The following is a 144,179-nucleotide window of genomic DNA, read 5'->3' on the forward strand; positions in this document are numbered from 1 at the left end:
CCAAAAGAAAGCTCTGTTTGGGGGGAAAAAAAGGACATCAATTTTATTTAGGTACAAGACCGCACCATTATCCGTTAAAGTAACGCAGTACCGAATCGCAAAATAGGGCCTGGTCATCAAGGGGGAAAATCCTCCGGTCTGAAAGTGGTTAATGCAAAGAAGTTGCTGTGTGTTTATTCATTTTGTCATGATAGATTGGAGGTTTTAAGTGAACACAGGATCCCTACACAGCCCTTCAGCAAGATGCACACGTAGAGAACGAGTTGGAGCTCTGCTTACATCCATCATCCAGTCATGTGCAAGAAAAATTGCTGTTTTTATATTTTTATTTTCCTTGCATGTGATTCTTTGAATTTTTACCACATTCACTAAGCTCTGCGACAAATATTCTTGCAAAGTGCAATTTCCCTGACAAATTGGACAGCCTATTTGCATTTAGTAAATCAACCCCACAGTGTATGTATAGGTAAAACTTTTTTCGTTTTGGACAGAGTAGTGAAGGGTAAAAACCCCTCTCAGGTTTTTTTTTTTTGCTATCTGTTTCCTATTCTGTCCTGGAAACAGAAAAAGAAATAAAATGGAATTTCCTCATGGTAAGGGGAATTCCCAATTTAGACAGTTGTCACTAGAAGAACATTTGTCCCCATTGGATGATTTACCCACATCTCTTACTCTGGTGACAGTTCTAACAGTTTGGATTTCCCCTCAGTTTCTGTCTCAGTGACACCAGGACAACTAAAGAGATGAATTGCCCCAGCTGGAAGTCAGATAGCAATAAAATAAATTTGACAAAATGTGTAATTAGGCTAATACTCTATCCAAAGCCAAAGTTCTACTTTAACCACTTGTCGACCAGCCGCCGCCTATATACGGCGGCAGGTCAGCAGGTTCCTGTGAATCGGCGTACTGATATGGCAGTTCCCAGAAGTGATCTGCCAGTGGGGAAGCTGAGGCGCAGGGCCGGCGGCTGCGATTGCCGCTGGGCACCCACGATCGCTCCCCGTGAAGAGAGAGCAGCAATCTGCTGGTGTAAACACTGCAGACCTTTGTTCTCTCAGTAATCATCACATGACTCCTATTTAGGAACACAGGTCCCTGTGATGATTCCATAAGTCCCTCCCCCACACAGTTAGAAAACACCCCCTAGGCTCACATTTAACCCTTTGCTCACCCCTGGGTTAACCCCTTTCCTGCCAATGTCATTAGTTACAGTTACAGTGTCACAGTTATTACTGTAGTAATGTCACTGGTCCCCCCAAAAGTGACAAAAATGTCAGTTAGGTGTCGGATCCGTCCGCCCCAAATGTTGCAGTCCCGTTAAAAATCGCTGATCGCCGCTATTACTAGTAAAAAAAAATGTTAATAAATAAAAATGACATAAATCTTTCCCCTAGTTTGTAGACACGATAACTTTTGTGCAAACCAATCAAAATACGCTTATTGAGATTTTTTTTTACCAAAAATATGTAGCAAAATTCAAATTGGCCTAAAATGATGAAAAATTTCGATTTTAAATTTCTTTTTTTTTTTATTGGCAATGTAATATAGCAGAAAGTGAAAAATATATATATATATTTTTTTTCAAAATTGTCACTCTTTTTTAGTTTATAGTGCAAAAAAAAAAAAAAAAAATTCAGAGGTGATAAAATACCACCAAAAGAAAGCTCTATTTGTAGGAAAAAAGGAGATCAATTTTATTTGGGTACAGCATCGCACGGCCGCGCAATTGTTCAGTTGAAGTAACGCAGTGCCGTATTGTAAAAAATGGCCTGATCATTAAGAGGGAAAATCTTCTGGTCCAGAACTGGTTGGTTGATTGTTGGGAAGCACAACATATCGTAAGGTCGGACATTTGCCTTCCAACATTATTATATACTTTAACCTAGACTGTCAGACTCATATCCAAAGCTTATTATTTAAAGTAGAACTAAAGGCATAACCTTTTTTTTTCATTTTGAATAGAGTAAGTGAGGGTGATAACCTCATCAGTTTTTTGCCAACTGTGTCCCATCATGGAAATTACCCTTCACTTCCTGCCCTAAAGTCATAACAGGAAGTGAGAGAAAATACCTCCAAAGTAAGGGAATCCCTGGCTTTCACCAAACTAGTGTCCCCATTGGAAGATTTCCCACCTATTCTGTTCTGGTGGCAACCCAAAATCTGGGATGTTCCTTTACTTTCACTCTTGGTAATAAAGGTAACCTGAGAGAAATAAAGAGGGTGACTCTCCCTAATGGGGTTACAGACAGCAATAAAAATCTGACACATGCTTTATTCTCTCTCCACACTATCCAAATTTTAAAGTAGTTGTAAACCTCAATCTTGTACTTGCACCTATAGGTAAGCCTATAGAAAGTTGTATCTATATATACTGTATATACTCAGTTTAGGAGATATTTACTATATAGGCTGCCTATGACGTCATCGTCCCAGAGTGACGTCATCGTGGCTCCAGCCAGCCACACAGCCATAATCCGCAGACCCGGGAGGAAGACGGGTGAAGATAGAAGCTGCCTCCAGCGATGACATTGCATCGTTGGAATGCTTAGTTTTCAGGCAAGTTTCATATTAAGTGCTAGTATGAGATGTAAGGATTATGTTCTTAGGGTCATAGTCAGCATTTTCCTCCTCCAAACACAGCGAGTTGAGTTATTTCCAAAAAGCTCAATTTTGGTCTCATCTGACCACAGCAATTTCTGAGAACAAGACTGGGATTCTGCATGAGCATGAATTATTTCTGCCTCTTGTAAGTGTTTTTATACCTGTGCAATAAATGCTGACATTCTAATACTACACTTAGGTGGCACCTCCCCCTTTCTCCTTTTCCACAGCACTTTTTCCCAACCCTTCTCTGAATCATTTGGATGTTCATTGGCAAACTTTGGACGGGCCTGTACATGCAGTGGTGTATTTTGGTTTTGTGCTGCCCTAGGCATGACTAAAATTGGGCGCCCCCCCTATGTAAATTTTCCCCACTCCTTTTTTAACAGGAGTGGCTCCCTCCAAAATTGGACTACAAGTCCCAGCATGAACCCCTGAGATCTTATGAGAGGGGGGGTGAGGGGGGTTGAGAGAGAGAGGGTGGATGAGAGAGAGCGAGAGGGGGTGGAGAGAGAGAGAGAGAGAGAGGGGATGAGAAAGAGAGAGAGAGAGGAGGGTGTGAGAGAGAGGGGACTGAGAGCGAGAGAGAAAGGAGGGGTGAGAGAGAGGAGGGGTTGGAGAGAGGAGGGGTGAGAGAGAGAGGGGGGTTGAGAGAGAGAGAGAGAGAGAGAGAGAGAGAGAGGGGGGGTGTGAGAGAGAGAGAGAGAGGGGGTGAGAGAGGGGGGATGAGAGAGGGGGGATGAGAGAGAGAGAAAGGAGGGGTGAGAGAGAGGGGGGATAAGAGAGGGGGGAGGAGAGTGAGAGAGAAGGAGGGTGAGAGAGGAGGGATGAGAACGATAGAGGGGGGGGGTGAGAGGGGGGAATGAGAGAGGAGGCTCTAGCAACCAGTGGCCAATAGAGTCTCAGGTGGAGGGGGGGTGCACTTTTTTGCTGCCCCCCTGCAAAGTGCCGCCCTAGGCCTGGGCCTTGTTGGCCTAGGCCAAAATACAGCACTGTGTACATGTGCATTCTTAGGGAGGGGGACCTTGGGGGCGCTGCAGGATTTCAATCCATGGCGGAATATTGCGCTACCAATGGTTTGTTTGGTGACTGTGGTCCCAACTGCCGTGAGATCATTTACAAGCTTCTCCCATGTAGTTCTGGGCTGATCCCTTACCCCTTACTTTTCTCATGATCATTCTTAAGCTGGATACACACTATCCAACTTTTGTGGTTAGATTTCCTTCAGATTTACCTTTTCTATGTAGTGCAAGGGTCTGCCAGATTGCATACAATTTGAAAGTGTTTAGGTTTGACCTCATATTATATGGTTTTGGTAAGTCTAAAGGAAAAATTAGCACACCGTGATAATTTCATACTAGTGCGCATGCGCACTAGTCAGCTCCTCAGCTGTCCCATTACGTATCCGGGGCTGTGAGCATGCACACTGCTGCGCTGCTCAGCTGTTCCTGGCTGGAAGTGACGAGGGTAGGTTTTTCTCACGGGGTAGGTAATTCTCACGGAACACCGGGACCAGCTGTTCTCAGGGATGTATTGCATTAAGTCCGCGATCTGCCCCGCCTCCTCTCAGTGAGCGCGGACTGAAAGCATTACATGCCGTAGAGCTCACTGAGAGGAGGCGGGGCAGATCGCAGACTGAATGCAATACATCCCTGAGAACCACTGGTTCCGGTCTGGAAATAACACGAGATTTTGTCACTAGGCGATTCGCAAGGGCTGCTGGGATACATGAAGCCGCTATCCCAGGAGCCCTTGCGAATCGCCGAGTGACGTAATCACCTATAGGCAGCAGGACCTGGCCGGAAGTGCGGATGAATAAACAAGAAAAGCGGTATTTCCTTACAAAAAAAAAAAAATAGTTTGCATTGGTAAAAGCATTTCAGTCAGTCAATCAGTTCACCTCATATGGGTGGAACTCCGCTTTAACATTAAAGAGGTTGTAAACCCATTTTTTTTTTTTTCTGTAACCTGAAAGAGAAACACATAATGAGCTAGTATGCATCGCATACTAGCTCATTATGAAATACTTACCTAAGAATGAGCCCCCCGCTGTGCCGCCCGCTCACAAGGTTAGGACCGAATAATACGTTAAAAACAGTTCTGTAAGCAACACCTTTTTTTCTGGCAGTGCCCCTCCCGAGACTAGACTCTGGATCCGCCCCTGGGGGAGATGCAGACTAGAATACTGCAATCACTGAGCAGCAAATATCACCTGTGATGTATTTCAGTTTTCTTGCAAACCTGGCCTGTTAGTGGGTTCTGAGGACCTGAGTTGAGAAACACTGACATAGATGGCCGACACCTATAGGAAGGGTCAAAGCTGGTCAGATTGTTTTTATCTACAGATGCCCCTTTCCTGCATAGGCAGTTTTTGGTATAGTAACCTTTAAATCTCTTGCAAATGTTTGTAAAATATCTGTTTATGATTGTAAGTGCAAGGGTTGCAAATAAACACAAAAACCTATAAAATGTCCTTACAAGAGAACCGGCATGACTTGTACCAGGAAGAAGTCTGATTATCTCGGCATATTTCTATATATCCCCTAATTGAAGCGCAGCAGAATCTGAGACACAAAACACCGCTGAAACAACATAAACAGCAAAGTTCTGTCAATTAGATCACATTTTCTGGGAAAAGAATCTTTCTTTTGACACCAAAGAACATCAAACCAGCCAGTGTTGTTTGTGTTTCTTTTGTTTCCTAGCACAAAGCAGGATTGACTATGCAAGCCTTGGCAATTCCTTCTTCTCATATTAGAAGAGTCGTGTGTTTGTTTCTCCCAGCTGCTTGTTTGCCGCAGCCAGCCTCAGTCAATTCAGGCTATTGCATCCATTGGTTATAGCTGCGTCCTTGTGTCCAAAATTTACACAATAAGCTTGGAAGTAGCAGAGGTAAACACATAAATAAATTAAAGTAGCTATTTCATAGGCTGAGCAAACTGAAAAATGGATAAAACCTTGCAGAGGTAGCTAAAGTTTGGCCTGGTGTACTAACAGACACAACATCTGTATAAACTATGTGGCATCTGCTACACCCTGCATTCCAGCATCTGCCTAATCCAGTCTGGCACTGGAATGGAGATTTCCTGTCCTACTACTGAAACAAAATCGAATTGGGCTGAGCGATGCTCAGCCATTCAGAGGCAGCTTTGTATTCTACAAATGAATACAAAGCTACTTTGATTGGATGAAGCAAAGAGGTAGGCGGATGACATAACAATCTCCGCCTCAGCCAATCAGAGCAGCTTTTTATTAATTTATAAAATAAAAACTTCCTCCGAATGGCTGAGTAGTACTCAACCAGACTCAGTTTTGCAGGACGGAAAGTCTCCATCCCATGCAGCAACACAGCGCTGTGTACTAAATGTAATAATACTACATACAGTTTATACACTGCACACAGCCTAGTGCAGTAAATAGTTTGCGTAGACCAGCTTGGTTTACTTCACTTCACTGAAACACAGAGATCAGCTTTAATGTGAAGATATTGCATGATTAAATGTGGCACTTATACAGTATGTGTGCTTATACAGTATGTGTGCTATAAATATCACTCAATAAAATATTAATATAAATATTGTCCTGTTGTGACTAATAATACAAACAAATACAGTGTATTGTGCCAAAGAATCGTACAACCTCGCTAATGACAAAATATACTTTATATGTAATCAATTCATATATATACAATAATAAAGTGCAAACAAAAAATAAAGTGCTCCTAATTGTTGTGCAATATTACATGTTATCAACCCTCCAGGAGACTGATATCACTCCCAACAGTGCTCCAAAATGAAGAAGCAGACAAGCAGCAATATTCATAATACTGGATTTGAAGTAGATTTGAAATCTGGATTTTATGAACATCTTGCACTGATTATTAGGAAATGGGACTAGATCTATTAAGTTAAACTGTCACATCAAGCTGCACTTAAATTTTGGAGCACTGTTGGGAGTGATATCAGTCTCCTGGAAGGCTGATAACATGTAATATTGCACAACAATTAGGAGCACTTTATTTTTTGCTTGCACTTTATTATTGTACATATATATATATATATATATATATATGAACTGATGACACATCATGAATTGATGACATATTAATTTTATCATTAGGAAGGTTGTAAGATTATTTGGCATAATACACTGTATATATACAAACTATTAGTCACAACGGGACGCAATATTATCTTTATCAATATTTTATTGAGCAATATTTATAATACACAAGTAAAGCGCCACATTCAATCACTCAATACCTGTCTATATGTGTGGGGACACATAAAACCAATGTGAGCAGCTGCTTTAATCACATTATTACCTATAAGGCCCATTTCACACGGCCTGTCTGATCAGATCCGCCTGTCAGTTTTTCAGGCGGACCTGATCGGATGCTCCATTCACCCCTATGTGCCAGCGGATGTCAGCGGTGACATGTCCCCTGACACCTGCTGCTATCCAATCCGATCCTGTCCATGAAATCCAGACGGATGGAAACCCTATTTTCCATCTGTCTGGCGGATTGGACCAAAAAAGACAGGCGGTCCATTTTCATCTGATCTCCCATAGAGGAGACCAGGACTCTGACAGGTCCGGCTCAGCACAGTGAGCGGAGATGGACCTGTCATCCTCCTGCTCAGCGAATCGATCATTCACTGAGCAAAGCGGAGTCCGCTGGGCGGAAGTCCTGTGTGAAAGGACCCTAAAGTTAGTAGTGGTAACGCATAGGATTTCTTGTATCCAGCTTTAATGTGAAACTGTCATGAGAAAAGCATGTGGGCTGCTGCTGTCCTCTACTTCTGGGAATACTAGTTGCCTAGTTGTCTAGCCTGTTTCTTCACTACTTCAAGTCTTTAAAGTAAAACTATAGGCAAAACGTTTTTTTTTTCTCATTTGGATAGAGTAAGGGAAGGCCATAACCCCTGTTAGTTTGTTTGTCACCATCTGTGTCCCATTAGGGAGATTTCCCTTTACTTCCGTTACCATAGCCAAACAGGAAGTGAGATGAAATCCATGCAAATTAAGGGAATCCCTAGGGGACCCCCAGTCACCAGAACCAGTGTCCCCATTGGAAGATTTCCCCTCTATTACTTTTCTGGGGACAACCCAAAATGTGGGATTTTCTTTTACTTTCAATTATAAAGGTAAACAGGACAGATAGAGAGGGTGAATCTAACTAACAGGGGCACAGACAGCAATAAAAACTGCTGTCTGTGCCCCTGTTTTCTAATCCACCCCCCCTCTATCCAAAACTAAAAGAAACATTTGCCTTTAGGTGTACTTTAACCACTCTAGAAACGCTCACAGTAATACTACTGCGGCAGAGTGGTTCGTTATCGTCCAGCGACGTAGTATTAACGTCGTTGGACACTCCCCCTACTGGGCGGCGCTTGCGCGCCGCCGGAGGCTCGCTCCCACTGTTTTCATTCACAGCGGGAGTCGGGCCAGGGGAGGAGCAGCGGCGATCGCCGCTGCTCTTACCCGATCGTCGGGGATCGAGTCTGGAGATCCGCCCGCTGTGTGTAAACACAGCGGGCGGATCTCCATAGTGACAGGGAGTGACAGATCGGAGTGTTCAGCATAGCTGGACATCCGATCTGTCCATGACTCACACAGTCACCTCCCCCCCTACACGTCAGTAAGCACCAGGCATACATTAACCCCTCCCTCTCCAATAAAATTAACCCCTTCCCTGCCAGTGACATTTTTACAGTAACAGTGCATATTTATAGCACTGATTACTGCAGTAATGTCACTGGTACCCCCAAAAGTGTCAAAAATGTCAGTCAAGGGTCCGATCTGTCCGCGCGAAATGTCGCAGTCCCGCAGAAAAAATCGCAGATCGCCGCCATTACGCGTTAAAAAAAACCCACCAAAAATGACAGAAATCTTTCCCTTTGTTAGTAAACGCAATAACTTTTGCGCAAACCAATCAAAATACGCTTATTGCGATTTTTTTTACCAAACATATGTAGCATAAAACAAATTGGCCAAAATTTTTTAAAAAAATTGGTTTTTACATCTTTTTTGGGGGGAATTTCATATAAAAAAATGTTAAAAATATTGTTATTTTTTCAAAATAAACGCTCTTTTTTTGTTTATAGCGCAAAAAGTAAAAATCGCACAGGTGATCAAATACCACCAAAAGAAAGCTCTGTTTGTGGGAAAAAAAGGACGTAAATTTAGTTTGGGTACGGCGTCGCACGACCGCGCAATTGTCAGTTGAAGTCGCACAGCGCCGAATCGCAAAAAGTGGCCTGGACGGAAGACAGCAAAATCCTCCGGTGGTAAAGTGGTTAACCTGTAACATGTATGCAGACAAGACTTCAGACAATTATGGTGTGTATCTGTATCACCCTATCAATGCCATGTGAAAGTTCCTCACCTAAAAGTCATCTGAAGACTTGCAGGTGATTTTCTTTACTGTCTGCAGAAATATACAGAGACTTCAAGTGATAATAAAGATTTAATTAGTTTAAATTAAAATATCAAACATGTCACACTTATCAGCTCTCTGTAATGGTTTTGCACAGAGCAGCCTTGATCCTCTTCTTCTTGCTGGTCCTCGCTGGCACTCCTGGCTCCCCCCCCCCCCAGAGTCCCCCCAAAGCAAGCCTCTTGGTATGGGGGCACTTGTGCATACTCGCTCCTGAGGCCCCACTCTGTGTGTCCATTAATAGACCAAGCAGGGCTCAGCTCCACCCCCCACTCCCACTACACTTGCTGTGCTTGACAGCAGCAGAAGCAAATGCTGTGTATGAGCCAATGAGGAAGGAGAGAGCCTAGAAAGCTGCTGTCCTTGTGTACATTGCTGGATTGAGACTGGGCTCAGGTGAGTATTTAGGGGGGCTTAGGGAAAGGGAGCTGCATGTAGAAGGTTTTTTTTCACATATGCAGAGAGCACACCAACCTAAAGAGACCCTGTGATCAGACTATACATTTAAACAAAAAGCTTCCCATATGATTATAAAATATATGTAGCACCCTCCTAGTCAGGTGCTAGGTAAAAGCATTGGGTTGCTTTCCTGCTTATCAGGGAGCAGGATTTCATGTTAGGCCTGTTACATGTGTCCAGGTGTGATTCACTTGGTGGGAGTGTCCCCACTGTATCCAATAGGGAAACATGTTGGACAGTGGAGGAAACCCAGCCAGTGACACACAGGCTTTTGTGGCAGTCCCAGTGGGAGGGCACAACAGTAGTGCATCATGGGATTGACCATAAAAGCCAAGGATACATGTGACAGGGGATCTTTGGCGGGAAGCAGAGTCCCAGGAGAAGGGTGACTGCTGTCTCTCCTTCTGTCAGCAAGGAAAGTGGTCACAGGCAGTCGGCCTAGTGGACCAGAGTGTTGAGCTGAGCTGTGGGGTCCAGGAGAAACTGACGGTGGAGCAATGGCAGAGGTCCCTGTGAAAAACAGTGTCTGTGAGTACCAGGGAGCTTGCCAGGGGTCTGCCCAGGAAGGGGATCACTCCAGGGAAAGTCAGTGGACAAGAATCGGCACACACAGTGGGTCAGTAAGAAAGGGGGAGCCAAGTTAGACCCTGAAGAGAAGCTAAAGTACAGTTCATCAGTTAAATCTTCATCTCAGTGGCAAAGTGAAGCAGTGGCCTTGCCGCATCCTCAGCAGTTAGATGTCCTCAATCTGTGCATAGTTGCTAGTTGGAGTATCCCACTCATCCCTTCTCCCATCCCACTATAAAATAAAACCACAAAAAAACAAATCCCCTGGACTGTTCATTGGCTTAGCCAAGTGTAAAGTGAGGAATATTTTACAGACTGTTGCAATGGGTAACCCAGGGGAACCCACTCTGAGCAGCTCCCATGGGGGCAGTGCTACATTTAGATCAAAGTTCAAAGGCACAATGCAGGTGCATAAAACAAAATGTAAAAATGTATAAATCGGGAACAAGCTGAAAAGTTGTGAAGACCCCCTGGAAAAGTTGAACCTTTTTTTTTCCACCCAAAATCAAAGAAAAGCATTTTTAATATGAGTTCTACTTTACCAACATTTTTAGAACCTACAGACAAAATGAAAGACTCATCCATGGTATTGAACACCTAACCATGTTTAGAAATTTCAACATATGAGTGCAAAAAAAACTCTTATTGTCCAAAAATAATTTATTGCAATGTCTTCCCAATTTACACATGAAAATACATTAAGAGAACAAAAACAAGACTTAATCAAAATGAACATTTCCTTCACATCCACAAAACATTTCAAGTCCAGCTCAATTACAAAATGTTGATAATCATTCTACCCTACCGTGGAAAAATACATTTAAGGTCTCTACATTTTCAATCTTTGTAGAACAGAATAACCCCAGATGACCAAATAGAGATTGTGGTACTTTTTAAAAGACTTTTTACATTGTTGTTGTCTGTGGTCCCTAGTTTACTTAAAGCTCAACTCATGTCACCAAAATAAATAGCCAGGTAGACATTGTACAAACAATTTCTTATTTCATGATCTTACTGTTACAGCAGCTGTGGGGGTGTCTAAATATGAATATACAGTTCTATAGGCACTAGAGTTGGACCCAGCACTCCCAGTAATCAGCACACCTGGTCAGACACGCCCCTTTCCCATCTCTGTGCAGGGAAGCTTGTGCTGGGGGGGGGGTGTGGCTGTTACTCTGCTCTGTCAGCACAGAGGAATCTCAGCACTGAAGTCAGCAGGAGGATACCATCTGATGTCGGCACATCTGCAGCACTGGACTGCTGGTTCTATGCACCAGCTATGGACCTGGGCAGCAGACTTAAAGTGGAATTCCAGGATATTCCTAACTACTGTAATCTTAACCAGTTCCGGACCGCCCACCGCCGATTTACTGTGGCAGGGCGGCCCTCCTGTGCGAAACAACGTAGGTCTACGTCGATCAGCGGCTGCAGCTATTGGGAGGCTTGCTCCCGCCCCCACTCAGCAGCGGGGACTCCGATGCACGGGGCAGGCGGCTCCGATTGCTGCCTGGCACCCGCGATCGCTCCCCGCTGAGAGAGTAAACACAGCTGACCGTTCTTCTCTCTGGAATGATCACAGGGCTCCTGTCATTTCACAAGCCCAACCCCCATTCAGTTAGAAACACTCCCCTAGGTACACATTTAACCCCTTGATCACCCACAGAGTTAACCCCTTCCCTGCCAGTGTCATTATTACAGTAACAGTGCATGTTTTTAGCACTGATTAGTGTAGTAATGTCACTGGTCCCCCCAAAAGTGTCAAAAACATCAGTTAGGGGTCCGATCTGTCCGCAATGTTACAGTTCCGCTAAAAATCGCAGATCGCCGCCATTACTAGTAAAAAAATAAATAAATAAAAACGACATAAATCTTTCCATTGGTTAGTAGACGCGATAACTTTTGCGCAAACCAATCAAATACGCTTATTGCGATTTTTTTTTACCAAAAATATGTAGCAGAAAACAAATTGGACTAAAATGTTAAACAATTTAGATTTTTTAATTTTTTTTTTGGGGAATGTTATATAGCAGAAAGTGAAAAATATTGTTTTTTTCAGAATTATCGTTCTTTTTTTGTTTATAGCGCAAGAAATAAAAATCACAGAGGTGATCAAATACCACCAAAAGAAAGCTCTATTTGTGGGATAAAAGGGACATCAATTTTATTTGGGTACAGCATCGCACGACCGAACGCAGTGCCGAATAGCAAAATATGGCCTGGGCGTTAAGGAGGAAAATCTTCCGGTCCAGAAGTGGTTAAGACTGTCCTGTTCTCCCTCCTAACGCCTATACTTACCTATGCAAGAAGGATGCATTTACTTACCTATTTTCTGGCTGCTCCAGTCCAGCTCCCATGTGTCAGCCAGCGCTACTGCAGGGGAGAGAAGGGAGTGCCCACAACGGATGGGCCCATTGAAGCCACTGCACTAGGCTTTGCTAGCCATTGTCAGAGTGCTCTCTCCTTTCCCCTGCAGACACCGCTAACTAACACAGGGGATTACGTGACCGGACCGGAGCGGCCTAAAAATAGGTAAGTATATACATCTTTCACAGGTTGGTAATCATAGGTGTGGGCAGTTTTAGGGATAGTTAGGGTGAAGCTGGAATTACACTTTAAGTGAGCAAAACATGTTTCAGAAGGTAGGATGTCCTGGATGAGCAATGGGATGGGAGGGGAGGTAACTTTTGCCTGTACATGGATGTTAAATTTACTTATGCTTGACATAATTTTTGATTAGACAAAATGACCAATTCAATAACAATAATAATCTTCTAAATAGAACTATGAAACCCATTCTTTCACAAGATCGGAACATCGAGAATCTAAGGCCTCATTCACAAGGCTGCAAAAAAAAAAAAAAAACCCGTAATTTTTATTTACAGATCTGAATGCATCTGTACTGTTTTCAATGGAGACATTCAGGTAGGTGCGTAAAAATTCACAACATTCAGTTCCGTAACAAAAAATCAAAAAATCTGTTTCTGAGAACATATGTATACATGTATGTCAGATGCAGGAAATGGGGAAAAAAAAAACAAGACAGTTTTACACAAGTATTTACTGATCATTACACAGGAACTTTTCTGCTAGAAAAAAACATGCATAATAAGATCAGGAAAATGTTTACGGCCATGTGAATGTAGCCTTTATGCAGCATATGAAAAATATAAGCTTTGTTCTTTCTCCAAAACCAATGATGACAGCTGACATTATGAAATAATACCTCTAAATAAGGGGTGGGTTTACTAAAGGCAAATAGACTGTGCATTTTTGCAAGTGCAAGTGCTCCAGAGCTTAGTAAATGAGGTAAAGCTTAACTTTAGAAAGAATACCCAATCACATGCAGTCATGGAAGTCAGCAAAACTCTGCTCATTTACTAAACTCAGGAGCAACGGCACTTGCAAAGGTGCACAGTCTATTTGCCTTTAGTAAATCAACCCCTAATGCTCATATGACCACTTCTACCCTTCAAGTCCATATATTGATTAAATTATATCTCAACCTAGGTTCACACTGTGAACCGCATGTGAATCGCACAGGAATCGCATCGCATTCCTGTGCAAATGACATGTGATCCTGTGTGGTGTGATTTGAGCCCATTCATTTTGAATGGCTCAAATTGCACCGCATCTGTAATATAAAGGTGCAACAGCTTTTTTTTTTTATTCACACTAGAATTTGATTGCATGGGTGTTTATACCCATGCGATCTGCTTCAAGCAAACACCCTGCTTTTGGGGTGTAGTTAACTTTCCAATGACACCTGCAGAAGATCGCAGAACACAGTGCAATTGCTATGCAGGGAAACACACAGGAATCGCTGCAATTCCTGCACCACATCAGTGTGAACTGGGGCTCAAGTAGCATAGAGGAGAGTTAAAACCTCTGTCAGCTTTTTTTTTTGCCATCTGTCCCCCATTAGGAAGATTTCCCTTCACTTCCTATAGACTCAACAGGAAGTGAGGGGATAACTTTCCAATGTGAGGGATATACCCCTCTTAGACAGTTGTCATAGGAACAACTGAACTGTCCCCATTAGAAGATTTCCAGTCTATTCCTCTTGTGGTGGGACCTCAAAACATTGGATTTGCCTTCACTTTCATTCCCATTGACATTGGTGATCAAGAAAATTAGAGAGACAGAATCTTCCTAATGGAGGACAAAGACAGTAATAAAACCCGACAGAAGTTTTACCCCTCACCACTCTATCCAGAATGAAAAAAAAAATTAGCATTTTGCATAATTAAAATTTTCTTCTAGGGAATAGAAATACCTTTCCTCTTTATCCTTTTTGTTTAGCTCACAAAACATATGAAAATCCAACTCAACACGGTAATACTGCATTTTTCTTACATATTGCTGAACATGATACGAAAAGGACACTTCACTAAAAACGGATAGTTCAGTTAAGGACTGACACTGGTAAATGGATAGATAAATCTGGCCATGGAGGTGGATGGAGGAATTCCCTCTGCCTGGGACATTGTATTCTGATAGAGGTACCAGCAGCCGTTAGAACACACCTAACAGTGGCTGCACCTGCAGATCGCGGAACATATTCCAACAAGTCTCTTTGACAGAAGTTGATCGAGCAAGCAGGGACTGCCACACATTGATCAAATTTTGCATAATTAGAGAATATAACGTTCTGCAGCACACCTACATATTGGAAAAACAAGCCTCCATCCCTAATTATACAAAAATATTTTACATAAGTTTATGTAAAGTATTATTGATCAAAATTTGTCCGGTCCCTGCTGAACGGGTTGCCTTTCGATCAGTGTATGGCCAGCGTTACTGGTTTATCTAATCCAGATTTCCTATTACAGCAGGAGGACGGCCGTTTCTGTTATAACAAGTGGGAGGGGTTGGGAACTCTTAACAACAAAGTCCCTGACTGTTACATAAAAATAAGTCAATGTGCCAGCATCTACCCATCAATAAATTTCATTTAGGTGAGACTGACTCTTTAAAGTGAAACTACACCCATCAATTTAAAAGTTTCAAAAAACAGTTGCATTCCCAGCATATGCCAAGAATGTAACTGTCATATTTGCTGGTGCTCTTAACCAAACTGTCAAACCATGATTCAATGGCTGGTGTCATAACTGATCACCCGTGCAGCATTATGGCAGTTGAAGATCAAACAGAGGATAAGTAAGATGGCAGCTTCCCTGGCTAAAAAAAGATAGGAGAGTTTAGTTATGCTTTAAAACTGCAAAAGAGCTCCAAGTAGGAGCTGTACCATCCTGATAGAGCTTGGACCAGGTTAAACCTCAAGGGGTGCTTTTAGTGACTGCAATGGATGGCAGTGTGCATAATCAAGAGTAAGATACCAGCACTTCAATGAATGCATTTCCCCAATTTCCAGCATGGCCTATATGATATGGCACATTCACAATAAATTAGGAGGCACATTTTTTGGAGTGCTGGTGACTTACTTTTTGACTTCTTGACTCTAAAACTGACTGAGACTGGGCCATTTAGGGTCGGCCTTGCATTAAAATGCAACGTTTACTGTTGCAACCTCCCACATCCTCAATGAAAAAGGGCTTAGTGAAAGCTATAAAGCAATAAACATTTGAAGGAACAATGTCAAAAACACCTTACACACAGCTTCCAGCATACTAGGCGAGGGTGACATCACTGGGCATCTGCTTTTAATATTTTGGAGCTTTGGCTTTCCCAGGGTACCGAAATGAGGACCAGGGATGTCACAGTGAAGAGGCTGGAAGCTCAAATGTTTTATTCTTTTATTGCTATTACTATGTGTGTTTTATTCAATGGGGTGGGGGTGCAGCAGTATAAGTGGACCTTGCATTTTCAAAATTAAATATATGGAATATACTCTTTTCAAACCATCACCTAAAAAATTACAAATCAACAGTTACAGAGCTAATGTATCTTCACAGAAATCAGCTTTTAGCAATTTAACGTAGTTGACAATTTTTGATGTTATGTTTTACTTCACTCTGCACCTTCCTGTTTCCATGATCAAACCAGGACCAGAAATAAATAAATAATTTAATGGTGGCCAAAATGAACACTTACATTAAAACGATCCAAGAAACAGACACACTGTAACAGAATCGTACCATTTGGCTTACAGAGAAACTCCAGTTTTGTTGAAAAAAAAAAACAGCCTTTTTAGGTCTTCTATATACAGTATACTACAAGGATTTTTAGCAAACATTACTGAAACTGAGATAGGCCACTCGGGTGCACCTGCCTAGATGGTTTACAGTGGGTGCTAAGTGGAAGGTTTCTGTCTTTGTGTTTCCTAGTGTTGTAAAAAAAATTATAATAATGTACCACCTGCATCTTTTTAGATTTGTAAAGATAAAACTTTTTAGTGCAGTAATCTTAAGGACATTTCCAGGGATGCTAATTATATTCTAAACAGGAGGCTGCCCATGTCAGCATAGATGAAGGAGATAATTTGGGGAACTCCTCTCCATGGCCCCATGAATATTGGTTATTTAGCCCCATTGCATGAGGCCTCGGTGTTATTCTATATATTATGGGAGTGTGGGTCCTGCGCTATCTTGGATTTTCTACCAATCACCCTAATGCTGCGTCATATAAACTGATACTATAAAAACAGTCACAGATGCATAAATTAAGGGGGAGTGTGATGCACTTCAGGGGTATCGGTGAATTTTCATGTATATAAAATGTGCTTCTATGTGTCTTTACACCTTTTAGATATTTGTATATTAAAAAAATATAATAAAAAGTGCTATTGCATATATTGCGTTTCAAAATTAATAATAATTGATGTATTTATTAATTTTGAAACGCATATATGCAATAGCACTTTATATTATATTTTTTGATATATACAAATATCTAAAAGGTGTAAAGACACATAGAAGCACATTTTATGTCCTTAATATGTACCATAATATGGTGTTACTCTGCTGCTGGAAGGCACAGGTACACCGTCCAGCCCCGCTGCCAACAGCCTATAAAACTCCATAGGAGTCTGATAGCTGCTGCGGCTGGATGGTGCATGTCCAAAGAATCCAAGTACACAGTACATAAGGCGCTCCTAGCAGAAGTGCAGAGTTTTTGGTCCATTGGAGACGTCATCTCTATCTGTAGACCATCATCAGGGTAGAGGAAGGGATGAGACAACTGGATGGATGAAGGAGTAATCGATGGGTGGATGGCTGCCGCTGAGCAAGAGAAGGGACCGAGACTGGAACCTCTGCAGCTCCGGCAGAAAATCTGGGTAGGATCACAGTTTTATTTTACATCTGGGTGGTGCATGACCTGGTATATACGTTTAGGGCAGTATGAACCCAGGGATGAATACCAAGAAAACAAGCAGTCTCATTCCTGGGTGCCCTACACGAAAGTACAGCTGAGTGCACCAGCGGCAGCAGCTGTCAGCTTCACATATCGCTTGACAGAATGCTGGCAGCAGCGCTGGATGGCGAGCCTGTGCCTTTCAGCCAAAGCTAAACACTGGGGCCTCAAGCACCAGGGTTAAATCCCCAATGTGCATGAGGACAACAGAGAACTATGACTATAGCTGAAAATAAGAAACCTTTTTTCATCAGTTACGGAAAATTGTTGCTGGCTGCAGAAACTGAAAGGTATTTTGAATAATATAAAACTGAAAAAAAAAGGCTTGTGTAGCCGTTGGATATTTTATATCCAATTTTCAGAAAAACTGGAGTTTTGACCCTTTAAAAATCAGCACACCCCACTAACCCTAATTTAAAGAAAAAAAAAAAATGAAGGAAGCTAACTACAGGCCTCCCAAAGTCACATTTACAGTAAGTCCGTGTTCTGTCTATGGTATAAGGTCACAGTGTATGGTCCATGTTTTACTATGTTATAAAAATAGACATAAGTCTGTAACAGCGGCACCTTCACAGCGCAAAGTATTTCTCAAACTGCCACTTTTGAAGCTTATTGGTAGGATTGCAGGCGTTTGTTCTTAGGGTCTTATGTGAAGGGTCCACCTCTAAACACGTTGGTCGCGGTATGCTTTCCAAAACAAAATGGGATTCCTGTAATACAAAAATATAACACAGCACTCAATTACTAGTGATTAGTAAAGGGAGAACAAATTATCTGCTTAAGTACCCATAGAAGAATCAGTAAAAGATCTCATGTCTGTGAATTGCTCCCAAGCTATCCAGATACATTTAGACTGACCAATCTTGAGGAAGGACATCCTCCTGGGGGAACAATCTTGGGAGAGGACATCCTCTTGGAGGATTAATTTTGGTGTAGGATATCCTCTTGGGGGAACAAACTTGGGGGAGGACATCCACTTGGGGGGACCAAACTTGGGGGATCAAACTTCGGAGAGGACACCCTCTTGGGGAACCAATCTTGGGGGAGTTGAAATTGATATTTGAATGGTATTGTTCCACCGAAATATGACCAAAGCCAACACATGGCATAAACATGGATGTGCGGCGAATACGAACATACAAGCTTATCAAATGACTGCTCTTCAAGTGCCTCAAAGATATGATGCAGCTGTATGAATATGAAGCAGTTTTCATAGTTGTTATTTGGGATTTAAAGCATAAGGCCTCTTTCATACGGGCGTTCCGTATGTCCGTATATCACCCCATCTGTTTGCGGGTGATATACGGACATAATGCATGTCAATGGGATTGCGGATGTCAGCGGATGACCATCCGCTGACATCCGATTTGCGTCCTTTCAGCTCTGTTCCGTTTTTTGGAACGGAACAGAACCCTGATTTTCTTCCGTTAAAAAAAAACGGAAAGGACGCAAAATCGGATGTCAGCGGTGTCATCCGCTGATATCCGCAATCCCATAGACCTACATTATGTCCGTATATCATCCGCAAACGGATGGGATGATATGCGGACATACGGACCGGATGACACAAAAAAAGTGACTGAACGGACGGCAAAAACAGAGCGCCCGTGTGAAAGAAGCCTTAGTCTTTCTTGTTCATAGCCTTCACCATGTTGTTTTTTTTTTTTTTTCTTTGCTTGTTTATGTGGTCCGTTGGAGCTCTTAAAATTGGAACTGACACTAAGTTTGTGACCCAAGGGAAACCACTTATATGGGCCCCGTCTGCTTTTTTTTTTGGCCTATCTTAAGCAATCCTGATAAGAGTGGCTAGTGTTGGGTTTTGGTGTTCACAGAGCCAATGTACTACAGTAAAACCTTTTAGGCCTAAGACACCCTACTGTCACTCATAGAGTGTCATTCCTTATCAGTGTATTGCTGGAACACTTGGAAGTCCTTGCTGTGGAGGGTACAATGTGAGCGCTGGAAGTGGAGGTGTCATGAAATGGCTTTAAAGGGCTACCTGTTATATCACATGGGGTCGTACCCCTCTCTATAATGGATATGCACAATAAGGGGAAGGTGAAACTGGGAGAGAGGATCCAGCAGAGGCAGACCATAATGGGCACCTGTGCAGATCACCAGGACGCAGGCAGTCGGTATATTATAGACTATGGGGAACTGTCTTGCAATCATAGTTTATACTTTTTTTTCCCATATGATTCTCCTTTTAAGTGCGGGTTTGATAAGTAATAGCAAATTAAGGAGAAATCACAGCAATAACTTTTTTTTGTTACAGAATATTTTATCTAAAATTATAACAGCTTATGGCATGCGGCCAATTAAAACTAAAGAGTTTTAATGGATTACTTGTTTAAAGATTAATTTCACACAGGCAGCTAAACATGCAGTTAGGATACATTTATGTGAACTGTTTAATCTGCCAAAGGATTTATAATGCTGCTTAGGTAAGGATATGATCCAGGCATCCCTGCTAGACAGCACAGGCAGGTCTTGCAGCTCTTTGAAGATTGCAGTGTAGCTAAGAAGCATAGCCTGGTCCAGGACCCTCCCAAATCTATGGGTGGACAATGAAAGAGCAGCAACGCACCCTTTGTACTGACCTCCTTTTGGCATGTTTACAGACACACTGGGGGGGATTTACTAAAACTGGAGAGTGAAAAATAGGGTGCAGCCCTTCATAGAAACCAATCAGCTTCCAGGTTTTATTGTCAAAGCTTAATTGAAAAAGCAGAAGTTAGAAGCTGATTGGCTACCATGAACAGCCCCACCGGATTCTGAGTGCGCCAGATTTAGTAAATATCCTCCACTGTTCAAAGAATTAGAGCTGATTGGTTTAGAATGGCAGCCCTCCCTCTTACAGTATGAGTGCTTGTTTGCAAGGAATTACAATAGAACGATTTCAAGAAAGATTCAGGCACATATACAAGACAGAAGGGAATTCCCTGAACTGGGACACAGATATCAGTAAATACCCGACAAAGGTTTAAATGCAGGTCTTCTGAGTTCGGAACCTTCGCCCCCTGAATCTTCAAAGTCTGAATGGTTCGTTATTGAATATAGATCACATCACAACTGGAGAGAGCAAAGTTTCATGCTTGATGAAGGGGTCCTGCACAGCTCCAAAACGTTGCATTCTCCTGTTGTTTGTGATGTGATCTTTCGTCAATAAAGAACCATTTAGACTTTGTCTGAAGATCTGTGGTGTGCTGGCAAATATTTACTCTATACTGTGCATGTTCCAGCCTCCCGCTGGTGGTTGCTGCAGCACCCATTATCTTACAGACTATTCCAGAAACATATGTGATGGGAATATTAATGATTCCTCTAAATCAGGGATCCTCAAACTACGGCCCTCCAGCTGTTGCTGAACTACATATCCCATGAGGCATTGTAAAACTTTTGACATTCACAGACATGACTAGGCATGATGGGAATTGTAGTTCCTGAACAACTGGAGGGCCATAGTTTGAAGACCCCTGCTCTAAATCTTGAACAAATTAAAGGGGAACAATGTATTCAGCGCTCACATGCAGGGGTTTTGAGATTGAAATGAAAAAGTACATTAAAAATGCGATAAAATGACCACTCATCCTTACTGGGCATTACATTTATCTGATAATGACAATATACTCAGTAGCAAGCCACTATATCAAATTTACCATAAAACACAACAAGTGTTAAGTATAATCTGAAAACACTATTGGCGGCGCTCAGTCAACAGGGTCAGACTGCAGCTGCATGCATAAATGTCCACAGTGAATAAAAGAAAGTCCACCATATGTGAAAAAACAGTTCACTGGTCAATTGCATCCGTGGGGTACAGCCCTGAGTGCTATGGGGGGACTCGAGTAGGCTCACTCCCTGTCCATTCACACATGGAGCTCAGCTCCGCCTCTGCTCTCTCCTCATTGGCTCACTGGCTGTGATTGATAGTAGTGGGAGCCAATGGTTCCCGCTGCTGTGTCAGCCAATGAGGAGAAGGTGACCTGGGGGATGATATTAATAATGGAGCTATGGACGAGGCAGAATCCCTATGGGTAGAGCTTCAAAGGGAAGGCACGGTGGGGAAGGTAATATTGGGCGTATGCTATAGGCCCCCAAACCAGAGGGAGGAGGGTGAGGCAGACCTCATGTTACAGATAGGATTGGCAGCAAGGATGGGAAATGTCATTATAATGGGGGACTTTAATTATCCAGATATAGACTGGGCAGAAGGAACCGCGCATTCAGCCAAGGCTCGGCAGTTCCTAAATGTTTTGCAGGACAATTTCATGGGTCAGATGGTGAATGCACCGACAAGAAACAATGCGGTACTTGACCTACTGATTACCAACAATACAGACCTGCTCACGGATATAGAAATACGGGACAACTTAGGGAACAGTGACCATAGGTCAATTGGTTTCAGTATTAATTACAGTAATAGGAAACACAAGGGTAATATAAGGACACTGAATTTCAAAAGAGCCAATTTCCCTAAACTGCGCTCACTGCTAAAAAATATTAAATGGGATAGAACCCTGGGAACAAAGAACACGGAGGAAAAATGGGAGTGCTTCAAGAGCATACTTAACAAGGGGGTGGGCCAGTGCATTCCACTGGGAAATAAATTTAAAAGAGCAAAACTAAACCCTGGGTGGCTAAACTCCAACATAAAAATGTATATTAGAGCTAAAGAAAAGGCCTTCAAAAAATACAAGACTGAGGGGTCATTGGCAGCATTTAAGCATTACAAAGAGTGCAATAAGAAATGTAAAGATGAAATCAGGGCGGCTAAAATAGAACACGAGAGACATATAGCGGAGGAGAGTAAAAAGAACCCCAAGAAATTCTTTAAGTATATAAACAGTAAGAAAGCAAGGCCAGAACACATTGGCCCCATAAAAGATGATAAAGGAAAAATGGCCACTGAGGACAGAGAAAAGGCGGAAGTGTTAAATAATTTCTTTTCTTCAGTCTTCACAAAGGAATCGGGGGGCTACATGAACCCCGCTTGTAAGGCCGAACTAAATAATACACCTCAGGAAGTGCCGCCATGGCTAACAGAGGATAGACTTAGAGCTAAACTAGAGAAACTTAACATAAATAAATCCCCGGGACCGGATGGCTTGCACCCAAGGGTTCTAAATGAGCTCAGTCAGGTGATTGCCAGACCATTATTCTTGATCTTTAAGGATAGTTTACAGACAGGTATGGTGCCAGCTGATTGGAAAAAAGCCAACGTGGTACCAATATTTAAGAAGGGGCCGAGATATATCCCGGGTAACTATAGGCCGGTCAGCCTAACATCTGTAGTCTGCAAAATTTTGGAGGGGATGATAAGGGACCACATACAAGACTTTAGTAATGAAAACGGTATTATAAGTAGTAATCAGCATGGATTCATGAAAAATCGTTCGTGCCAAACCAATCTATTAACCTTCTACGATGAAGTGAGCTGCCACTTAGATAAAGGAAAGCCTGTGGATGTGGTGTATCTGGACTTTGCAAAGGCCTTTGACACCGTTCCCCACAAACGCTTACTGTACAAACTAAGGAAGATAGGTATGGACCATAAGGTGAGTACCTGGATAGAGAACTGGCTCCAGGGGAGAGTACAGAGGGTGGTGATTAATGGGGAGTACTCGGATTGGGCGGGTGTGGAAAGTGGGGTCCCCCAGGGTTCTGTCCTGGGACCAATCCTGTTTAATTTATTCATAAATGATCTAGAGGAGGGGATATCTAGTACAATCTCAGTATTTGCAGATGATACTAAATTAGGCATGCCAATATCTTCTATGCAGGATGTGGAAATCTTGCAAGCAGACCTGAACAAAATAACGGGGTGGGCAACTACATGGCAGATGAGATTTAATGTAGAAAAATGTAAAGTAATGCACTTGGGGGCCAGAAACCAGAAAGCAAGCTACTCACTAGGGGGGGAACCTCTGGGTGAGTCTAGGATGGAAAGGGACCTGGGGGTACTGGTAGACAACAGGCTTGGAAGTGGCATGCAATGCCAAGCCGCTGCAAGCAAAGCCAACAGAATACTGGGTTGTATAAAAAAGGGGATTCACTCCAGAAATAAAGAGATTATTCTTCCACTCTACAAGACTCTGGTCCGGCCACATCTGGAGTATGCTGTCCAGTTCTGGGCACCGGTCCTCAGGAAGGATGTGCTGGAACTGGAGAAAGTCCAGAGAAGGGCAACAAAAATAATTAGGGGAATGGAGGACATCAGCTATGAGGAAAGACTACAAGCACTGAACCTATTCTCTCTGGAGAAGAGACGCTTGAGGGGGGATATGATATCAATGTACAAATACTGTACTGGCGACCCGAGCATAAGGAACAAACTATTTAGAGTAAGGGAATACAATAAGACACGTGGCCACTCACTAAAACTAGAGGAAAGGCGGTTTAACCTTAAAGTGCGTAAGGGGTTCTTCACTGTAAGAGCGGTAAGGATGTGGAATTCTCTTCCGCAAGCAGTCGTATCAGCGGGGAGCATTGATAGTTTCAAAAAACTATTGGATGGACACCTTAAAGACCACAACATACAGGGGTATACAATGTACGGTTAAAAGCAAACACACACACATAGGTTGAACTGGATGGACTTGTGTCTTTTTTCAGCCTCACTAACTATGTAACTATGTATGTAACTATGTAACTATGAGGCTCTCGTGCACATTGCTGGATTGAGATAGGGCTCAGGTAAGTATGAGGGGGACTGCTGCACACAAAGGCCCCTTTTACATGGGCTTTCTTATAAGGTCCGTCTGTCAGATTTTTCAGGCGGACCTGATCGGATGCTCTATGCACCTCTATGGAGCAGCGGATGTCAGCGGTGACATCTCTGCTGATACATGCTGCTATCCGTTCCAATGTGGTCCGTAAAATCCAGACGGATGGAAACTATATTTTCCATCAGTCTAGAGCAGTGGTCCTCAACCCTGGCCTACAGGGCCCACTAACAGGCCAGATTTTAGGTATTACCTTGGGGAGATGCAGACTAGAGTACTGCAATCACTGAGCAGCAAATGATATCACCTGGGATGTATTTCAGTTATCTTGCAAATCTGGCCTGTTAGTGGGCCCTGTAGGCCAGGGTTGAGGACCACTGGTCATCTGATCTCCCATAGAGGAGAGCGTGGCTCTGAAAGCTCCATCTCTGCAAAGTAAGCGGAGACAGACCTGTCATCCGCCTGCTCAGCGGGGATTGGCGGATCAATCCCCACTGAGCAAAACAGAATCCGCCGGGCGGAAAGCCTGTGGGAAAGGACCTTAAAGTTTTTTGCCTTCATGCATAGAATGCATGAAGGTAAAAAACCTTGAGCCTTTACAAACACTTTAAGTTGGGGCATGTGCCCTGCTCTGGACTGAAAACTCAATATCCTCTGTTTTCCAGCACTTTTGAGTATTCCTTCCACACTCAAAACTAAAAATGTTTTTTCTGCACCCGGGATTTAATATTTTGGAATATTGCATGTTTTAGCTTTATGCACATGACACAATCAGTTATTTGGTCTCCCTGCCAGCCCAACCAAATGTGAACTATGGATGTGAGATATCAACTGCAGAATGGGCAATGGTCACAATGAACACGGATCTCTCACAGCAATGGGGAGAGTTTGTTTTCTTTATCCTAATAAAGCTTTCCCTGCCAGATCCTTCCTTGGGGTGAAGCGGCCTGCTAGGGACAAGGTCAGCATTCCACCTGAAGTGCATTTTGTCCTCAGGGGAAACCACCTTTCTCTTCATCTGATCAAATGAAATACAGAGTGAAACTTTATTGACTCACCAGCGCTGGCTGAAATGCCGTCAGGGACTTGTGTAACCACCGGAGGCTGCCGTTTAGATTGTCACATTGTAATAAGGCCAATTTATCTTTGCCCCCAGGGGCGATGCAGAGACCCTTCTGTTTAATTAGTCTTAACCAAGTGAAGTTGAAATGCTGGTTCTGTAATTACAAGAAGAATGTTAAAAATAAAGTAAAAAAAAAAGAACTTAATTAACCACTTAACTGCCAGAAGATTTTTACCCCCCGCCCCTCAAACCTCTCCCCGATGACCGGCCATTTTTTGCTTTTTGGCACTGAAGTACTTTAACTGACAGTTGCGCGGTCATGCAATGCTGTACACAAATTAAAGTTATATTATTTTTTTCGCCACAAATAGAGCTTTATTGGATCACCACTAGGTTTTTTATTTTGTGCGCTATAAACTAAAAATGAGCGAAAATGTGGAAAAATAAATAAATAAATAAATTCATTTTCTTACATTTAGGCCAATATGTGTTATGCTGCATGTTTTTGGTAAATAATACGCATATATTCATTGGTTTACGCAAACGTTAAATCGTCTACAAACTATCGTATATATACTGTAGTTTTTACTAAATTATTATTATTTTTTTTTATACTAGTAACGGCAGCGATCAGTGACTTATAGCAGGACTGTGATAGTAAGCTGGCAGTCTAATACTAATTGACACTTTGTGGGAACCAGTGACACTAATACAGTGATCAGCGCTACAAATATGCACTGTCACTGTATTAATGACACTGGCTGGGAAGGGGTTAACATCAAGGGCGATCAAAGGGTTAAATGTGTGCCTAGCAGTGCTTGGTGTGTTTACTATGAGGTGCTTTTAATAAGGAATGTGCTGGTTTTTATTCCCTGCTTTGCAATAATATAGTTCAGCCATGTTCTATTGGCTATATAGGCACAGATCCCCTCTGCAACACTCCTAAATCTTGTGGAAAGCCTTCTAGAAAGGTGCAAATTGGGCCAGCGAGCAACTTTATATTAGTGGCCATGGTTTTGGAATGGAATGTTCAACAATCTCATATAGGTGCCATGTTTAGGTGTCCACAAACTTTTGGCCATACATTACATATACATTAAATACAGTTGTAGACCCCATTCACACTTGCAAAGAGAACGTTAGCAATTACATGTGGGAGACTAAGTGGGGGTTCCCGATGATTAGCTGCGGGCGGAAGCCCCATTGAAAGAAATGGGAGGCGGACAGCTCCCGCAGCTAATCGCACCTGCTCACTTGTAATCACTCAAGCAGCGATTACCTAAGAATAATATGGCCTGGACACAGACTGTCTGCATTCAGTGCCGGTTCACACTTCCGCGTGTGCGGCGATCGCATGTAATATCGAAGCGCACTGCTCCTTCATTACATGCGATCGGATGTGCAGTGCGAATTCAGCCATACACTTTGTATGGATAAATTCGCACTGCACCCGCACAAAAGTCGCACATGAGGCATTTTTTCAGCCGCATCAGGATCGGATCGCACAGTGGTTCACACTTGTGCGATCCAATCCTGTGCGAACTGTCAGATCGCACTGCGATATGCGATCAAACTGGGGGTGTCATTAACATTTCATTGACACCCCCAGCGTATCGCATATGGCAGTGTGAACTGCCAGATGTGCGTTTGCGATGCGGGAACAGGCTGCGAATTCGCAGCCTTCCCGCATCGCACAAGTGTGACCCGGCACTCGGGTTGATCATTCACAGGTAATCACTCAGTGAGCAATTTCATGTGAGCAGCTGCCAATAGCTACATGAGCTGTCAGCCTCCCATTACTTTCAATGGGGTTTCCGCCCGCATCTAATCATCGGGAACTTCCACTCGGTCTCCCACATGTAACTGCTAATGACCCCATAAGCATGTGTGAATGTGGCCTAAAAAAGACTGTAAATGGGCTTATGGCTCATAAGGACAAGAACAACAAGAGTGGAAACACCATAAGTCAGGGACCTTTGGGTTCCAAGTGATCCACCTTGATCATTACTCTCCACTTGCCCTCCACATTTACAGTCAAAATCTGTAAAGCACACCACCACCTCTCAATTTATAAATGAAAAAAACCCAAATTAAGTAATTTAATACCTATAAAAAAATTAAAGTAGTCACACATACCGTTTTACCCGCATCACAGTTATCCAGGATTAGAGTGGAGTTTTGTAAAGAAAGACATTTGCCCAGGGCGACGTTTGCTATCTAGGATAAAATTAAATTCACAATATATATAATAAGCCTGATTGCATTTCACCAACAGAAGAACAAACAAACACAACTTTACATCCAAAAAGAACTCTTTCCTCTTATTAAGTAGAGCTGTGTTCTAGTGCACTCTAGTGGTAACTATTGAGAAATACAGGAGGCAGCAAACTATGTAGACCAAGTGGAAATTTGCAAAACTCTGAAAAAGATTAAGGAATACAGTATGTTTCTTACAGCAACAAGTTAGACAGCTGTAATGCAGGAAAGAGATGTAAAGAGCATCTGAAGCTATTTTTTTTGTAAGTTTTGTATGAGCCATGCACTTCAAGCTCAAGCCCCATCAGTCTGCAGTGTTGGAGTCATGTTTAATTAATGAGATCAGGGCTGCTAATAGAAATCGCAGGGCCCCGTACAGACTACCTGAAAGCCCCCCCTCCCCCCCAAAAAAAAAAAAAATATTAAAGATATATTTTGATAAAAATACAATAAAATCATTACTAGCAGACACAAATACAACATAACTCACAGAATCCCTGCTAAATCTAACAGATGAAACCGAGTTGATAAATAAATCTTTGTGTGTGAATGAGGTCTTGTGTGAATCAGTGGTTTAATTATGTGGCTTGAGCCTGGTGGATCTGTACAAACACAGCTGCAGGTCCTAATTTGACAGGGGTGGGGATACAGGTGTACAGCCTGAACACAGACAGTGTGCTTTTGGGGACCACTCACCTGCACACCTGTCCAATTAGGACCTACGGATGTGTTCATACAGGCGCTGCATCCCCATAGAATGACAGGCGGCTCCAGCCCAAACCTCTCCTTCACACAGCCAGAGTACCTGTGGGAATGAGCCCCTAATTGTACTTTTATAACCTAAAAACAGATCTATCCAGCGGTGTGCTGTCACTACTAAGAGGGATTCCATCTAGATTCTTGGGCTCCAGTCTTTTGGCCAAACTGCGATGAGGTAACTCACACGCATGTGCACAGGTGTCATGGTCGCAGCACAGCTCTCTCAATGGATGGTATGCCGCCCATTGAGAGCGCAGTGCACATACGCCGGTGCCATTACTGGCTGCTACGTTTAGGAGATATTCACTGTACCTACATGTAAGCCCTATTATAGCGCTCAGCAGTATACTCACAATAAAGTGCTAATGCATAAATAACATAAACATATGAACCAATTATTTAAAGGTGAATATTCCAATGAATATAGCAATAATAAAAATAATAAACATAGTCCTTGAAAAGTGCTCGGTGCAAACTTTAAGTTCCAGCAGCAAATACAATTGGACTTGATGTGAAATGCCTTCACCAATCACCATACACCCAGTGCTCGGATAAAATGCTTCTTACCAAAAGAAGTTGACCCCTTAATTATAGGGGGTCATGATCGCAATGTATCTCCACAAGAGCTCCAAAATCTCCTATTACAGTCTTCACATCCAGTGTGTGATAAGCCAGAAGTAAACAGATGACTCCGAGACTCCGGACTTTGCTATAGTCATGCAGCTGTCCTCAGGTGCTGCCCTGTACCAGCTGAGGACAGCTGCATGACTATAGCAAAGTCCGGAGTCTCGGAGTCATCTGTTTACTTCTGGCTTATCACACACTGGATGTGAAGACTGTAATAGGAGATTTTGGAGCTCTTGTGGAGATACATTGCGATCATGACCCCCTATAATTAAGGGGTCAACTTCTTTTGGTAAGAAGTATTTTATCCGAGCACTGGGTGTATGGTGATTGGTGAAGGCATTTCACATCAAGTCCAATTGTATTTGCTGCTGGAACTTAAAGTTTGCACCGAGCACTTTTCAAGGACTATGTTTATTATTTTTATTATTGCTATATTCATTGGAATATTCACCTTTAAATAATTGGTTCATATGTTTATGTTATTTATGCATTAGCACTTTATTGTGAGTATACTGCTGAGCGCAATAACCCACATTCACTATCACATATTGCGTTTTCACGTTTTTATTGCTGCTCGCTAGAGGAAGAAATTCCCTAATTTTTCACATTTATATATTTATTGTTAAATATCACTCCATTTGCGCAGTTCTTTTTTCGGTTACACCGAATTTTGTTTTTCTAAGCCCTATTATAGGCTTACCTGTAGATACAAGATAAAAAATAGAGTTTACTGCTGCCAGATCAGTTAGTAAATGGGTAAACAGAAGGAGACGATACATGGATGCAGAGGGAACTGATAGTGAAGGGGAGAAGAAGCAAAGTTGCATAGTTCAGGAAGCAGTCTGGGGGAGAGGAGTGGGAAGCCCAGCTACATAAAGCACACTAAACTGCACTGGGACAAGATAACAGGCAGCTATGGAACCAGTGTAACAGTGATTTCTTCACCCCATGGGAATGAAGCTGATCAGCTGTGACTGTGTCAGGAAGACAGGGCAATAGGGGAGAGAGATGAAAAAAATTTACAGGCTGGGACAAGGAGTACAGGAGGAACTGCAGGGAGAGAAACAAAGTTACAGAGATAAACTCATAAGCAGAGCTAACATTAGAGCCAGTCATGGCAGAGGAGGCCCCACGGGGGGATTAGTGAGGGACAACTGTCTCTTTCTCAGCAGATAAAAGCTGGCAGCAGGGAGAGGGGCAGAGATCAGCTTTCAGCTGCTGGAGGAAGATTTCTGCATATGTCATTCATCACTAATCTCCCTCCCTGTGTGCTCAGGCCCCCTACAAGAGGACCAGTGGTCCCCCCCCCTATCAGTGGCCCTGCGTTAGATAATGGGGTTTACTTACTAAAACTGGAGAGTGCGAAATCTGGTGCAGCTTTGCACGGTTGCCAATCAGCTGCTAACTTAAGTTTGTTCAATTCACCTTTTATAAAAGAAAACATGGAACCTGATTGGTTTCTTTGCAGAGCTGCACCAGATTTTGCACTCTTCAGGTTTAGTAAATCAACCCCAATATCTGAAGCTAGTTAAAAAAAAAAAGGCACGATTCCACACAATTATTTAAATCTTTTATAGTTGTCTCAAGATCCTGCTTGTTTGTCTTGTAGGGGAAAATGGGAGTGAGACGTAAGGCGAAATAGATGGAGATGCAATTGTTTATACTGCGCTGTGCATATAGAACCCAGCAGAATCATTTCAGTGGAGAGATTCTCCCCCCTGCCCCAAATGAATGAAGAAATGAAGAGGACCTAATCCCTATGTTGTGGTGGAGGAGTCCCAAACTAACCAGACATTGTAATGATGTTACTAGTACTATATCCTTGATTTTAGACCCTATTGTACCACAAGATCCTTTAGTATGGTACATTGGACCCAACACATCAAGTGGTGCTGAGACTTTTATACTGCCCTCAAATCAATAGCATGACAATGGCTGTCATCCCCTCCCCCTATAGATGTCCTAAGGGGAAATTGATGAATATTTGGCAATGTTGGTTAGATATCCCCGGGGTAGCTCCTCCTCAAATAATTCCTCATAGGTTACAGCAAATGTATTATTTCCTCTACAGGGGACACATCCTGGGGATAAATAGTCCACAAATTCTGTGTAGATGGTAAGGACTTCTGTTCCAGAAATGTGTGGCTGTGTTCTTTATTATTTGAAGGCTTTGATACTGTTGTCTGAATACGGTTTCAACCTGCCGTTCTGTTTAATGAAGTATGTGGCTAAAACGGATAAAGTCCCGGCATTATTGTTGAAAGTTTCACACATTCTTGTAATAATTCTGTATTCATCCCAAGATGATTAGGTGACCTCTCTGTACTCTGCGCTGTACTGTGCTCAATAAAAAAGTAATTGTTTTAAAACATTTTGGATAGAGTGGAGATATTTTGAAACCACTTTTTGGGTTATTTTTTCTTAAATTAATATATATTATACAGTGCTATGTTTATAAACCCTAGTGCAAACTGATATACAAGTGTCTATTCCCTTAAGTCCCGGTTCACACTACCGCGACTTGTCAGGCGACTTGTCAGCCTGACAAGTCGCGGTCCATTCTGTGCTACGGGAACCGTTGTAATAGGAGCGACTCAAGTCGCTCCGACTTAGAAAATAGTTCCTGTACTACTTCGGGGCGACATCGGAGCGACTTGCATTGACTTCTATAATGTGAAGTCCATGCAAGTCGCGCCGAAGTCGCGGTGCATGCGACTTCACAGGTCGCCCCCGAAGTCAGATCGCCATAGTGTGAACCGACACTTAAGCAGTTGTAAGGGTTAAACTTTTTGTCTAAAATAATAAACATGTCTATACTTACATTGCTCTGTGCAATGGAATTACACAGAGCGACCCTAAAATCTCCTCTTCTGGGGTTCCCCGCTGGCACACGCAGCTCCTCTTCTTCTGTATCTGCCACCACACTGCTGATAAGGCAATACAGCCAGCCCCCCTGTAGTTGGCCCGGGTCCCATTAGTTCAAAAGGGGGGGGGGGGGGGGCAAGGCACCTCCTGAGCAGGAGAACCACCAGTACTGTCTTATTGCAGACACTGATCCTCTTCTGTCTCCCAATGCAGTGCTGCCAGCTTCTCTTCCTCTCCCTCCCTCTGGCTGCACTGCAAAGGGATTGGTATAGCAAATGCGCCCTTTTCATCTGGTGTCCAGCCCCCCGTGTGCCCTTTTCCCCCACAGCGCAGCCGGGTTCCCTCCTCTCCCACCTACAGCTGCTGCGGGCACACAGGGGGATGTAATTTACTGGCTCCTTCTTTTCCTGAATGAACACAATGAGTGATTGGTACCAATCACTCTATTCATCACTGAAGCATTGTGTTTACTATGCTTCAGTTTGTCAATGAGCAGGAAGCCTCAAAGCGCTTCCTATTCATTCATCTGTGCAGCTGAGGCTGTAGAGAAAGGGACTGATAAATCTATCAGCAGCCCTGTTACGGCAAGCTTCTTGCTATGGGGGCAGACATGCAGGCTCACTCCAGAGCAGGGCTGTCTGCATCCATAGACACACACACTGTAGCTTGGGCCAAGCCCCTGCTTATAGAATTTATTTGGCAGCAGAAGCAAATGGCTCCCACTGTTGCCTCTGTGTCTTGTGAATGCAGGAAGAGAGGAGAGAGCCGATGCAGATAAGCACAGTGTTGGATCAAGTGAGGATTCATGTAAGTATTTAGGGAGGTGAGGGGGTGATACTGCTACTGGGACATTTTTTTAAATAAATGCAGGGAATGCAATAAGAGAAAAAATGTCTGTCCTTTAGAACCACTTTTAATTATGTAAACTATCCCTTTATATAATACTTATCATAAAGTGCACTGTGCTCCCAAAACGTATATGCAGCACTATACCTTAAAACCTGTGCAACCAAGTGTAAAACCCAATAAAGCTCTTAAGAAAGCCTATGATTTGTTTGTGTTAGCATTTCATTCTAACCCTAAAGTGGTTCTAAAGCCTTAAGTTTTTTTTTTTTACCTTAATGCATTAAGGTAAAAAAACCTTCTGTACCGCAGGAGCCCCCCAGTCCTCCCTCCCCTATTCTTACCTGAGCCCAATCCAATCCGATCCAGCAAGGTCCATGAGAGCAGCAGCTCTCGCCACTGTCTCCCTCCTCATTTGTGGTGAGGGAGAGGGGGGCAGCTCAAGAGCAAGCACGCATGGGTGCCCCCAGGGAAAGTGGCTTTCCCTGGGGGCACTCACCAAAGAGGACGGGTCTGGAGCGCCGGCAGGGAACCCCAGAAAAGGGCAATCAGAGCTGGTCTGTGCAAAACTACTGCACAGAGCAGGTAAGTATAACGTGTTTGTTATTTAAAAAAAACGAAGGGTTATAATCCTTAGGCTCCATGTACACGGGACATTGTAAATGGCTGTTTAGGAGCAGTTGGGCATTTTTTTCAGAAGCCCCTGAACCCACCTACATGTTATCTTGTGTCCATGTACACAGGGTCGATTACAGTCATTTGCAGGCAATTGAGTTCAGGGACGTTTTTTGGAACGCAATTATTTGCGTTTGAACGTGTAAAACGGGACCGAACGCGACCGAACGTGATGAAGTACGTTCAGCCACATTATATGTTTTTTTTTCTTCGGACAGCAGACAGCAAAAGAGCAGAAGATTGGACAGCAGAAGAGCGGACAGCAAACGAGCAGAAGACCAGGAGAGCGGAGAGGAGAAGACCGGAGTGGAGAAGACCGGATGAAGATTTTTAATAAACTTTCCAAAACGTCTCCTGTCGTTATTTACATACACTGCCTTTTATGGGGTGAATGGGTAGGGGTACAGTGTACCCCATACCCATTCACATAGGGAGGGGGTTCGGCATCTGGGGGGCCCCCTTGTTAAAGGGGGCTTCCAGATTCCGATGAGCCCCTTGCTAACGCTGCTAAAAGCAACGTGGCCAAACGTGCAATAACGCTAATGGAAAAAGCTACTGAAAGCACATTTAACAGCTGCTTTTTCCCGGCGTCAGAACTAGCTTTGCAGCACGTTTTTTCTAACGTCCCGTGTACATGGAGCCTTACTCTGTCTTTGTTTTACACATGCTTGCATAGGGTTTAAGGTATAGCCCTGCACATTCCTGGGCAGAGATCCTGACACTTACCACTCCGGAAGCCCTGACCAGAGGAGCGTCCAAGTCTGGAAAGACGTTATCTAAGTACCACTTGAAGCTTTTGCACTGTAACTTCTTCCGAAGTTCTTTTTGCTGGGTCAGGTCCCCAATTTTGGAATTTTCTTGTAGAAGATGGTATCCATGACCATAAAATATCTCCTTGTAGTCATCCAGCCAGACTTCGGCCACACGAGCCAGGTTCCTCTCTACTGTTTTTACCCGGTCCTTGGGGAATGAGTATGGGTTGTCATTTCTGAAGATGTGACCCACTCTGGAACATGGGATAATCTCAATCTCTCCACCGCACATCCAAATCTAAGAAAGAAAGCGATCAAGGTAAATATATGTAATATTAAAAAAAAAGTATATTAATATAATTTTTTTTTTTTTTCATAACATGGGGATAAATTACAATTTCTGTCAGGATTTTATTGCTCTGTCTCCTATGGGAAGATTTTCCCACACTGGAGTAAAATCCCAGAATTTTCGAGAACCCAGGAGGCCCAGGTGCAGCATACAGCTCATTGCCATCACAGATATGCGGTGGCTGAATGCTATACTGAGTAAAATATGCTCAGCCGAAGAAAATATGATTAGCTTGCTCACTGGAAAGAATGACATTACAATGAAATGTTAAAGCGGAAGTAAATCACACTTTTGTTTAAACCCCTGCAAGACAATGGCATAATGTGCTAGTGTGCATAGCATACTAGCACATGATGAAATACTTACCTTAGAATGAAACCCTCCAGTGGTGCCCTGTCACAGCTGAGAGGGCTTCCATCTTCACCTGGTCTTCCTTCTGGGTTTGCATGCTCCGGTCATTAGATTGAGCTGCGATGACGTCACTCCCACGCATGCGCGCAGGAATCATGGACCGCAACATGGAGCTCTAAAGGGATGGCACGATATGTCATCCCTTCAGAGCACATGCGCTGGTAACATCACTGGCTGCATGCAGTGTAAATATCTCATAAACAGTGCAAGTTTATGAGATATTCACTGTACCTACAGTTAAGCCTTATTATAGGCTTACCTGTAGGTACAAGTTGAAAAAAAAAAAGACTTTACTAACACTTTAAATACTGTAGCCATATAAATGCAAATGACCCACTGAAAATGACACTGATACAGGGAAAGAGTGGAAGCAAAAAAGATGGCATTACAAAGTTTAAAAGTGCAGGTCTGGGCAAACTAAAAACACATATTCAGCACAATACATCGCTGCCATATAATCACATTTCCCATGATCTCCTAGAAATTTAGTAAGATCCTAAATTTCTATTTGAGCTGAGAACACGGTGCCTCTGATGCAGTGAAATCCCTAGCAGTGTTGTCAGCCCTGATCAGCTTTCCCCTGCTGGACTACAGAATTCCACTCCTTCCCCACATTCCCATTACACAAGGGAAGGGGGTCTATATTATTATTTTACAGGATTTATAGAGTGCCAACAGTTTACACAGCACTTTACAATATAAAAGGGAGACAGTACAGTTAGGCTCCATTCACACTAAGGCGACTTGTCAGGCGACTTGTCAGCCTGACAAGTCGCGGTCCCTCCCGGTCCATTGACTGCTACAGCACCCGTTCTAATAGGAGCGACACAAGTCGCTCTGACTTAGAAAAAGGTTCCTGTACTACTTCGGGGCGACCTTGGAGCGACTTGCATAGACATTCATTATATGAAGTCCATGCAAGTCACGCCGAATTCGCGGTGCACGCAACGTGTGAAGTCGCCCCCGAAGTCGTGCCGCTTCAGTGTGAATGCGGTCTTACAGTTCATTAAAAAACAAGAGGGTTAAGAGAGCCCTGCTCAGAAGGGCTTACAGTCTAACAGGGTGGGGCAGGTGGTACAAAAGTTTGAAACTGCGTGGAATTAGCTAATGGCAGTGGTAAAATATTAGTTGGAGATGTGATAGGCTTCCCTGAAGAGTTGAGTTTTTAGGGATGGGCTGAAGGCAGCCAGTGTAGGAGATATCTGGACAGATTGAGTTAGAGTGTTCCAGAGGATGGGAGAGGCTCTAGAGAAGTCCTGGAGATGAGCATGGAAGGAGGAGACAAGGGAGCTTGAGAGCAGGAGGTCTTGAGAGGGGTGGAGAGGACAGTTTGGGTCATATTTGGAGACAAGTTTAGTGGTGTAGTTGGGGACAGAGTTGTGACTGGCTTTGTATGTTGTGGTTAGTATTTTGAATTTAATTTCTGGGCGATCGGGAGCCAGTGTAGGAATTGGCGGGGAGAGGGGTGGCAGACACTGAGTGGTTGGTACGGTACGGTAGATGAGTCTGGCAGCAGCATTCATGATAGACTGAAGTGGGATAGCCTAAGGAAAGGTAGGCCTATCAGGAGAGAATTGCAATAGTCAAGACAAGAGATAACAAGGGAGTAAAAAGTAGCTAAGTGGTTTCAAAAGTTAAAAAAGGGGTGAATTTCGGAGATGCTATGGAGGTGAAGTCTACAAGCTTATGACAACGATTGGATTTGGGGCTGAAAGGACAGGTCAGAGTCTAGGATTACACTTAGCACCCTGGCAAGAGGGAGGGATTGATGGTTGAATTATTGATTTTGATGGAAAAGACAGGGAGGGGGGCACGGGCGCGGGTGGGGGGGGGGGGGTGTACATTATCAGAGATTTAGTTTAAGGAAGTGATGCAACATCCATGCTGATATGTCAATTAGTAAGTTAGTAATGCGAGAGGAGACTGAAAGGGTGAGGTTCGGAGTAGACAGATAGATTTTGTAGATAGAGAAGAGAAGGGGTCCAAGAACAGAGCCTTGAAGGCCCCTTACAAAAATGGAGAGGCATTGGAGGCAATGGAGAGGCAAGAGGCAAGAGGCAATGGAGAGGAGGAGGCAGAGTTGTAGGTAACACTGAAGGACCGCTAGATAGGAGGAGAACCAGGATAGAGCAGAATCTTGGAGGCCAAGGGAACGGAGTTTATTGAGAAGGAGCGAGTGGTCAACAGTATCAAAGGACGCAGAGAGGTTAAGTAGAAGTAGTATGGAGTTGAAGCCATTGGTTTTAACAGTTAGTAAATTGTTAGTTGAGATTTATTAAGGCAGTTTCTGTGGAGAGCTACGAGCGAAAAGCCAGACTGTAAAAGGTCAAGAAGGAGTTAAGACAGTTGTAGACTAAGCAATCTAGAAGTTTAGAGGTGAATGGGAGCAATGGGATGGGTCTTAAGTTGTTCAGGTTGGTGGGGTTCAGTGAGGGCTTTTAAGTATGGGAGTGATCTATGCATAGGTGTGCACAGCCTATTGAATTAGGGTGTGCACCCCAAAGCTCAAACATATTGATGTGTGTATTTAAAGTATACTGACGGTGTCAGCAGAGCAATGGACGGTGTCAGTAAAGCAGAGATTGGTGTCAGTAGGGCAGCTGACAGTGTCAGTTGTTTTTAGTTTTATTATTTTTTTTACAATTCTTTAGGAGCCCCGTTGGGGGCTTCGATGAAATAATGAAATATTAGTGGAATCTGCACCATACAGGGTGATTAGGGTGAGCCCAGGCACACCTGGCACACCCCGTGCGCATGCCTATGGATCTATGTATGTTTTAGAGTGGAGGGGAAGGTGCCACTAGAGAGGCAGAGATTAAAGATGTGAGTGAGGGAGCATAGGATTGAATAGGAGGGTGACTGTAGTTGTTGTGAGGGAACAGGATCCAGGGGACAAAAGGTTAGGTGGGTGGTCTTCAGTAGTAGCCAGTTCAAAAGAGGAGAATGTTGACTGTGCTGTTAGACAAGGTATGGTGAGTGGGAAAGAAGTATGTGGAGGTGTCCTCGCATATTGCATCAATCTTGCCTTTAAAGTGATTGGTAATCTCTTGGGCAGTGAGTGACTTAGTGGGTAGAGGGGTGAGGGACAAAGCAGAGAGTTAAAGGTAGAGAAGAGCCAATGGGGACTGGATGACATGGTATTAATAAGAGAGACAAAGTGTTTTTTTTTACAGCATGTAGGCAGGAATTGTATTTTAGGAGGGCAGATTTATATAGGGTGAAGTCCTGCAGGGACTAGGTTTTACACCACAGTCATTCAAGAGTAAAGCAATGTCTCTTGAGAATTCTGGTGTTGTCAGTTTGCCAGGGTTGTAAGGATCGGGGCCTGATTCTGCGTGTAGCTAGAGGAGCAAGTGCATCCAGTGAGGATGAGAGTGAACTGTTGTAGTCAGAGGGGGCCAGGTCAGGACAGGACAAGGGTAAGGTCTATAGTCAAGCAGGGGGAGCTTGAGAGTGCTGAGTAACTTTGTTTTGAACTTAAAGGAGAAGTACAGCCAAAGCTCGTTTGGCTGTACTTCTCCTGTGGATCACAGGAGTACAGTTCGTTCTGCACTTCTGTGACCCATTTTCAGCAGACATCAGGCTGAAGCCTGCTGTCAGCTGATGTCACAGAGCCAGTCCAGGCTGGGGCAACAAAGTCAGGATCCGCCTGCAACCCTGGACCAGCACCTGGCTCAGTCTCTTAGTGTGCCGCTGAGAGCATGAGCCGGCCACCCACCCCTCCACAGCCCAGCGCTCAAGTGAGCATGAAGGCAGAGCAGAGAGTGGTGGCTGACAGTCACCAGCTCTCTGCTCATGGAGCTCTGAGAACCAAGCGATCAGCAGTTTTAGAGCCTGCGGGGGACAGATGCAGAATCCACCTAAGTAAGTATAATTTTGAAAAAAAAAAACTTTTCTTTTAAGTGCATCAACAGAGTGCACAGAATGTTATGAGCTAACTGGATTTTTGGTTGGGTCCACAGATATTTTGATTTATTTGCAGCATTTTTAAAGAGATAAAACATGGACATATGTCCGTGTATGTACTAAATACGTTTTTACTTTTTATCATTTTAAAATTTTGACTCAATTAAACAATATCACCAAGTCAAGCCAATGAGGCCAATAATTTGTGTTGTTTGTTAAGATTATTTTTTCCTGCTCATGTTCATTATTATTGCTTTATGTTGATAATGCACAAGAATGTAAACAGACAGACATATGCATATTAATGGATACCTTAAACGATATTTCCATATTTTCTCCTCCCCAAACATCCAGTCCTGGGTCATAGGTACCAAGCTCATAGAAGTATTTCTTTTCAATGGAAAACAATCCTCCGGCCATAACTGGACACCTAAAATAGCAGTTAAAGAATTTGTTACCCCAACATTTCATATTCCTGATACGTGCCTGCTGTACCATGTACTTAAAGTGTTGAACAATGGAGAACCCCTGAGGATTGGGACTTTAAACGGCAAGAACCAGGACTTGAGTATGAAAATGTATAAATTTTATTGCAAATATTACAAGAATGAAATATACAAAAACAAAAATAACATGTATGATAAAAACATGGTCATAAATACGTCTTGGAACCGAGAGGGTCTGAGGTGTCTGGATCGGACTAGACGCGTTTCGGTCCAAATGCCTTTCTCAATAGTCCAGAAAACACCAGAGCTCAGACAGATATGCAAAACCTCTATGGATTCCAGGACGGAGGACCAGGTAGATGGGCCTTAAAGGGTGAGAGAAAGCGCCTTCAGGTGTCTTTGGCCGCAAATAGTATGTGCCGAATTGGCTAGGTCTATAAAAGATAGGCCTGAAACAATTTATGTATCTGTATGGGCTTCCAAAGGGAGATTGGATGGTTGTAAGCCAAATAAATAATGGCTATTACAGGTGACAGTGAGAAAGAGCCCCCCGATCAAAATTCCCACGAGGATCTCCAAAGCGGGGTCAAAAACACAGGTCCTCTGTAGATTTGTAATAGAGTAGAAGTATCTCCAAATATATATAGTGCTGGGACGTATCCAGCACTGGGTCCCTATACAGCCCTGTGTAGTTGGATAACACTGCGCTGCATCTGAGCACCACAAACCAAAAATTCTATTTAATTCATTTGTATTATTCAAATCAATCTCCCCCATCCATCCATGTGTCCATGCTTTATTTTGCCGAGAAATCATTTAAAAAACACTCCCTAGCATTTATGATCATGGCTATCTTGAGTAAGGGCAGATGATTCATGTATTATTTACTTCATGGAATCTATCTGCCCTTAGCTCAGGCATACGCTGAGCTGAGAACCCTCCCTTCTCTCCTGAAGACTCCTGGGATGTATGACTATTTGCCTAGGCAAGAAACCAGGAGGTAGCTGAAAAAATTGTAAAAAAAAAAAAAGTTTAAAACAAGTAAATATGATATACTTTCCTATCTATTTACTACAGCTAGCAGATTAAATAATTAATGTTAATTAGGAGAGTGAAGTTCCACTTTAAATGAAAAGGTATCCTGTGCCCTTTTGTATTGCTTCCTTGGTGAGAAATACATGGTGTTCCTGCCAGTCCCTCGTCTTTGCTAATGAAAACTAACCACACTAGGCATAAGAGCACAGCATGGTCAGTTCTCCAGCTGTGCTGGGAACTAAGCCCGCTCTCTTCCAATGATCAGACTTGTACTGTCCCGTCCACCCCCCCCCCCCTCCCTCCTGCACGTTCACTGAAAAGATCAGTATCCTGCTGGCTCCCCCCCCCCCCCCCCCCCAGCTCTCTAAACTCCTTATGCAGCTGAGAACAGAGGTTATGTGATCACTTATAAAAAAGGGAAAAGAAAGGTATTTATATTTTTATATGTATATGCAAATCTTTTACCGTTCATTTCTATTTGAAACCGAATGGGTTGTTTTACAAGGTAAGGGTTTCTATATGCTATAAATGGTGATAGCCACGCTAAAATAATATCAAATACATAAACTTAGAAAATATATATAAAGTCCATTAATGTAACATATAAAAGGTGACTGTGAAAGTTCCTCCGTGACTCCAAAATCCAATGCTGTGCTGTGCACACTGATCCACACCTCTGTGACATTATCCACCACCAACTATTTTGCTCACTTACCAGAGCCCCTCCAATATTGGGCATTATAAAACTGCACTGACGCACTGCAATATACTGTGGTGGACTAGCTTACTAAACCATCCTCATCCTCCTCATCCTCCGTTACCCAAGCTGAAACTAGTGCGCAGTCCACCGCAGCTGCCAAAGATCCCAAAGTTCCCAAAATTCCCAAAGAACAAAAACAGAAGGTAGGGTTAGAGCTGCACTTTAACTCAATTGACTGCCCTATTATTGACAGCTGGAGATGATAATAAACAATTAGATTCTATAAAGACTAGAAAAGCTCACTTTATTGGGTCCATGTCCGTTATGTTTTTCTCCTGAAGAACCGCGGTAGGGATCGGTTTCCAGCCAAAGTTCATCGGCCATGAAAAGATACCTCTCTGGAAATTGTCCACGGTCATGTAGCTGGGATATAAGAGTAGAAAGATTGAGATCATCAGGACCAGTGCATTGTTATTCTGTTACAGATGTAAGACAAAGTTACTGTACATCTCTGTATGGTCTCTGTGCATGGGAATAATAAAGAATACCTTCTCAGGCTATGCTTCAATATTCCAAAAGTAAAGTGGTTGTAAACGCTTACATATACAACATAAAAAACTAAAAAAAAAAATCACATGTACATAAGTATTCACAGCCTTTGCTCAATACTTTGTTGAAACACCTTTGTAACTTATTACAGCCTCAACTCTTTTTGAGTATGATGCTACAAGCTTGGCACCCCTATTTTTTCTCCCATTTTCCTTTGCAGGACCTCCATCAGGTTAGATGGGGAGAATCGGTGTACAGCTATTTTCAGATCTCTCCAGTGATGTTCAATCGGGTTCATATCTGGGTTCTGGCTAGGGCCACTTAAGGACATTCACAATGTTGTCCCATAGCCACTTCTTTGTTATCTTGGTGGTGTGCTTAAGGTCGTTTTCCTGTTGAAAGATGAACCTTCACCTCAGTCTGAGGTCCCGAGCGCTCTAGAGCAGGTTTTCATCAAGGATGTCTCTGTACATTGCTGCATTCATCTTTCCCTCGATCCTGACTAGTCTCCCAGTTCTTGCCGCTGAAAAACATCCCCACAGCATGATGCTGTGACCACCCTGCTTCACTGTAGAGATGGTATTGTCCAGGTGATAAGCGGTGCCTGGTTTCTTCCAGACATAACGCTTGCCATTCAGGCCAAAGAGTTCAATCTTTGTTTCATCAGACCAGAGAATTTTGTTTCTCGTGGTCTGAGAGTCTTTCAGGTGCCTTTCGGCAAACTCCCGGCAGGTGTGTCAAGTGCCTTTTACTGAGGAGTGGCTTTAGGTCTGGCCACTCTACCATACAGGCCTGATTGGTGGAGTGCTGCAGAGATGGCTGTTCTTCTGGAAGGTTCTCCTCTCTCCACAGAGAAACGCTGGAGCTCTGTTGGAGTGACTATTGTGTTTTTGGTCACCTCCCTAAGGTCCTTCTCCCCTCTCTAGGAAGAGTCCTGGTGGTTATAAACTTCTTCTATTTCTTCTATTTACAGATGATGAAGGTCCCTGTCCTCATTGGGATCTTCAATGCTGCAGAAATGTTTCTGTACCCTTCCCGAGATCTGTGCCTCAATACAATCCTATCTTGGAGGTCTACAGACAATTCCTTGGACTTCATGGCTTGGTTTGTGCTCTGACATGCACTGTTAACTGTGGGACCTTACATAGACAGGTGTTTGGCTTTCCAAATCATGTCCAATCAACTGGATTTACTACAGGTGGACTCCTATCAAGTTGTAGAAACATGTTCAGGATGATCAGTGGAAACAGGATGCACATGAGCTCAATTTCCAGTGTCATGGCAAAGGCTGTTAATACTTATGTACATGTGATTTTTAATTTTTAATAAATTTGCAAAGATTTCAAACAAACTTTTTTCACGTTGTCATTATGGGGTATTGTTTGTAGAATTTTGGGGAAAATAATGATCTTAATCCATTTTGAAGTAAAGCTGTAACATAACAAAAAAAAAGTGGAAAAAGTGAAGTGCTGTAAATACTTTCCGGATGCACTGTATAACTAAATGCAGTTTTTTTTAGTTTTGGATAGAGTGGAGAGGAATTAGAACATCTGCCAAGTATCACTGTCTGTTCCCCCAATAGGGAGATACACCCTCTCTATTTGTCCTGTTTATCATTATCATCAAAAGTGAAAGAAAATTCATAATATCTGTTTGACCTAAATCTTCCAATGGGGATTTTAGTTCTGGTGACAACAAGAGGCTCCCACACTTTGGAGGGATTTCCTCTCATTTCCTGTTTTGGTTATGGGACAGGAAGTGACGTGAAATCTTCCCAATGGGGCAAAGATGAAAGGGGTTACAACCCTTCCTTTTACTCTATCCAAAAGGGAAAAAAAAGTTTCCCTTTAGTTCTAATGTAAGTACAACTAGCATGTAAATAGACAATAAAACTTATCTCTAATTATTATTATTATTATAATACAGGGTTCATATAGCTCCAACAGTTTACAATCTAAAGGGAGACAGTACAGTTACAAAACAATAAAACACAAGAGAGTTAAAAGGTTCCTGCTCACTGTTCGTTACCCCCCTGTTGGCGGTCTGCAGGTGCAGGGAGAAATGGGTGGAATAGGTACCGGACTTGGGAGAGGAAGACTGGGATGATATATGGAGTACCCCGTTTACTCACCTAGTTTCTGCTAGGGATCAGTTGATCCACTTTCAATTCTTGCACAGAATCTACTATACGCCCGCCAGGCTTGCTCGCATTTACCCGTGAGCTTCGACTGAATGCTGGCGTTGCTCACATGCTCCGGCGGTCTTTGGCCATATCTTCTGGCAATGCCCGGAGGTTCAGGATTTCTGGACTGCTGTGCTGCGCTGTACTGAGGAGGTGACGACTGTGCGGGTTCCTAAGACTGTGGACATTTGGCTGCTCGGGCTGGTTGACAATTTAATGCCGACCAGGGCCCTCCGTGCACTATTGAGCTTGCTGCTCTTTTATTTAGGCCCTGCTCCTACACTGGAAGAAACCGGTGGCTCCGACTACCCTCTTTTAAAAGGGTCTAGTGAACAAGGTGACTCCACTCTATAAGGCTACATACTTAAGTAGGGGTTGTCCGAAAAAATTTGACAAGGTCTGGAAGTTGTGGCTCGATAGCCTGGCCTCGACCGCCTGCTGAATGGTGACGAGTATCCTTTTTAAAGTGGAGTTCCACCCTAAAATGTAACTTCAGTCCATCTTGTTGCTCCGGGTCACCTGAAAAACAAATGGATAATCGCAATTTTTTTTTTTTTTTACTTACCTTGTTTTAGAAGATAGTATACTTACCTTACTTCCTCTTCCTCCCCTCGGCGGCCGCGGCGAGTCGTCACTTCCTGGCTTGCAATGGTTCCTGGGAGCTGAACGTCATCGCTCCCAGGAATCAATGCGCCTGCACCGGCCCCGACGTCAGTTCCAGTGCAGGCGCAGTCATACCTTGCTAAACAGCTTCTGGGCATGCACAGAAGCTGTGCAGGGATGATGCTGCGGGCCCGGAAGTGACGGCGGGGCCGGTGCAGTGCATCGTGGGACCGAAGAGGATGCAGAAGAGGATCGCGCTGGCTTCAAGCTGCCCACACCTGAGATGGCAGCGCTGGGCAATACATTTTCAAGGTAAGTATTTCTTCTTGCAAATAAATGCAACCTGGGACAGTTCAGAGGCTATCCATTGTGGAATGCACTAGCACTGACTGTCCCGGGGTTATTTTTATGTATTTCTTTTAGGTGGAACTGCACTTTAATGTCTGCATAGGTTGGTGCTGAGTGTGTGCCGCCAACTGTTCTTTACGTCCTCGTAGTAATATTGTGCAACTGTGAGTGTGTTGGAATATATTGAGGTGTTATATATGTTCATGGTGATGAGCCTGCTGGGTAGAGCCTGGGTTTATGGGTGGGGGTGGGGGGGGGGTTATTGTATTAGCTAGCTGTTCTTGTACTCTGTTTTCTTCTGTACTTTTACTCGCCCTAGGCAACTGAGTTTTTGTTTTGTCTTTTTCTTGTTTGAAACAATAAACAGAAATTTATAAAAAAAAAAAAAAGGGTCCTGCTCATAAGAGCTTACAATCTAATAATGGAGTGTTCAAAAAAACAACTCCCTATGAATTTGTTGAAGAGAAAGCCGAAAACTTTGACTTAAAAACTTCTGAGGGAAAAAGCACATCTAACAACCTGTACATATAAGATGTAATTATCTAGACTAGAAAAAACAAACCAGCAGCTTACCTCATGTCCTTATCGCTAATCACTTCAATTACCGGGCAAGCTACTTTCCTTCTGTTTACTCGAACTTGTTCCAGGAGAGGCTCCAGCCACCCGACATTACATTCGACGTGTGAGTCAAGAAAAGTCAAAACATCTCCTGCAAGAGTGAATGGCCATTTTATTATCCAGCAAGTGTAGGATGTACGGTGTATACTGAGGGCATGTACGCCATATGTCTGCTCTGTGTTCTCTTCAAATATTTACACAAGGATGCATATTGATACTACGACATGATTCTGGGTGGAAAGCAGTTCAACGTAGAAGAAAGACTGGGGAGATTCATGTTCTTTGCAGTGCAAGTCTTACTAAAAGGACGCTTATAATATTCAGGCTGGTCCAACTGGAGCCAAGGCAGAATGTGGTTTTCCAAACCTTTACAAAGTACAAGATTCCTTGATGAACATTAAAAGAGTAATTCCACTTTTGTTGGGAAAAACCCATAGTGGAGACTAAAAACAATGTTATCTAGACCATGATTGATGCTATAACTGAAGCAGTCTACCTAGACAAAGTTTGCAAATATGAAATGTTGTGGTGGCCTTGGGTAACCTATTTTCTTCCCTCATACTTTGACGAGTCTCTGCTACTAGCCTAATGCTCACCCACTTTAACCAGTTCTGGACCGGAAGATTTTCCCACTTGACCAGGCCATTTTTTGCGATTCAGCACTGTGTTACTTTACCAGGCAATTGCGGGGTCATGTGACGCTGTACCCAAATAAAATAGTCATTTTTTCCCACAAATAGAGCTTTTGGTGGTATTTATATATTTATATATAGGCAGGCTGCGCCATCAGAGGACACACAGGGGGCAATAATCCCCCCGATGCATACAGTCAGGTCCATAAATATTGGGACATTGACGCAATTCTAATCTTTTTGTCTCTATACACCACCACCAGTCCACCACAATGGATTTGAAATGAAACAAACAAGATGTGCTTTAACTGCAGACTTTCAGCTTTAATTTGAGGGTATTTACATCCAAATCAGGTGAATGGTGTAGGAATTACAACAGTTTGTATATGTGCCTCCCACTTTTTAAGGGACCAAAAGTAATGGGACAGATTAACAATCATAAATCAAACTTTCACTTTTTAATACTTGGTTGCAAATCCTTTGCAGTCAATTACAGCCTGAAGTCTGGAACGCATAGACATCACCAGACGCTGGGTTTCATCCCTGGTGATGCTCTGCCAGGCCTTTACTGCAACTGTCTTCAGTTCCTGCTTGTTCTTGGGGCATTTTCCCTTCAGTTTTGTCTTCAGCAAGTGAAATGCGTGCTCAATCGGATTCAGGTCAGATGATTGAATTGGCCATTGCATAACATTTCACTTCTTTCCCTTAAAAAACTCTTTGGTTGCTTTCGCAGTATGCTTCGGGTCATTGTCCATCTGCACTGTGAAGCGCCGTCCAATGAGTTCTGAAGCATTTGGCTGAATATGAGCAGATAATATTGCCCCAAACACTTCATAATTCATCCTGCTGCTTTTGTCAGCAGTCACATCATCAATAAATACAAGAGAACCAGTTCCATTGGCAGCCATACATGTCCACGCCATGACACTACCACCACCATGCTTCACTGATGAGGTGGTATGCTTTGGATCATGAGCAGTTCCTTTCCTTCTCCATACCCTTCTCTTCCCATCACTCTGGTACAAGTTGATCTTGGTCTCATCTGTCCATAGGATGTTGTTCCAGAACTGTGAAGGCTTTTTTAGATATTGTTTGGCAAACTCTAATCTGGCCTTCCTGTTTTTGAGGCTCACCAATGGTTTACATCTTGTGGTGAACCCTCTGTATTCACTCTTGTGAAGTCTTCTCTTGATTGTTGACTTTGACACACACATACACCTACCTCCTGGAGAGTGTTCTTGATCTGGCCAACTGTTGTGAAGGGTGTTTTCTACACCAGGGAAAGAATTCTTCGGTCATCCACCACAGTTGTTTTCTGTGGTCTTCCGGGTCTTTTGGTGTTGCTGAGCTCACCGGTGCGCTCTTTCTTTTTAAGGATGTTCCAAACAGTTGATTTGGCCACACCTAATGTTTTTGCCATCTCTCTGATGGGTTTGTTTTGTTTTTTTCAGCCTAATGATGGCTTGCTTCACTGATAGTGACAGCTCTTTGGAACCCATATTGAGAGTTGACAGCAACAGATTCCGAATGCAAATAGCACACTGGAAATTAACTCTGGATCTTTAATCGGCTCCTTGTAAATGGGATAATGAGGGAATAACACACACCTGGCCATGGAACAGCTGAGCAGCCAATTGTCCCATTACTTTTGGTGCCTTAAAAAGTGGGAGGCACATATACAGACTGTTGTAATTCCTACACCTTTCACCTGATTTGGATGTAAATACCCTCAAATTAAAGCTGAAAGTCTGCAGTTAAAGCACATCTTGTTTGTTTAATTTCAAATCCATTGTGGTGGTGTATAGAGCCAAAAAGATTAGAATTGTGTCCATGTCCCAATATTTATGGACCTGACTGTATATGGACACCCAGGATTGCCGCATATAGCGCTCCCAGTCCATACAACTGTGACAAGACTTGGATACCTGGGTATACTACATTATATATAGGATTGCCTGCCCAAACTACCTTACATTGATGTAAAGGAAACGGTAGTTTTGTTCTCCTATGGTGGTGTCTGAATGGCCAGATATTAGCGCCTTCCTGGACCTATATGACCTAATTGCTGCAATGAAGTGAATATAACGGGTGTATTGCCAATCACATAGTGGATGCACTAATACGTCTCATACAATTCCAACTTGGATATATGGTCCATGTCCACTAGACACATCATCATCTTTTATTACCTTTGGCCGGACTATTGGTCTGCATCAATTTGGAACACTAGCTGGTTCTCTGATTAAGCCCTGAAGAAGCGAAGTCAAGCGAAACGCGTTGGCTGCACAGGGACCATATCCATCCTTTTGACTGAGACTACACCATCTGGTTACCTACTTTGTGTTCCATTTTAAAAATATATGTGGTATATGTATATATGTGTTCTCATGCCCTTTTTATTGATTGATAGTTAATAAAATGTGTTTTAATCTTACTATTGTGTGGCGTTAAGTCAATTGACCATCTCATTTGAGCCTTGAAAGCCCCACTTTTGTCTATATTTTTCTTCATAGTGTATAGGGGTGTGGCTCATATCTTACGGCAACTACTTTGCGCTTTGGTGGTATTTGATCACCTGTGCAATTTTTATTTTTTGCGCTATAAACAAAAAAAAGTGAAAAAAATATATATATATTTTTCACTTTCTGATTACAGTAGTAATGTCACTGGTATCCCCAAAAGTGTCAAAAATGTCAGTCAGGGGTCCGATCTGTCCGCTGCAATGTCGCAGTCACGCAAAAAATCGCAGATCGCCGCCATTACTAGTAAAAAAAACACCAAAACAATAAAAATAACATAAATCTTTCCCGTAGTTAGTAGACGCAATAACTTTTGCGCAAACCAATGAAAATACGCTTATTGTGATTTTTAAAACCAAAAATATGTAGCAGAAAACAAATTGGCCTAAAACGTTAATAATTTTGATTTTTAATTTTTTTTTTTTCGAGAATGTCATATAGCGGAATGTGAAAAATATTGTTTTTTTTTTTCAAAAATGTCGCTCTTTTTTTGTTTATAGTGCAAAAAAATAGAAATCACACAGGTGATCAAATACCACCAAAAGAAAGCTCTATTTCTGGGAAAAAAAGGACGTCAATTTAGTTTGTGTACAGCGTCCGTTAAACTAACACAGTGCCGAATCGCAAAATAGGGCCTGGTCATTAAAGGGGGAAAATCCTTCCGGTCTTAAAGTGGTTAAGCGAGAGAAATCTTGCTGGGATAATTTGTCTGGCTGACAATACCCTACATGAGTTTATACAGTAAATAAAGCCTTGCTCCTGCACTAGTAAGTTGAACTTTACCTGTCGCAATATTTGCTCCAGCAATTCTGGCTCTAATTAATCCATGCCTTTCCTTTAAATGGAGAATCCGCACCTTGGGATATTGCTTCATGTACTCGTCGAGGTTTTCTTTGAGGTAATCTAAAAAAATCAATAAAAAAATGGATCTTACAGGAGATACAACTTGGAGGTGCAGTCTATTTGCCTTTAGTAAATCCACCCCAAAGTTTCACACAGGATTAGCACACAGATGTGGAAGAAACTCACAAAGCACTCCAAGATTCCAGTAAGAATACACATGCCTCCTGTATGTCAACAATATTTGCTTATCCCACAGTTCAGATTTAAACAGCTTGGGTTGAATGCTTTCATATTAATCATGTGTAATGTACACCGGACTGATCAAAGTAAATGTTGCCACAGTACATTAGTGCTCAATGCAGGTTTTTCTTTTACAAAAGCTTGGCAAGTTTCCACTCAATCTGCACCGGGACCTTTGCAAATGAAACAAGGCACAATGTGACATGTCACAGCAAATGGCTTACTCTACCTTTTGTGCTACAGTCATCCACTAGAATGACTTCTTTGATAAGTTCTGGAGGCGATCGGTTTAAAACGCTGAAAACTGAGCGGAGAAGTGTAGACCAAACCTCGTCCACAAAGCAGATGATGATGCTTGTGTTGGGTAGATCGTCATGGACCAGCTGGTTGGAACATCTGGAAAAATAAATTTTAAATTACGATCTCATACTCCACAGACTGAAGACATTCAACATACCTATCAAAGGCACTTTTCAGAAGAATTTCATAAATAACTTTAGATGTCTTCAGACTCAATGTTGTCCCTTTTTCACATAATGATAACAAAATTACTGTTCCATTGTTACCCATCTGCCACGTAATACAAAAAGCCTTCTCTTTGGCATGGTCCAGGCATGGCTGTAGGCTACTCTGTTAGAAATTTGCATCTGCCCAGCCTGTTACTTTAGGACTGGTGATAGCCAGGTGTTTTTTTTTTTTTGTCTGTGATGCAATTTGAATGATTTCCCAACACTAGGGGGTCCATTTCCAAAATGCTAATTGGATAAATGTCACAAGCATTTGGCCGCCGTCATGAAATCTGGCCATATTTTTCTTACAACAGCGATTTGCAATGGCCATCCATCCAGTGGTCATAATGTGTTTTTTTGCTGATTGAGGTATTTCAGGCAAAATAACGCATTATGGTCACTAGATGGAGCTAACGATTAATTAAGGAAATCAAGACATTAAGCAAAAGATGGTCAGAATTTGTGATGAATGCTTGTAACATTTGTACAGCAAATGTTTTAGAACCCCTAGATCAGTGATGGCAAGTTTTGGAACTACATTTCCCATGATGCTCAACTACACTGCAGAGTGCATGAGCATCATGGAAAATGTAGTTCCAAAACATCTGGGGTGCCAAGGTTCGCCATCACTGCCCTAGATGTTCCAGTGACTGGTGCCAGCTGGAAGAGAAAGTAAAGGAAAAGAGAAGAAAAGAAAATAGAATGTGAACGTAGGCATCACAGAGAACCATACAAAAAAGATATGGGGTGTCGCTCCAGACACCTTTCAGTCCAAGTCCAGTTTACAGCCACTGGGGAGTGCAGGCAGGGAGGGAGCTCATCTTAGCTCCATGTGTAAAAACATGGAAAAGGTCCCTTCCAGATGCCATGCATCCAACAAAACCCATGGATAGCGATGGCAAGAGCAGCCTCAGCTCAGACTCCATATGGGCCACGCCCCCACAGGGTTTCTCCCCCTCCATGACAAAGACATATGGGCGGGGTGGAACGCTTCGGTGCCTCCTCAGCCAATTGGTAAAGTGTGCTCTCCATCACTACAATTTTAAGTTCATCCCGCGGGCTTCCTGAAGACGCACGCATGCACAAAATGCATTGAAGCTGTGAGGTAGACGTCATTTCTCAGTTCATTACTTGGGTGGTTCTTGGGCAGTGGACTGCACACTGGCTTAGAAAAAGAATTATCTACAGCCCTGCTAGGGCACACAATATCAACTGTCGGGGCCAGATTCAATATTAGGCACGCTAGGCTTGCAGCTGGAAAGAGGTGGCTGTGCAGTTATCGGCCATCACTAGCAGAGGTACTGAGGATCATTTACTAAAGGAGTTGAGAATCTTCACATGTGAAAAGCAAAACCCAGTTTACTTTAAATACCAAATCATGTGCAGATTCCGTTTTCATTATTGGATATTTGAAATTAATATTTCCACTATTTGTTGAGTAAGAATTATCACCTCTCAGTAAATCTCTCCCCCTGTCTTTCCATATAGCCGGGGTACTGAATAAAACTTCACGTGGGCCCGGTCAGTAAAATGTTCTTCCAACAGAGGTCTTAATCACGTTTGTGCTATGACACAGATTCTAGTAGATATGTAATCATTTAGTGTCTATCAAAAAATAAGCAAAGTACAATATCCAGAGCATTTCAATATTTATTGTTACTTTTCAGTGCACCCCCTTACATCAGGTGTCCCCATCAGAGTGCCCCCTTACATCAGGTGTCCCCAATAGAGTGCCCCCTTACATCAGGTGTCCCCAATAGAGTGCACCCATACATCAGGTGTCCCCATCAGAGTGCCCCCTTAAATCAGGTGTCCCCAATAGAGTGCCCCCTCACATCAGGTGTCCCCAATAGAGTGCCCCCTTACATCAGGTGTCCCCAATAGAGTGCCCCCTTACATCAGGTGTCCCCAATAGAGTGCCCCCATACATGAGGTGTCCCCATCAGAGTGCCCCATTACATCAGGTGTCCCCCATCAGAGTGCCCCCATACATCAGGTGTCCCCATCAGAGTGCCCCCTTACATCAGGTGTCCCCATCAGAGTGCCCCCTTACATCAGGTGTTCCCAATAGTGTGCCCCTTTACATCAGGTGTCCCCAATAGAGTGCCCACTTACATCAGGTGTCCCCAATAGAGTGCCCCCTTACATCAGGTGTCCCCAATAGAGTGCCCCCTTACATCAGGTGTCCCCAATAGAGTGCCCTCTTAAATCAGGTGTCCCCAATAGAGTGCCCCGTTAAATCAGGTGTCCCCAATAGAGTGCCCCCTTACATTAGATGAGATTGTAGCCTGATCCAATCAAAATCATTGTCAATATTTTGGTAGTAATTATCACGGATACTTCCTACAGCTACAGTATTTGAGCATTAGATGTGAGAGAAAAATGTGATCATTATGTCCCGTCTTCACGCTTCATGTTTTACTTCACGCTTCAGCAGTGCCCCTGTGTAATAGAGAGATTTCATCTTTCCCATCTGTGCAAATGGCAAGGTTTTTTTTCTTTTTTACATTACAGGAGCCCTGGATTATTTTGTAGGTCAATGGCGGTCAACTTTATTGGTATGGGGAACCCAAGTGTGGCCCCCAACATCAACAAAGGGCAGCACATAAAATTTGGTAAATATTCATTGCCAGAGACAGCAGACACACAATAGTCTTCATAATAAGACTATGGGCATTGGGACAAGAGATGGTCAGAAACTGCAGAAATAATACAAGAGATTCAGAGACTGTGGACATAATACAAGCGGTGGTCAGAGATTGCAGACATACAATGCTTTGAAAAAGTATTCACACCCCTTGACATTTTACACATTTTGTTATATTACAACCAAATACGCAAATGTATTTGATTGGGATTTTATGTGATAGACCAACACAAATTGGCACATAATTGTGAAGGCGAAGGAACATGAAAAATGTTTTGCAATATTTATTACAAATACATATCTGAAAAGTGTGGCATGTATTTGTATTCAGCCCCCTTTACTCTGATACCCCTAACTGAAATCTAGTGGAACCAATTGTCTTCAGAAGTCACCTGATTACAGCTGTTCTGTGAAGCCCTCAGTTTTTGTTAGAGAACCTTAGTAAACAAACAACATCATGAAGGCCAAGGAACACACCAGACAGGTCAGAGATAAAGTTGTGGAGAAGTCTAAAGCAGGATAGGGTTATAAAAAATATCTCAAACTTTGAACATCTCACAGAGCACTGTATAATCCATCATCCGAAAATGTAAACAGTATGGCACAACTGCAAACCTACCAATGAAACAAAAAAAGCCACTCCAGGGGAGTTAGTCTCTAGTTAATCCACATACATACACTAGTCAGGTGCTAGCCCAGCTTGCATGCTGTATATCATTTAGGAAATAATTCCAGATGGCTGCACTTCCAAAAATCTTTTTATTGAAGCTTCATATGACAAGGGTTGACAGATGGAGCAGGGGACAAATAGGGAGATGCGTTTCATGCAAATGTTAGCGCTTAGTCATTAAACCATCATGCAAACCTACCAAGATATGGCCGTCCTCCTAAACTGAGGCCGGGCAAGGAGAGCATTAATCAGAGAAGCAGCCAAGAGGCCCATGGTAACTCTGGAAGAGCTGCAGAGATCCACAGCGCAGGTGGAAGAATCTGTGCACAGGACAACTATTAGTTGTGCACTCCACAAATTGGGCCTTTATGGAAGAATGGCATGAAGAAAGCCATTGTTGAAAGAAAGCCATAAGAAGCCCCTTTTGCAGTTTGCGAGAAGACATGTGAGGGACACAGCAAACATGTGGAAGAGGGTGCACTGGTCAGATGAGACCAAAATTTAACTTTTTGGTCTAAAAGGAAAATGCTATGTGTGACTGAAAACTAACACTGCACATCACCCTGAACACACCATCCCTACCGTGAAACATGGTGGTGGCAGCATCATATTGTGGGGATGCTTTTCTTCAGCAGGGACAGGGAAGCTGGTCAGATTTGATGGGGCAATCTTAGAAGAAAACCTGTTAGAGTCTGCAAAAGACTTGAGACTGGGGCGCAGGTTCCCCTTCCAGCAGGATAACGACCCTAAACATACAGCCAGAGCTACAATGGAATGGTTTAGATCAGGGATGTTGAACTCGATTTCACGTCAGGCAGCATCAGTATCATGGTTGACCTCAAAGGGTCGGTTGTAGCTGTAAGAATATATACAGGGCTTTATTTCTCAGAGAATAAATAACTCAACCAAGAAATCCATGCCAAACTGAATCGAACAGTGGCTGTGGCCAAACTGCACTAACAGTGGGAGGATCTTAAAGGGGCAATAAATACCAAGAGTGAGCTATGTACAGAGTGCAGAGTTCAGGGATGCACTACATACCAAGTGCAGTTTCAGGGGTTCCCTAAGCACATAATGAAGAGTTCAGAGCTGTGTTGTGTAAAGAGTGCAGGGTTGAGGAGTGAGCTATATAGAGAGTGCAGAGTTCAGGGGTACGCTACATACCAAGTGCAGTTTTAGGGGTGCCCTATGCACAGAGTACAGGGTTCAGAGCTGTGCTGTGTTCAGAGTGCAGGCTTTTAGAGTGAGCTATATAGAAAGTGCAGATTTCAGGAGTGCACTGTGTACAGAGTGCAGGGTTGAGGAGTGAGCTATATAGAGAGTGCAGAGATCGGGGTGCACTACATACCGAGTGCACTTCATACCGAGTGCAGTTTCAAGGGTGCCCTATGCACACTGTGCAGAGTTCAGAGCTGTGCTGTGTACAGAGTGCAGGCTTGAGGTGAGCTATATAGAGAGTGCAGAGTTCAGAGGTACACGCTTTAGGAGTGAGCACCACTCCTCTTCTCCATCCCCCATCTCTGCATACATCTCCCTCCACAGCCCTCATCTCCCCCACCCCAAAAGCTTCCTCACATGTCACCTACCTGGCCCAGCTCTAATACCTCCCGGCAGTCTAGGCAGCTCCTGTTCTCTCCAACTTGCAGGAAGATAATTGGTTGGTATCTGTGCACGCAGGCACAGATGGGGATTACAGTGCAGTTTACCACTTGATTCCCCATCCCAAACTGCACCGGCATCTCAATCCCTCTTGTCTCTGCCATGAGTGCAGGGCAGGCAGGGATCTGTGAGAGTGACTGAGAGGAAACCTGTTCATATAAACATAGAAGTGTGTTTATAAGTGACATTGATGAGCGGGGAGCGGAGGGGCAAGAGCCGGAGGTGGCAGAACCACGTTTCGGCTGAAAAAAAACCCTGGGTGCTAGGGCCACATGAAATGGCTTGGCAGGCCAGACTCGGACCTCGGGCCATGCAGTTTAGATCAAAGCACATTTATGTGTTAGAATGGCCAAGTCAAAGTCCAGACCTAAATCCAATTGAGAATCTGTGGCAAGACTTAAAGATTGCTGTTCACAGACGCTCTCTATCCAATCTGACAGAGCTTGAGCTATTATGCAAAGAAGAATGGGCAAAAATGTCACTCTCTAGATATGCAAAGCTGGTAGAGACATCCTCAAAAAAACTTGCAGCTGTAATTGCAGTGAAAGGCGGTTCTACAAACTATTGACTCATTTTCCTTCCACTTCACAATTATGTGTCACTTTGTGTTGGCCTATCACATAAATTCTCAATAAAATATTATTTACATTTTTCGTTGTAACATGACAAAATGTGGAAGATTTCAAGGGGTATGAATACTTTTTCAAGCCACTGTAATACAAGAGATGATCAGAGATTGCAGACATAATACAAGAGATGGTCAGAGACTGCAGACATAATACAAGAGATGATCAGAGATTGCAGACATAATACAAGAGATGGTCAGAGACTGCAGACATAATACAAGAGATGATCAGAGATTGCAGACATAATACAAGAGATGGTCAGGGATTGCAAACGTAATACAAGAGATGGTCAGAGACCGTGGACACAATACAAAAGATGGTTAGAGATTGCGGACATAATACAAGAGATAGTCAGAGACTTGTGGACGTAATACAAGAGATGGTCAGAGATTGTGGACATAATACAAGTGATGGCTAGGGCTGCAGACATAATAAAAGCGATGGTCAGAGATTGCAGACATAATACAAGTGATGGCCAGGGACTGCAGACATAATACAAGCGATAGTCAGGGACTGTGGACATAATACAAGTAATGGACTATGGTCAGAGATTGCAGACATAATACAAGCGATAGTCAGGGACTGTGGACATAATACAAGTAATGGACTATGGTCAGAGATTGCAGACATAATACAAGTGATGGTCAGAGACTGCAGGCATAACAGAAGCGATAGTCAGGGACTGTGGACATACAGTAATACAAGTAATGGTCAGAGACTGCAGACATGCTACAAGAGATGGTCAGAGACTGCAGACATAATACAAGAGATGGTTAGAGATTGCAGACATAATACAAGAGATGGTTAGAGATTGCAGACATAATACAAACAATGGTCAGAGATTTCAAATGTAATAAAGTGATGGTCAGAGACTGCAGACATAATACAAGAGATGGTTAGAGATTGCAGACATAATACAAACAAAGGTCAGAGATTGCAAATGTAATAAAGTGATGGTCAGAGACTGCAGACATAATACAAGAGATGGTTAGAGATTGCAGACATAATACAAGAGATGGTTAGAGATTGCAGACATAATACAAGTGATGGTCAGAGACTGCAGACATAATACAAGTAATGGTCAGAGATTGCAGACATAATACAAGTGATGGTCAGAGATTGCAGACATAATACAAGTGATGGTCAGAGACTGCAGACATAATACAAGTAATGGTCAGAGATTGCAGACATAATACAAGTGATGGTCAGAGACTGCAGACATAATACAAGAGATGGTTAGAGATTGCAAACATAATACAAGTAATGGTCAGAGATTGCAGACATAATACAAGCTATGGTCAGAGACTGCAGACATAATACAAGCTATGGTCAGAGACTGCAGACATGCTACAAGAGATGGTCAGAGATTTCTGACACAATACAAGAAACAGTCAGAGATTGCGGACATGCTGCAAGAGACCGTCAGAGACTGTGAACATGCTATAGCAACTCCTGAAGACTGAAGACCTGCTAAGGAGACAGTCATATCCTGGAGACACATTACATGAGACTGATAGAATACGGTAACAGGGCAATAGGGACACACAGTTTAGTGTCTGCATGTGGCCCCTGGATTTTAGGTGAATTACAGGGTTGCACTGAGAGTGGGATCCAAGCAGTCAATGAGAATGATTATGTACAGAATTGTCATTTAGAAAATACATTTATTACACATTACCCAATCACGTGCAAGCAAAGCGTGTTCTTGCTAGTTTTCCTTGCACCTAATTGTGTATTTATAGTGAACATTGCTTAACTTCATTCACTACACTAAGTGACCATTCTTTACTCCTCTGAGAGTGGGGCAAGACCCCTAAATTCTGAGCTGTCATCAAAACAGGTATCGAGGGGCCGAGCTGCGATTTTACTGCAATCTCCCCCCCGACCACCCACCTTAACCTAATGTGGCGGAGGGACGGGGTGGTCTATATACTCCATTGGAGTGTTTCAGCCTATATGACTTCAGAAAAATAAATTCTGCATGATTACCAGCTTCATATCCATAGATAATATAAGAGAAGTTATCTGGAATGTAGATTTAGTATTCTGACTCTGTATAATTTATAAAACTGAAATCCCCAATAAGGAAAGAATAGGATAGGCCAGGCTCCGATAGGAGTAGATAACTCCAATAATATCCCCGGCTATCAGCTCTCCCATTCTGTATACTGTGTGTACTCTGGCAGGCTGGCAATGTGATATTGGGCGATTTCCAAAAGCACGCCAGTCACGCAGAACGGATCTGCTAAGACCTCTCTAATCTCTCTGTAACTTTTTAGTGCAAATGTGCAAACACCTTCTAAGACAGGAAGCAACTTTTTACATTAACCACTTCACCCCTGGAAGGTTTACCCCCCTTCATGACCAGGCCATTTTTTGCGATGTGGCACTGCGTTACTTTAACTGACAATTACACGGACGTGCGACGATGTAGCCAAAAAAAAAAAATGTATGTCCTTTTTTTTCCCACAATTAGAGCTTTCTTTTCATGGTATTTGATCACCTCTGCGGGTTTTATTTTTTGCACTATAAACAAAAAAATACAATTTAAAAAAAAAAAAAAAACAAAAAAAACTTTTTGCTTTAAAATACATCCAATAAAAAAAATGTAAAAAATCGAATTTCTTCATAATTTTATACCAATATTTATTCTGCTACATGTTTTCGGTAAAAAAAAAAAAAAATCTCAATAAACATATGTAACACTACTCCCATGGGAGCTGCTGTGTGTGGGTTCCCAGGGGTTACCATTAGCAACAACAGAACAGTCTGGCATTTTTCCAAGTGTTTTACCTCAGACAAGAAACAGTCCAGTATCTTTTGTTTTTTTAGGTTTTATTTGGAACTTGGATAGGAGAAGGGATGAGAGGGATACTCCAACTTAAAGAGCTATGCACAATAGGCAGGGACGACTTGAATAGAGCTGAATAGCGCTGATTAACGATGTATAACGCTGAGTAACGCTGAATAGAGCTAGTCACGGCTAGGCCGCTGCTTCCCTTTGCCCTCAGCTGTGAATGAAGTAATAGAGAGCTTCCTGAGGTAAACTGTATCCTGAGGTAGACTGTACTCTGAGGTAGACTGTACTCTGAGGTAGACTGTACTCTGAGGTAGACTGTACTGCTGAATAACTTCAGGGCCCTTCCTGGCACCCCCTTTGTCCCTAATCTTCAGGGTTAACTACTTGGCACTCCCTTTCGGCTTCTTTCACAAGGGCGCTCTGTTTTTGTCATCCGTTCAGTCACTTTTTTTTTTTACGGACATGGATGACACTTGTGTCATCCGGTCCGTATGTCCGCATATCATCCCATCCGTTTGCGGATGATATACGGACATAATGTATGTCTATGGGATTGCGGATGTCAGCTAACGCTGACATCCGATTTTGCGTCCTTTCCGTTTTTTAAATGGAAGAAAGATAGGGTTCTGTTCCGTTCCAAAAAACGGAACAGAACTGAAAGGACGCAAATCGGATGTTAGCGGATGGTCATCCGCTGACATCCCCAATCCCATTGATATGCATTATGTCCGTATATCACCCGCAAACGGATGGGGTGATTTACGGACATACGGAACGCCCGTGTGAAAGAGGCCTTACTGTAACACTCTGTGTGAGCTAGCTCCTTGATCCCCTGACTTCTCTGGAGTGGTCCCCTCTCCTAGGCAGACCCTTAAACAGATCCCTCAGTACTCATGATACTGTTTTTCCCAAAGTCTTCTGCCCAACAGCTCCCCTGGTCAGCACTCTGGATCCTCTGCAGCCCAGCTCCACACCTGGTTCAATAGGCCAACCACCTGGACCACCTTCCTCACATCAGCAGGAGGAGAGACAGCCGTGCACCTCCTCCTGGGACTTTGCTCCCGCCAAAAGACACCCTGTCACATGCTCCCTCCAGATTTATTACCAATCCCAGGATGCATTGCAGCAATGCCCACCCACTGGGACAGCCATAAACCCTGGTGCACTACTGGTTAGGTTTCCTCCACTGTCCAACAAGCTCCCTTATTGGATACAGTGGGGAGACTCCCTTAGACCAATAAGTCACACCTGGTAACATGTGACAGGCTAAACTAACAGATCTGGCTCTCCTGATAAGCAGAACAGAGCCACCAAATGTGTTTTCCTAGCACCTACCTATGAGGGTGCTACACATATATTGATTGGTTTGCGCAAAGGTTATTGCGTCTACAAACAATAGGATAGATTTATGGAATTTTAATTTTTTTTACCAGTAATGGCGGCGATAAGCAACTTTTAACGGGACTTCAACATTGTGGCGGACAAATCTGAAACTAAGTGACACTTTTTGGGGACCAATGACACCAATACTGTGATCAGTGCTAAAAAAAATCTACTGTCACTGTACTAATGACAATGGCAGGGAAGGAGTTAAGATCAGGGACAATCAAAGAGTTAAATGTGCCCCTAGGGAGTGCTTGCTATCTGTGTGGAGGTGCTCTGACTGGGGGAAGACAGAAATCCGTGTTCATGCTTAGCCGAAACACAAGATCTCCATCTTCCCCTCTGACAGAATGGCGGTCTACCTTGTTCACATAGGCAGGCTGCCGTTCTGCCTTTCTCACACATGTTGGCTGGGTGTCGGCGAACATCGATGCTTGGCTCCCGCTGTGTGCAATCACAGGGAGAGTGGGTCACCGGCGGTGCGTCCGCATGCCCCAGTGCACGATATGACGTATAGGTACGCCATTTCACACAGGAGGGCCGCAGTATATCTGCGTGGGGCGGTCCATAAGCGGTTAAAGTAGAACTCCAGCCAAAACTTTTAAAAGCCCTGAGATAGGGAATGAGAGGATTTAGACAAAACAAATCTGGAAAATGAGTCATTACATGATACAAGTGACAGCATACCAAAACAGCTAGATTTGGTGTGGGCATCAAGGCTTTACCCCTTCTGGACTGGAAGATTTCCCCCCTTAATGACCAGGCCATTTTTTGTGATTCGGCACTGCGCTACTTTAATGGACAATTGCACAGTTGTGCGAGGCTTTACCCAAATAAAATTGATGTTCTTTTTTTCCCCACAACTAGAGCTTTCTTTTGGTGGTATTTGATCACCTCTGGGATTTTTATTTTTTACGCTATAAACAAAAAAAGAGCCACAATTCTGAAAAAAAAAAAAAAAAAAACAATATTTTTCACTTTCTGCTATAAAACATTCGCAATAACCTAATTTATAATGACATTTTTGGTTTTGGGTTTAAGTGCCGGTTCACACTATAGCAATGTCAGACATCGCATGAGATTCCCACCGCACTGATATGCAAATCACATGCGATGTCTGTGCGATGCAAATTCAGCCATACAGCTTGTATGGCTGAATTTGCATCGCATTTGGACCAAAGTCATGCAAGACCCTTTTTTTTGTCCGTACCAGAATTGGATTGCATGGGTGTGCACACCTACGTGATCCAATTCCTGTCCGAATTGACAGTTCGCACCAGTGGCGGCCCGTGCATAGGGGGCGCCAGGGCGCTGCCCCCCTTTAAAAAAAGGAAAAAAAAAAAAAGACAAAAAAGAACAATAAAGTTAGGAAAAAAAAAAAAAATCGGTTCGTCGGCCTGACCGTCCTATGTGGTGGCTAAAGGGGGGGTGGAGTTTACGACCCAGAAAGGCGCCGATTGGCTGCCTTCTGGGGGCGTAACCTGGGCGCAGGAAAGAACGCTTGGCCACCCCCACCTTCGTGATGTCCTGGCTGTGATTGGTCCAGTCTCCAGCCTGGACCAATCATCATCCAGGACATCCGATCTCGACGTCACAATGGGGGCGGTGCCGGTGCGTGCGTCAGTCACTCACCGTCACCGCCGCTCGGAGGACGAGGGGGAAGCCGCTCACCTTCCCACCGCCGCCGCCACAGAGGACGAACTGGATCGAGGAGGGGAGAACCCGCCGCCGCCAGGTAAGTGCATTAAATTGAGGGGAGCACGCACGCTGGTCTCTGCATTGATTGGGGGACAATGCTGTGGGCACTCTGCAATCATTGGGGTACGATGCTGTGGCACTCTGCAATCATTGGGGTACAATGCTGTGGGCACTCTGCAATCATTGGGGTACAATGCTGTGGCACTCTGCAATCATTGGGGTACAATTCTGTGGCACTCTGCAACCATTGGGGTACAATGATGTGGGCACTCTGCAATCATTGGGGTACAATGCTGTGGGCACTCTGCAATCATCGGGGTACAATGCTGTGGCACTCTGCAATCATTGGGGTACAATTCTGTGGCACTCTGCAATCATTGGGGTACAATGCTGTGGGCACTCTGCAATCATTGGGGTACAATTCTGTGGCACTCTGCAATCATTGGGGTACAATGCTGTGGGCACTCTGCAATCATTGGGGTACAATGCTGTGGCACTTTTCAATCATTGGGGTACAATTCTGTGGCACTCTGCAATCATTGGGGTACAATGCTGTGGCACTCTGCAGTGATTGGGGACAATGCTGTGGCGCTCTGCAGTGATTGGGGACAATGCTGTGGCGCTCTGCATTGAAAGGGGCTCGCACGCTGAACTCTGCATTGATGGGGGCACAGAACAGTGTTTATTGCATTGAAGGGGGCACAGCACAGTGTTCATTGCATTGAAGGGGTCACAGCACTGTGTTCATTGCATTGAAGGGGTCACAGCACTGTGTTCATTGCATTGAAGGGGTCACAGCACAGTGTTCATTGCATTGAAGGGGGCACAGCACAGTGTTCATTGCATTGAAGGGGGCACAGCACAGTGTTCATTGCATTGAAGGGGGCACGCACGCTGATCTCTGCATTAAAGGGGGCATGTACGCTGGTCTCTGCATTGAAAGGGGGCATGTACGCTGGTCTCTGCATTGAAAGGGGGCATATACCATCTCCTGTATCATGACCTGTGCCATGCCTATACCATATCTGTGCCATGCCTATACCATATCTGTGCCATGCCTATACCATCTCCTGTACCATCACCTGTGCCATGCCTGTACCATGACTTCAAAGTCACGCAATTTTTTACTGCGTTTTTTGGCGCGAAGCAATACCTATTACATTTTTCTTTTTGCGCCCCCCCCAAACATTTTGAGCACCAGCCGCCACTGGTTCGCACTGCGATATGCGTACTAATCTGGGGGTCTCATTAACTTTGTATTGACACTCCCAGCAGTTTGCATATGGCAGTGTGAACTGCCTGCGAGTCGGGTATGATGCGGGAACACGCAGTGGATTGGATGGAGTTCCAGCATTGCACCAGTGTGAACCGGCACTAATAGGACTTTAAGCCCCTGCTCACATTGGGGAGATTTGACATGTTAAATCGCATTCCATATCGCAGCCTATTGCCGGAAACGGCACCACAGCCGGAAATGCCCACTTTGCGGCACCACCGCGATTTCCAAAGGTAGTTCCTGCACTACTTTAGACGACTTTGGGGGTGATTTCAATAGAACCCGCACAGATGTCTTTCAAATTGCCCCCAAACTCATAATGAAATGCGGCTTTGATTTCAAACCCGCCTTCAATGTGAACAATGGCTAAATCAGTCGCACCGGTAATCACTATGTGACTCTGCAAATCTCTCCCAATGATTCAGCTTTATCCAGCAAGGCAAAAAGCAACAATGATGCAAAACCCAGTAATCAGTACCAACCAAACTGAAGTTTATTGTAGGATCAGCAAACAATGACTATATGTATGTAATATAATATATAATATACACTCTATGAGACCTGAACCCTGTACTGCTAGGTATTAATTAAACAGCAGAGATGATTAGTAAAGGGTGATCCTCCCATGGGTGTAGAGATATCAGGACATTGTGTGATCTGGGTTGTCCCTGTAGGAGTTGTCCCATGAAGCAGGTGTGATAGAATGTGTCACTTTACACGCACTTCATGGTGACATCACACTATGGGGAGTGATAAGGCTGCAGGCTGCCCTATGTGCCTTCCGTGTGAGCGGGTCACCATAATGTCACACCAGCACATAATGAGTCATGCTGAAGGAATTAACTATAAGCTGCCAGAAAACAGAGGCCTGTGTGTAGTGTGAAGGCCAGGATTCACATTTTACACCACGTTACCCATAATCAGCTCTGAGACAAGCTCTGACAAGCAGCCTGCAGAGGACGGGGACACCTACCTATTCATAAGAATGACACTATTGTAAAATATTCTTCTCTTTATTATAATTTATTTTTTAACAGGTAATTTGTAAGAGGTTGTATCCTAAAAAAACAAACAAAAAAAACAAACAAACCCTGCAGGACAAAGGCATAATGAGCTAGTATTCATCGCATACTACCTCATTATGAAATACTTACCTTAGAATGAAGCCGCGACACGGTCGCCCGGACACTGCTGAGGCAGCTGACATCTTCCCTCAGCGTCTCTTTGAGGTTCGGCAGCTCCGGCCACTCACAGCCCCGAACCCCGACGTCACTCCCACGCATGCGCACAGGAGTTCACTTTCCGGTGAGGAGCTCTACCTGACCTTCAGAGCGCATGCGCCGCTGGTGTCAGCGGCTGCATGCAGAGCGAATATCTCCTAAACCTTGCAGGGAGATATTAATTATCAAGCAAAAAATTGGGGGAGCAAACCCTGAACATGTATATCTAAAGCCAGTGCAGCTATGGACCAAGCAACATGTATATTAAAAAAGAATAGCGCAACCATGCAAAATAAATGACTATCAAATATGGAGACAATCCATAAATAAAATGGGGATTTAGTCCCACCATATGGCCATATCGTACTCAAGCCCACCACTGCGTCAAAGTACCCCATTATCAGTGGGTCCTACACTATCCATAGAAAAGAGATGAATCCAGCCTTTCTAACCCTTGGAGACAACACTCCTTGCTGGGAAGGTGTGCAAATGCACTACAGGGGACTCCTCCTATATCTACTTGATAGTGGACACTGATAGAGCACAGGTGTGTGTGGGGGGTGGGGTGCTCAACCTCAGAAGTCTGGTCAGACCGAATACATAATAAACAAGCAAAAAATTGGGGGAGCAAACCCTGAACATGTATATCTAAAGGTGGTGCAGCTATGGACCAAGCAACATGTATATTAAAAACCAAAATCCCCATTTTTATTTATGGATTGTCTTCAAATTTGGTAGAAATTTCTTTTGCATGTGTGCGCTATTCTTTTTTAATATACATGTCTTTTGGTTCATAGCTGCACCAGCTTTAGAAATACATGGGTATGCTCCCCCAAAAAAAATTTTTGCTTGCTTATTATGTATTCGGTCTGACCAGACTACCGAGGTTGAGCACCCCACCCCCCACACACACCTGTACTCTATCAGTGTCCACTATCAAGTGGATATAGGAGGAGTCCCCCGTAGTGCATTAGCACATCTTTCCCAGCAAGGAGTGTTGTCTCCAAGGGTTAGAAAGGCTGGATTCATCTCTTTTTTATGGATAGTGTAGGACCCACTGATAATGGGGTACTTTGACGTAGTGGTGGGCTTGAGCACTATATGGCCATATGGTGGGACTAAATCCCCATTTTTATTTATGGATTGTCTTCAAATTTGGTAGAAATTTCTTTTGCATGTGTGCGCTATTCTTTTTTAATATACATGTCTTTTGGTTCATAGCTGCACCAGCTTTAGAAATACATGGGTATGCTCTCCCAAAAAAATGTTTTTGCTTGTTTATTAGATATTAATTATACCTACAGGTAAGCCTTATTATAGGTTTACCTGTAGGTATAATTTAAAAAGCGGAGTATGCTACCGCTTTGGCCACTTTTTTTTTGCCTCTTTTACTCAAATAAAAATCTTCATGAGGAAAAAAAAAAAAAAAGAAATGGCACTTAGTGCTCTAAATTGAGACAAGTACACACTATAGAGGGATATGCTTTGTTCATATTTCATTTCTGAGGTTTACAACAGCCTTAAAGCGATATTAAATGCAAAAACAGACATTAAATAAATCACAGCTTACAAATTCTTAGATGTAATAGTTTTATATTTTTGTAGGCTTTTTTCCTTTATTTTCACCTGGTGATTCAGTCAGTTTTTTAGATCCAGTCAGTAAGTCTGTTGTTTTTCAGCTTCCGTTAACCAGAGATGTATAGTAACTAAGTAGAACTACTTCACTACTGTACTTAAGTACCGAAAGGCGGTATCTGTACTTTCCTGGAGTAGAATTTTTTTCTCCTACTTCCACTTTTACTTTACTACATTTTTTCAATGATTTCAATACTTCTACTCCGATATTTTTTTTTGTGCTGCATAGTTACTCGTTACTATTATAAAAATTACCACTGCCAGAACAGTAGATGGCAGGTTTCATGAAGCTCAAAACATGTGTATTATCAGTGCATACGAAAATAAATGCTACTGTATGTATAAATAAAAGCTGCATTTGAAATAATAAAAAACAATATGATGTTCAAACTTTTGACTTCTTTCTTTAATAACTACATAACACAGTACTTGTACTTTTACTTTCAGTACTTGAGTAGCAAAATTTAAAAAAAAAACTACTTGCAATACTTAAGTACAAAAAATGTTGAATACTTTAGTACTTCTACTCAAGTCACTTTTTGATCGAGCACTTCCACTTCTACTCAAGTCACTTTTTGATCGAGCACTTGTACTTTTACTCAAGTATGGGTTTCCAGTACTTTATACAACTCTGCCGTTAACAGACCAAGCTGTCCAGCAAAAGTGTGAGTTAGAGCAGAGGTCCCCAAACCCCAGGGTGCATACCAGTGCCAGTCCGTGGCCTGTTGGGGGCCGCGCAGCAGGTGTGGGCAGTGAGCGGGGCCCTATCTTTATTTGTAGCTACTTGCAGTGCCGCTTGGGCTCCGCCTCTTGCTGTGGGCTGCTCATGCAAAGGTTCTGAGTCCCTGTGTGGGTCTAGTGCACTGCCACCCTCCCATCACCAGAGGGCGCCCACTCCCCTTCTCCCAGCAATACCACTCCGTTCCCTCTCTGTGGTCATGTCACTCAGCGTGTGTGTAAAATGTATATATATATTAACAATATTAACCACTTCCGGACCACCCGCCGCCTTTTACTGCGGCAGCGTGGCACGGACAGGCAAAGCGACGTAGGTCTACGTCGCTCTCCTGAAGGCCGCTAACGCGCGCCCCCGATCCTCAGCGAGGAAGCCGAGCGTGTGTCAGGAGGCTCTGATTGCCGACTGACAGCCCGATCTCTCCCCGCTGAGAGAGAACGGTCGGCTGTTGTAAACACAGCTGACCGTCCTTCTCCCTACAATGATCATAGAGACCATGTGACCCTGCTATATAGGATCGCATGTCTCTATGATCATTTCACAAGTCCAACCCCCCCACAGTTAGAATCACTCCCCTAGGCTCACATTTAACCCCTTGATCACCCACAGTGTCATTATTACAGTAACAGTGCATATTTTTAGCACTGATTACTGTAGTAATGTCACTGGTACCCCCAAAAGTGTCAAAAATGTCAGTTAGGGGTCTAAACTAGCCACCGAACCCGATCAGAGCCGAATGCGGCTTTGATCGGGTCTTAGGCGGCCGTGCAGGCTGGTTGCCCGGATCTCCCTGTGGGACGGTAGACCCGGGCGAGCCGCGGAAGGTGGCAGGAGGGGGGAGGCGTCCCCTCCCGCTCCTTGTAATGACAGCCGAACGGCTTCTCAGCCGCATCGGTTGTCATTACAAGATAGCCTATGGACACCGGTACCGGGGTGATGCCTCTAGCTGCTCCGGTACAGCACTTTCCCTGAAATATCGGCAATATCGGTAACCTCAGGGGTCGATTCCGATATATCGGGGAAAGTGCATATCGGCCCTCGATATATCGGCTTTGCCGATTATCGGTCAACCGGGTTGCCAAACCCCACCCCCCATAGACTTCAATAGGTCCAGCGCCCCTAGTGGGCTTTGAAAGGTAATTTTTTTTTCCTTGAAGATGCTTATAGATGCTGATTGGGGGGGGGGGGCGGTGCCCCTGCGCCCCCTATAAACCGGCCGCCACTGGCCCCTAGAATGTAGTAATTAGTATTACAATGCACAGACAGGAGAGCGACACTTCACACAAGGGATAGAAAGACACCGTACTGAATAGATGCCACATGCGGACACATTCAATAGGAGGAGCCGGTGATGGCGACTTGGTGATCTTGTTCAACTGTTGGAATACTCAGAGATTACCCAATACATGAAAAAGGAGCAAAATTCAAGAATTTTTTTCAATTATAAATTTTATTAAGGTTTTTAGGGTGAGACTGTACAGTAGAGAGGTAAATAATGAAAAACAAACCGTATTCACATATGTTCTTACATAAAAAAAAAAAAAAAAAAAAAAAGAGTTTCTTCCATAGATACTAGTAATCCTATAAACCTCTCCCCCTCTTATCATGTCTAAGTTTTTCTCTTCTTATCCTCTCACTATACTATCATCTTCGTAACTTGGCTTTAGAATTAAATACATACAAGGGTGCTCTTTTATCTGCCAAATGTTTTGTGTTTGTGTCCATTCATTTCTGAAATTTACACAGCTCTGACACACAGTAAATGGAGATGAGTACTAGTAAAGCCTTCTTTTCCAGGCTCCATGTTTTATATCATTTAGTTGGAAAACGAGTGGCTTTAATGTAGTGTTTTTGTCATTTTCAGTGCTGCTATGATCTTTATTCCATATGGCATTTTACAAGTCTCGCTGTCTCTGCCTCATTAGAAAGAGATCATACAGCCAGTGCTGTATCTTGGCCTAGGCCAACAAGGCCCAGGCCTAGGGCAGCACTTTGCTGGGGGGGGCAGCAAAAAGGCTGATGGGGCTGCACTGATATGCTGCCCTGATGGGCACTAATAGACTGCACTGATGGCCACTGATGAGGCAGGACTGATAAGTTGCACTAATAGGGCTGCACTGATGGGCACTGATATGATGCACTGGTGGCCACTGATGAGGATGCACTGATATTCTGCACTGATGAGACTGCACTGAAGGGCAGTAATGAGGCTGCACTGATGTAGCTGAACTTATGGGAACTGATGAGGCTTCACTGATGGGCACTGATAGACTGTGGTTGTGGTCTGTGGTTTACCGATGACAGGGTGGGTCATAAACAGGAAAGGGTGTGGCCTTTACAGGATGGGGTGGGTCATATTAAAATTAGGGGTGCCCAAGTTTAGTCAGGCCTAGGGCAGCACAAAACCTAAATACACCACTGCATACAGCACATAGTTTACTGACTGCAGAGAAAACTTGGCGCTGGAATTCCTGTCTGCAGGAAGATAGACTTCTAAACTCAAAGAGACTGACACAAAAAAAAAAATAATTATATATATATATACACAAGTGGGTTAAAAGGTGGGTTAAACAAAAAAAAAAAATGATTTGATTCCCCCATCCATGCATTCAATGTGGATAGGGTAATCTCGCCCTGCTGAACTGTTTTATTCTGACATCAGAATACACTCATCAGCACCTCTGGCTATAGCTGGCGGCACCGATCGAGTGAAAATTTTCCAGCAAGCTGGTTGTACAGAAGTTGATCAGAGTTTGACTTCTGTACAATCAGCCTGCCCATAGATGGATCAAACTTGGCAGTTCCATGCTGAAGCAGCTGACTTTAAGACCATCTACGGACGGATTAAGAATGTACAAAATATGCACAGACTGAAAAACATAAGTGAGCTGCAGTTTGTGTATTCACCTATAGTTGGTCTAAGAGTCGGTTCACACTATGGCGACACGACTCTGCACTACTTCGGGAGGCGACTTGTCAGTCCCGAGCACCGCGACTTAGGCGCGACTTCCACAGACTTCATATAATGAATGTCTATGCAAGTCGCTCCGAGGTCGCCCTGAAGTAGTACAGGACCCTTTTCCTAAGTCGGAGCGACTTGTGTCGTTCCTATTAGAACGGGTCCTGTAGCAGTCAATAGACCGCGAGGGACCGCGACTTGTCAGGCTGACAAGTCGCCTGACAAGTCGCGGCAGTGTGAATGGGGTCTTAGAGTCCATTCACACTGCCGCGACTTGTGAGGCGACTTGTGTGCCCTCAAGTCGCCCCAAGTCGCTTGACATAACAATAGCAATGTTAAAGTGGAGTTCCACCCATTTTAGTGACTTTAGATGTATGTAATCCCCTTTAAAACCAAAGGAAAGTTGTTTTTTTTTGTTGTTGCTAGTAAATACCTTATTTTCTGCTTTATTTATCCTCTTCTCACTTCCGGGTCCGGTCGGCGATTACGTCATTCGGCGATTCGCAGTGTGTGCTGGGATGTATTTCAGGGCATGAAATCTCGCAGTATTACACAGGAGATGAGCTGTACTGCGTGCTCTGCCCCGCCTCCGCCCCGCCTCCTCTCAGTGAGCTCAGTGAGGATATAATGCTTTCAGTCCTCGCTCACTGAGAGGAGGCGGGGCGGAGGCGGAACCCCATCCCTGCAAATAATTTCATTAGCGCAGGGATGGGGTTCCGCTCCTTTCACACCTATATGTGTGTATGTGTATATATACATATATGTGTGTGTATACATATACCCCTACACAGAAGTTCAGATGTTATGCCTGCCTCCAAAGACGCCCAAAAAATGCCCGATAAATGCCTGCAACAAAAACGCCCAGGTGTGAAAGGAGCGGAGCCCCATACCTGTGCTACTAAAAATTCGAAGAAAAATTATCTTTTTTTTTCTGGTTCTGGACATGCTACAGAGCTGAAACTTCACAGGTACACTAAATCCAAAGAAATCTCTTTTTTTTTTTTCAATATTTTTTTCAATAATTGGCTCTCTATCAAAAACGACAATTTTTAAGAACTTTTTTTTGTGTGATTGAGCATGACCCAGAACCATCATATTCTGATTGGCCAAATACAAAGTCGTCTATCATACAAGTCGCGCTAAATTCGCGCAAAGTCGCGCTGAAGTTGCGCTGAAAGTCGCGCTAACAAGTCGCCCCTTAGGCAGTGTGAATGGGGTCTAAGAGCCAGTTCACACTACCACGACCAGAAAGTCGCCCTGTGACTTGAAGAGACTTGTTTAGAGACTTGGAAGAGACTTGGAAGAGACTTGTGCACTACTTTGAAGAGACAGGCGACTTTGTCTGTGGGGAATGCCTGGCTAATCTCTTTCTTCTTCCTGGAAAGTCTGATAACAAGTCGCTTCAATTAAGATAAGAAGGCGACTCCCATTGAAGTATATGGGACAGTCGGATCACAGGTCGCCTCAAAGTAGTACAGGACCCTTTTCTGAAGTCGGAGCGACTTCAGTAGTGCCAATTAAGAAGGCACTGATTGATTAACATTGCTTTTGTTATGTCAAGCGACCTGGAGCTACACAAGTCGCCTCACAAGTCGTGCTAGTGTGAATGGGCTCTTAGTGCCCGTTCACATATGAGCGACGCTACTTCGCACCGCGACCTCTGAGGTCGCGGTGCGAGCAGCGCGCCGCGACCTCGGAGCAGCCGCCACGGACTTCATAACATTGAAGTCTATGGCGGTCGCCTCCTGGTCGCCCCAAAGAAGCTCCGGACCCTTTTTCTAAGTCGGAGCGACTTGTGTCGCTCCTATTAGAACGGGTCCGCAGCTTCCCTATGGGAGGCGACCTACGGCGACCTGTGAGGCGACCAGGTCGCCTCACAGGTCGCCCTAGTGTGAACCGGGACTTAAAGTGATTTATTTATTTTTAAAATAACAAACATGTTATACTTACCTGCTCCGTGCAATTGGTTTTGCACATTGCAGCCCTGATCCTCCTCTTCTCAGGTCCCTCTTTGGTGGTCCAGGCCCCTCCCTCCTGCCGAGTGCCCCCACAGCAAGCAGCTTGTTATGGGGGCACCCAAGCCGAGCTTCAGCTCCATGTGTCCATTCAGACACGGAGCCACAGCTCGGCCCCAACCCCTCTCTCCCCATTGGCACACTGGCTTTGATTGACAGCAGCGGTAACCAATGGCAGAAAAAAGCTATACTGGAAGGGACCAGTAAACAAAAAGAGAGCCTTTTGGGGATGGATAAATGAAACCACAGGGTCTCAGGTAGGACCGTCAGACTTGCGGTATTCCCAGGGATATTACAACCAACCATTTTAGTTAGACCTATTCCCCCCCTTTTCTTGTACGGTAACCAATGGCGCCTGCTGCTGTTTCTTAGCCAGGAGGGAGAGTCCCGGACAGTCGAGTCTCTCATGCAACATAGCTGAATGAAATGGAGCTCAGGTAAGTATTTGGGGGGCTGAGGGGGGCTGCTGCATAGAATGGATTAAGGTAAAAAAAAAAAAAAAACCTTCTGCCTTTAGAACCACTTTAATTACCTTCAGATTCCTTGTCTACAAACTGGAGAGAATTCTATTTGAATTTGGTGCAGTAATAGCGCCACTTTGTAAGAACTATAAGAAGTTATTTTTCTGAAAGGGTAGTTGATGCTTGGAATAGACTTCCAGCAGAGGTAGTAAGCCAGTTAGTGGATTCAAACGTGCTTGGAACGAACATAAATCTACATTCAGACAAAAGAGTAAAAAAAAAGAAAAAAAATGCATAAATTAAAAAAAAAAAGGGAAAGACTTGATATATCACTTATTTCTGTACTGCTTGGACCTTGAAGGGGACGCACCCTGAAAGCTTGTCCTAAAATTTGGATGTTAGTTCAAATAAAATAAATATCACAGACAGTACTCAATTGTTCTTACTAAAGCCCCGTACACACGTACCGATGGTCGGCATACAAATGTTCCTCTTTTCTCCCCGGGATGTCGGTGTCTGCTGAAAAGTGCAAAGACAGCACAAGGACAGCACAAGAATTTTGTCCGCCGACTGCAGAAGTGATGTCATGTAATGGTTAACTTTCCCTGTGTTTTCTATTTTCTGAGCATGCCCAGTCTTGCAAATCTGCGGTCTGTCGGCCGAATTGTGTACTGACAGGCGAACAATCGTCCGTTCTGGTGTCGGCATACAAAAATTTTCATGTTTGCAAGAAAGACTTTTGTCCGCGGATTGTGCGCAGACATCTGTCGGAGGCACCATACTAACACGCGTACAATCGGCAGATCCTTCGTCCACCGACGTTTGTATGCCGACGATCGGTACGTGTGTACGGGCCTTAAATCTACCAAAACTGGAGGCAGTGATTTTTGAATGTGGTGCAAAACCTTTGCTGCAAGAAACTTTTGCCAATACTAAATAGAATTCCTCTGTATGTATTACTACTAAAAAAAAACATCAATTAAAAAATGTACAGAAACAGTAGGGGTTGATTTACTAAAGGCAAATAGACTGTGCACTTTGCAAAGTGCAGCTGCTTCAGAGCTTAGTAAAAAAGCAGAAGCTCTGCTAACTTCCATCATCCAATCATGTGCAAGCAAAAATGCTGTTTTTTTATGTCCTTGCACTTGATTGGGTACTCTTTGTAAAGTGAAGTCTTACCTCATTCAACCACTTCAATACAGGGCACTTTTACCCCCTTCCTTTCCAGGCAAACTTTCAGCTTTCAGCGCTGTCGCACTTTGAATGACAATTGCGCGGTCATGCAACGCTGTACCCAAATTAAATTTTTATAATTTTTTTTCCCACAAAAAGAACTTTCTTTTGATGGTATTTAATCACCACTTTGTTTTTTAAATTTTGCTGAACAAATAAAAAAATCTCAAAATTTTTGAAAAAAAAAAAGTTTTTCTTTTCGTTAATTTTTCCTGTTATAAAATCTTGTTTTCTCCTTCACTGGCGGGTACTGATGAGGCTGCACTGATGGGCACTGATGAGGCTGCACTGGCAGGCACTAACGAGGTGGCACTGATAAGGAGGCACTAATATGCAGCACTGATAGACGGCACTTATAAGCAGCACTGATGGGCACTGATAGGTTGCACTGATGGGCATTGATAGGTGGCACTGATAAGGTGTCACTGATAAGGAGGCACTAATATGCAGCACTAATAGACAGCACTTATATGCAGCACTGATAGATGGCACTTATATGCAGCACTGATGGGCACTGATAGGTTGCACTGATGGGCACTGATAGGTGGCACTGATAGGTGGCACTGATGGGACTAATAGATGGAATTACTAATAGGTACTGATGGGCATTGATTGGCATCTGTGATGGGCACCTCTGATGGGGGCTGTGCTAATAATCAATGCAGACTCCCCCCCCCCTGTCAGGGGAGCTGCCAATTGGCTCTACTCTGCTTGTGCTTTGTCAGCGCAAACTGAAGAAAGCTCGAGCGGCTCATCCTGTTGGACATCATATGACCCCCAGTCAGGATAACTGAGCCACCTTGCGGACATCATTCCGCAATAGGTCGGTAGGGAAGTGGTTACTAAGATCTGGAGCAATTGCACCTGCAAAGTGCCTTTGGTAAATCAACTCCAATGTGTGTGCATTAAAGTTCCAGCCTCAAATACCTTTTTTAACTAAAAATACCCCTATAATACTAATCCATCGCCCTTTACAGAACCGCTAATCTCATACTTACAAGGTGTACAGTATTGGATTTTAGTCAAAATCTTACTTTTAAAAAAGCTGTCTGGGCGCGGCCATCTTAGACGTGGGCATCTGAAGCCGCAGTGTAATCTGCTGTGTCCTTCTTCCTGATACCAGGGAGTGTTCTGGTAGTTATTCCTGATTCCAGCCTCCTGGGAGTGATGACAAACAGCTCCCAGGATGCAATGCAAAGGTGGAAGTGATGTCGGTGGCAGTGGCCACAGAGGGGGGAGAAGGAGGAAGTACAATCAAAAATGCACTGAAAATAAGGTAAGGGACCCCCGAAAAAAATTGAAAATGTCCAATTGTTGATCAGCATAGCGAGCACTCCAGGAATCACTAAAGTTGCAAAATAGGCCGGAACTCCGCTTTAACTTCATTATGGTGATAGAAAATTCATATTATCTAATCTACACTCATTAGGAATATTTGTCATTTCTATCTTTCCTCGCAGAATGCCCGCAGAGAGCTCGCTATGACATTTTCTCCCTAGAATGGGGTCACTCTTGCAGTCTCCTCTATGCATGAATTACACTAAAGAAAGACTTCCCTGAAAACAAACACACTCCACAATATGAACGCATCGAAATACCCAACACGGCCACCGGTAAAACAGGAAAAACAACAATGCAGAATTAATGATGGGATGGGTCTGGGGACAATAACAGTTTAAAATCATTAAGGAGATTTTTGGATTTCTCTTAATCACCCCTGTGTACAAAATAAACCTTTAAATGATGGGATTTCTATCTACTTGTCAGACGGGTTTAATCCATTATACTAATCAGGGGCATCACAAAAGGGATTGCATCTAACCCTGTACAGTTTACTTTATTTTTAGGTAAAATACTCTTTTTTTTCTTTTACTCATCTTGTTTTGTATCTCAATACTGCTGGTCTCCCGCAGCCTCTTTCTGTCTATATGACTATTTCCAGCATTGGTTGCAGGTCACTGCTCTGGATACGATTGCTGATATTGACAACAGCAGCCCATGTCTTCATTATATGTGTTGGCACTGGCACTTGTAGTCTCCATCATTAGTTCATGTGAAAGGGTGACAACATAGAAGCACAATTGGGAGACAGTTGTCACCGAATAATAGGAAGGGCTTGAACAAGGGTTTCTTCAGGTGTAATTTAACGAAAGCCGAAGTTTAAAATGATTGAAAATAACATTAACATGTTAAAGCTTATATTAACCATTTCAGCTCCGGAAGGTTTATCCCCCCTCTTCATGAACAGGCCATTTTTTGCTATACGGCACTGCGTTACTTTAACTTACAATTGTGCAGTCGTGCAATACTGTACTCAAATAAAATTGATGCCCTATTTTCCCCCAACAAATTGAGCTTTCTTTTGGTGGTATTTAATCACCTATGCGGTTTTTATTTTTTGCGCTATAAACAAAAAAAGACCGACAATTTTGCAAAAAAAAAAAAATAAAAATAATTTTTTACTTTTTGCTATAAAACATACCCAATAGAAAAATGTAAAAAAGCTAATTTCTTTATCAATTTAGGCCAATATGTGTTCTGCTACATGTTTTCGGTTAAACAAAATCCCAATAAGTGTATATTGATTGGTTTGCCCAAAAGTTATAGCGTCTACAAACTATAGGATAGATTTATGGAATTTTTATTTTTAAACATTTTTTTTACTAGTGATGGCGTTGACCAGTGATTTTTAGCGGCACTGCCACATTGCGACGGACAAATCTGACACTAAGTGACACTTTTTGGGGACCAGTACAGTAATCAGTACTAAAAAAATATGCACTGTCACTGCACTAATGACACTGGCAGGGAAGGGGTTAACATCAGGGGCCATCGAAGGGTTAAATGTGTTCCCTGGAAGTGCTTACTAACTGTGTGGGGAGATGTGCTTTGACTGGGGGAAGACAAAGATCCATTTTCCTGCTTAGCAGAAGCACAAGATCTCCATCTTTCTCTCTGGCAGAATGGCGATCTGCCTTGTTTACATAGGCAGGCCGCCATTCTGCCTCTCTTGGCAATGATACCTGGGTGCGCACCCCAGGCCCGAAAAAAAAAAAAAAAAACACGTACCAGTACATGATTTTGCCCTTAAGGGCCGCCCTGCCGCAGTATATGTGCCAGGAGGCGGTCAGGAAGCAGTAAATTTTATTGATTCCGTTTAGATTTTTTTATGGGGCTGCCAGATTTCCATATATGTACTTCAATGTAAATATCTGACATCTATGCTCCCAGAAAAGCTCCATTCCTACATTTGTGGTCATACATCAAAAGGATGAACGTCACATACTAGCACATTATGCCTTAAATTTTGCAGGTCAGAAAAAAAAATAAGCAGCACTTTACTTCCACTTTAACACTGACATCTGCTGCAGACTGCAACTACAGTGCGTTTTGAAAGCAATGTGGCAAATGTGCATGAAGTGCAGGTTTGCTGCACCGCATTCTGGGGTGAACGGTGCCTGAATGTATAACATGCAAATCCCTTCATACCTTATTGGTGCTATATAAATACCTGTAGATCTGTTTTATTGCTCCTTTTATGCTCTGCAGCGTCATGCAGAAAGACTGAGGAATTTACCCCGCAGGGATAACCGCCTTAATAGTAAAATATATTGTATGCCCGTAGATGTTTAAAGCAGGAAAAAAAGTGTAAACATTAAAGATTGCTAGCAGGCAGGCTCTTTATTGCAGAAGTGACATGCTGGAAGGGTGGATTTTTTGATATTCCTGGAGTTGAGTTTATATTCCTACATTATATTATATATTATATATATAATATATATATATATATATATCCTGTATAAAATTGGCCCTACTATGTATGTATGAATGGGAGTTAGAGACCTTAGATTGTAAGCTCCTTGAGGGCAGGGACTGATGTGAATGTGCAATGTATATGTAAAGCTCTGCGTAAATTGACAGCACTATATAAGAACCTGAAATAATAATAATAATTATATATATATATTATATTATATTGATATTCCTGGAGTATAACAGCTAAATACAATAATGAAATACATAAAGTATATGTGAGCTTTTCTACCTGCTAAAGGATCTGTATTTCTATCCATCCAGTTCTATGATGTACACAGCTCTGCCACATAGCACAGCCCTATCTGGCAAGGAAGAGAGCAGATTTTTCTCTGCTGCAGTAAAGATACACTTACGCTAACTTGATGGGGCCCGAGCCTAGGTTGGGAGCGCATCATGTACCACCCTATCGGCGGTCCTTATGTTGCCTCTCCTTCTCCCAGCCTGAGCTCTGCTGGAAATGGACTGCGAGAGGCTGACACGGAGTCCAATCCAGGTACTTACATTGGTTTCATTTAAAAAAAATACATAAATACAGAGCAACAATAATGAATGCCCTTTATATTCGCCTGGAGTTCAGCTTTACTTTTATATTTGACATTTAGGAATGATGTCAGATCACGTCCAATTTCATTAAACCTGGATCTAGCACACTGCAACCCCACCTAGGACTGACCCTCTGTAACGTTTCATAGAGACAAAAAAAAAAATAGTTCTATTTACAACACATATGCAGTGGTGTCTATTGTGTAAAAATGCAGAGCATCGCACATCACTGTACATGTCAATGCACCGCAGCGCATCGCACCACACTGCGGTGTATAGAGTTGAATGAAATATCCTTTTATGACATTTTTATGAAGTTGGAAAAAAAAAAAGAATTCAACAGACTGTTGCAAAGCCCACCAACCGCTGAGCTCCTCCTGGGCAGGGCTCACAAGGCCTTAAGGCCCATTACCTTTGATCCTGCTAAGCTGAGGGATGTAATCTGCCAGGAACACTATTTCTATATAAAGGAATCCATCATGGCAGCTGCCCGCCAACAACACGCCATCAGCTTTGATGGTGTACAGATCTCTTCTACCTGATCTTTTTCTGCAAATGTTGGCCCTGTGGGGACACTCTTGGAAGCACTGAGGGACAGAGACATCCCCTATTGCTGGGGTTTCCCAATTTAACTTCAGGTCTGTCCCAACAGGCAGTTGGTTATATTCCGGGACATAGATGACCTGTCTACTTTCCTGGATAAACTACTGCTTCCTCCCATTGAACTTCCACAGTGGCCACAAGCCAGCTACAGAAACCTTCTAGACCAGCTCTAGGATCCCCTTCACATCTTAAACGATCATCTAGAGCAGGGGTCATCAAACTATGGCCCTCCGGTTCTTGTGGAACTACAATTCCCATCATGCCTAGTCATGTCTGTGAATGTCAGAGTTTCACAAAACCTCATGGGATGTGTAGTTCCACAACAGCTGGAGGGCCGTAGTTTGAGGATCCCTGATCTAGAGAATACTCAGAGCCCCCTTTTTTGCAGGCTCTTTTGCTAATAGCCGCCCTTAGCCTTGTTCAGACCATTGGGTCTCCGCCTGGAGCGAATGCTTATAGTTTTTTTAGTTGTCAAACAAAATACTCCAGCTGCCTACTGCTTATATCTGAGTTTTACGTTTATACTTTGTTTTCGAGTCTAACATGATCGGTTTGACGTGGTCTAGTCTACTTTGTCCTCCTTGCTCGTGTCTTCATTCGTTTCTCATGACAATTGGATGGGTCTAATGCCCTGTACACATGTATGTCTATATACTCATCCCTACCTGGCTATACCTAAGAAGACTAGACCTGGAAGTCTGTTTCTGTGTTATTTACGATGCCTCGAGCAGTAGTGCATGAGATCATTGGTTCAGTGTTTCTCACGCTCCCACGTAGGGAACTCGTTTTTCTAAGAAATGACTAAGTGAGAGTCAAATAGAGTTTCTCTTTTAAGTGAGAGTCAAATAAGAGTTTCTCTTTTAGTGTCTCTTTTAGCAGGCCTCGACCTCAATATTTGTTTGCTTCTACTTCTCTTTTTTTTTTTCTCTCCATCATAATTTCTATTAATTCCCTTCCCCGCCCCCCCCTTTTTTCCTCTAAGGCCCCGTTCACACTGGGGCGACGCTACTTTGCCGGGCGACCTCATAGGTCGCGGCGCGCTGCTCGCCCCGTGACCTCGGAGCGGCCGGCACAGACTTCATAACATTGAAGTCTATGCAAGTTGCTCCGGGTCGCCCCAAAGAAGCTCCGGACCCTTTTTCTAAGTCGGAGCGACTTGTGTCGCTCCTATTAGAACGGGTCCGCAGTTTCTCTATGGAAGGCGACCTACGGCGACCTGTCAGGCGACCAGGTCGCCCCAGTGTGAACGGGGGCTAAGTCTCCTAATTACATATTTGAAGACTTTTTGACATAGCCATGGCTCCAATCATACTATGCTCACTCAATGACAGAGGACTCAATGCTCCCGCCAAGTGATCTCAGATCCTGAACTCTCTCCACAAACAATTCTCTTCCAGGAGACTCACTTTCTCTTCCAAAAGACGTAACCCACAACCATCAAATATGTAGGAATCCATATCCCTCGAGATCTCTCTAAATTACTGGAATTTAACTACTCCCCAATATTCCATTCTACACCACAGCTTCTCAAAATGTATGACAAATCTTCCTTTTCATGGATAGGCAGGATTAATATCATAAAAATTGACATTTTACCCAATTTGCTCTATGTCTTTCAAGCTGTCCCACTTCTACCCCCTACCAAACCACTTGTCTTACTTCAGAAAGCAATAAAAGCCTTTAATTGTGCCTTCAAATCCTCTTGTATTGGCAGACTCATCCTTACCAAGCCTAAGTGAGCTGGCGGCCTCACCTTCCCAGATATTATCACTTACTTAAAAGCTGCCTCCCTCACGAGAATTGCTGACTGGTTTCATAATGCTGCCTCTAAATAATGGATGATCTTAGAAGATATCCTTAAAATCCAGATCTTTACCCTGGATACGTCCTCAGCAGCGCCCTCGTAATGAAGAAATGTCACTATTGACATCCTTCACCCTGAAGGTATGGGACGCCTTGTTATGTAAACAGTCTTTATCCACCTACATAGGCCCCATGATCCCTTTATTCTCTAACTATGGCTTCCCCTGTCTCCACTCCTGCCTTCCAGAATAGTCCAGACTTTAGTCAATGATAACATCCCCGTAGCACGATTCATTACACATTAGCTACCCACCAATAGGTCAGTATGGCTACAAAGGCACCAGCTTCATACTTTTATTCAGACTCTGAAAACCATCTCTTTGGTAAACAGAACTGTCACAGAATGTGAGAAATGATTGCTTCAGGAGCAGAGACAGAAGTGCTGTCCATGATATATAAAATGCTCTTGTCCATTATTTTCTCTCTCTTTTTGGCAAGATAGGAGTCCAAAATGGGGACCTCGATATCTCCTTCAGACTCTAAAAGGTCTCTCTTGCATACACATACATTTTCCATGTCTGCTAAACATCAGGAATGTAACTACAAGATTATCACTGGTTGGTACAAATGCCCTACGAATCTTCATGCCATGGATCCCAGCAACTTAGATAAATGCTGGTAAAGCCTAACAGCATCTGGGACCATGATTCATGTGTTGGCCAACTGTCCCCCGTTGGCCCCCTTCTGGTCAAAAATTTTCCAAATTTGTAACAGGATCATGGATGCCTCATTACAACCTGATGTTCGTATTTCTCTTTTGGATATACTCCCTGGGTCATTTAAATCCTATCTGAAGGATTTCATGTCACATGCCTACAGCAGCTATAACGGTGACAGCACGAATATGGCATAAACCCACCTGTCCTTCTATGGCAGAATGGGTTTGTGAAATGGACGAGAGGCATTCCGTGGAACAGCTTCTACAGATTGAAGAGAAACCTCCTGGAAGGCTTCCAGTCACATGGCTGCAATGGGAATGTTTCCGAAGCTCAGCTGCATTTTCGGAATACCTGTGAGTGATAGTTGTCGCCTGCACCTCGTAAAATTGTTGGTCACATCCTCTAATCCTGAATGCGGAGCCCTGGATCACCCCTTCATACCCATTTCCTTCTCCACCCCCCCCCCCCCCACTCATCCGTATCCCCACCCTTTTCTTTTTCTCTTCTCCATCATTTCCTTTGACTTCTTCCTTTCCTCTTCCTTGCTCTCATTCTTCTGTTTGCTATTTCACGATACCCACGATTATGTAGTATTTACGTACCAACCATAGGATATACAGTGGGTACGGAAAGTATTCAGACCCCCTTAAATTTTTCACTCTTTGTTATATTGCAGCCATTTGCTAAAATCATTTAAGTTCATTCTTCTTCCTCATGAATGTACACATAGCTCCCCATACTGACAGAAAAACACAGAATTGTTGACATTGTTGCAGATTTATTAAAAAAGAAAAACTGAAATATCACATGGTCCTAAGTATTCAGACCCTTTGCTCAGTATTTAGTAGAAGCCCCCTTTTGATCTAATACAGCCAGGAGTCTTTTGGGGAAAGATGCAACAAGTCTTTCACACCTGGATTTGGGGATCCTCTGCCATTCCTCCTTGCAGATCCTCTCCCGTTCTGTCAGGTTGGATGGTAAACGTTGGTGGACAGCCATTTTTAGGTCTCTCCAGAGATGCTCAATTGGGTTTAAGTCAGGGCTCTGGCTGTGCCATTCAAGAACAGTCACGGAGTTGTTGTGAAGCCACTCCTTCATTATTTTAGCTGTGTGCTTAGGGTCATTGTCTTGTTGGAAGGTAAACCTTCGGCCGAGTCTGAGGTCCAGAGCACTCTGGAGAAGGTTTTTGTCCAGGATATCCCTGTACTTGGCCGCATTCATCTTTCCCTTGATTGCAACCAGCCGTCCTGTCCCTGCAGCTGAAAAACACCCCCACAGCATGATGCTGCCACCACCATGCTTCACTGTTGGGACTGTATTGGACAGCTGATGAGCAGTGCCTGGTTTTCTCCACACATACCGTTTAGAATTAAGGCCAAAAAGTTCTATTTTGGTCTCATCAGACCAGAGAATCTTATTTCTCACCATCTTGGAGTCCTTCAGGTGTTTTTTTAGCAAACTCCATGCGGGCTTTCATGTGTCTTACACTGAGGAGAGGCTTCCGTCGGGCCACTCTGCCATAAAGCCCCGACTGGTGGAGGGCTGCAGTGATGGTTGACTTTCTACAACTTTCTCCCATCTCCTGACTGCATCTCTGGAGCTCAGCCACAGTGATCTTTGGGTTCTTCTTTACCTCTCTCACCAAGGCTCTTCTCCCCCTATAGCTCAGTTTGGCCGGATGGCCAGCTCTAGGAAGGGTTCTGGTCGTCCCAAACGTCTTCCATTTGAGGATTATGGAGGCCACTGTGCTCTTAGGAACCTTAAGTGCAGCAGAAATCTTTTTGTAACCTTGGCCAGATCTGTGCCTTGCCACAATTCTGTGTCTGAGCTCTTCAGGCAGTTCCTTTGACCTCATGATTCTCATTTGCTCTGACATGCATTGTGATCTGGAAGGTCTTATATAGACAGGTGTGTGGCTTTCCTAATCAAGTCCAATCAGTATAATCAAACACAGCTGGACTCAAATGAAGGTGTAGAACCATCTCAATGATGATCAGAAGAAATGGAAAGCACCTGAGTTAAATATATGAGTGTCACAGCAAAGGGTCTGAATACTTAGGACCATGTGATATTTCAGTTTTTCTTTTTTAATAAATCTGCAACAATGTTAACAATTCTGTGTTTTTCTGTCAGTATGGGGTGCTATGTGTACATTCATGAGGAAGAAGAATGAACTTAAATGATTTTAGCAAATGGCTGCAATATAACAAAGAGTGAAAAATTTAAGGGGGTCTGAATACTTTCCGTACCCACTGTATTTATATGATTATCACAGGGTTGGTTTTGACATCTTTTATGGTCAACAAAATACTCTAATGGGGTTCCCCCTTCTAGTAGATTTAAATTTGTCATGATCTTTACTCTACGATATGGGACTTGTTCTCCTGATGAACCATAACTTGATGTATTCGACCCTGTTTATTTCTCTTATGTGTTTGTACGTGACTTGTACCTATAGTCTTTATTACTCAATGATGTACCACGTTACTTAAAAAATGTTTAATAAACAAAGATTATACAAAAAAAGGAAACAATGTAGTGTGTTGTAACATCACATCGCCCTACACAAAGCACGTATGCGTACGTTTTACGCCTAAAGCTTATCCGCAGGTTTGAACAAGCCCTAACACATATTTGTCAAATATATTTTTCTCACCGGTTTAGCTGTCTATCTGTATGCATATGGGTGATATAAATAGACATGACACAGAAAAGTTGGAAGTAGGTCAGTTTAAGGTGTTGATCTCAGTCATTGCTCTCTTTTAGCACCAGAAAAAATGTATGATACTATACACATACATATGTGTACAGTACACATTCACTAGAATATAGAATTGAAATAAAAACAAAAGTAAATTAATAAAACATATACATAAGTAAATCACTGCATATCAAGTTGTAAATAATTTTACTTTAAACATTTAATTGTACATTAAACCTTAGAAGTGGAGTTTTTAAAAAATCCCTAGATAGCAGGCGTGAATATCAACTTTACCTTCAGAAGTTGGATCTGCAATGTGCACAGTATGCAGATACATAGACACAATTACTCTACATTATCTCTCCTTTATCAATGTTTAAAAGAAAAAATAATAATATCAAAAATCATAAAATAAGGGATGAGGTCACTGTATCTAAACCAACTTTGTGGACTTGGCGGGGACTCTCAGGAGTGGGAATGAAGGTAGATAATTAGGTAGATAATTATCATTCTGGGGAGTGGGGGGAGGAAAGTTTAATCCCCTTTATTTATTTTCACTTAAATTCACATTTTTGGCTGAAAAATGGTTGACCACTTTAGCTCCAGAAGGTTTTACCCCCTTCCTGACCAGAGCACTTTTTGCAATTTGACACTGCGCTGTTTTAACTAGTAATCTCCCGGTCATGCAAGACTGTACCCAAAAAACCAAGGACCCCAAAAACCAATCACCGCCTTCTGAATTTCAAACGGCGTAAATTGCTTGTTTCACTTCCTCACTACCTATCACGATCTCGGAGGCCATGAAATGTCAAGATAGCACAAACCACCCCCCCCCCCCCAAATGACGCCATTTTGGAAAGTAGACAACCCAAGCTATTTATTGAGAGGCATGTTGAGTCCTTGGAATTTTTTATATTTTGCTACAAGTTTCGTGAAAATGACAAATTTATTTATTTTTTTACACAAAGTTGTCAATTAAATGATATATTGCTCACACATGCCATGGGTATATACGTGTAATTACACCCCAAAATACATTCTGCTGCTTCTCCTGAGTACGGGGATACCACATGTGTGAGACTTTTTGGCAGTCTAGTCGCATACAGAACCACGAAAACCAGTCACTGCCTTCAGGCTTTCTAAGGGAGTAAATTGTTGATTTCACTCCTCACTCCCTATCACGGTTTAGGAGGCCATGGAATGCCAAGATAGCACAAAACCCCCCCAAATTACCCTTTTTCGGAAAATAGACTCCCTAAGCTATTTGCTGAGTCCTGGCCATGTCAGCAAAGAACATGGGCATATGATGAATTGGGTCAGTGGGTCAATATGACCGCATTTCACTCTTTTTTGTAATGCTCATGTTGAGGGATAGGCCCAGAAAGGTTTTAAATTCGGGAACCGTTATAAGTTTCCAGCCAAATTGTCTGGCAAGGGTCAAATTTGGATTTGCGACGATAAACTGATTAGCATACAAATTGCTTTGGTTCACAATATATCTGTACAGCTCTATGAAAAACGTGAAAAACACCTAAAAAAATCAAGGGGAGTAAAATTGGCTGTTTCCACCTGAGTTCCGGGTTGGCCAGTGAACGGGGGAAGTGCGGGCACTGCAGAATCTGTGGGCTGCCAATCAGGATTTCCAAGCGCATCAGGATGGACACTATGGGCTCTATGGGCCTACGTTTGAATTATTGGTGGCTGCAGGCCACTACTTGTGCTATCCTCTGGACCAGCTTGAACTGCACTCATAGGACTTGCCACATCACCAAGTCTTACAGCAGTGCTGGTTTGTCTACGACCAGGGTGTACTAGCCGCTGGTGCTTGCCAGTTCACCAGAAAGTTGAGCGGCACTAGTACCGACACTCTGCTGCATATGAGAATCATGCGGTTGGTGCACCTCAACAACAGAAGAACGGGGTTGGGTATGCCTGACCTTAGCAGGGACCACTCCGTCATCAGAGCTATGTGTCTGGGTGCCACTGCTCTCTACAGGTTTGTATACTGAGCCTGATTCTGACAGTGAGGACTCCCTATTGCATTCATCTTTCATGCTCAGTATTCTGTAGACCTCTTCACTAGTGTACCTTTTGTTTGACATTTTGGCCAATAAATTTACAGGTACCTAGTGTGCACTCCGTTGTTGAAGACTGTTTTAACCGCTATGAAAAAAATTACTGCTAGTGATAGCAGTGATCAGGCCTGACCCTGCTAACACTGAGGTTTTGTGTGTTGTGTATTGGAAGTGACAGTGATCTATTGATACTGCAATTCTCCAGGGCTGGGCGGAGGGGCTTAATGCAGGTGCTGGCAGGTGTCAGGGAGGATCCTGCTAACTATGAGTATGAGAAAGCGCAGAAGTGAAAAACACTTTGTGTGATAAACAGCACTTATGCCTCGTACACACGCAACAATTATCGGCCGACCGATCGCTGTCTTTTGTCGAGTGTTGTTGTGTTGGTTGAACTGTGCTCTAGACTGCACACAAATTTTTTCGGCCAACAACAACCAACTTCAGAAGTGATGTCATGTTCTGGTTTACTTTCCGTGTGTTTTTTCTTCTCTGAGCATGTCCAGTCTTGCTCATCTGTTTTTTGTCTGCCGAAATCTGTACTGACTGACGGAAAATTGGTCGTTCTGTTGACGGCCAACAAAAATTTTATAGCATGCACACCAGATTTTGTTCGGCCTAAAAGTCGCAGTCGGTTGTCGGAAGCATCATACTTCACGGCCAACAATCGTTGCGTGTGTACGAGGCATAACTCTCTAAAAATCAGCAACTCCTATAAAAAAAAACACAAAATAAAAATATACTGATACTGACAAAAAATATGTTCAAACTAACAACATATAAAATTAAATATATTGACTTAAAATACTAGTGCAAAAAAAGGGGAGAAATAGAGTGACCCCCTATAGACCTAGTGCACCTAGTGCACTCAGAAAAAAAGTCCAGTGAACAAACAGTTCAAATGATGGTAGAACATCAATCCTTCAGAGATTCCCACTAGGAGCGGTGCAAACTTTCTGTCACTGAAGTCAAATGTGTCGTGTGCATATATCCTAGTAATAAAGGTAATGGCACCCTCCATGAAAGATGTTAATAGAAATTCCCACTCAGCAGATGGTGTTGATCCTTCTTACCATATGGCAAGGGGACCAAATAAAACTTTTGATGGTTTGCGTAATCAGGTGCAGGCTTCAGGCGGTCCTCCGAAACACCTTCCTCCAGAGGGTGAAGAGTTCCCAAACCGATCCCGAGGAGAGGGGACATAAACAGAACGGGCTACTCATAGCATATAAACCTAATTTTTATTGTGAATCCCTTGATAGGTCCAATAATAAAAGAGGTAGAAAGGATTAAAAAGAGCTCCCATGCGGTTTCCTGCAATGTACATTGGAAGAGATGCAAGCCAATCCCCCGAGTGTCAGCGTATGTTCCAACCACCACTAGGGGCGCATCAACGTGTGTCCCAGCTTGACGCGTTTCATCATCAACGTGACGTCTTCAGAAGCTACCCGGAAGCTACACTAACTGACGCTGATGCTAACTAACTGGTGTCACCCATGACACTAATACAGCAATCAGAAAAACAGATCTGTACATTTTACTAGTGACACTGTGGCAGCGAGTGAAAGGGTTAACTGGGGGGTAATCAGGGAGTTAAAACTTTTTTTAAAAAATATGTGGTGGGAGCCTGACGCAATACTAAGACTGACACTGACCCTAACTAGCGTCACCTGTGACAATTATACAGTGATCAGTAACTTATTTGTATATTGTATATAGTCACACTGTGACAGGGCAGTGAAGGGGTTAACTTGGGGATGATAAAGGGGTAAACCTTTATTAGGGGGTACTCTAAACCTATCTGGGACTGACGATGGCGCTAACTGGCGTCACCAGTGACATTAATACAGTGATCAGTAAATTATCTGTATCCTGTATATAGTGACACTGTGACAGGAAGTGAAAGGGTTAATTGGGGGTTGATCAGGGAGGTTACATGAGTGCCTATGTGTACTTGTGTCAGTGTACTGCTTGTGTCCTCACTGTGATGCTCTCACGCTGGAACCAAAAAGGGCTCCAGGAGAGAAGATTGCATAATTTCCTGTGCCTGTGTTTACATTACACAGACACAGGGCGTTCTGCAATTGGTCAGAACTGATCACCAGGTCCAGGCCATAAATTATTGGCCTGGACCTGATGACTGTTTGGTTCTGAACTGAATCAGGTCACGGCGGGAAAAGCAAGCACGCGCGCCCCCCGACCCACTTGTGTGTATCACGTACCTATACGTGATTTTGCGCAGCTGGGCCACCCAGCCGCAGTATATATGCGGTGGGCGGTCCGGAACTGGTTAATCTGCATTTTTACCAACCACCCCAAAATTTAGTAGAGTATACATCACCACAGCTGTGATGTTTTGCAGAAATATTAGCTAGTTTGGCTGTACTTCTCCTGTGGATTAAAGGAGTACAGTTCATTCTGCACTCCTGTGACGCATTTTCAGCAGACAGGGGGCTGAAGTCCGCTGTCTGTTAACGTCACAGAGCTGGCACCCAACTCAGCCACTTAGCGAGCCACTGAGAGCCTGAGCCGGCCACTCCCGCCACCCTCCACAGTCCAGCGCTCTAATGAGCGGGGAGGGGCAGAGCAGAGAGCGGTGACTGACAGTCAGCTGCTCTCTGCTCGGGGAGCTGTAAGAACCGAGCGATCAGCGGTGTTTGATCGCTCAGTTCTCAGTCTTAGAGGCGCCCGGGGACTGATGCAGCATCGGACCGACCCTACATCAACCTAGGTAAATATGATCCTTAAAAACAAACAAAACGGAAAAAAAACATTCTTCTCTTTTCGCTTCAGTCAGGTATGTGAAAACTTTAAAAATAAATACAAAAACTGTAGCTGTTGACTTTTAATAAACAGACATTCACCTGCCCAGGGATCAAGAGCTGTCCTCACCCAAGCTGTTTTCTTCAGCTGTCTTCGGTCCCCGGCATCTGTCACAACCAGGTACCTGCTCCCTCCCACCAAAAAAAATTGCCAAATATGTCAGAGAAAAGGGGGGGGGGGCTGTTGGAGGAAGAGCAGAACTTCCTATTTTGGGTGAAGTTCTGCTTTAAAACATTAGGATCCGAGTTTAACATTCACTGTGGGAAGGGGAACATGCAGCTGCTGCCATGAAATGCAGGTCACTAGTGGTGACACCAATAGTACAGTTTTTTTCTTTTGTGTAAAATTTAGATTTTCTATAAATAGTAATAAATGCATTTGTACCGTACATGATATATCCCTGAAATGTCCAAATGATGGGCTGCCCACTATGCAATCACTAATAAAGTCAAACTAACCAACATCCTGCTAAGTGTGATCAACTTTGGACTACTTCCAACTGTCAGACGGCTGGCTTATGCTACTTTTTGTGGATCTGTGCATCAATCTGACTGTGTGTGGACTTTTTTCTTTAATGTGGCTTATAGCAGACTGACTCGCTGCTGTATTCTTTCACCTTTAGGAACACCAAGGTTTAGGAAAAAGGCGTGTTCCGTGAGCGTTTCCTGCACCACGTTCAAAATGCACTGCCTTTGCGATCTGCTGCAGGTGCCAATACATTGATAATGGCACTCCAAAAGCAGATTACGAATGCAGTGCGTTTTTGGGCACCAGATCACATGGTACCGCCGTACCATGAGATTTGGTGCGGCGCGTTTTTCAAAGGTGGTGCATGCACTATTTTTTGTATATTCCGGTGCACTCTGCAGCCCATTCAAATGGATTCTGCATTCAATTCAAATGAATGGGCTGCAAAATGGGCTGCAAATGGGTTGCAAAATCGTACTGCAGGAGAATGCTCGGAAATCGCACAGGAACACAGACCGCATTCCAGTGCGATTTGGGTGTGAATCAGCTATTAAAGCTGACGTTTCGTTAAAAATTTATTTTTTCTCCACAGATGTAGTCACATTACTTGCCTGTATTGAAGTATGTCCCCCGATGTGCAGGCTGCTGGTCCTTCGGTGAAGGGATACCCTGTCCTCTTCCTGTCTATGACCTCTGGCGCTGCTGTGATTGTTAACAGCTTCAGGTCTCAGGGCAAAACTGCACTAAGGATGATCCAATGGGGACACTCTCCCCTCCTGCCCTCCCTTTAATAGAGAAAAGTTCTTTCTTTGACTGCACTGCCTGATTATGGGGGAGGGTCTGATGGGTCATAGGATTCTCTCCCCTATTCAGAAATCATGTTACATGCAGTGTAGCCAGGTAAAGAATGCTTCTTAATGGATAAGAAGGCAGGAGTGGATGTGTCCCCGGCGGATAATCTTTAGTGCAGCTCAGCCCAAACGGTTAACCCCCACAATGCCAGAAATGAAAAGACAGGAAGAGGACAGGGCATCCCTGCACAGAAGATTTCTTCAGAATCTAGCAGCCTCATTGTGGCTGCACCAACTGCATAACCTCATCAACCTGCACATTGTGAGACATACTTCATTGAAAGTTAGCAATGTAACTAAATCTGTAGAGAGAGGGAAAAAAAAAAGGATTTTCTCTCACTTCCTGATTTGGCTGTAGGACAGGAAGTGAAGGGAAATCTCCCAAATGGGAAACAGATGGCAACCCCCCCCGCCCCCCCCTAAAAACAGATAGGGGTTATAACTGTTCCTTACTCTATCCAAAAAGGAAAAAAAGGTTTTCATGAAATTCTCCATTAACCACTTAAGCCCCGGAAGATTTTACCCCCTTCCTGACCAGGGGGTATTTTGCGATTCGGCACTGCGTAACTTTAACGGACAATTGCGCGGTCGTGCGACGCTGTATCTAAACAAATGTGGCGTCCTTTTTTTCCCACAAACAGAGCTTTCTTTTGGTGGTATTTGATCACCTGTGCGATTTTTTGATCACGTGCTATAAACAAAAAAAGAGCGTAAATTTTGCAAAAATAACAATATTTTTCACATTTTTTTATATGAAATTCCCCCCCAAAAAAATGTAAAAATCTAAATTTTTTAACATTTTCGGCAAATTTGTTTTATGCTACCTATGTTTGGTAAAAAAAAAATCGCAAAAAGCATATTTTGATTGGTTTACGCAAAAGTTATCGCGTTAACTAACAAAGGGAAAGATTTTTGTCATTTTTGTTGTTTTTTTTTTTAACGCGTAATGGCGGCGATCTGCGATTTTTTTTGCGGTACTGCGACATTGTGGCGGACAGATCGGACCCTTGACTGACATTTTTGACACTTTTGGGGTTACCAGAGACATTTCTACAGTAATCAGTGCTATACATATGCACTGTTACTGTAAAAATACACTGGCAGTGAAGGGGTTAACTTTTTTTGAAAGGGAGGGGCTATGTGTGTCCCTAGGGGCGTGCTTTCTACTGTGATTGGCTGTGGCTTCAGATGTATGAAGAGTGATCAACGGTTCTACATAGTAGAACCGTATGATCATCCTTCATACACAGGGGAGAATGACAGGCAGCTTGTTTACACAAGCCGCCTGACTTTCTCCCTCTCCCCCGCCGATCGCAGAGTGACCGGCGGACATCGGGTCCGCCGGTCACACGCGCGGGGGGGTCCGTGACCACGCGGGAGCGCGCCTCCGGGGGCGCGCGCTCGCTCCCTAGACCCTCCCAAGCTAGTGACGTAGCCCTACGTCACTTTGCCTGTGAGGGGCTGACTGCCGACGTAGATCTGCGTTAGGCAGTCGGCAAGTGGTTAACCACTTGCTGACCGCCCGCTGCAGATATGTTGCGGCAGGCTGGCTTGACTGCGTGAATCACCGTACCCATACGTCGATCCTCGGGAGCGAGCATGGGGGGGTACGCGGTCAGCGATTCGCGAGATGAGAAGCTGATCTGCGCGGCCGCGATTGCCGCCGGCACCTGCAATCACTCCCTGGGAAGACAGAACGGCGGTCTGCTGTTGTAAACATGGCAGACCGTTGTTCTGTCAGTTAACATCACAGGGCTCCTGTGTTCCTCCTATTTAGGAACACAGGTCAATGTGTTGATCCAATAAGCTCATCTCCCCTAACAGTTAGAAAGCACCCCCTAGGCTCACATTTAACCCTTTGATCGCCCCTTGGTTAACCCCTTCCCTGCCAGTGTCATTAAAAAGTGTCAAAAATGTCAGTTAGGGGTCCGATCTGTCCGCCGCAATGTCGCAGTCCCCCTAAAATCGCTGATCGCTGCCATTACTAGTAAAAAAAAAAAAAATAAAAATGATCCAATACCTTTTGCGCAAACCAATCAAAATACGATTATTGGGATTTTTTTTAAAATATGTAGCAGAAAACAAATTGGCCTATTGTAAAAGTTGACTTTGATTTTTTTTTTTTTGGAAGTGCTATATAGCAGAAAGTGAAACATATTGTTTTTTCTTTTTTTTCCAGAATTGTCGCTCTTTTTTTGTTTATAGCGCAAAAAATAAAAATTGCACAGGTGATCAAATACCGCCAAAAGAAAGCTCTGTTTGTGGGAAAAAAAAGGACATCAAATTTATTTGGGTACAAGAAGCGGCAGGAAACTTTTGTCGATCCGGGCGGGCGTCATATGACGGCGGCCCGCTCTCGCCCCCTGGGGGCGCGCAGCGTGGCGATCAGGGATGAGGCTCGTCCCTCGGACATAGTCCATCGCCGATCAAGGTAAACAGCCAATGAAAATTGGCTGTTTACCACGTGATCGGCTCTGTCAATCACAGCCGATCACATGAGCGGCTCCAGCAAGAGCCGCTCGTTCTCTCTGCAATGCGCGGTGATCGGGGACGAGGCTCGTCCCTCGGACAGAGCCCATCCCCGATCTAGGTAAAGAGCCAATGAAATTGACTTTTTACCACGTGACCGGCTGTCAATCACAGCCGGTCACGTGGTTCTGAGGTCATCAAGACCATTTCAGGTTAAAAATTGGATATGATGATGCCCAGGGCCAGTCCACTGACAGAGCATGGGGGAGCGCCACCTGCCAGGGGAGCAGAGGATCGGGTATGTACAGGCATGTCTCTTCTCCTCTAGAATAAACAAACAATTAACCCTTGCAGTGGGGTTGCACAGACTTGTATAAAGTACTTGAAATTTCTACTTGAGTAAAAGTACAAGTGCTCGATCAAAAAGTGACTTGAGTAGAAGTGGAAGTGCTCGCAGAAAAAGTTACTTAAGTAGAAGTACTAAAGTATTCAACATTTTTTTTACTTAAGTATTGCAAGTATTTTTTTCAAAAAATTTGCTACTTAAGTACTAAAAGTAAAAAGTACCAGTAGTTTTGAAAAAAAATTTCTACTCAAGTACTGAAAGTAGAAGTAGAAGTACTGTGTTATGTAGTTATTAAAGAAAGAAGTCAAAAGTTTGAACATCATATTGTTTTTATTATTTCAAATGATTTATTCAAATGATTAACCTGTGTTTGTTAGTAGTTTCTTGATGCACTTTAAGCGCTGTAGCACCATTTATTTGTTTGTTTCATATTTTCTTTTTATTGGAAAGATTTGGTATAGCAGCTTTTATTATACACAGCCTTTATTTTCGTAAGCGCTGATTTACAAATGACATTATACACATTTTTATGAGCTTTATGCAACCTGCCATCTACTGTTCTGGCAGTGGTAATTTTTTTAAAAGTAACGAGTAACTATGCAGCACAAAAAAAAAATATCGGAGTAGAAGTATCGAAATCATCGAAAAAATGTAGTGAAGTAAAAGTGGAAGTAGGAGAAAAAAATTCTACTCTAGGAAAGTACAGATACCGCATTTCGGTACTTAAGTACAGTACTTAAGTAGTTCTACTTCGTTACTATACATCTCTGGGGTTGCACCACTTTTTAAGTTTACAGGAGTTGGGCTTTAAATCCTTTCCAGCCACTTTTTTGATTGATACATCTCTGAAAAAGAGCACAGCCAGGAGGGTGACACTTCTTTCTCTGTGAGGAAACAAAGTGGTGTCACCTCTCTGCCTGCTGACTGGACAAAAAAGGAGCAACAACACCCATCTTCTCAGCTTATCCTGCTTTTGTCTCCTGTTAGTGTGTTCCTTGTTAGCACATATGCACTCATCGGAACCTGATTGGCTCTATGCTTTGCCCCTCCGTCTCCCAGTCTGAGTGCTGCTGTAAAAGGGATGACAGGAGGCTAAAAACAACATTCAGTCCATTCACACGGGACACTTGACTGTGTGCCGCGGGCAGGTCGGTGTTTTCACAGAACAAGGGATGCACAGGTGTTCTACGAATCCCATTGCCGGCAGTCAGTGGAAGCCTATTGGGACACCGAGCTGCATGGACAGAGCTGCTGTGTCCCAATAGGGGTTTATTTACTAAAGCTGGAGAGTGCAAAATCAGGCTTCTGCATAGAAACCAATCAGCTTCCAGGTTTTATTGCCAAAGCTTTATTGAACAATCTGAGGTTAGAAGCTGATTGGAGAAGCTATGCTGAAGTGAGCCTGTTTTTGCACTCTCCAGCTTTAGTAAATCAACCGCAATATGACATGCGGGTGCTGTGCAAGTCCCTGAATTCACCATGAGGAGTAAATAGTGGTTTATTTATCTGCCTGCAGTAGCTAAACGGCAATGTTTTCTAGTTTTGGATAGAGTGGACTGGGATTAGAACACTTCTCAGGTTTTATTGCTGTCTGTGACTGCTTTACGGTGATTCATCCTCTCTTGTCCTGGTTCTAGTGACCCTACTGACAACCAGGGATCCCCTCACTTTATATCAGTGGTCTCCAAACTGCGGCCCGGGGGCCAGATGTGGCCCTCTGCTTGCCTTTATCTGGTCCTTGAAGCACTATTCCTACCACTGACACCAATGATGCAGCACTATCCATTGCACTGACACCAATGATGGGGCATTATTCCTTCCACTGACACCAATAATGGGGCACTATTCCTTCCACCGACACCAATGATGGAGCACTATTCCTTCCACTGACACCAATGATGGAGGACTATTCCTTCCACTGACACCAATAATGGGGCACTATTCCTACCACTGACACCAATGATGGAGCACTATTCCTACCACTGACACCAATGATGGAGCACTATTCCTACCACTGACACCAATGATGGAGGACTATTCCTTCCACTGACACCAATGATGGAGCACTATTCCTACCACTGACACCAATGATGGAGCACTATTCCTACCACTGACACCAATGATGGAGGACTATTCCTTCCACTGACACCAATGATGGGGCACTATTCCTACCACTGACACCAATGATGGAAGACTATTCCTTCCACTGACACCAATGATGGGGCACTATTCCTACCACTGACACCAATGATGGAGGACTATTCCTTCCACTGACACCAATGATGGGGCACTATTCCTACCACTGACACCAATGATGAGGCACCATTCCTTGAACTGACACCAATAATGCAGCACTATCCCTTGCACTGAAACAAATGAGGGGGGACTATTCCTTCCACTGACACCAATGATGGGGCACTATTGCTCCCACTGACACCAATAATGGGACATTATTCCTTGCACTGACACCAATGATGGGGCACTATTCCTTGCACTGACACCAATGATGGGGCATTATTCCTTGCACTGACACCAATGATGGGGCACTATTCCTTGCACTGACACCAATGATGGGGCCCTATTCCTTGCACTGACACTAATGATGGAGCACTATTCCTTGCACTGACACCAATGATGGGGCATTATTCCTTGCACTGACACCAATGATGGGACACTATTCCTTGCACTGACACCAATGATGGAGCACTATTCCTTGCACTGACACCAATGATGGAGCACTATTCCTTGCACTGACACCAATGATGGGGCACTATTCCTCCCACTGACACCAATAATGGGGCACTATTCCTTGCACTGACACCAATAATGGGGCATTATTCCTTGCACTGACACCAATAATGGGGCGCTATTCCTTGCACTGACACCAATGATGGGGCACTATTCCTCCCACTGACACCAATGATGGGGCACTATTCCTTGCACTGACACCAATGATGGAGCACTATTCCTTGCACTGACACCAATGATGGGGCCCTATTCCTTGCACTCACACCAATGATGGGGCACTATTCCTCCCACTGACACCAATGATGGGGCACTATTCCTTGCACTGACACCAATGATGGGGCACTATTCCTCCCACTGACACCAATGATGGGGCACTATTCCTCCCACTGACACCAATGATGGGGCACTATTCCTTGCACTGACACCAATGATGGGGCACTATTCCTCCCACTGACACCAATGATGGAGCACTATTCCTTGCACTGACACCAATGATGGGGCACTATTCCTTGCACTGACACCAATGATGGGGCACTATTCCTACCACTGACACCAATGATGGGGCCCTATTCCTTGCACTAATGCCAATGCTGGGATATTGTTTACTCCCATTGATGCCAGGGTATTTTCTACCCACACTGGCCACAGTCTGCCCCCCTCGAAGTCTGTTTAGAAAGTTTGGGGACCCCTGTTTTATTAAGATCTCTTCTCACTTCCTGTGATAGCTATGGGACTGAAACACAAAATCTTCCAAATGGGACACAGATAGCAATAAATAAATAAATGACAATTGCTATAACCTTCTTTTATTCTATCTAAAATGAAAAAAACATGTTTGCCTTTACTTCCACTATAACTTTTTTTTTTGTAATTTGTGAAATGGGATTTTCATTTTAAACATTTCACTATATAAACACTCGGCATAGTCATGGCCTAGTCTCCCGCGACACTGGAACTATTTTTTCCTTCTTACTGAATTACAGTTCTCATTAGTCTCATTGATATGCGGAGAGCTGTGAAGCTGACATTTATAGTGAAAAAGAGTAAAAGAAGAGAACTTAGAGCTCCTACCCTTTTGGCCTGGTGTCCTCGATGGCTCGATCCAGAGGGATGATGTCACTCAGATAGACGTTAAAGTTTCCTTCCTTCCACCGCTTGTTTGCCTCTTGCTCCTTGTCTTTAGGAACATGCAGAGGCTTCCCAAGCTGGCCGGGAGCTTTGAGGTCTCTTGGTCTCACAGTTGCATCCAGTGTTCGTACTTTGTGCATCCCGGTTCCTGCTACTCTGCTCCCTTGATCACGATGGATTAACTGTTTATTTTCCACATCAGCATTAATGGAAGAACTAATATTGACATTGGCCAGTTTATGTGTAATATTCTTTGTCAAGGTTCCTTTTACGCCCTCGTTTTCTGATTCTACTAAAAGCCCTCCTTTGAAACCAGCCCTAGAGTTTTTTACATCAGCACTGTGTGTAGCTGGCAGTATGGCGTCCTTCGAAATGTTTAACTTTTTAACTGTCTCTTGAACTTGAGGCTCACCAATGGCTGCACCAGCTTTATTTATAATGACGACTGATTCATTGTTGGCAGGTAACGCATTAGGTCTGTCATCTATTACGTTAAACTTTCCAGGATGTTGGTTTTCTAAGCTTTGTTCTTTGAATTTGTCCAGTTTTAAAGTAGCAGAAGGTGGACCCTCTGCTTTGTTTTTTGAGCCTCCTGCAGCTTTGCCCTCTACTGCAATTTTAGAGTCTAGTCCATTATTTTCCTTTACTATAACCTCCGCATCCTGACCCTTGACTACAACCTTAGAGTCCTCTCCATCCTTTTCCTTGACTAGAAGCTTAGAACCCTCTGCATCCTTCTCCTTGACTTCAACCTTAGAGACCTCTGTATCTTTGGCTCCTACTATAACCTTAGCAGCGCCTACATCCTTGGCTTTGGAATCTCTAATATCAGGCTTAAGGTCTCCTACATCTTTGGCCACCGCATCATGTTCAGGAGCCCTTGCATCTTTGGCCTTTACTTCATCCTTGGATACTATAACATGCTTAGGGTCCAGGGGCTCCCCTGATTTTTTAGAGGCTTCTGCACCCTTAACCTCCCCTTGAATCTTGGAGGTCACATCATTCTTGGTTTCCACAGCATGGTTAGAGTCCACGGGCTTCCCTCTCTTTTTAGAGGCTTCTGCATCCTTGACCTCCCCTCGAACCCTAGAGATCCCATCATCCTTGGATTCCACCAAACCTTTAGAGTCCCCGGGCTCCCCTGCCTTTTGTGAGGCTTCTGCATCCTTGACCCCCCCTTGCACCTTAGAAGGTCCATCATTTTTGGATTCCACAGCATCTTTAGAGGCTCCTACATCTTTGCCCCCACCATCTTTGCCCTCCAATGCATCTTTAGAGCCTACTGCATCCCTGCCACCTACAACATCTCTAGAGGCATTTAATAATTTGGGATCCTCTAAATCACCGACCTTCCTTGTGACTTTAAATTGCACTGATTCTACAGGTTTGTCCACATTGTGTACCTCCCCCTCCCTCACAACAGAAGCTGTCACATTTTGCTTGATAATCAAATTCTCCTTTGCTGGAGCTTTTGACAGATGAGCTTTCGCTTCCAGGCTATGTGTGACATTTGCCACCTGTAACTTGTTATCTTGCTCCTTACCAAGAGCGAACAACTTGGTCCCAGGAACGCCCCTTGGAGCGATCATTTTATCCAACGGAATAGGCTTCATAGTCCTTTTCCTCTGCTTGAACATGTTATTAGAGTCCGCATTAACTCCCTTACCAAATTCATCTCCAGGAGGGTGGAATATCCCTTTAAGCTTGGTGGTATCTTGGTCCCAGGGCTGCCCACCGTTGCCCCACTTGCTGCGGACCCTCCCCGGGGGCTTCCAGTAGTCAGAGCCCCCTTGTTCTCTTTTGAAAAGTTCATCTCTGTGTAAATTGCTGTTCATGTCATTAAATGAGAACCTCAGAGCTGCCATGTCAAAGATCAGCCAGATGACAGAGGCGACAAAGATAAATGCCAGGGCTCTGCCACTGCCACGGAAGTACTTTCTTACCCTGTGCATCCTGAAGGCTGGCAGAGCCAGGGGCCACTACTGCTGGAGCTTGTCACCTGGGCTGCCTGGCTCACTGCTGCCTGCGTGGCATTCCTAGGACAGGCGATGTCCTCTCTGCTGCTGCTGCGGCGCTGCGCTGCGCTGGGCTCCCTCCTGCTGCGCTGCTCTGCGATCCGACTCCGCGCTGCCCATCCGCTGCATCATCATCATTGCCCCACCGCTGCCCTCCGCATTATCCCGGATCACCAGCTGAGCAGAGGTGGCAGCCCGCCCGGCCGGCCGGCAGACGTGGACTCTCCCCACCCAGAACACTTCTCCTATCCCTCCTGCTTGTAGTGAAACTTGAGAAGCAGCCACATATGAGGAAATGGTGAGAGTGAATGAGCAGCCCTCACCTTGTCTGCCTGGGATAATAACTCTTTCCCTGCTGGAGAGAAGGGAGCACAGGATGACAGCAAACTCAATGAAAGCTTGGGAAAAAAGAAGACAGAAATTTCCATTAACCACCTCCTTATCAATGCTTTTCTAACACTTCGCTTCTAGTTGTAAAAATCTGCTTTTTTTGCTAGAAAATTACTTAGAACCCCCAAACATTATATATATATATATACCATGAATATAATATTATAATTATACAGGATTTATATAGTGCCAATAGTCTGCACAGCGTTTAAAATGTTGGCGCAAACAGTACAGTTACAATACAGGCTCATTAGAGCTTACAATCTAAAAGCGAGGGGTCAAGTGATACAAACGGTAGCAACTGTGGGGGATGAGCTAATGGAGAAAATAAAAGTATAAATATATATATATATATATATATATATTATACTTATTATATATACTATATAATTAAACCATAACTTTATTATATTTAGTATATTATACATATTATATATACTGTACTTATTATATTACAAAGAGATGTTATCCTGGGGAAGACTGCTGTTGTTATCAGATGCTGCTATTACCGTAGACCTGAGCTCAGATGATGACAATTTAAAATGTATTATTAATGTGCTTTTAAAATTTCAAGAACTGTTACCTATTCTAACACTTCGCTCCTACATGTAAAAATCTGATTTTTAAAAAAAAAAAAATTACTTAGAACCCCCAAACATTTTATATATACAGTAAACCCCCTTAGCGGGGGTTACGTTCCGGACTCACCCGCAAAAAGTAAAAATCTGCGAAATAGAAAAACCCTATTAAAATACACTGTAGGCATGTTGTTTTTTACTGTCACTGTACTTTTAGAGCCAGTTCACATACAGGCGACCCGACTTTCCGGGGCGACCTGTGTGAAGTCGCGGTGCACAGCGCGCACCGCGACCTCTGAGCGACATGCACGGACTTCATATCATTGAAGTAAATGCAGGTCGCTCCAGGTCGCCCCAAAGTAGTACAGGACCCTTTTTCTAAGTCGGAGCGACTTGTGTTGCTCCTATTAGAATGGGTCCTGTGCTAATCTATGGCAGGCGACCCACGGTGACTTGTCAGGCGACCAAGTCGCCTGACAAGTCGCCCCAGTGTGAACCGGGTCTTAAACACACTTTTAAAACAATAGAAACTCATTTAAACACATAAAATATACTGAGAGACAGAGCAAGAGCTATGGAAAACACACAAATATTTAATTTTCAATGATATATATAGTAAAATAACATTACAGAAAAAAACGCAGTATACCAGGACAGCAAAAACTGAACAGCGATGGAGCGGGGGTTTACTGTATATATATATATATATATATATATATATATATATATAAAATTTAGCAGAGACCCTGGAGCAGCCTTTCTCAACCTTTTCTACACAGAGGAACCCTTGAAATAAATTTCCGGTCTCGTGGAACCCCTGCTAAAAATGAAAAATCTACAACTCATGACACATTAGTGTGACAGTCAGTGGGAAGAATGCTCCTTACTCTTGTCATCATTGGGAAGAATTACCCCCCTTACAGATAGCTAAAAGGAGCAATGGTGTCATTGGGAACTTATCTGAGAGGCAGAAATTGTCCATTGCTCAAGGAACCCCATAACAACCTCATTAGGAACCCTAGGGATCCATGGAACACTGGTTGAGAAACATTCCCTAGAGAATAAAATGGTGTGTGTTGCAATTTTTTATGTCACATGGTAGTTGCTCAACAGTTTTTTTGGAAAAAAAAAAAAACATTCATGAATAAAACAAAAACTAAATAGTAAAGTTTTAAATTTTTTTAAAGTTTAAAGTTTTTAAAGCTTTAAATGCCTTTACGCGTTACCAGATTAAAGTGGCACAGCGGGTCTGGTGCTAGAATTATTGCTCCTGCTCTGACGTTCATGACAATACCTCACATGTGTGTTGTGATCACCATTTACATATGCGTGTGGGAGTAATGTATGCGTTCGCATTTGTACGGAAGCATCGGGGGGATGGGGCACTTTAATTTTTTTTTTCATTTATTCATTTTATACAAAAAACATTTTTTTACACTTTTTTAAAATTTCCTTTCTGTACAAACTTTATTGCTATTACAAGGGATGAACAACATCCCATGTGATAGCATGGGCCGTGACAGGTCCTCTCTATGGAGAGATTTGGGGTCTATTAGACTCCAAATCTCTCCTCTGGCCCCCCCATGCAGCTGATCGGACCAAGAGGGGGGCTGCGGGCATGACGTAGGAGATGCAGGACTGTGGGCATGGTGCAGGAGATGCAGGGCTGCGGGCATGGTGCAGGAGATGCAGGGTTGAGGGCATGGTGCAGAAGATGCAGGGCTGAGGGCATGGTGCAGGAGATGCAGGGCTGCGGGTATGGTGCAGGAGATGCAGAGGCTGCGGGCATGATGCAGGAGATGCAGGGCTGAAGGCATGGTGCAGGAGATGCAGGGCTGAGGGCATGGTGCAGGATATGCAGAGGCTGCGCAGGGGTCTTACTTACCCATCCCCGAGGCGATTTACATTTAAAAATGGTGCCGCCCGGCGCCACACGTCATTGCACATGCACCGTCTGCCCCAGAATGGTCGAGTGCATACGGGCATGCACAGTATACATGTCGGGCCGGCCGCCGCTGACGTTCGGTCAGCCCCAGGGCAGGGGGACTTGCCGGCCTACCTGGAGATTTCCCGGTATCCCGGTAGGCCATTCCGGCCCTGCTTACAATCTATGGCCTCTAACTCATATTTATACATACACACACTAAGACCTTTTAGACAGGAGCCAATTAACCTACCAGCATGTCTTTGGAGTGTGGGAGGAAACCACGCAGGCACAGGGAGTACATGCAAATCCCATGCGGTAGTGCTGTGGTTGGGATTCAAAACCAATGACCAAGCCATTTGCGAGATGTTGCGTATGCACAGACACACCGCAGAATCTTTTCCAGACCTGCAGCGTGTCTCTACATGTGGTCTGGTGTATGAGCAGTAATGCCGTGGGGGTTTGTTAGCGCATATGCTGGATCTCCATTAAAGATGGTGGTGCAGGAGAAGAGGGGCAAAGGGAGAACTTTCACTTCAGGCAAGAACAAATGCTAGGGAGTTTTATTTATTTTATTTTTTTTGGGAGGGAGGTTAAGCAGATTGAAGTTTTTTATAATATTTATCTGCCATCTGCTCTCCTGAGTCTATTCAAACAAACATTTGAAAATATCATTCAGTCCTATTGAAGGGGAAGAGTGCTTGCCCTTGAATTGTAAAGGAAGTTATACAATCATTGTATGAACAATTAACATATTTTTGGATTCCATTTGAGTTACTTTCCACTGAAGGGAATCCTTGTTTCACATGAGCAACCTTACCAGAGTCAGTTAGTTCATTGAAGGAACTGTCCATATCCTGGAATAAATAGGCTTTAACATCCCAGTGCCTCTTTGATATATATATATATATATATATATATATATATATATATATATATATTTTTATTTCTTTTATTAGGGCTGAGCAAGTTCTTCTACTGTCACGTGACAGAGCTTAGGCCTAAACCATTGCCTGCTTAGGTACCAAAAAACTGTCTTTTGGGGCATGTGATAGGTATTTGCTGGGATTCCAGTGGTGGGGTAGCAAGGTAGGTCCCCATGGTGCCTGGTATGAGGTTTGGTTTCTTGTTGGATTTACTTTAGGTTAAATTTAAAGATTTGGGGAAAATTTTACCCCAACAGGAATATCCCTAATTCCATATATTATTGAAAACACATTTCCTACAGTTACAAGGTATATACATGTGTTTATGTTAATGTAGAGTCTTATATTTTGCTGTGTAATCAGTGACACGGCTAGTCTGGGACGGATGCTAGTGCAGCTGCAGCCTCGGGTCAGTTCTTGAAATCTTAAAAGCACATTAATAATAAATTTTAAATTGTCATCATCTGAGCTCAGGTCTATGGTAATAGCAGCATCTGATAACACCAGTCTTCCCCAGGATAACATCTCTTTGTAATATAATAAGTATATATAATAAGTATAATATATATATATATATATATATATATATATATATATAATAGTATAATTATATAGTATATATAATAGTATAATAGACTATATATATATACACATATATACTCTATATTTATATATTTATTTTCTCCATCAGCTCACCCCCCCACAGTTGCTACCGTTTGTATCACTTGACCCCTCGCTTTTAGATTGTAAGCTCTAACGAGCCTGTATTGTAACTGTACTGTTTGCTATAACATTTTAAACGCTGTGCAGACTGTTAGCACTATATAAATCCTGTATAATTATAATATTATATTTATGGTATATATATATATATATATATATATATATATATATATATATTTATATACTGTATCTCACAAAAGCATAAACAGCTGGCAACAAAAATGAGTACAACCCTAAGTGAAAATGTCCAAATTGGACCCAATTAGCCCCCCCCCAGGTGTCATGTGACTGTACAAGGTCTTAGTGTGAAGTGTAAGTGAAAATGTCCAAATTGGGCCCAATTAGCCCCCCCCCCCCCCAGGTGTCATGTGACTGTACAAGGTCTCAGTGTGAAGTATGTTGCTCTACTTAAAGATGGCCTAGGCTATAAAAAGATTGCCAAGACCCTGAAACTGAGCTGCAGCACGGTGGTCAAGACCATACAGTGGTTTGACAGGACAGGGTCCACTCAGAACAGGCCTCCCCATGGTTAACCAAAGAGGTTGAGTGCACATGCTCAGCATCATATCAAGAGGTTGTCTTTGGGAAATAGATATATGAGTGCTGCCAGCATTGCTGCAGAGGTTGAAGGGGTGGGGGGTCAGCTTGTCAGTGCTTAGACCATACGCCTCACACTGCATCAAACTGGTCTGTATGGCTGTCATCGCAGAAGGAAGCCTCTTTTAAAGATGATGCACAAGAAAGCCTGCAAACAGGTTGCTGAAAGCAAGCAGACTAAGGACATGGATTACTGGAACCATGTCCTGTCGTCTAATAAGACACAGATAAACTTATTTGGTTCAGATGGTGTCAAGCGTGTGTGGCGGCAACCAGGTGAGGAGTACAAAGACAAGTGTGTCTTGCCTACAGTTAAGCATGGTGGTGGGAGTGTCATGGTCTGGAGCTGTATGAGTGCTGGCACTGGGGAGCTACAGTTCATTGAGGGAACCATGAATGCCAACATGTACTGTGACATACTGAAGCAGAGCATGATCCCCTCCCTTCAAAGTCTGGGCCGCAGGGCAGTATTCCAACATGATAAAGACCCCAAACACACCTCCAAGACGACCACTGCCCTGCTAAAGAAGCTGAGGGTAAAGGTGATGGACTGGCCAAGCATGTCTCCAGACCTAATCCCTATTGAGCATCTGTGGGGCATCCTCAAACGGAAGGTGGAGGAGCACAAGGTCTCTAACATCCACCAGCTCCGTGATGTCGTCATGGTGGAGTGGAAGAGGACTCCAGTGGCAACCTGTGAAGCTCTGGTAAACTCCATGCCCAAGAGGGTTAAGGCAGTGCTGAAAAATAATGGTGGCCACACAAAATATTGACACTTTGTGCCCAATTTGGACATTTGACTTAGGGGTGTACTCCAGCGGTTTAGACATTAATGGTTGTGTGTTGAGTAATTTTGAGGGGGCAGCAAATATACAGTACACTGTACAAGCTGTACATTCACTCCTTTACCTTGTAGAAAAGTGTAATTTCTTCAGTGTTGTCACATGAAAAGATATGATAAAATATTTACAAAAATGTGAGAGGTGTACTCACTTTTGTGAGATAGTGTATATTTTATATATATATATATATATATATATATATATATATATATATATATATATATGTGTAGCACCCTACGGTAGGTGCTAGGTAAATGTATAGTGGGCCTTGTCTGCCTAACAGCAGGGCTGTGATTTATTTAGCTAGGGTGTCAGGGCTTCCAGATGTGCCTGCTGAGGGGAGAAGTATCCCCACTGGCTCCTGTGAGAGGATTCTCATAGGGCAGTGTGGGAAGCCCAATCAGGGGAAACATCCCAGCTTGTAACTACCCCAGAAGGCAGATTATTATTCTGGGAGTGGGTATAAGTTTGGGGGGAAGTGCGTGGCATGGTGTCTTTGGTGGGAGAAGAGTCCCAGGAAGGAGAGTGCGGCTGTCTCTCCTCCTGTCCGAGGAAGGTGGATGTCTCAGGGTGTCGCCTGAGTGTCCAGAGAGTGCTGAGTTAAACTGAGGGGATCCGGTGTGCCGAGAGCCTGCGGAGTGCGAGAGGGGTCCAGTCCCAGGAAAGCCTACACAGGTCGTGAGTCCTGAGGATTGCCCCTGGGGGTCTGCCTAGAATTAGAGGGGACCACTCCGGAAGAGGTTCTGGGATCCAGTGTCAGCTAGCTGCAAAGGGGTACCTAGGTTGAGGACCCTGAAGATACAAAGGGGGTACATAGTCAGTGGACCCTGAAGAGTTACAGTCAAAGGGGCATCTACATCTGGGCCCTGAATTGTATAAAGTGTGTCAGTTGCAAGTACAGATTAGCACTACTCCATGCTACCTCAAGCTGGCCAAAGCGGGGGACAGTATTCAGTGAATTGTACAGCATAACAGTGTCAGGAGTTCTACAGTTTCACAGTTCTGGATCTTCTGGACTTTCAGTCAAGGATTCGGCACTTCTATCAAGTTGCAGTGTGTGCTCAGTGTTAGTGAGCATTGGCTGGCACCGGCTGGCGTCAAGGAAGCGTCAACGAGCATTTTCAGGATCAAAGTCCCAATTGTAATTAGTTAGAGCCTAAAGCAGTATCCCACTCATTCCCGTCTCCCGTCCCCTTTAACTTATAATAAAAAACCACAAACAAAGATGCCGGAGTTGTCGTTGCTTCAGTTGTCACACCCAGGGACTCAGCTCACATGGGCTTGAGAGGATTCCGGTACTAATGGCAGACCCACATCAGTCCACAGGCCACATATTGATAGCGGCCTTCAACTTGAATGCATTGTTGGGTCTGGTGTCTCTCATCTTCCTCTTGACAATACCCCACAGATTTTCTATGGGGTTTAGGTCAGGCGAGTTTGCTAGCCAATCAAGCATAATGATACTATGATCATTCAACCAGGTATTGGTAATTTTGGCAGTGTGGGCAGGTGTGCTGACTTTGGATTTGATAAAAAACAGTGGGCCAACACCAGCAGGTAACATGGCTCCCCAAATCATTCTAGACTGCCTTGACTGTGGAAACTTCACACTGGACGTCATGCAACTTGGATTCTGTGCCTCTCCACTCTTCCTTGAGGACTCTGGGACTTTGATTTCCAAATGAAATGCAAAATGTTTCACAGTCGGTGATGATTTGGGGAGTCATGTCATCTGCTGGTGTTGGTCCACTGTGTTTTATCAAGTCCAAAGTCAGCGCAGCCCTCTACCAGGACATTCTAGAGCACTTCATGCTTCCCTTTGCTGACCAACTGTATGGAGATGCTGATTTCATTTTCCAGCAGGACTTGGCACCTGCCCACACTGCCAAAAGTACCAATACCTGGATTAATGATCATGGTATAACTTTGCTTGATTGGCCAGCAAAATTGCCTGACCTGAAAGAATCTGTGGGGTATTGTCAAGAGGAAGATGAGAGACACCACACCCAACAATGCAAATGAGCTGAAGGCTGCTTTCAATGCAACCTGGGCTTCCATAACACCTCAGCAGTGCCACAAGCTGATCACCTGTATGCCATGCCACATTGATGCAGTAATTCATGCAAAAGGAGCCCTGACCAAGTATTGAGTGCATACTATACTGTACACGGACATACTTTTCAGTAAGCCAACATTTCTGTAATCAAATTTTTAATTGTTTTTTTGTAATATTCTAATTTTCTGAGATACTGATTGTTGGGTTTTCACTAGCTGTAAGCCATAATCATCAAAATTAAAAGAAAAAAATAAATGCTTGAAATATATCACTGTGTGTAATGCATCTATATAAAATATATTTTTACTTTTTGAATTGAATTACTGAAATAATTTAACTTTTTGACGATATTCTAATTTTATGAGATACACAACATATATACATATATACACATTAAAAGGTTATATACAAAGTACATAAATAGGTCAATTATAATACAAAACAATTAATATAAAGTATTCCAAAGAGTAATAATGCTCACACCATGCTATAATAATATTAGTACATAATAATAAATAATCTGTAAGTAATATAGAGGAATCAATCATCTCAATTCATGTGTGTACACATTAGTATAAAAGAGGGAAATACTAAACCCCACAATTCATCACACCATAAAACATAATAGACAAAGATACACATTGAAATAGTGCAACCTGAACTCATTAATGACAGAAGTCCCTGGGCAATTAAACTCTGCAAAATAAATGACTAAAAATAAAGTGACGCTCATGGTACAGATCAAATCCTAATGGTACAGTACAAACTACAAATCCTAATTATATAGACAAATAATTTAATAACAAGGAATAAAAAAATAACATAGCATGAGAAAAATATCCAAAATTTGTAGACAATTGCCATCTGGGAGATGCAACTCTGCATTTGCACAGAGGTTGAAGCATTTGTTGGTGGGTACATGGTCTCTCAGGGTGCCCTTGGAAGCTCTTGCAGTTTCCAGGGTTTTCCATCTCTGTAGATTCTCATTTCAACACTTGCTGTCCCCACACTGAGCTTCTTCTTATTCTTGTGGGAGCAATATTCATGATCTAACCTTGAGCCTTGAACTGACACTTCTCAGAAGAAGAACCTGTCTCCTAAGAAGACCACTTGGGTAAGTAACCCATTTACTGGTGGCATGCATTAGCTTCTTCTTCATCCTGAGATATGCCAACACCTGAGTGCTCCCAATTATCCCCTACATCAGTGTTTCTCAACTCTGGTCCTCAGGGCACACTAACAGGCCAGATTTTAAGTATTACTTTGGAGAGATGCAGACTAGAATACTGCAATCACTAAGCAGCTAATTATATCACCTGTGATGTATTTCAGTTTTCTTGCAAACCTGGCCTGTTAGTGTGCCCTGAGGACCGGAGTTGAGAAACACTGCCCTACACAAACCAAACTTTATTGTTCATTTGATTTATGGCACAATTGCTCATTGGCCAGATTGTGCATTCAGAGGTCCTTAGGTGCCTAAGGTTGCTACACCCTGCTCCACTGGTGGTTCTTTTATGGGTTGAATGATGCTCCCATTAATCCAACCTATTTTCTGTGAGCCTCAGTCACCACAGTCATGCCCCGTGGTTTGTCATCTTACCAGTTCACAGTAGTTCAGGACAACATAACACATCATTTGTGAGTATTGCATTGTCCAGAAGTAAGGACTGCCCACTGCTGTCACTGCCAGGGAAGAGTAAGGACATATTACATCACCAGACCAGCCTGAAGCATGCAGAAGGGGCACGTTTAAAAGGAATGGGAATAAGTGGGGGGTGTTAGGGGTGGATTGGGATTACAAAAATATATTTGGGCTTTAAATTGGATGTACTGTAGATGGCCAGTAATCAAGAACCATAAATGCCTTATCCATGGAATGTGTAAGGGTCCTTTCACACGGCCGCACCGTGTGTCCGCAAATCATCCCATCCGTTTGCGGATGATTTGCGGACATAATGTAAGTGAATGGCACTGCGGGTGTCAGCGGAATACCATCCGCTGACACCCGATTTTCCTCCTTTCAGTTCTGTTCCGTTTTTACGAATGGAACAGAACCCCATTTTTCCTTCCGTGTAAAAAACGGAAAGGAAGGAAAATCGGATGTCAACGGTGTCATCCGCTGACATCCGCAGTGCCATATACTTACATTATGTCCGCATATCATCCGCAAACGGATGGGATGATATGGGGGCACACGGAGCGGATGACAGAAATGTCATCCGCTCCGTGGAAAAAAAAAAAAAAAAGTCCCGCAGCGGACCTTTCACACGGAGCGGCTGTGTGAAAGGACCCTAAAGGTCTTGGCCATGTTAATTTTGATCACAATCATACAATCATAGATAATTACAACACAAACAAACAAATAAAAAACAAATAAATATACATCAAAAATAATAAAAGCCTAATTTTACCAAGTATACAAACCAAAATATTACAGCTTTATGCCATAGCAAATACATACATAAATAAATAAATAAAATAAAAAGACAATTCACCTAGAACCATGACTTATTCTATAGACATACATGAGCTAAGAAGCAACTCCATCCACCCAATGCATGCATCCCTTAAAAAAAAAGTACTTTTTTTTTTTAAATCTACAGGGAGTGAAAGAGAAGCCATACACCTAAGCAATAAACACCTAGAAATGCCTGATATTCCTCATGCCTTTATCCATGGTTCCTGCTACAACCTATCCTTCTCAAGACCCTGAATCTTCCCATCCTCACTGAGAATGCTGAGTAGAGCACCACTCTGACAGAGTGAATTTTCTGCTGCAGAGAAACCTGACCTTGTACATTTCAAATGTGGTAACTGACCACTGCACTAATTAGAGTGTATCAAAATCATTTCAGACTTCAACATTTAAGGAACACTGAAGTAAGACATGTTCTTTTTTTACTTCACCACCCCTTAATCCTCCATTCTCTGACATCCACGTGTAGCCAGGTGCTTGACTAAGAATGCAGAGTAAGAGAAACACTGGCTGTAGCTGCTCTCTGTAGCTGCTGCCCTGTGCTGCGAAACTGGTTAACAGCTATATCAGCAAGAGGAAAGAGCTGCTGAGCAGGAAGAGTTCAATAGAGTCAGGCAGCACTGTAATGTGGGAACTGTAGTCCAGAGGAGAGAGATATTCTTCTTCTTGCTGTGTGGGAGACTGGAGAATGCACATTGCTGTCTAGTGTGGACCAAGACTACTGCATAATGGCAGCCTGAGCAGGATCTGGAGTACTGAGTCCAGGTGTACAGACAGTCACCTGACAGTCACCTGAGTGCAGAGCAGAGAGTGGACTGATCCCTGTGAGTGACCATATAGTGAACTGCAATATTATTGGGACTGGTGAGTTGCTCCTGTAGGGATTTAATGCTACAGACATTAAGCCCGTTAGGAACTGACTATATAGCCATCTACTAGCCTTAATACTGCTTTCAGGTTTGACTGGGACTATTCTCATGTGCACCACTGGTACAACTAGGTCCAAACGTTAGGCGGCTGAAGAGTTAGGACCAAGACTGTCTATTTACAGCTGCTACACTTAGACCGTCACCTATTGCTCTCAGGGGGCATTGCACCATATTTTAGCCATTCTCCCAGAGTGACTATAGACTAGTTATAGTATTATTATTCACATTGGAAAAAGGTGCTTCAGGTAGGAAAAAAGGTGCTTCAGGTGGAAAAAGGTGCTTCAGGTAGGAAGCACCTTTTTCCAGAGGGAGGACAGGAGGAAGTAACCTATCCCTTACTATATAGCATCTATATGTGCAAAAAAAGGGTTTGGCTCATAATTTGTGAGCCAAACCAGGAGGTGAGCGGCCATCATTACTATTGATGCACCAAGTCACTTTATGATATTAAAGCACCAGCACCTGGTCTCTGGATATCAGCACAGCATGGAAGAAATTATTGATTTATTGTTTATGGACTTTGTACAATTTTATTCCCACTTGTATATGCTAATGTTGTATCATTAGATATTATCAGCACGAGCACTTTACTATGATAGTAATCATCCATTAAGTTATATTTCATTAATCACGGATATTAGTTTTATCACCTGGATTATTTTTATCACATTATTTAAGAGCACATGCGCTTTTGATTGTGATATATATTCATATATTTATTTATGGATTTTTTATACAATAGATTTTTTGGTATTTGATATTCACTTTGTTTAAATCTATTTATCCTTTGGCGCTACATACCCTACTTTTTTGAATATTTTGAGTGTTAGGTGAATGCACTTTATGTTAGTAGCCTTTGGTCCCCTTATCTAGCTATTCAGCAATTAATTGGGGTTACCAGTTGTTTATCGGTCAGCACTGATTAATCATTTGTTTATACACCATTGAAAGAACATTACCTTAAGCCCCCCTTCACATAGAGACATCCCTTGACTAGCAAGTCAGGCCAGATCCCTAAATTTCGGAGGAATCCTCTCCAAATTTTTCAGATGAAATCTCTCCCTGTCAAAGTATTTTCAAACATGAGCAACACAGGCCTCGAGGTTACCATACATAATAATCAGACTATTAACTGTATTTTAGAAAAAACAAAAGAAAAAGAAGACTAGGTTGACCATCCCTTCGTCGCCTTTTCGCACAGGCAGCCTCGTTTTGTTTGATGAGGCTGAACTGGTCTCTCCATAAGAGCTGGAAAAACATCTGTAGACCCAAGAATGAAGAAGCTGGCAAACTAGAGACAAAACTGACATACAAGAAAAAAGGAATCTCTTTATCCTATGGATAATCACCACCTTTTCCAGTATGTTACCTTGGCATTGGCATCATTCATCTTGCCCTCCCAGTTTGCATGGTCATAATGGCCTGGGCCAGATTTGATGCCAAAAACCTTTTTCCTGGGGCCCTGCAAAGGCGTCCAGAGGATTGATGCCCTCACTCACCGCTCTATGTTGCCTCCCTATGTTTTGTTTTTGCCCTGAGCACCCTCACTTTGAAGTATTACATGTATACCAGGAATAAAGCGAATGTAGCGCTACCCCCCTCCCCCCCCACAAAAATCTCTGAGTAGATTGGATCCTCAGTCCCACTGACACACCAGGTAAGGCATATGAATCCTATACTGCTACCGGGAGTACAGATATAGCTATCCTGCACACAACTAAGGTATAATAACAAAAAGCAAACATCAGACTGGTTAGTGGTCAATTAATCTAATATATTATCATGGGTTGCAGTAAATAGCAGTATGCACATAAATAACTAAGTAAAGGATTAGGTCAATCACAGTTCACTAGACTATAGCAGCATAGAAAGGAGTTATATGCAGCTTGTTGAGAGCAAGCCTGGTATCCACAAAATCAGCAATAAGTAATGGCATAAGAAAACAGTAACATCAATGATAATCAACACTGCGATAACTCCTCTGTAAACAGTAGGCTGTATCCACTTTAGAGTGTTCAGTATATGAATGACAGCAAAGAAAGTTAGACTCTCTAAAGAGGCAACTCTTACAATGGACATTACGCAAAGTTCTTGTGAAGTAGCTATCTAGTCCTAGTTCTTGTGACAGCGTAGGGGCCCATTCTTAACAGTGGTGCACATGAGTACAGCCCCAGTAAAGTCTGCATGCAGTAAATAATGCTGCTCATTAGATAGCCAGTCCCTATGTGCTGTTAGCAGCAACAGGTTAATGGCAGTAGTGTCTTCTTACTACTCCCACAAGCAACAAGGGTTTTGATGTTCAGATGTCACCTCACTTCTGGACCTGCCTGGAACAACTCCAGTTCACAGCACACAGCTGCAGGCTTGTAGAAGGTTGATGTGCACACAGGAGCAGTAATGCGCACACCTCAGTGTCCTCGCAGCAAAAAGAGAGTCCCTTTGTATTCAGACTGTGAAAATACAGCTTTCTCTCTCTCAATTGGGAATTGTAATCCAAACATCTGTTAACTGACATAGTAAAGTTTATTTCCCGAACTTCATCTCCCATGATTAAGTGCTGCAAACCATCAAGTCTAGTGAGCTCCTTCTGCTTGTCAGCTCCCCCTGGTGGATGAAGGCAAATTGTTGTTAACCCATTCAGCTGAAGTCTACAGAAGACACAGAAGGCATTGCAGCACAGTGTCCTAAATCGCTGTGCTAATCACCTGGCTACATAAAGAATTAAATCTTTATACAATGGTCCTAGGCAAATATGTATTACATTTAAAAAAAAAGATCGCTACAAAGACATATTCATCTTAATGTTCCATGGTATTTTTGTAATTTATGGAATATATGTTAGTTCTCAGAAGGGCTGATGTATCAAAGACAACATAGATTAACAGTGCAACAACAATGATGTGCAGAGATTTGAAGAAAAAAACCTATTGAAGGAATCACAATTAGTAAAAGCAACTGACCCCCCAAAGAAAATACAAAAATGAATGCTCAACATCCCTGTGCAGCCTGGCAAACAGGTTCATAAACACTAAAGCGAAAAAAATATATAATAATAAAGTCAACGTGCAAGCATAGAATTTTTAAGTTTGAACAAGATAAAAAAAAATACTGCACTCACAAACTGGGAAAAAGCAATGCATACCAGTGTTAATTTTGGCAGCAAATTTTAATTAAGTTTTAGTCTTAGTCTTAGGACTAAAATGGCATTTTAGTTTTAGTCCCATTTTAGTCTTCTGCAAGTGTTTTAGTTTTAGTCGTATTTAGTTGACTAAAACTCCAGTATATTTTAGTCGACTAAAACGCCCTACATTTTAGTCGACTAAAACTCATTTTAGTCATCTATAATCAAATGGGTGTAGTTCAATTGTAATTTGTAATGCATTATTTAAGCATTTCTCTACAATTTCCAAACTCATTATATACTACTGCTGGTCCTGGAGTGAAAAATCTAATATGTTATTATTTATGCTTTGAGCATGCACCAGTGTTAATTTTTGGCAGCATATTTCGATTTAGTTTTAGTTATAGTCTTTTGACTAAAATACCATTTTAGTTTTAGTCGTATTTTAGTCTTAAGACTAAAATGCCATTTTAGTTTTAGTCGTATTTTAGTCATCTGAATTGTGTTAGTCGACGAAAACGTTTTAGTCAGTTTTAGTCGACGAAATTAACACTGATGCATACAAAAACTTTGGTGGAGAGGTATTCTCAATGTTTGTAATTTTGAATCCATGGCATTGCTTCAACACGTTAGGGGGTATTACTAGGATACCTAATAAAAAGGGCATGGCCCTGAAATGCAATAAACAATTGCAGACTGACAATTGTGTTTCAGTTTCTGGTAAGCAAGTTCAAGGTTTTCCTCATTTTCCTTTTCCTTATCTATAAATACATCACTTTTATCATTTACATCCATTCACTTTAACACCTGTGTCCTGGCTTCTACTTTAGGTTAGGCTGATGTGAGCTTATGTAGACAGGGGATCCAGAAAGGGGATCCAGAGTTTGTAGCACATAGAGCGTGAACACTTTGTATCAGTGGTTCTCCAGTTTACTACTTTTTATTAAAAATAGAAATATGAGCAATATGTACTTGTACTCCAGAATTGGACTGCAAATTGGCATTCAGTACAGAATATTTTTGGTGGACAGAACTGAGTGAGCTGCGCTGAGCTCATATATGGTGTGTTTGAATAACCCTGTGTAAATGTTCAGGCCCGCTCTGGCACCATGTTCGTATGTTGCTCTTACTCCACCCTTGACCCCTTCGTGTAATTGCTGTTTTCCAGAAACTTGTAATGATTCCATTCTATTTTCACTCTTCTCTTCCTCACATTCCACTGAATAGAGATCTGTTGAACATATGGTGAACTTGCACAGGTGGTGCTTAGCACTTCAGCTGCAATACATTAATGATGTTTACTAGTATTTGCCAGCACTCCGTGAGAGGGAGATCTAAACATACTTAAGTTTATTGATTAGTTTTACTTTCTACTTGTAAAAGTATTTTCATCAAGCATTCCCTTTAAGAGTCAGAAAGTCCAACTAATTTGAATTTTTTATAGTTCTTTCTTGCAGAACTCAACAGGGTTTTGAGAGCATGTCAAGGCCTTAGGGACCAACCGTGTTACGTTGTGTTGTGTAACTTTTCATTCTTGGATCTACTGTGCACAATGCTTCCAACAGAATGTAGCGGACATGGGCCAGCAATGTATATCCTTTGATTATGACTGCTCAGACACACACAATTGGTCTTGGCTTTGCATAATCATATAATGCATTAAGACATAACTAAGACATAAGCAATTCCTATAATATATATACCAGAGTCGTATATTATTATGGTCGTTTGTCAAGTCCTCTATATTTTTCCATTAACTGGGTGCCAAGTGCTGGGTCACATGGAAGGCCTACCGTGGGTTCTTCTGGGCTACACTAGGCACTTGGTTACAGGGTCACTCTACTACACACATGGGGTACCTTTGTTTTGTGATGTCTTTACCAATGCCCTGCGACAAAGCTGAGGTTGCCGTAGGGGAATACTTAACCTTAAGAGCAACTTCTACTTTTAGAGATGAACATACACCATGTATACTGACACTGCAAATCTATTTAACTCTCGGATCCCTGTGACAATGTACACCTTAACAGTAACTTGCATTTTGTAAGGAAACGCTGAGCCAATGTCCACGTCCATCTGTCCAGCGGTTTCCACTACAATCCCTAGTAGCAGAGTGGGCCTCACCGTGCACTCTGCACGGGCTCCACGCATGCACTTAACATGACTCTTCTTGAACCTTCTGTACCTCTGTACAGAATGGGAAACCTCTGTGTGGTGCAATCCACTCCTGATGCTATGGGAGACAGACCACTGGAAGTGGTGCCGACAACATCTCTCTCGCTGCTAGAGGCTGTGCCACCTATAACAGGTACACGCTATCGGCAGGCTGCTTGTTATACTTCCGTCACTCCAGGTAACCACTTATGTCTTCATATTACTCCACTCTGATGTGTGCACTGTTATACCCACTTCTTCACAGTCACTTTCAATTCGTTTTCCCTAAGATGTTTCTTATGCTATCATTGGTGAAGGTGTTAAACTTTCAATTGTGAGTGCACTTCTCTCTTTCACCTACCTCCTTTTTGTTTGGTTTTACGCAATAGCGTTTATGTTTTTATTTCATGAATCTCAATGTACCATGGTTCCCTGAGAGTCTTCATTGCAACTTCATTAGAGGCTTCCAGGCTTTTATCCTCATTGGGACATCTTGATTTTTATTGGCACCATAATCACAACTTTCTGGTAAGCACATTACCATAGGGATTCCAATGTGGATATCTATATTCATCTGAATCTTTTCACTACTATATGGACATTTATATGGACACTCAATTCAGTTCATTTGTTACACATTTTTAGCGCGACTTAATTTATTTACCAATAGATAGAGAGCCTTATACAAAGTACAGGGCCACTGGGATCTACAAATCACCTGAAAACACCAGAATTGAAGCTCTGTCATAATGGACTCTAACCTATGCAGGTATGCTTTGGCAGGTATTAAGCCTAAATTAGGGATTAGGGTTGTTATGGAGAGACTGTGCACTTTGTTCTGTATGCTGTGAACTTTCAGTAAAGTTTTTGAAACTTTGTTCTTGCCTGGTCTGAAGTTCAAGCAGTGTTGTATTTATGTTTTATGCTGCCCTAGGCCTGACTAAACTTGTGCACCACCTAATTTAAATATGACCCACCCCTTCCTGTAAAGGCCACATCCCTTCCTGTTTATGACGCGCCCTGTCATCTGTAAACCACAGACCACCACCACAGTCTATCAGTGCCCATCAGTGTAGCCTCATCAGTTCCCATAAGTTCAGCCTCATCAGTGGTCATTAGTGCAACCTCATTACTGTCCATCAGTGCAGCCTCATCAGTGCAGCATATCAGTGCGGCCTCATCAGTACAGCCCCATCATTGGCCACCTGTGCAGCCTCTCAGTGCAGCTTATCAGTGCCTCCTCATCAGTGGCCATTAGCGCAGCCTCATCAGTGACCATCAGTGGTGCCTCATCAGTGGCCATCAGTGCCGCCAAATAGTGCCCATCAGTGCAACATATCAGTGTAGCCCCATCAGTGAAGCTTATCAGTGCTGCCTTGTGCCCATCAGTGCAGCCTCATCAGTGCCCATCAGTGCAGCATATCAGTGTTGCCTTATCATTGCAGCCTCATTAGTGCCAATCAGTGCAGTTTATCAGTACCCACCATTGCCGCCTCATCAGTGGAAATCAGAGCAGCATATTAGTGCCCATCAGTGCAGTCTATTAGCGTCCATTAGTGCAGCATATCAGTGCCCATCAGTGCAGCATATTAGTGCCCATCAGTGCAGCATACCAGTGTTGCCTTAGCAGTGTAGCTACATTAGTGAAGCTTATCAGGGGCCACCTCATTAGTGCCCATTAGTACAGCCTTTTGTCACTGGATTAGTAAGATTACTTTTTTCTTTTAGGATATTTGGACTTGTGTTTGCTGCCACTGATTGTAATCATAGGATTATTTCACTTATTTGTATAATGACTAGAGAGTCCAGAGTCATTATACAAATAAGTGAAATAATCATTTGCAGCAAACACAAGTCCAAATATCTTGTAAGATAGGAGTATTCTTACTAATCCAGTGACATATTGCAATAGCACCTATGAGGTGACTAGGTCCAAAATAATTAAAAAACAAAGGACAAGCGTCCTCCCTGCGCTACGTAACTAATACCAAACTGATGCAGCTCTTCATCACCATGTGACCAAAAATAGGAAGAAACCAAATAACACAGCGCAAACCATTGAAATGATATATGTTCACTCTATATATACCTCTTGTGCTCAAATAATTGATAAAAAAACTCACATGCATAATGTTTCTATAGAGCAAATTTTCCCCACAAATTATGTGAGAACAAACCAAAATATACCAAAATATTAACAAGCATGTGTTCAGTGAACATTCTGTGCGCAAAAATAAATATCAACACAAAAAAATATTAAATGTACAAAATATAAGTAACAAGCATATGTCCAGTGAAAAAAATAATATTCCGTGCACAGTGCTCTTCTTTTAAGTAATGGGTGCCAATCCGTGACTTCTTATGCAATCTGTTGTGTTCCACACCCCAAATGTGAATACACTTACCAGACGATGTGGACCCCCTAGCAGTACTGCATGTGGGTCAGTGATACTTAGAACTGGTAAGTGTTGGCACTTCTTGAAATTTCCCACTAGTCGTCACACAGGGCAAAGGAGGTATAGGCACTTTCTGTGGTCCCCAATGGGCGTCATGGCCACTGCAGAGCTCCCCTCATTATTATTTTGTACATTCCTAAAATATCAACACTGGAGAAATGTACAAAATAACAATGAGGGGAGTTCTACAGTGGCCATGACTTGACTCTGTCCATTCTTAACTGAAACATAGTAAACTGTGTTTATTATGCTTCAGTTTGTGAATGAATGGCAAGCTCTGTACAGAGCTATTCCTGTCCATTCCTTTCATACAACTGAGGCTGCATAGGAGGGGACTGAGGGCTGTGTCCTCAATCTCCTTTCTCTGTTTTAAAGGTGAAACATGAGAGGTCTGTTTAGAACCCTGATATCTCCCCAAAGACCCCTAATGGGGCTCTTAAAACAATTGTAAAAAATAAAATCATAATATAAAAAAAATAAAAATAAAAAAATGTTAAAAATATAATCAAAAACATATAATAACAAAAAGATAAAACTACTGACACCAGTGGCGGAACTACCAAGGTCCCAAAGGTTGCACTTTAGACCGGGCCCTGGCTTTCCACCACCGGACACGGAGGGAAGGGTCCCGCCTGAAAGTCAGGTTCTTGGTTTCTTGCACCAGGGCCCTGAAAGTTCTAGTTGCGCCACTTATTCCGATGCTTTCAGGGCAGAGAAGAGATCTGGGGTCTAAAAGAATAATTGTCTATTCTATTCTCCAGGGTCTCTGCTTTTAAAAAATATATAATGTTTTGGGTTCTAAGTAATTTTCTAGCAAAAAATGCAGATTTTTACATGTAGGAAGTGTCAGACTTGGCCTGGGAGGCAAATGGTTAAACCATATTTCCTATGAATTGCTATAGAATACTGCACATTACTGCTGTTTGCCCAATGTTATTAGAAATAAAAAATGACTGCATGCTTTCCAACAAATAGACGCTATACCTGTATGATCTGTGTGCTGTGTACAGAATTCTTACCCCTGACCTTGGCTTCTACAAGCTGAGCAAACCTCTGTGTGGTTCTTGTAAAGACAAGGTTAATGTACGCTCTCTGCAGCTCGCTCTCTGCCTACAGCTCTTTAGCTATAATTGATTTGAGGCAGGTGTCTTGCTTATGGTACTTACACCATATGGGATATCATTTATCTACAGCGTGCAACAAGATTCCCAGCAACCTTATCTAAACAAGCAGTAGGAACTTTGTTCAGCAATTTCTCGGGAATGAATACAAAATATGTAATAAAATATTCCCAGGAACTTTATTCGCTCTCACGTGCCCAATGGATTCAGGGTTGTTCGGCTGAGATCCTCTGATCAGGTGTAGTAGCCTGGATCATCATCTCTGTCACCCTCAGGCATCAGAAGACAGCGGCTTCATCCGGGGTCAGGCAGCCAGCCTCCAATGATGGCCACAGCTCTGCCCACCGGCCAATGCGAGTTCCTACTTCTGCAACCTCATGGAATATGTGGTGTGGAATCCCAGGAGGCTGAGGTAGCAGGGAGGTGTCATTCTATAGAGGTAGCATGGAGGTGACATTCAATAGAGGTAGTAGGGAGGGGTCATTCTATAGAGGTAGTAGGGAGGTGTCATTCTATAGAGGTAGCATGGAGGTGTCATTCTATAGAGGTAGCAGGGAGGGGTCATTCTATAGAGGTAGTAGGGAGGTGTCATTCTATAGAGGTAGCATGGAGGTGTCATTCTATAGAGGTAGCAGGGAGGTGTCATTCTATAGAGGTAGCAGGGAGGTGTCATTCTATAGAGGTAGCATGGAGGTGTCATTCTATAGAGGTAGTAGGGAGGTGTCATTCTATAGAGGTAGCAGGGAGGTGTCATTCTATAGAGGTAGCATGGAGGTGTCATTCTATAGAGGTAGTAGGGAGGTGTCATTCTATAGAGGTAGTAGGGAGGTGTCATTCTATAGAGGTAGCAGGGAGGTGTCATTCTATAGAGGTAGCAGGGAGGTGTCATTCTATAGAGGTAGTAGGGAGGTGTCATTCTATAGAGGTAGTAGGGAGGTGTCATTCTATAGAGGTAGCAGGGAGGTGTCATTCTATAGAGGTAGCAGGGAGGTGTCATTCTATAGAGGTAGCAGGGAGGTGTCATTCTATAGAGGTAGTAGGGAGGTGACATTCTATAGAGGTAGCAGGGAGGTGTCATCCTATAGACCTAGCAGGGAGGTGTCATTCTCACCTAGACAAGAATGGCCGTGGGTGGGTGGAGCTAGGACTACAGTTTACCACTTCCCGCAAAATCATGTACCTGTATGTCATGCAGCTAGAGGCATCATCATCCTTGTACCATTTTAAGAGCAGACGGTCAGCCTTTCATGTGATAACAACCGATGTGGCTAATTAGCCGCTTGGCCGTTATCACAAACAGCAGGAGGGGACGCCCCCCCTTCCTGCCGCCTTCCGCCACTCCGCCCGGGTCTCCCATCCCACCGAAAGGCCCAAGCAACCAACTGGCACATCCGCTGGCTGGAGACCTGAACAAAGCCGGAATTATCTTAGATCGGGTCTCCGATGTAGTAATCCGGAAGTGGCATTGTGACGTCGCTTCCGGTTTACTCGGCAACCAACGGCACCAGTTTTAAAAAATAAAAAGTATTCAAAAATGCAGATCTTGGCGTTTCGAATACTTTGAAGTAGAGATCGACTGATTATGGGCAAAGCTGATATATTGAGGGCCGATATGCACTTTCCCCGATATATCGAAATCAGCCTTTTGATTTACAGATATTGCAGATATTTCGGGAAAGTGCTTGTACTGGGGTAATGCCTGCAGCTAGAGGCATCACCCCGGTACCGGTGTGCATAGCCGACGATTGGCTGTCTTGTAATGACAACCGATGTGGCTGAGAAGCCGCCTGGCTGTCATTCCAAGGAGCGGGAGGGGACGTCCCCCCCCCCCCCCCGCAGCCTTCCTCGGCTTGCCCTGGTCTCCTGTCCCACCGGGAGACCCAGGCATCCTACCTTCACCACCGCCGTCTGACCGGGTCTCTATTTCTTTGAATTCGGCGCCGCCGAGTACCCAGAAGTGATGTCATGACATGATACCACTTCCGGGTACTGGCGGCGCTGAATTCAAAAACTTACAGCATTCAAAACAGCCAAACTTGGCGTTTTGAATGCTTTTAAGTGCAGAGGAGGGGTTTGGGGTCTTTCAGACCCCCAGATCCCTCCACCACAGTACCTGTAGACATTAAAAAAAAAAAAAAAATTTCTAATCTCCGAAAATATCGGCCAATATCAGCTGATACCAATATCCGATGACCAAAAAATCGGTATCGGTATCTGCGGTAAAAAAACGATATCGGTCGATCACTACTTTAAAGTGCAGAAGGGGGGGTTTGGGGTCTTTTAGACCCCAGATTTCTCCATAAAGAGTACCTGTCACTGCGTATTATCATCACAAGGGATGTTTACATTCTTTGTAACAGCACTAAAAGTGATCAAAATTTTTTTTTTTTTTTTTGAGGGACAGTGTTAAAAAATAAATAAATAAATAAATTAGAATTTTTTTTTTTTTTTTAATGTGCCCCTGTTCCTGTGTACACACGCCAAAGAAAAACACATGCATAAATCGCACCCGCAAATGTAAACAAAACAAATGTGTTCAATCACACATGTGAGGTATCGCTGCGATTGTTAGAGCGATAGCAATAATTCTAGTGAAAATCTCCTCTGTCACTCTAAACTGGTAACGGTAAAAATTTTTAAAGCGTCCCCTATGGAGATTTTTAAGTACCATAGTTTGTCACCATTCCGCAAGTGCGTGCAATTTTAAAATGTAACATGTTAGGTATCTATTTACTCAGCATAACATAATCTTTCACAATATACACAAATATTCGGCCAACTTTACTGTTTCGTTTTTTAAAATTCAGTGAAGTGTATTTTTTCCCCATAAAATTGCGTTTGAATGACAGCTGCACAAATACCACATGACATAAAATATTGCAATCACTGCTGTTTTATTCTCCAGGGTCTCTGTTAAAAAAATATATAAAAATAATGTTTGGGGGTTCTACTAAAAGCAAAAAATACTGATTTTAACTCGTAAGCAACAAATGTCAGAAACAGGTTTGGTCTTTAAGCGGAACTATACTCACCTTTAGTCCAGCGGTGCGACGTCCCCAGAGCTCCCCGCCAGCCTCTGTCATCTTTGGGTGTCCAGCTTCCGGGAATCCATGGCCAGCGTTGCTGAACATGTATATAGGACTATGAAACCTCGCGCTTGTGGTATTAAGAATCTATATGATTAAAGTGCTCTGGTTTTGTGTGCAAACACAAAAATGAATTTAGATAAATAAATAAATAAAAACCTTGTGCAAGCTGCTTGCTGCAAAGAAAAGTGCTAGTGCTCTTTTAAAAGTATGTCGGTCAATGATTGCAGCGCTGCTTTTAAATAACTGTGCTAATGTGCTTAAACATAAAAACGTTCATAAAAAAGTAAAAAACGTTCCTATAAAGTGCATATCCAATTAAATAGTGCATATCACAAATATGTATATATAGTGTCCATACATCAGTCCTCCAGAATAACAAAGTGCTTTAGTGCTTGATCCGTGCTCTGTGTGGGGTCACCCCAAGTGGTTATCTACTTACCACAATGTGGTTGCAAGCAGGCATGGAATACTGATCATACTCTGTATACAGCTTCACTGGTGCTGCTGGGAGGATTGATGCTGGTGAGATCCTTAGAAGTGGTAATTAATCCCGAGATTCCTCATAAAAAGAAAACTGATCATAGTGAAGATAGTTTTGACAAGTAGTTTATTGAGGCAAACAGGGGTATACTCACAAACATAGTTAAAAAACACACATGAAACAAAGCTCGGCTCGGTGGTTAGCTGCTCCTGCAGCGTGCGCTCCACCGGCCGGAAATCACGTGGCAATACGCTCGGCCAATCGCTAGACGCGTTTCGCTGTCAATCACAGCGTCATCTGTCAATTGATACGCTCGGCCAATCGCTAGACGCGTTTCGCTGTCAATTGACAGATGACGCTGTGATTGACAGCGAAACGCGTCTAGCGATTGGCCGAGCGTATTGCCACGTGATTTCCGGCCGGTGGAGCGCACGCTGCGGGAGCAGCTAACCACCGAGCCGAGCTTTGTTTCATGTGTGTTTTTTAACTATGTTTGTGAGTATACCCCTGTTTACCTCAATAAACTACTTGTCAAAACTATCTTCACTATGATCAGTTTTCTTTTTATGAGGAATCTCGGGATTAATTACCACTTCTAAGGATCTCACCGGCATCAATCCTCCCAGCAGCACCAGTGAAGCTGTATACAGAGTAGGATCAGTATTCCATGCCTGCTTGCAACCACATTGTGGTAAGTAGATAACCACGGGGGGTGACCCCACACAGTTGCTGAACATGTGCAATGAGCTACACATTCATAGCTCACTGTACAGGGGTGGACAGGCAGGTAAGTAACTTTAAAGCAGAGCGATTTGTTTTTTCTCACCTGAAAGCTCATCTGACCTGAAAGTATGCATGGCATACTAGCACATTGTGTGAAACTTACCTGAAAACGAAGCCCTCCAGCTATGTGCTGTCTCGGCTGGAGGCTGCTTCCATCTTCATTCGGTCTTCCTTCCGGGTCCCGGACTCTGGCTGTGTGAGTGACCAGAGCCACAATTACGTCACTTCTGTGCATGCACGGGAAGCCAACATTTACGGCACAGAACTCTGAAGGCCCTGGTGGCCGTTCCTTCAAAGTGCATGCGCCCCTGATGTCATCAGCAGCATATTCAGTAAATATCTCCTAAACAGTGCACATTTAGGAGATATATACAGTACAGTGTCTATAGGTCAGCCTTTTTATAGGCTTACCTATATGGACAAGTCAGAGATTGAAGTTTACTTCAACTTTAATGCAGAAGAGACAAAGCATGTCTCTTCTGCAATAAAAATCCCGCCTGTCCGCCCATTTTAAAAATTTTCACATAAAGTTCCAAAAAAAGTGATTAACTGATTCAAATTTTGGAAGATAGTGTCTATGCGCAGAGCCTTACTTGATCTGGGGGGGGGGGATGAAGTTTCCCTTTAATATATTTTATAAGATCGCAGATGAGTTGGTGCATCTAACATCTAAGCTCATCATTGCTCAAAAATGCTGTTTTTCAAAGTGTGCTGCCTCCGACAGTTAGTGCTGATTCACACATGCGGTGGGGGAACCCTGAAAATTCACTGTGGGTTCCCGCATTGCACTCAACTCGCAGGCAGTTCACACTGCTATATGCGAATAGCTGAGGATGTCAATACAAAGTTAACGGCGCCCCCAGATCAGTTCGCATATCGCAGTGCGAACTGTCAGTTGGGACAGGAATCGGATCGCATAGGTGTGAACACCCATGCGATCCTATTCTGGTGCGGACCCAAAAAAGGGTCCTGTGCGACTTTGGTCCAAATACGATGTGAATTCAGCCATATTTGTATGGTTGAATTCGCATTGCACAGACATCGCATGTGATTTGCAGAGCAGTGCACTGTGAATCACATGCAATGTCTGTCATCGCATATGTGTGAACAGGCTCTTATATGGACTATAATGCAGCTGCATATTTATTTATTTTTGTTGCTTCAAGCAGTATTAAATCCAAAAACAAAAATGTATTACATTGCAATTTACCAATCATTAAATGAGGTGGCTGCATTTGTTTTCTTTTTTTTTTCTTAGTTTTCTCCTGGTGATCTGGCCAGTAAAACATTTCCTGTCTTAGAGTGTCTCCTTTCTGGATAGAGGAGCAGTGGAGACACGTTTGGACAGCAGAATTGTCAAATTGGGAGAGGGTAGTGTTAGATGTACTAGTAGATTTAGATGGACTTAACTAACAAATGAAAGCCAAACTCCAGCTAACACCTTTTAAGCATCTAAGGGCTCAAAAAATTCCAGGTGCCAGGTTGCCACGGTGACTATAAATTGCATCCTGGCACCTGGGCTTTTGTCAGCCCATTCACTATTGCAGTGATGCACAATTTGTTGACGCCCAGGACATGCAGTTGTGGGCGTAGGGCGGGTAGTTTTTATCTACATTTAGAGGTGGAAGCATTTGGGTGTTTCAGCTGCTGCCCAATTACTTTCACACACATAAGTAAAGTTCCCCCCCACACATACACACGTAGGTAAAGTTCCCCCCCACCACATACACACGTAGGTAAAGTCCCCCCCACATACACACGTAGGTAAAGTTCCCCCCCACCACATACACACGTAGGTAAAGTCCCCCCCACATACACACGTAGGTAAAGTTCCCCCCCACACATACACACGTAGGTAAAGTTCCCCCCCACCACATACACACGTAGGTAAAGTCCCCCCCACATACACACGTAGGTAAAGTTCCCCCCCACACATACACACGTAGGTAAAGTCCCCCCCCCCCACATACACACGTAGGTAAAGTTCCCCCCCCGCCACATACACACGTAGGTAAAGTTCCCCCCCACCACATACACATGTGGGTATAGTCCCCCCCCCTCACTTACACACGTAGGTAAAGTTCCTCCCCACCACATACACATGTAGGTAAAGTCCCCCCCCCACATACACACGTAGGTAAGGTCTCCCCCCCACACATATACACGTAGGTAAAGTCCCCCCCACACACGTAGGTAAAGTCCCCCCCCCCCCCACATACACACGTAGGTAAGGTCTCCCCCCCACACATATACACGTAGGTAAAGCCCCCCTCCCCCCCACACACGTAGGTAAAGTCCCCCCCCACACATGTAGGTAAAGTCCCCCCTCCACATACACACGTAGGTAAAGTTCCCCCCCCCCCACACACATAGGTAAAGTTCCCCCCCACACACGTAGGTAAAGTTCCCCCCACATGTATAGGTAAAGTTCCCCACCACACACATAGGTAAAGTTCCCCCCCGCACACGTATGTAAAGTTCCCCCCCACACACGTAGGTAAAGTTCCCCCCCACACACGTAGGTAAATTTCCCACCCACACATATAGGTAAAGTTCCCCCCCACACACATAGGTAAAGTTCCCCCCCCCACACATATAGGTAAAGTTCCCCCCCACACACGTAGGTAAAGTTCCCCCCCACACACGTAGGTAAAGTTCCCCCCCACACGTATAGGTAAAGTCCCCCCCCCCACACATATAGGTAAAGTTCCCCCCACACACATATATAAAGTTCCCCCCAACACACGTAGGTAAAGTTCCCCCCCACACACATAGGTAAAGTTCCCCCCCACACACGTAGGTAAAGTTCCCCCCCCACACATATAGGTAAAGTTCCCCCTCACACACGTAGGTAAAGTTCCCCCCCACACACGTAGGTAAAGTTCCCCCCCACACATATAGGTAAAGTTCCCCCCCACACACGTAGGTAAAGTTCCCCCCCCCACACATATAGGTAAAGTTCCCCCCCACACACGTAGGTAAAGTTCCCCCCCCCCACACACGTAGGTAAAGTTCCCCCCCACACGTATAGGTAAAGTTCCCCCCCCCACACATATAGGTAAAGTTCCCCCCCACACACGTATGTAAAGTTCCCCCCCACACACGTAGGTAAAGTTCCCCCCCACACACGTAGGTAAAGTTCCCCCCCCACACATATAGGTAAAGTTCCCCCTCACACAGGCCCCCTGCTATATATCCCAGGCTCCGCTTGCCTATCTGTGGGTCTGGGACTGGCATAGTGGGCGCTGCAGGGTAGAGGGGAGGCAGTGGAGGGACTTTTTTGCAGAACTGGTTTGTAAAAAAATGTTGAAAAACCTACAGGATCAACAGTTGAATATAACAGATTGTGGACCGCTTCATAGCACATTTACTGCTACAGGGCGGCAGCTCTGTGCAGAATCACATATATGTACGTGATTCTGCACTTCTGGGTTTCGGGTGCCAATGCAAAGTGCTGGCGGCTCACTCCTGCTGTGATTTTAGACAGCTGGAGCTGATCAGCACCTCCTGTGGACCTGATGTCTGCCGACACCTGCTGATCGTTCGGTACTCTGACAGTATGACAGTCTGCCTATGTAAACAAAGTAGATTGTCATTCTATGAGTACAGAAGGCATGGATCCTGTGTTCCTGTAAAACAGAAACTCTGATCCATGCCTTACCTTAGTAAAAGCACCTCCCCCACTACACTGAAACATTAGCTAGGCACACATTTAACCCTTTGATGGCCCCTGATGTTAACCCCTTCCCTGCCAGTGTCATTAGTACAGTAACAGTGCATATTTTTAGCATTGATCACTATAATAATGTCACTGGTCCCCAAAAAAATATTGCAGTCCTGCTATAAGTCGCTAATCGCCGCCATTATTAGTAAAAAAATAAATAAAAATAAATAAATAAATAAAAATATCCTATGGTTTGTAGATGCTATAACTTTTGTGCAAACCAATCAATATACACCTATTGGGATTTTTTTTTAACCAAAAAAATTTAGCAGAATACATATTGGCCTAAACTGATGAAGAAATTAAAATTTTTAAATTTTTTTATTGGATGTGTTTTTTTTTTTTCAAAATTGTCGATTGTTCTTTGTTTAAAGTGCAAAAAAATTGAAAAACGCAGAGGTGATCAAATACCACCAAAATAAAGCTCTATTTGTGCGAAAAAATTTTTTGGGTACAGTGTCGCACTTGTCAGTTAAAGATAAGCAGTGCCGTATTGCAAAAAATGGCCTGGTCATTAAGGGGGGTAAACCTTCTGGAGTTAAAGTGGTTAAAGGTAAAAAAAAATAAAAAAAAAATGGATAGGAATGCAGCCATCACATAACATGTGAAATAATCTCATCAATTTAACGGTTTCCCAAAACAAACACAATTGGCCCGCTATGCAAACAGTGTTCCTGCTGATAGATTCACCATAGCAGCTTCAGACGTCACATGTAGAAAAAATCCCAACAGTTTCCATTTACATGAAATCTTTTGTTTTTGCATTCTTTATGCTGCTTATCAAGTAATATTTTGGAAGAATCCAAAATAAATTCAGCATGCAGAAAACTGGGGAAAATAACAAAGGTGATTACCAGGGGACATTAGAACTCTGGAGGTTCAGACGAGTTTGTGAACAGCTCACAGCTGATTTTTCAAGTCAATTGATTAAGTCAGGAAAAGGAGACACAGCGTAAAATCTCTTTCCTGACAGACTCCATGGCAGCATACGTTCGGGTAGGCCCGCCTCCTCTCCTACCTCATAGGACCCCACTCCCATAAATCTTTGCTCCCTTTCAGCATCAGTGTTCTTTTTTCGTCCTCCTCATACATACGGTGTTATGTTCCTACTATTTCAGTCCTATACTTTGAAGCAGAAGGGGTCGTAGAGCCTCCGCTAAGCCCTGGCTATTAGCAGGGTATGGAGGGGGCAATGGAAGAGACCCCTTGCAGGAGCTTGGGGGTCTGGCCGAGAGAGCCCTGCTGCCGCGGGTGGCCTAAATTTGCCCGAAGATATGGACTGGTGGTGCGCCTCTGGGACCCTTCTCTGCTCTGGGCAGGGTGGTAAGCCCTGTTATGGGACATCTTTTTTACTTCATTTTACTTCAGTGCTTATTCCTGTGTGTCAGTGTCTTTAGGATGTTTACTCACTGTGTCTTGGTTGAGTGCGGTTTTCTTTAGCTGGGTTTCACATTTTTCACAGTCCGCTTTATTCCCTGCTATCTGTGTCCGGCGGCTCCCGGTCTCGCCGTGGCCGCGTCTGCGGCCGCCGCTTCCGGGTTGCGCAGCGCTTCTACGCATGCGCGGTAGCCGCCGGGCACAGGATTCGGTGCGCATGCGCGGGGATGACGCGTGACGTCACTCGCGCATGCGCGGCAGCGTTCGGCGGCCGCGAGGCGGCATATTTAAAGCCTGTTGTTTGTCAGAGCTGGTGGGAAGGTCGGCACGTTGATACAGCCTCCCCCAGACTCTGACTGGCGTTATACAGGTAAGAATCGTAATTTTAAAAGGATTTTTTTGGCAGTTTTGCTTCACTTAGAAAATCTTGGTACAAAGTGTGTCCTTTTATATCTGGCTGTAGGAAGAGTTTTTTTTCGCCTTCTGTTGTTGTGATCATGGACGCTTCTCCGCCCCCTAGTGGCCAGCCCGCTTATACCAGGTATGTGCTGGGCATTTAAGGGGGGGGGGGACGGTCTCTGTGTTTGCTCTTATGTATCGCTACATATCTCTCTCTCCAGCTCTTCTAGGTCTGATCAGCAGTCTAACGCACGCAGCGATGACAGACGTTCAAAGTCGCATCACCAGCACTCCTCATCTAGGTCCAGACGCAACTCCCCCCATAATAGGGGACGTGATGGCAAAACTTCTGGTTCAACACATCATGGCCGTTCTGAGCGCCCGCACGGGAAGAAATGCTGGGGATGTGGTACCATAGTAACGGATGGTTCCTCTCTGTGTAAACCCTGTTATGCCCAAGCTACGGGTGAAAGGGAGAAGTCGGACCATCATATTGAGGAAGTGGTACGCAGAGTCCTCAAAGACTCTCTAGCTGAGTTACAGAAGCCGAGTACTTCTGCAGGGCCATCCTGCTCCACGGAAAGAGATCTTCTGGTTCAGGATCCTTTTGAGTCCTCCCAACCTAGCCATCCTTCTATCCTTCCGTCAGAGTCCGAATCTGATTCAGATGACTCCGGTTCAGGATTTGAGTTTAGCCTTGTCACCCCTCTAGTGAAAGCGGTGAGAGAAGCCCTTGATTGGGAAGAACCAGCTGTCTCCTCCCTGAAACAACGAAAATATTTCAAACAGCTATGCAAAGAGCGCTTGGACTTTCCATTCCTAGGGGAGCTGGGAGATATAATTTCAGAAGAGTGGAGCAAAGTGGAAAGGAAAAATTCCCTGACCACAAAAATGGCGAAGTTGTATCCATTTAAACAAGAAAAGGTGAAGTACCTGGAATCTTCCCCAAGTGTGGATGCAGCTGTGATGCGTTTGGTCAAGCATGTCACCCTTCCAGTGGAGGATACAGCTTCATTTAAGGATCCGTTGGATAGGAGGATCGACGCTGACCTTAAACGGGCATACCTTTCAGCGGGCATGGCATGTAAACCAGCTTTGGCTTTGGCTACAATTTCAAAAGCCATGGAAGTATGGATTAATGCTCTTGAGGGCACTCTTGGAGGAGTCTCAGAAGAAGTACTCCAGAGCTCCCCAATCCAGGAGCTGAAGATGGCTGCGGGCTTCCTCGGGGAGGCGTCTTTAGACACCATTCGCCTTCTGGCTCGAGTTATGCTAGCTACTGTTACGGCTAGACGTGCTCTTTGGCTTCGTCCTTGGGTTGCCGATGCTGCGTCCAAACAGGCATGGTGCCGGATTCCCTTTGAGGGTTCTTCCCTCTTTGGGAACAAATTGGATGCAGCCATAACTCGGGCCACGGGTGGAAAATCTGGGTTCCTCCCTCAGGATAAACGCCCAGGCGCTCAGAAGCGCTCTTTCCCGAGAAGACAATCCACTAATCGTTCCAGGGAAGCACGCAGCTACAGGCCAGGCAAGTCCTACGGAAGAGGTTGGAAGTCAAGGCAATCCACCTTCCAGAAAGGCTCAAAAGGCCCTTCGTCTGGTGACCGGGAGGCCACCAAATCTTTTTGAGGTTGGGCCCGTCCAGGCCTTCCCGGTAGGGGCCAGGTTGCTCCTATCTCGGGATGTCTGGGCGGCCTCGATCCAGGATCCCTGGGTTTTAAATATCGTGTCCCAGGGGCATGCGTGGGCGTTCAACAGCGTTCCCAAACCCAGGTTTGTCGCTTATGTGGACACCTTACTGGCTCAGCGAGCTGTTGTGCCAGTTCCCAATACAGAACAAGGATTGGGAGTCTATTCACCTTTGTTCCTCGTCCAGAAGAAGAACGGCACCTGGCGCCCGGTAATAGACCTTACATATCTCAACAGGTCTATCCATCAAGAAAGGTTCAAAATGGAGTCCCTAGTCACAATACAGCATTCGATTCTCCCAGGAGATTGGTTGGCATCGATCGACCTAAAAGACGCGTACTTCCACGTTCCTGTGACAAGAGAGTACCATCAGTTCCTCCGGTTTGCTGTAGGTCATGCTCACATGCAATTTACGTGTCTTCCCTTCGGGCTCTCAACTTCGCCTCGCACGTTCTCCAAGACCTTGCTGGCGGTTGTGGCTCTCATCAGGACCAGAGGGGTCAGATTGCATCATTATCTGGACTATCTCCTCCTTCTGTCTCAGGACAGACGTCAGTTACTCTTGCATCTGGAGCAGGTGATCTCTACGTTTCAGGAATTCGGCTGGATTCTGAATCTAGAAAAGAGCCATCTGGTGCCTACGCAGTCGCTGGTGTTTCTTGGGGCACTGTTCAACACGGTGAAGTGCACCATTTCCCTGCCAGAAGAGAAAATTCCAGTAGTCCAGAGCAGGGTGGCTCTCGCTCTCGCTGCCTCTCGTCTCACTGCTCGTCAGTGCCTAAAGGTAGTAGGGACGCTCGTAGCCACCTCACCCATGGTGAAGTGGGCTATGTGGAAGCTGAGACCCTTCCAGAAGGGGTTTCTCCAACAGTGGACGACGGAGAACTTGTCACAAGTTATTCACCTGACCCCATTCATGAAGGGGTGCCTTCCCTGGTGGTTACGCCGTACAAATCTGACCAACTGCCACTCAATCGCTCCAATTTCCTGAATTACGATAACCTCCGATGCCAGCAGTACCGGTTGGGGAGCCCACTGTCTGTCAGAAGTGGCACAAGGCAGATGGAACTTTCCCGGTCACTGAGTGGTGACCAACATTCTAGAACTACGAGCTGCCCTCAAAGCCCTTCAGGCTTTTCACCATCTGACGCAAGGGGCCTCAGTGCTGCTAAGGATGGACAACACCACGGCAGTGGCTTATGTCAAGAGGCAGGGAGGAACGCGCAGCATGTCTCTCCTCCAAGAAACAGAGCCGATTATGACATGGGCTCAGCATCATCTGGCCAATCTTTCAGCGGTCTTTGTTCCGGGAGTGTTGAATGTGGAAGCAGACTTCCTATCCCGTTTCCAACTAGACAACAACGAGTGGTCCTTCCATCAGGAGGTGTTTAACTGGGTCCTGTCCCTGGGGATTTCGCCAGAAGTGGATCTGTTTGCGAGTCCACGCAACAAGAAGCTTGGGAAGTACTACACGAGGTTCAGAGATCCTCGAGCCTTCGGAGTGGATGCCCTCACGGACAGATGGAACTTCCAGTCTGCTTATGCTTTTCCACCAGTGCCAATAGTACTCCAATTCCTGAGGAGACTGAAGATGGAGGAAGTAGAGATCGTGGCAATAATCCCCTTCTGGCCCAACAGGCCATGGTTTCCCTTGCTGACCCTTCTCAGCTTCAGGGATCCAATCCCTCTACCTCTCAAGTTGGACCTTCTATCTCAGGGTCCTACTCTGCACCCATGCCCTGCACGTCTGCACCTCAGGGCTTGGTTCTTGAGAGGGGGAGGTTGGAAGCTCTCGGATGTCCAGAAGAGGTGATCCCGACTCTCATGAGTTCCTGAAGACCTAGCACCAACAGGGTATATGAAAGGATATGGGCCAGGTTCATGAGTCATCAGGCCCAGAGGTCAGGTCCAGTAGGTACACCTACTATTCAGCAGATTCTAAGTTTCTTGCAATCTGGTCTGGATCTGTCCCTCTCAGTTAGTTCTCTCCGGGTGCAAGTTTCCGCCATTTCAGCCTTCACCGGAATTCAGTGGGCAAGTCATCATCTGATTCAGCAATTTTTTAAGGGCGCAGTCAGGCTCAGGCCTCAGAGAAGGCCGAGATTTCCAAAATGGGATCTTCCATTAGTTTTGGAATTTTTTTCTTCAAAGGAAGTTGCCTCCATGTCAATCAAGGAGCTTACGTTGAAGACAGCATTTTTGGTGGCCATTACCTCCGCTAAGAGGGTTTCTGAGATACACAATTTAGGTTACAAAGAGCCTTTTTTGACCTTCTTTCAAGACAGAGTGGTCCTAATCCCTATGCTGGGGTCAAATCCAAAAGTGACCTCTGTCTTCCACGAAAATGCTGAGATAGTTCTTCCCACCTTCAGAACTGATGAGGAATCTCCAGTCCATCCTCTAGACGTGGGCAACACTCTAAGTCAATATTTAGAAGCCCCATCATCCTTCCGCCAATCGGATTTCCTTTTCGTTCTTCTCCATGGCAAAAAGAAGGGTATGCGTGCATCTTCTAGAGCAGTGGCTGCGTGGATTGTTCAGGCTATCCAATGGGCGTATAGAGCAAAGGGCTTGGCTCCTCCAGAGGCGATTACAGCTCACTCTACAAGAAGCGTCGCTACGTCTTGGGCAGCTTCCAAACACATCGCGCCTGACGTGATCTGCAAAGCAGCATCCTGGTCATCTGTCAATACCTTCCTTTCCCATTATTGTATTGAACCTGCTGCTTTATCTTCCGTTAATTTTGGCGTTCAAGTCTTGTCAGTTGACAGTGCCAATTAAAGTTTTCTTTGTTCAGCATCTTCCCACCCGGGAGTGTATAGCGAGTTATTTCCCGAACGTATGCTGCCATGGACTCTGTCAGGAAAACGGAAAATTGATATCAAATACTTACCGTAATTTTCCTTTCCTGATGGACTCCATGGCAGCAGGAGTCCCCTCCCAATTCCTGAGTAGGCTAGTTACAGAACACTGATGCTGAAAGGGAGCAAAGATTTATGGGAGTGGGGTCCTATGAGGTAGGAGAGGAGGCGGGGCCTACCCGAACGTATGCTGCCATGGAGTCCATCAGGAAAGGAAAATTACGGTAAGTATTTGATATCAATTTTCCGTTTTTATTGGGCAATACTTTATCTAGATATTCGGTAATTACCAATATGTAAAGGTATAGGCATCTAGAATTTAAAGGAAACTACCTTGTGGTCTATTTTTGATTCATTAGCCTAGCAGAGACTTTAATCTTCCTAAAACAGATGTCTGATAAGTTTCCAATATCTTTATCTCTATAATTGTTCTGGGTCATTGAAAGTGTTAAAGTAAAAGGAGCCTTGCTGTTTATGCAGAAGCAGCAGTTGGAATTGTAGGCCACATTCTCACATAATCTACATTAACCCTACTAAATAATAACCATGACTCACAGTTCTTTTGGCAAAGAAAAGGCCGCGGCACTCTTTATTGGTTTCATATAAATGAGATCATGAACATTTAATTGCTTTTATAAAACACTCAAATACCAAAATAACTTGTAATTGCTCAGTTATAAACAACTCGAGCAACAATAAACATAAATTACCATCTGAAATACAACGTCCCCACCAGCCGGGGCTTGAGCATCAAGGACGGCCCTGCCCCACCACCGCGGCCCTTTCAATGCACGACTGCAGTCCCAAATTAAAAATGTCAATACTGACATCTGAAAGGGTGAATACCATCCTGGCGATAAAGACCTTGGATACCTCCCTCCAAATCGACATGTCAGTAAGACAAACCGCCAATAGACGGCATAAACTTTTCCATGGCCCTATTCACCCTTTTCCTCATCTTCTCCATAACTTTCCTCTGTGATGAGGACAGCCAAGGAAGACGAGGAACTATTTCTGAGAAAACCACCACTGTTCCTGGGGAAGAAAGAGAAAATAAATGCAATAAATCCAAGGTCTTAACACTACCTAAATCATTACCCCCAGCATGAACTACCAGGATGGATGGGTGAGGCCATATCTGAAACAACCTAGACAGGTGAAAGTAAAGCTGGCACCACTGAAGGCCTCTAATTCCTCTCCAAAATAACTTAAACTCCGGAGGCATTGCCAAATTCGTACTGTAAATACGTTGTGCCGCTCTCTTCCTTGCCCAATAAATGAAGGAACATGTGCGCTGAACACCTGAAGAATTAAATAAACAAATTGGGGCTCGCATATAACTTGAAACAATTAGATCTCCACCTTCCCATATTCTTTATTATCCCATCTGAAAACCCCTTCCTAGCCGCCTCAGAGGCTGCCCCTATCCAGAAAGAGTGTGAAGAAAACTTAAAATCCTTCAAACTCAAACGCATTAAACATTTGCGCAGTATGAAATCAAATTGTTACTTTGTGAGCGGGATGGAGTCCACATGAATCAAAAACTGCCTACTACCCCCCGGTCTCACTCCCAAATATTGCTTGACCAATGCCACAGGGCACACTCCCCCGTTATGTTGGGCCTTGAGAGTAACCCCCACACCTCTCCCCGTAGCATCCGTCTTTGAGCGGCGTAACCAAATATGAATCATTGCTTGGCCTACCACCACCTGTTCAAATAGGAGGCCACCATCAGCCTTCTTTGATAAAGGTAGCAGCTCAGAAATACGGAGCGCCCCAAAAAAGGCAAAAGCGAAGGCCGTTCTGAAAAGCAATGCTTCATAATCTGATGCACACACCGCAGAGGTCACCCCGCAGATATCTGCCAGTAGCTCAATCGAAATAGGTCGCCTGCTATCCACTACAGCTACTGCTTTCCTATAGCCTTTCAATGCTTGTTGTACTGAAAAATAGGCTGTGCAAGCTTGGAAACCCTTCAGGCGGCAGAAAAAGGAAATGCCCGCCAGCGTTTTCCTCAAATAGCTGTAAGAGTATTCCTGCTGTATTAAGGATGCTACAAACTCAAGCACCAATCTCTCCTCCGGGCAACCATCCATTAGACCCTTCGCTTCCGTGAAAGCCAACCAGCTCCTCCAGGCAGCAGAATAGCTCGCCCAGGTTTTAGAGGCCACTGATCCCTCGATCGTTCTCCTGATTAAATCCCAACAATCTCCCATACATGGCTTGGGAATTCGGTACCCTTCACGTCTGCCTCTGGCAACAGCTGGCGAAAACGGTCCATCTGAAACCAAGATAAGGCGTCGGCCAGATTATTCAGCACTCCCGGTGTGTATTTAGCCTTAAGCCATATATTAAGCTGCAAACATAAAAGAACAATTCTCCTAAGCACTTTGATCACAAAGATGGACTTTGAGGATAAGCAGTTTACTGCGAACAAGACCCCTTTGTTATCCGTCTCAACCAAAAGTCGTCTATTCGCGAAAAACTCACCCCATAACTCCAACGCCACAAGGATTGGAAAAAGTTCCAACAAAACCACATTTTTTGTCAATCGATCCCTCCTCCATGATTCAGGCCACTCTGCACAACACCAATGTGTCTGCCATATAGTCCCAAAACCCTTAGAGCCCGCCACGTCCGTGAACAAGTGGAAATCAGGAGCAAAAACGAAATCTGCCTGAAAAAACGAACGACCGTTATATCTGTCAAAAAATTCAGCCCAGACCAATAGGTCCTCCTTCAAGGCTCTAGCCAACCTGATATGGGCGAAAGGGGATTTCTAGCCTGACGTAGAAAGATAAAGACGCCGTGAAAAAACCCGGCCCATAGGCATAATCCTGCATGCAAAGGCTAGCAAGCCAAGAAAAGACTGCATTTCCTTCAGAAGGACCTTTTTCCTAGCCAAAAATAGCCTAGTAAGAGATCTCAATCTTTCCAACTTATCCATAGGCAAGCGGAACTCCATATGATTGGTATCAACGTGGATACCCAAAAAGACCATCTCCGTGGCAGGCAAGCAAGTCTTTTCTTCTGCCAGCGGAACCCCAAATTCCTCCGCAATCTCCCGGAAACTCTGCAACAATAGTTAGCAATCCTCCGATCCTGGCGGACCGACAAACAAAAAATCGTCTAAATAGTGCATCACGCCCATGCTACCCGCCCTACAGGACACCACAAAAAAGAAGGGAACGCCTCAAAATATGAACAGGACAGAAAACATCCCATAGGGAGGCTTTTATCGAAAAAATACAAACCGTCCAACTGAAAGCCCAGGGAATTAAACGCCAACGGCGACACTGGTAAAAGCCGAAAAGGGGACTTCACGTCCGCTTTCGCTAACAACGCCCCTTGGCCAAAAGTTTTAATTTTTTGCTACGGCTTCCTCAAACGTAGCATATGACACCGAACACAAATTCCCATCAATATCATCATTAAGTGAACTTCCTGACGGGTAGGAGAGATGGTGAATAACCCGAAATTCATTTGGCTCTTTCTTAGGAACCACTCCCAAGGGGGAAATACGAAAATTAACAAATGGCGGATGCTCAAAAGGACCTGCCACCCTGTCCATTTCAATTTCTTTACTAATTTTATCCCGAACTACCTGCGGGAAGTTCTCAACAGACTTCAAATTGCTCACTTCCAAACACCCCTCCCCTGAAAAGGAAGGCAGAGGAAAACCATTCTCAAAGCCATCAATGAGGAAACGTGCCTTCTTTCTGTTTGGGTATTTGTCCAACCACGGCCGCATTCTTTCCAGCCTCACAGGCGTGCAGGCTTTTTGGAAAAATATCCTTCTGTGATTGCGACCCTGAAGCAGCATTTCTCTTGAAGCATTTAACTACTGGATGCGGGCCCGAACAAAAAGAACATTCGTGCCTATAGCGACAAGACGCATTCCAACGACACTGACTTTCGTTGAACGCAAAACAGCAGCCCTTGCGATACGCTACAGTCTGATTACTAGGTAGCGATTGTCTAGACTTGGTCTGCCTCTGTGGGGAAATCACATTCAGCCAAAGGCCCACGTCCTTCATACCCCACCTTAGAGAGGGGTGGACAGACAGCTTCTGACGAAACGACTCGTCATAATAGTACCAGCCTAACCCCCCAAAACCCTTATAGGCTTCCAAAACGTGATCAAGGTGTTGAAACAAGTCCCCGCACCTTTCAGGGTGCCTTTCCGCCATCACCCCGGCAAAAATGCAAAATGCTTGCAGCCAATTATGAAATGACCTGGGGGCCCCCCTGCGCCTCTCCTCCTCCTGTTTCTCTTCCCTCCTGTCCATCCTAACCGACAAATCCTTATGCGTAGGGAAAAACGATAATATGTCAATAAAATCCCCTTTCCATATCTTCTCTTTAACCCCTAAGCTCAGGTGGTAACCCAGAGGCGACATTTCACAAGGCATCGCATCTTTCATACACACCTCTGGTACGCTACTACCCGCCTGTAATGGTGCTTGCACAGAAAAGATATTAGAGTCATTTGAAACATTATGGTCAATATGAGTATACAAACGGTTAATTACAGGAGGAATAGAGACAGTGGACACAGCAGGCGAAAAAACAGGCTCACAGCTTGCTTGCTGCTGTGCAGATAGAGGAGAAGCAGAAGAAGCAACCTGAGAAAAGGACTTTACTATGGACGACAGAGAGTTAATTAACACAGATACATTTTTCACATCTGACAACTCACCCACCGCTGGGGGCGAGACAGCTTGCTGTCCAGCCTCTCCCAGCAGCGCTGTAGCAGCTGTTCCATTTGACCATTGTTGCACCGCCGCCGAGCCAGCAGCAGGTGTCGCCCTGACAGCGACAGGGATAGCTTGTGGTGGTGATGGCAGCCGCCCTCTCTCCAAAACATGGTTCGATTGTGAGCTCTCGGTCCGCCCTCCCCCGCCCCTTCTATGAGACAGGGAGGCTCGTCTTCGTTTCTTCGATGCTCGACGCATGCGCACCTGCTCCGTCTTCACCGCCATGACACCGCACGGCGGCCCGCCCACTGCTTCATGTTCCTGCTTCTCCGGCGTCTTCTCCCTCTCCGGGGCCCGGCCTCTTCTTGCTCTTGCCAGGCAACCCAGACCGTCCGCAGGCCACTCAGTCTTTGTCTCTACCATGGAGGGGGTGGCTCCGATATCCACTGCAGCCAGCTCCTGCTGAGAAACCGCCCCAGGCATATTAAGGCAATGCCTCAGCCAGGCCTCTCCACCTTCACTCTCCACCTTCTCTATGAGCTGCCTTAACCACTTAAGCCCCGGAAGATTTTACCCCCTTCCTGACCAGGGGGTATTTTGCAATTCGGCACTGCGTGACTTTAACGGACAATTGCGCGGTCGTGCGACACTGTACCTAAATTAATTTGACGTCCTTTTTTTCCCACAAACAGAGCTTTCTTTTGGTGGTATTTGATCACCTGTGCGATTTTTTGATCATGCGCTATAAACAAAAAAAGAGCGTCAATTTTGCAAAAATAACAATATTTTTCACATTTTTTTATATGAAATTCCCCCAAAAAAATGTAAAAATCAAAATTTTTTAACATTTTCGGCCAATTTGTTTTGTGCTACATATGTTCGGTAAAAAAAAATCGCAAAAAGCGTATTTTGATTGGTTTGCGCAAAAGTTATCGCGTTTACTAACAAAGGGAAAGATTCTGACTCTTATTATAGGCTTACCTGTAGGTAAAAGTCACAAAAATGAGTATACTACCGCTTTAAAAAAACAAATAGAGGCCCACAGCAATAATCAGTATCTAAGAAAGACTCTTCTGGTTTAAATACGGTTTATGCATTGACATAATGTACCTCCTTTAGACCTTAGTGTGACCGGCCAGTGTGGTCACCTGCAGAATAGGCCCCCTCCACAGACAGCTTACCTACAGTATATTCTATACTGCACAGAAGTTTAATGCAAGCAGTTTTAATTCTTAACAAGTAATACATGGAGTGTTCAGCTGTAATTTGAAATGCAAAGACACAAAAATCTTCTTGGCATTAAAGGTGAAGTTTACACATGGCGATTTTTACATGTTAGCATTGGATTGCATTAGTTATGTATTAATAACTTGGTGCTGGTGCTGGCATCTAGTGGCAATTCAGCATTACTACAAATTTATTACTGCATTTCTAAGTAGTATGACCCTGCCTTCCCTCTCTATTGAGGCTGGTTAGTTTAGTCTTTTTGATAGACCCTAACTTCTTCTTTATGTTCCCTAGCCTCCATAGCAGACTTAAGCTGAAGTTTAGGTGTGGCAATTTTACATTTTACATTTGTCCAGCTTGTAAGTACAAGGTATGTGTGTGCCACTGTAGTAAGCACTGCTATTTAGTGAACACAGGAGATTGCTTGCTCAGCCTGGGCGCCACTAAGAGAATATTTTGCAGATAATCAATGAATACAAAGCATTTTCTGATTAAATGAGGTGAAGATCAACCTCATCCAATCAGAGAACAGGGCCCAGAAACTAGTGGAGATCACTGTTGAAGCTGTTTCCAGCTTCCACGGGGGTCCCAGAGGTATGGCACATGCATACTTACTTTGGTCCAAGCTGTAATTATGCTTTATAGAAAAACTGACATTACTATTCTTCAACTTTAAGTCTCCTATAAAGGCTAGCAGCTCACGGGGGGGGGGGGGGGGGGTGGATGGATGGGGGGGTGGTGGATAAAGAAAAAGGGAGGGTCTACCCAAAGGAATAAACTTACTAGCCCTAAAGCGTTTGTTACCCCAACATTTCATATTCCTGATATGTGCTGGCTGTACCCTGTACTTGTATGAGAAAGTATCCTGTTCTCTTAGTATTACTTCCTATATTTTGAAATCCCTGGTGATCCTGGCAGTCCCCTCTGCTTTCCTAATAAAAACTGACCACACAAGGCAGGAGTTCTCTAACTGTGCTGGGAACTCAGCCTGCTGTCCGCTGTCCTTCAATGATCAGACTTGTCCTGACACCCCCCCCCCCCCCGCACAGCCGTTTACTGGGAAGCTCAATGTACTGTTGCTTCTCACCCCCAGCTCTTATGCAGCTGAGAACAGAGGGAATATGGTCACAAAAAAGGAAAAAAAAGTATATATATATATATATATATATATATATATATATATATATATATATATATATATATATATATATATATATACAATGTTTTCGTTTTTTTAAATTTATACGCACATTTTTTTTTCTTTTATTATTTAAACAGAATGGGTTTTTTACAAGGTGATTGTTTACAATCACTTTAATAGAGAGTGGAGCAGGGTCTCACCTATGAGAAATGCAGTAATAAAGTTGTAGTATAGCGGAATTGCCACTAGATGTCAGCACCAAGGTATTAAATTAAACATAGTGCAATTCAATGCAACAGTAATGGATACCCTACTGTAGGTGAGACAGATTGATTGAAACAGCCAATGATTTTTGGGGGGCTCTGGCACTTCCCCTTTATCAGGGCTAGAATGCTTTAACAACTTGAAGTGGGTGGACTCAAAGCCATTGAGCATTATAGTGACACGGATACTGGTCAGGACTAGTGATAAAATGGCAAGTCACACAGCAGGGCACTGCACTGAGACAGACAGTGATTGAAATCCCAGCATTTTTGGTCTGCAATGCAAGGGGCTGTACTGTGAGCATCCAGAACCCCTGTAAACACTTTTTGGGGGGCCATAGCGGCTCTGTACAGCCCCTCCAAGACAGCGATTCAAGATGCGGCTGTATACTGTTACATCTATGCATGTGCTTTATGCAAGTACCCCCATATACCAGCGTACCACAGATTCTTGAATTGCTGTCTATTAGTGATTCTACCCAGCAGCTGTGGGTCTCATGCATGCTGTACAGCCCCCTTGCGGCCATGTGTACGAGCCTTAAGAGTTGTCACCAGAACAGGAGGTGAGGGGAAATCCTTTAATGAGGACACCTCTCCTGTTGAAAACTGTCTAATACATGGGTGCTCAACCTGTGGCCCTCCAGCTTTTGCGGAACTACAAGTCCTATGAGGCATTGCAAGCTTCTGACAGTTACAATCTTGACTCCCAAAGGTAGAGGCATCATGGGAATTGTAGTTCCGCAAAAGCTGGAGGACTGCGGTTGAGCATCCATGGTCAAATAGGTGCAACTATACTGCCTCTGAAAAGCGATCCACCGTGTTTGACAGGTGATGAGTTGGTGATACGTTACCTTCTTACTGCCTGCTGTAACCTTCAAAATGCCAACCCAGTGCACCACAATTGGTTGCAGGACGTTTGTGGTTTGGCCCTACTCACTTCAATGTGGTGCTGGAACTGACTACCAAATGGGAAAAAACATTTAATTTTTTAATGGGTACAGCCCTGAGCGACTGCATGTTGAGGTGGGCAGTCAGGGGTGGTAAAACTGTGGATCAACCACCTGCTTTTACCGACTTTACTACCCCGTCCCTGCAGCCACGCTATGTGAACAAGCCCAAAAAGAGAAAATCACTTCACTCTCAATGGGGTGGATTTACTAAAGACAAATAGACTGTGCAGTTTACAAGTTCAGATGCACCTCTAAAAGTTCAGTTGCTCCAGAGCTTAGTAAAGGAGGTGAAGCTTCACTTTTCAAAGAATATCCAATCACATGGAAGGAAAATAAAAAAAACGGCAGCTTGCATGTGATTGGATGATAGCAGACCTAGGAGTAAGTCACACATGTGCAAGTCTCAAGTCTTAACCTTCAAGTCTCAAGCAAGTCCCAAGTTACTGTGGCGAAAAGCAAGCAAGTCAAGTTGAGTCCCTGCTAGAAGTCAAGCAAGTCAAGTCATTTATTTTGGTCAAATCACAAATCAAATCAAAATACTGATCTACCCCAATTTTCACCTTTAAATCAGTTAAAAGTCAGTTGTCAGGAAAGGTTTTGTTTTATTTTCAACATTAACAAAACTGCTTAGTGCTTTTTTTTCTTGGCATATTAAAGAAACACTTTGAATGCCCAAACAGCCCAAAATCCTTCGTCCGATCATGTTTCAACACCACAGTCACTAAAATCATATTAAGTATTTCCATTGTTAAACAGCCAGTGTCCTAAAAATCAGAACACACTGAGGTGTTTTAAGTGACTGTGGTGTCAGAAACATAACAGACACATTCATTTTGCTTTAACACATCTTGAGAAAATGCAAATATTTAATAACTTAAAAAAGTGAAGTAATTTTGAGTCATATGTCTCAAGTCAAAGTCAAGTCTCAAGTCATGAATACCAAGTCAAAGTCAAGTCGAGTCTTTTATTAATTTTAGTCAAGCAAATCTCAAGTCCTCAAACTGGTGACTTAAGTCTGACTTAAGTCAAGTCATGTGACTCAAGTTCCCCCACCCCCCCCTCTGGATTATAGAAGTCAGCAGAGCTTTTCCTCATTTCCTAAGCTCTGGAGCAATTGCACCTGCAGAGTGCACAGTCTATTTGCCTTTAGTAAATCAACCCCCATTGTGTGGAAAAGGAAGAAATGAGAATCAACCTGCCCAACAGGACACAGACAACGTAACGGGGGGCTTCACCATTCACTACTCTATCCAAAACTGATCAAAAAAATTGCACTTTTAAATCCAATTTAACAAGTGAAGCCAAGATACAGCAAAATGAGCTCTTATTATACATTTTCACTATATAGAAAGAGACATTTTGATTGGCTGTTACAGTCATCTATCCAATATATTGCCCCTTGTCTATATTGATACTTCAGCGCTCTCCTGTAATTGACTTTTCCCTGCAGTGAAAAGTGTGAATTATTTTCAGATGATCATAAAATCGCCTATTCAAGTTAAATTCATCAGTCAGTACCGCGAGTAACAAAAAAAAAAATGTACAAACGCCTTATCGTCTGCGCAGAGGTCATGTTTGTTACTTAATATGCAGAACAGACTGCACAGCCAATGGTAAAATCTGACACAGTGACATTTTGCAGTTTCAAATTATGTGTACAGTGATCATTAAATTAATGAGCAAATTCATTAGCAAAGAACAGCAAAAAAAAAAAAAATAACAGTTATCCCTATGTAATATTTAAGTAGGCAGGTCATTGTCTGTAATTGTTATGTGTCATTTGTTGCATAACATTATGCTTAACTCATTTCCAGGAGTACAGAATAGTGTTTAATCGTTGCTTTATTCATTATTCCCTCCTAGATTACAGATCAGAGAGCAAGTCTTTAAAGGGGGTGACTTTAGAGAACCATGCTGAGCACTGCAAATCAAATATGACAACTTAGCAGGCAATACATTAAAGACTTAAAGCAATATTACAGCTTCATTTAACCACTTGTTGACCAGCCGCCATACATATACTGCGGCAGGTCGGCTCATTCCCTCGAAACGACGTACCTGTACGTCGCTTCACGGGGCCGCGAGTGGGGGGCACGCACGCGCTCACCCATTTGCCACAGGGGAAGCTGATCTGTGGGTCTGGTGGCCTCGATTGCTGCCGGGCACCCGCGATCACTCCCCGTGGAGACAGAACAATGTCTTTCAGCAATGAACACTGTTTTCCTCCTATTTAGGAACTCAGCTCTATGTGTTCAATCCATATGCCCATCCCCCACACAGTTAGAAAGCACTCCCTAGGGACACATTTAACCCCTTGATCGTCCCTGGTGTTAACCCCTTCCCTGCCAGTGTCATTAGTACAGAAACAGTGCATATTTGTAGCACTGATTACTGTAGTAATGTCACTGGTCCCCCCAAAAGTGTCAAAAATGTCAGGTGTCCGATCTGTCCGTCACAATGTCGCAGTCCCGCTACAAATCGCTGATCCCCGCTAATACTAGTAAAACAAAAAAATAATAATAAAAACCCCTAGTTTGTAAGACACGCTAACTTTTGCGCAAACCAATCAATATACACTTATTGGGATATTTTTTTTTACCAAAAATATGTAGCAGAATACAAATTGGACTAAAATGCTGAAAACATTTATTTTCTCTATCGTTCATTGACAGGTGCAGCTCCATATACTTCTTAACCGTTGGGTTATGCTGCCCCCTACAGGAGTAGGACATTAGGCAGGAAAAAACTTTACCATGCCTATGGTGAACTACCTGAAGGCATACACCCACTCACTCTGTTATAGGATTCAGTTTGTTTCTGACTAGTTTAGGAGTAGGACCTAGTTCCTGGGACTTCGGTCTTAGCTTGTTTTTTTATTTTAAAGGGAATCATTATTCAAATTTTAATTTTTTAGCTAGTTATTTTTCTGAGAGAACTGCAATCAACAGCCGGACTGGGTTTTGGACTGAATATCCTAGATCCATAAGGTCTCCCAGTCTGGCCAGCGAGTGTGTGCAGGTTATAGCTCTGCGCTAAGCCTAACCACGACAGAGCCCCAATGGACAGGGGCTGGCCCACGAGTGAACGCACACAACCTGGTTCAGCCTGAGTCACAGCATGCCCCTTGGCCGTCAGCACCCCCACCCCGAGTGGAGAGGTAGTCTGTCCGGAGTGGTGCCCACCTGATTGTCGTTGGCATGGTGAGTAGTGTCCCCCCATAGCTCTTGCGGTCTCGGGGTGTACGTGGGCC

At 43.6% G+C, this 144,179-nt stretch overlaps 1 protein-coding gene across 1 annotated transcript; it reads right to left on the reverse strand.

Annotated features, from left to right (window-relative positions):
* Nucleotides 1-17,804: 17,804 nt before the first annotated feature.
* Nucleotides 17,805-98,108, reverse strand: GALNT5 (polypeptide N-acetylgalactosaminyltransferase 5). The gene is made up of 10 exons (XM_082260671.1): nucleotides 95,884-98,108; nucleotides 49,553-49,719; nucleotides 49,024-49,143; nucleotides 45,045-45,180; nucleotides 41,093-41,212; nucleotides 38,921-39,038; nucleotides 33,913-34,240; nucleotides 27,302-27,378; nucleotides 25,161-25,319; nucleotides 17,805-18,087 (listed from the first exon to the last, which is right to left on the reverse strand). The coding sequence occupies exons 1-10, from the start codon at nucleotides 97,890-97,892 to the stop codon at nucleotides 17,947-17,949; spliced, it is 3,375 nt and encodes a 1,124-aa protein (XP_082116797.1). The 5' UTR covers nucleotides 97,893-98,108; the 3' UTR covers nucleotides 17,805-17,946.
* Nucleotides 98,109-144,179: the final 46,071 nt, after the last annotated feature.

This window comes from Pelophylax lessonae (assembly GCF_965119305.1).
Source record: "Pelophylax lessonae genome assembly, chromosome: 6".
Lineage (NCBI taxonomy): Eukaryota > Metazoa > Chordata > Amphibia > Anura > Ranidae > Pelophylax > Pelophylax lessonae.

What these genes read in the sequence shown, in the direction of transcription:
- GALNT5 (XM_082260671.1), bottom strand. Translation starts at nt 97,892, where the DNA reads ATGCACAGGGTAAGAAAGTACTTCCGTGGCAGTGGCAGAGCCCTGGCA. An exon ending in GGATGACTGTAGCACAAAAG is followed by an intron (nt 49,144 to 49,552) that starts GTAGAGTAAGCC and finishes TGATTTTTTTAG; the next exon opens with ATTACCTCAAAGAAAACCTC. An exon ending in CGGCATTTCAGCCAGCGCTG is followed by an intron (nt 18,088 to 25,160) that starts GTGAGTCAATAA and finishes TTTGTATTACAG; the next exon opens with GAATCCCATTTTGTTTTGGA.